The sequence below is a fragment of the Mauremys reevesii genome, linkage group 3 (genome assembly GCF_016161935.1).
Source record: "Mauremys reevesii isolate NIE-2019 linkage group 3, ASM1616193v1, whole genome shotgun sequence".
Classification (NCBI taxonomy): domain Eukaryota; kingdom Metazoa; phylum Chordata; order Testudines; family Geoemydidae; genus Mauremys; species Mauremys reevesii.
The window spans coordinates 37,335,284-37,473,627 of NC_052625.1; the positions used below are offsets into that span (position 1 = coordinate 37,335,284).

The 138,344-nt window shown below is 41.4% G+C and overlaps 1 long non-coding RNA gene across 1 annotated transcript; it reads left to right on the forward strand.

Annotated features, from left to right (window-relative positions):
* Positions 1-1,645: 1,645 nt before the first annotated feature.
* Positions 1,646-48,119, forward strand: LOC120400253. Its single transcript, XR_005595646.1, has 3 exons — positions 1,646-2,142; positions 17,985-18,148; positions 47,021-48,119. It is a non-coding gene; the product is annotated as an uncharacterized LOC120400253 (long non-coding RNA).
* The last annotated feature ends 90,225 nt before the right edge of the window (positions 48,120-138,344 follow it).

The following is a 138,344-nucleotide window of genomic DNA, read 5'->3' on the forward strand; positions in this document are numbered from 1 at the left end:
GGGATGTAGTATATTTGTATGTTATATAACGCTTATTTTCCAGGGCTTCTTTTGTAGAAAAATGTGTGGCTACAGAATATGTGTTCCCAGTGTTCATACATATGTTCTTGAAATATGAGGTTGAATCCTTAGCCTGTGGTTGAAATCCTGGAACTATTGAAATCAACAGAAGTTTGTCATTGATTTCAATAGGGCCAGGAATTAACGCCATGTGGGCAAAGCGGAATTTTTACAGTGCTAGTTTGTTTACAGAAACACCAGTTGCCTGAGCTACCACTCTGTTGCATCAGTTTTGCACTGTTGACTTCAATAGAAATAAGCTAATGTAAAGCTGCTGAAACTGAGTGAAGGATCAAGCTTGATGAGTAGCAGCTCTGACTCTTTCAAAGATAATGGGTGTTTATTTGTGCATGTGAATAAAAACTGCCAAGGAACCTGGACAGAAGGGAAAGGAATCCTAACTCCTAACCTGAATTAGGGCTCAGATTTCCCAGGCAGCCAAACACACTGGAAATGCACACACACAACCCCAGTAGGTTTATGCACATTGGGTGAGGTGGTGTACAGATGGGGCATATGCCCTTTTCAAAAACTAAGCCTGAGTATATATTAATCTTATATGTGCAGAGTATCACTCAGGACAGATGTGCAATATGTCAGTTATAACTGAATATGACTTTTTAACATGTTCCAGATATATTAAGCAACAACTGAGGAAGTATCCGGAGTATATTCTAGTTCTCATTCTAATAAGATGTACGTATTTTACTTATATGCGGAAACCACATGGTCACCACAGTAATACTAGTTTGTCAGCTTCTTTTCTCACTTTGATGGTTTATTTATGAAAACAATCTATTTGTTAAAATCTGTAGCAGGATTTTTAACTTGACTCGTTTTTTAAAATGTGCCTTATTTTACTGAGTGCCTAATTCTACTCGTTACTACTGTTACATGCTAAAATGTAGCATTTATGCAGTCTTGGAACTGACAATCTCAAAATCGTCATTTGACAATAGGGTAAAATGAGATACAGCAAAGTGAAAGGCTGAACGGTACCTTAAGGAAATAACTGCTTTACTGTTAAGTATAGAGGGGGAAAAGCATGGTCCCATCCACTCCCTAACCTCTCCAGAGAATCTAGCAGCAATGTGAGCCTAGAGTACTCCTTGGGGTCAGGGGAATATACCAGATGTGATTGCAGTAGGCCCATGCACAGGGATGTGATGTGGAGAGCGTGAAGCAAGTTTAAGCAGAAGACAGATGCTCAGCACTTTCTGAAAATCCTGCCACAGGGCTGAAATAAAGCATCGGCATTATAGGCCAGTGGAGACTGACTTTCATTTAAAAAGAAGGTAAGTGTCTTGCACATGTGGTTGTGAAAGTAAAGCTTGAAAATGTGAACTGAGCATAACTGCAGTGATGTCTACCTGAGTCTGCAGAAAGCCTGTGTGATGAGGTGGCCTATCCCTTTAAGAGATGGAGGCTGAAGCTGGCCAACCCCTTCCAATTTACCTTGCCTGACACACCTGGGATGGGGTGTGGGGTTTAATTAGTAGAACCAGTTGGGTACCAGCAGCCAATTCCTCTGTGTAGAAGAGAAGGAAGCTGTAAGGGTGGGGAAGAGGGATTGTGGTGGGGATTACTAAAGTGAGGAATGGTTGCTGGGAGTATTCCAGCAGGGAACCTCTAGGTATCAGGTGGGAACTGAGGAAGATTGTAGAGGAGTAAGTAGGCTCCAAAGGGAGCCTTGAGTTTTCAGGGAAAAGACTCCAGGCAAAGAAAGCCTGGGAGACCCCAGTGGGAAAGATGGGTTGTATGGAATTTGATAAATGTTTTGTTATCTTAATAACCCCACCCCTAAGGAGGGGTGTTTCTGAATTAGAAGAGTTTGAGTATTTTGACTGGGAAAGAGCCCTGAAAGTGGGGAAACTGAGGCAGCGTGCTGCAGTGTGACCATATGCCATGAGTGAGTACAAAAGCAGGTGACTAGCTTTTTCACAGCCTGAAACAATACCCCTGTGAACTGATCCGTTCATCTCAATGAAGGAGTCCTCCCATTACCACCTCTGCAGAAGTGTACAGTGGGAAAAGAATGCTTCAGGCCCAACCCACCCAAGCAGATATATTCTGGTTTCAGGGGTAAGTACTGACGGCCCCCTTGCAACTATCCCTACTGTTCCTGAGTAGGGATCATTTCTTTAGAAGGGAGGCTGCTCCAATGTCTGCCTGTGAAGGGATGGTACCCCCATGGTTACCATTCCAAGTCGGAGTTGTGGCAGGGGGAAGGGCCATTGTATTGGGGTTGGAGTCTGAGTGTTCCTTGAGATCCATTTTCTGGCCTTGTGCCTCATTTTTCATTGATATGGCCCTGACTGCTCACTTTGAAACCAAAAGGCAGTTATGATACAAAAAGCAGTGTTAGCTGGAATTGCTGTGACATATTTTCCCTTATGTATCTGTAAGATTCCTTGCTTAGATTGGCTGGGATGGAGTAAATGGAAATATGTATTTCCAGAAGAATAAATAAGCAAGATGGCTGGGCTTTTACATATTGAAGCTACGAAATGAGTGCAGGCTTAAAGTGCTGTCATTTTTAAAGCTCGCCATGTGTTCCTTGTGGCTGATGTCAACCTTAGATATGGGGAAGACAGAACAAGCTTTCAAAATCAGCAGCTGACTCAATGAGAGGGAGCAACTGTTTGTAGTTACTGTAAATTATCCCCTCCTCTGTCCCCAGCAATGCAAAGCTTTGAAAGAACCAGTGATGATTTAAAAAAAATAAAAAATCCCTGAACAGAAATCCCCTGTCAGATTAGAAACCAAACAGTTGCATTTTTTTCTCTGCTTTCTGCATCCTCAATGTTCTGTTCCGTTTGCAAGGCACAGGGTAAAACAAAGAACTAACTCTTGGGGGCACAAAAGGCTAAGCCCTGCAAAGAGCTTCACTCTGCTACCCCTGCATGGAAGCTATTGACTTGAGCAAGGCTTTGCAGTACCCGTCTGCATGATTTCTGCAAGGCTTTGCACAGGAGCAGGGTCCACTTACATGGAGTTCAGTGCAGGGCTTAGGCTAAACTCACCTGAAATTCTGTTGGCAACATGAAAAATGAATGGCACTGTTGTATATAGTCTCATTAAACACAGATGTAGCTATGATGGGCTTGTTATCTGGGACTAATACTCAGCATTATGTATATATATCCCAAAATGTAGAATGTTTAAAAATAACCTTTAGGAATGGAGAAGGATGCTTTTTATTAATCTAAGAAATTAAAGATCTTGAGCATAGCAATTTTAATATGAGCATTAGGAATTGGAACATCTGATATTTTACTGGATAAGTATGGAACTTCTTTTGTGTTGCTTTGCCTTTTAAACTATTTCATGTTGTTTGTGATCAGTGAGTGATGTGGCCGATACCCAGAGTTAATTTTGCCAGTGCCGTCTGACTTTGTTTGATCTTTGAAAGTGAAATGCGGCCCGTGAAAACACTGTTAGACTAGAGATAGCTGCACAGGCTCAAAATACCACATTCTGGTAGTTAGAGCCTGCTCCAAAGCCCATTAAAGTGTATGAAAAAGCATCCATTGACTTCCAGGGCCTTTGGATTGGGCTCTTCGTATGTAGGGCAGAAGAGAAAAAAGAATCTTAAAACCCTCTTTAGAGAAATGCTTTTGATGCTGGTTTTTAAGCTGATGTATCAGTGCAAAATATGATACTTAGCTCCAAATGCAGAATCAGTACCTGGTAGTGTGGATTCCTGTCCACATGTAGAGCCACACTTGACTTTGCACAGGTGTGCGGTGTATGCTAATGGACCTTGATGTAGGACCAAGGTCTTACAGAGAAGTGAGGAGAGAACTTCAAAAGGTTTGAAATTTGATTTTAGTTTGGATGCTAATCTAAAGTTTATCTGAATTTCTTGGCTGCAAAACAGAGCTGGAAATTTCACAAGAAAGGGGGTTTTGTCAAGATCTCTGGTATTTCCTGCTTCCAGAAATACAGCACAACCACTATTTCTTAGTGGGTGAAAAAAAATCATGCGTCCAATGTCTGACTGCTAATATGCATTTCTTTTGTATGATCATTTGATTGGGTAAAGCCAGGTGTACTGTAGAAGAGCTAGCCATACACAGCGTTGTGGAGTTCCACCCAGAACTAACCTGTCACTGAGACCCAGCTGGGCAAGGCTGCAAGACCAGTTTTGGCAGAGAGAATGGATGGTCCAGTGTTTAGAGTACTGGTTTAGGATTTAGAGGGACTATTTCTCTGCTCTGCCACAGATTTCTTGTGTGACCTTGGGCAAGTCACTTGACCTGTCTCTGCCTCCAAGCTCATGCAGAATGCAGAGGGTGAACTGCAGCTGAGTATGCAATGTGGCCAGCCACTGAACATAGTTTATTTGAGCATTAGAGTGACCACCCGTTCACAAGAAGGAAAAAGAATAGCTATATGAAAAATACAGTGTTATATCCTTGGGGCAGCCGGTGTAGGAAGCAATCACTTGAGGCCAGAGAGCAGACAGCTAACCAAAACCTCCATTTTATTTACAGAGACAGAGAGCTCACTCAGCCGGTTGAAACCGGCTGAGCTATCCCTTAATAGTCTAACTCAGTTGCCATAGTAACAAAACCCATGACAACCAAATACACAACATACAGGACCTAGCTAAATTGTAAGGAGCAGCAGCTCCAACTTTCACGGTAGAAAAGCACTATGAAGCTAAATCATGCAAGGTCATAGACAAACCCTTTAACATTTGTTTGCTATATCTTGTCTCAGTATTTTAAAATACTTTTCAGTTTAACCCTCAAATTGTCATTCATTCTCTAGTATAATGTTGGCTTCTCTCAATGCAAAATATGCATTATAACAAACAGTGCCCCACTTTTAGCCCACTGAAATTAATGGGAGCTTTGCCATCGACTTCAATGAGAGCAGAACCCAGTTCCTGATCTTGCAGCTGTAGAAATGCATCATCAAAACCTTTAATGAATTGTGGGTGCTGACGTAAGCCACTGAGCAGTGTGTGTTGTGCCCAATCCACAGAGGATGTGAGTCTGTTACCACTCACCACTTTAGAGCTTGGCTCTTTAACTCAAGCTGTAAGAAACTGATGTTTTTAGCTTTGGAGGCCCCAGTTCAATTTCTGCTGTTAGCCAAAATGGCAGCTGTCATATGAGTGGGGGCCCAACCAGGGTTCAAACTGCTACAGATCTCAGATGCTCAGACTAAGCTTTTTTTCTCCAGGGAAGAAGCCCACTGGTTTGTTGGTGTTAGTGAATGTGAGTCTGCTATAGCCCACAGATACATAGCTTGACTCGTAGCTTAAGCCCTCCAGACTCTCATTTTCAGCTCTGGAGTTCCCCCACTTCATTCCCCAGTGTGTCAGCCAGAATAGCAGCGATCACAACAACTACTTGAGCATCTAGCCCAACTAAATAAAGAACAAGCACTCTGTGAATGGAAAGTCTTCCCTTATCATCCTTGCCAAAAAAGAGAACCAGAAAATATAAAATTAGAAAGAAAAAAAACCTTTGCCTGCTTGGGTGTTTTGTTTTTACTTTCTTACAATAGAAATATGGAGAAAAGATCTTCCCTGCTTTATTTGAAGAAATTGCTGGAAGCCTAAAGAACTGGAGGAAGAAATTTCAGGCCCAAACCTGAGCTCCAGCTTTCATGCTATTGCAATATCTTTTTGTTTTCATTTTGTTCTTCCAAGGAGTACTCTAGAAAATATGTCTGATGTTCCTTGTTGTTAAAACAAGAACCAATTAAATAACTTTCTTGGAAATGGACAGGATTTGAACCCTGCCTGTGGATGCATTAAACTGGGAAATTGTGGTGGTGATAGTCCTAACAACAAAAAGCCCCTTATCAGAAACGTCTTCCCTGGTGAATTCCTGCTGCCCCATTGCAGAGTTACCCTGTTGTAGAAACATTTTCCCAGGATGCCTTTTTGTGGCTAGCTCTTTAAATATGGCAGAACCATGAAGCTGTTAGCTTTAAAGTGGTAATTTTGCAATCAATAACAACTCGCTATACCTTGCACTGACCAAGGTAGGGGAAAGAAAGGTTATGTTTTCATCCAGTTTTCCTTTTCATATTTCTAAGGAGATGGTTGCTGTGAGAAAGTACTCTCTCTGTTGTCCTTTGCAGACTATAGTTCATGTTTAAAGCACTTGTGATTTGCAATAGGCAAGCCCTTCATCTGGTTCATGGTACAAAAACAAAACAGATATGTGTATCTACAACAAAAACATGCATTTGTGTGATTATATTCTCTTTGAGATGAATATTGCTTAAAAATATATACTCTTTATCTTGTTGGCTGCTGCTTATTAGCATTGCATTATTCTTACTGAATAATAGAAATCTATTGAAGCTGGCCTTTACCTGGGGCCCACCTAGTCAAATATTAATGAAATAAGCTAGTCAACAAGAAATGTTTTATTATTCACCCAGTTCTATTTCACAATGTCAATTGGGGTTTCTAATGTCTTTCCAGAAGAGGCTAAATGGCTGAGCACTCTTGTCATCAAGCTTTCTATATTATACGAAAATGTGCATTAGGATGTTTTGTGAACTGGGTATCTCAATATTTGGGTGTTCAATTTGAGACACCATAATGGTGCCTGATCTTCAGGTGGTAGGTGCCTAGCACTTCTGAAAAATGAACACCTGAAATGGACTGTCCAAAATCACTAATTGTTTTGGAAAACTCAGGCCTGTGTTTGACGCTAGATAGAAGCATATTTTGGCTCTTTTTTTACTGAGGGAAATCTGGATAATTTCTGACGTGTTATATTGGTATCAGCAGCAGAGTAAGAAGACAATTGAAAACTTTTAACCTTGCGAGTTTAGTTAATTCTCATGTTTTCAATAGAAATATTTTTATACACTGCTTATTTGATTTGAATATACAAGAAGCATCGTTTAACAGACTATGGAACTGTGTATAACTATAAATATATAGGTGAAGTATACGACAGAGAATGCAAATTCTTCACTGTATCTAAGGCTGGTTCTCTTGGATATCCCCCCAGAAGATGGCTTCACTTTCTGTCTTAGATGGGTGTATGTATTATTTTTAAATAAACTACTCCAGCTTTCCTCAACAGGGTGCAAAACACCCTGGTGGAGAGGATGTAAGCCTGGCCCTTCCCTTCCCTCTCCCACACACAGGTCAGCAGAGCAAGGAAGCATGCTACACCATTTAAAAAGCTGATGCAGTCGGGGTGTTATCACTCCATGGCCATGAGTTCTGGGAGGGCACGATGCATCCCCGAGCTACCCCTAAGGGAGAATTGTATTTACATACCAAGGCAGTATGGAAAGCCCACTCTTGTCCTTGTATACAGCTCAAGTGATATTGTTTATGGGTCCAATTAGTCTAGAAAGTAGAGAAGACACAACATTATTATAAAAATAATCATTTAATAGGAACACTGACTTCATTTACCTTCCAGCAGGGTCAGCAAAGGACAATGGAGCTTTGAGTGACCTAAGATGGCTTATCCATTAAGTATCTGACTTTTATATTCATGGGGGAACTTGTTTTCCTCTATGCACTACAAATAACCACTCTCCTATGGCATTAAATAATGAAATTCAAATGTACAGAGTTAATCACTGGAAAAGTGCTTCATCTGAAAACTCCATGGAGTATTGTGTTTGAGAACACAAGTGTCCTTGTACAGTATGCATTTCCTCTTTGGCTAGTGGGTTTGCTCATGCAGAGATTTAGGGCAGTATTAAATTACTGCCTGAAGCCATGCCTGACTATCTCTCTCGTTAATTACCTTCCATGGCTTTGGGACAGATTAACTGATAAATATATGAATCCCTAGTGTGGTAACCCTGACTATGTAGCTAGAATAAACTGATAGGCCTGTAAACTCATCAGAGTTTGTGAAAGAAACTCTTTTCTTCTCCTGCTCCTCTTGGTTGGTAGATTAAATAGGAATGTGTTTGCTATCTGAGTAGCCTGCATATCCAATCACCTTGCATGAACTATAATGTCATTATTCTGGCAACTAAGAATTGTACAGTAGTGTTACAATTTTCAGGCCAAAAGCAAAAGATTTCTATAGATGGTCAGAAAGAACAACAGAAAAAATATCCAACTCTTCTTTCTTATGTTGATATTAAAGATCGGCTAGAATCAAAAATGCCTCTTCTCTGTGTAAACTGATGTACGCTTGGTGGCATGCTCTGAGACATCCAATAGCCATTTTACTATTTCTTCCTCAGAAATGCATCTTGGCAATTGGTAGTGCTGGAACTGTCATTCCAGAATTATCTAAATACCTCTTTCTAGATACAGGAGTCACTCTGCTTGCTTCCCCCAGCTGACCCACTCTGGATCAAAACCCTAGTCTCTGCTGAGACAGCCAACAAGTGTGTCAATCGGCCCCCTTGTACACGGCTGAACTCCTTGTTGTGAATTATTTGACAAATTGAGTCTGCTTTTGTTTAGACCGTTTCGTTTATCCCAAGTCTTTCACTTTTACCAACTAGTTTCTTATTTTACGCTATTCAATGAGCAGTTCATGGGAAACGCTTTCAGCTTCTGGGTTATTCACTTCAGTTGTGTCACAACTGTTTATCAGTTATTCTTGGCATGTGATTACCTAGTTATATGATGATGTTTCCTTGTAGGGATGATAGAAACTTCTCTGCATGTTCATAGATCAGAGTTTTCAAGATGACAGCTCATGGTTTCTCCCCGCCCCCCATGGTAGTTTAATATTCACTCACATTCACCCATAATGAAGTCACATTGATTCACAAGAATATTGCGGGGGGGAGGGGGTTGGTTTTTTTTTTTTTTACAAACATTGCACCAAGAAAAAGAGGTCACTTGCATAAAAAGTTAATACAACTGAACCAAACCTAGGTTTTTGGACAAATATTTTTGATTATTCCCTTCTCTTGCCAATTATGATACCTTTTTTGGGGCCATATGATAATCTGTTAATTGAGAAGCAATCTGAGACCAGCAAATATTTCACAAATGCCATCAAACCAGATCAGGTGGTAACTACTTTCAGTCGCTACTTCCAGTCACTGAGCTGGGTTAGACATGAACTGGTTACCTAGATTTAAAAAACTTGGTATCCTGTTACCAATCCCTTGAGTCATCCATTTGCAGATAACCAGATTTCTATAGTTCTAGTATCTTTGCTATCAGACTTGCTTTCAAAGGCGGATTATCTTCTTTACAATTTCTATAGGCATATGTGACTATGAGCAGGGATGAGAGAACTGACTTGGAATGTCATGACAGTGTGAAATATGGTTCTGAAGGCTTCCAAGCCATTGCTGCATCCCTTTTAAAAACGTCCATTAGTTCAGAGATCTTCAGTTATGAAAATGAAATCAAACTCTGTGAGAGGCCTGCTTATCATGGTTTCAACTTTTGGAGGTTTTGACACGTATGGAATTTCCTTCAGTTGAAAACACACATTTTTTGAGAATTACATGAGCGTGTAAGAAAGAATGTGTATGTCCAGAAAATATAAGAACACTGCTAGTCTACAGCTCTTCATGGTGGTTGGAGTTTGGCTTTGGAATGCGATTACACTGACCTGGTTGTATCCTGGACATGCATAGCACCATCTATTCTCCTGAGTCTGCTTACTCCAATTCCTAAGCACCTGTGTGATTTATGTCTATGTAAGTATTCTGCTCTCCATGACAGTAATTTTTCTTCAGTCTGTTCAGCTTTAACAGGAACATGTTTGTTAAATGGTGTTTGGAGAGATGGTGGTGATGAAATATTTTTCCCCTCTGATGTTAGGATCATTACTGGTCTTTCTAGGTATAAAGCTGATATTGTTAGATTGTATAGTTTAAACAGTACAAATATGAGGAAAAAAGTTACTGTGCTTGTCTTTATAATCTTGAGTACTTTTTCCCATCACTATTCTAAGAATTATGAGATACAAATAAAGACTCACTTAGAATAATGAAGGGTAGGTTTACTTCACCTGGCAGTTCTTTAAAATTAGATTAATTCCAGTCCTTGTAGTCAGATACTCTTTCAGAATCAAGAAGCCATGGCCATGTAAACACTAAAGTAATTATGCCTCCTCTTCTTTTTTCCTTCTAATGTTCGTTCTTACAGAAAAGAGTCAACTTGAGTTTCAGAGTGTCTGCCAAAGGCTTTTGGCATTCCCCGGGGAATTGAATTTTACATTCTTTGGCAAATAATGTCTGTCTCCAGAAAAGCAAGAGGGAAAAACACCATTCCTCTTTTTCATCTAATACCAATGTTTGAACTTAATGCAGCTCTGCTTTTATTTTCAAGCTTGAAGAACATCTTGCATTGACGCTGATGCACACCCTTTTAAGCTTCATTTGTTATAGTTGAGAAGTTGTCAAAGTGTAAACAGCATTTAAAAAAATAAAGGGGGGGGGCTATTAGTCTTCCAAAAACATTGTGACGGTTTTCACAGGTTTATGTTAATGACAGTAAGCAGCAGATAGTTTTATTTCAGTGCCTTTTTAATTTTCTCAAATACCTGTATTTAATTTATGTTAAAAATACAGAAAGAGAGCTAAACTAAATAAATCAATAGCATCATAATGAATTCTTTCAAGGATAATAAAGAAAATATATGTTGTTGTGGCTTTTTATATATTAGGGGTCTGGATATGTGGCCCAGATCTCCAAAGATAACTAGTCACAGTAGGTGCCTCAGTTTTGGAGTGCCCAGCTTGTAACATCTTCTAGGGGCCTGATTTTTCAGAAAGTGCTGAGTGAGTGCTGCTGCAACCTGGCATAGTATAGAGAAGCCTCAGGGCTATACCTGTGGCCGTATCTGCCAGTCAGATGGCTGAAATGTAGCATACTGTGACCAGAACTTCACCTCTCTAGGATCACTCTAGTCATGGCCTCTACTATATTATATATAGGTTCTTACACTGTGCTCATTATTGTATCTGAGTGCCTTGTGGTAGTGCAATAAACAACATGACTAAAATCTATCATGGTTGTTCTCTCATCTTCTCCTCATGGGGAGAAGTGTGTGCAGCAGAGTGTCTTGTTGCTACATGTTCATATTGGAGAAGTAAAGGTAAAAGAAATGAGCCTTGCACTTGGAGCAGACGGTGGTAATGGCCTTTAGTTCCTGTCGGAGTACATTTCACAGTCATAGCTTTTTTGAGATCCAGCCTATCTCTTGGGGACCATGGAGAAGGTGGTGTAAGTAGTGCTGATACCCATGCAAACCCAGTTAGGAACTCCCAGCACTACAGTAATATTAACCAGGAGAGCTCAAGTGGAGGGGCTTATTGTTGGTGCAGGAACAAAGAAACAAAGTGTATTTAGCACAGAATCTGCCCTTACTCTATTTAGCTAATGTTTGTTATGCACAATCCCTCTGAGAAGACTTCTGGCCTCAGACCTTCTAGTGGGCCCAAGAAACCATACTTGCACTTCATTTTTCACACTATAGATTTTGTCTGCTAGTTCATACAAAGCATGATGAGCAAGATAATACACCCAAGCCTTGCACTGAATTAGAATCTATTTTAAATGTCTGAAATACAGAGGGTGAAGGTTACTTAAATGTGCTGCTGCATCAGAGGCACACTGAAATGTGGGATTTTTGTGTGTGTTTTGGGGGTGGGAAGGTTGCTTTTTACATTCTAAACAACAGCGTTATATCTTAGCTCAGAGGTTCTCAAACTGTGGTCCATGGACCACCAGTGGTCCACGAGCTCCATTCAGGTGGTCCCTCTAAGTTCCCTCTAAGGTGCGTGCTTGGGTGGCTGCACACAAGAGAATGAAGGGCCACCCACCTAATTAGTGGAGCCACGTAAGCATGGCTCCACTAATTAGCTGCCTGGACCCTAGAGAAGACGCACGTGAGGTGGTGGAATAGGGGGTAGATGGGAGGGGGCAGTTGGATGAGAAGATTGGGGTGGAGGGAATTTGGGATGTGCAGGGCTGAGGCGTCCAGAGAAAGAGGTGATTTTCCCCAGTTTCAGGGCTGCGGCTGCCAGGGAGATACTCCCCCTCCCCCCAGCCCCAGCTTGAGGGCTGCGGCAGCGGGGGAGAGAGGGCACATCCATCGCATTAGAAAGGTAAGACTACTGATATTAAAATATTAGTTGTGCTTTTATTTGTAGGACAAAAAATGTTTGTTTAAGGGTTTTTTTTAATATATAGTGCTTTTATCCAAAGCACTTTACAATAGTTAGCTAACAGTACAAACAACATTTGGAAAGATCATTAAATGGTCTGCCCTCAGCAATTTTCAAGTGGTCCATGGGGAAAAAAAGTTTGAGAACCACTGTCTTAGCTGATAGTCTGATCCTGTTTTGCAATTCAAGGGTGTCATAAATAATACAGTACTATGGTTTTTGTGTGTGCTACAAACCAATATGGGGATGGATTAGAAAATGCAACTTTTATGAGTCATCCTTTAATATTATCTTGATTTAGGACAGACTGATGGTCAGGGGCCAGGAATCACTAATAGTTTGTTCCATGGGAAATCTATGGAAGTATAACAGATGTCAAAACCTCAGAAACTGTGAAAATTGAAGGGGTCATAAAACAGTTAACACTTCTGACTTCTACACTTGATCAAAATTGAGTAACTAACTCAATTAACTTCTCCCTCCCCAAAATATATTAGATGCTCCAGAATCTACTTTGAAAATATGGAGAGTCAATATAGCAGGTGTGGGATTACTCTGAATATGAAGAGAAATAAAGAGATGTAACTTTCTAGCTTGTACCTTGGGCTGTGATCTGTTCGGGTTCTACAAGCCCAGTGTCGTTGGACATGTGTTTTCTTCTATTCAAGAACTGACCTATACAGTGATGCAGGAAGCAAGCAATCATAGTGATTCAGTACATTTCATTCTTTCTCTGACTCTGCACTGACTTCATTCCACAGTACGGGGTACTATGTAGTTGGAGTTTCTTCTTTCAGATCAGAGCTAAAACGAAGGTCCTGACTGTCACAATTCAGGGCAACTGCCCCTGTATTTCCCCCTCTTTGATCTGTCAAGGACACCCACTCTAGGCTCCCAGCTCTTCAGCTGTCACCTCTCTTGGGCAGCGACATGAGTCCGTCTCCCTCCGCCTGACTGGGGTTTTTCTGGGCTGTACACTTCTCTGCCTACCCTGTGATGTCTCCAGCAAGCCAGTCTAAACAGGCCAGCATCTGTGCTCTGCTTTCTCTTCAAAGGCTATGAACTGTTATAGTTACCACCAGTTATAACTTATCCCACTGTACCTCTTTATAAGCAAGCATATTTATTCTTAGGGTGAAAGCATTACAGAGAACACCCATGTTAATAAACTTTCCAGAGATCACCCCCAAGTCCAGTAAGGTCTCTGGACAAAGTCCATCCTTCAAACCCCACAAAGGGTTTCTTTGTGGTTATGAGTTCCCCCCAAAAAACTGCGTGGCATGTTGGTCCCAAAAGTCCATTCTTGCCTGGCACATCATTCACTATAGTCCCAGAACATTTTTCAGGGTTAGCCCTAGGGGTCCCCCCCCCCACACGTTTCTAATTAGGATAATTTGTGTTCAGTTCCTCCCTCAGTCTTAATTAGATAGAACAAGTAGAAGAAAATCATATCTTAATATGTAATAGTTTAACTGCTATGTTCTATCACAGACATGGCTCTATTCTAGGGGTCAGTGAGTTGACTGCTATTGTTAGCCCTAGCCAGGCCTAAAGTCCTAGGGAGTAGAGAGCTAAATGTCGACATCTGTTGGTGAATGGCCCAGAACTGTTTGAGATGGTGAACAAGAGGAAATGATTGAATTGCTTCTGTTATGTGACAGTTGGCATAGTTTGGTCAAAATTCAGTTAAGTTTCAAAGCTGAGAGTATCTCTTATCCCTTTTGGTAAATGAAAGGACAAGAGAACTGCACCAAATTGACAGTGGTGAGGAAGCACCCTGACTGAGGCCCTATTCAGGTACTGTTGGGTAAGGGAGCCTGGACATGGACAGAGGGAGGGAAAGGGCTTCTACCTTTTCTTGGGAGTGCCTCTCTGAGAGTAAGAACTCTCTCTACCACTGATTTTTCTCCCACAACGATGCAGCTTCAGCCTTGAAGCCATCCACTGTCCTGCAGACAGAGCTGAGCTGAGGCAGTGGACAGCACTGACGTGGTTTGAGCTGAAGCCTCGGAGCAGAAGAATGCCAGTGTGGGCCTCCCTACCCAACAATTAAAGCTCAAATCAGTGGGCCAGGTGGTGGAGCAGCCCCAATTTCAGTTTTCTGAGGAGCTAGAGCTAGACCTATGAGAAATCTTGGACTCCCCCAGCCCTGGGCAGCAAAATGCGAGAGATGAGCAGGGGAGGAAGTGGCTAGACTGCACCAGCCACTCGCAATGGCCGGAGGAGACCTGAGGTTGGGACTATTGTTAAGAGTAGCAGAGGGGTCGAAGTCTAACCTAATATATACTGTTAGGGTACGTCTATACTTACCGTCCGGGTCGGCGGCTAGCGTTCGACTTCTCGGAGTTTGATAAATCGCGTCTAATCTAGACGCGATATATCGAACTCCGAACGCGCTCCCGTCGACTCCGGAACTCCACCACTGCGAATGGCGGTGGCAGAGTCGATGGGGGAGCCGCGGACTTCGATCCCACGGCGTCTGGACGGGTGAGTACTTTGAACTAAGGTAGTTCGAGTTCAGCTATGCTATTCGCGTAGCTGAACTTGCGTACCTTAGTTCGACCCCTCCCCCCCTTAGTGTAGACCAGGCCTTAGATAATTAACAGCTGGCTTTCCAAAGTTTATTTTGTTGTCCTGCCTAATAAAGTTCTCTGTTTTTTAAACCCCTGGACTCAGTGCTTGCAAGTGGGGAGAAGGGTTTCAGGAGGATACACATACAGTCTCCCAGGTTTCTGGGGAGGTGGGGACTTGACCTGGTGTTTAAGTTTTCAGAAGGAACCACTAAAAAACTAAACCCCGTCCCTCTTTGCTCCTGACTAACACCTAGCAAAACAGTTACACTGTGTAAGTAACACATTCCTTTGTAATCTCTCTGAATAAAAGGCACTACATGAATGTAAGAGGATGTTATCCCTAATGTTGTGACCAGTTTTGCATGTAGCTGGAACAAAGCAAATCATCACTGTTAAGGAGAAGTCTATTTACTGTTTTGACCACAGCATTCTTGTGATCAGAAAAGCGGGGCCATTACAGTTATTGACATGCTGCCAATGTGCTTAGGCTGGTACTTTTGGTGCAAGGAAAATAGGTGCCCAACTCTCTTAGGCTCCTTTGAAAAGCCTGGCCTTTGTGCTTTATTCTGAGCATCCTAGCTGTATCCTTGTTTTACTTTGAGACCCATTTCAACAGCTTCACCCCTTCCCTACCCCAGTGCACATATATATAAAACAAACAGTGGTTACTGAATGGAAATAACCTATCCTGCTCAATACATGCTGGAATAATCTTCCATTTCTTACTACTACCCACTTCTTAACTGCTGTAGCTACTAGGATAATGATCACTGCTTTTTTTGGTTGTTTAATCAGTAATGTCTGGCCTTCAGTAATTCAGGGAACAGGTTGTTTTTATCAGTTTCCATCACGGGTAAAATTTACCTTGCTGTGCGAATCAGCCCAAGGTCCATTCACTCCTTAAATCCTACTGGGAGGGTTTGAAAGTGAGATTTAAGTGGTGCAGGGGGTTGGTACTAGACCTCTGTACAGGAGTCCGTTTCAGTCTATAGCTGTGCAGTTAAACTAGAGTTCTGGGGAAATCACCACTTTATCCTTCTATTATCCAAAGGCTGGGGGGAAACTAAGAAAAGTTATTTTGGAGCCAAATGAGATTGGCATAAACATTATAATCAATCCTGTGCTGTCTTAGAGTCCACATGATTCCCGTGACTTTATTGAGATTGAATTAGGGCAGGATATAGCCCTCTTTTGTGAACTAGTCTCCAGTTGCAAGAGGCCTACAAAATGGTTTGAGCTGAGCCAGGACTTGGGTTCCTTCAATGATTCTCTCCTCACACTGCTGAAGTTATCGTGGACCCATCACCCTGGATGGAGATACCTCCTGAACGGAAAGTCCTACTGGCAACTGAATGTCCTTACGGTCAAAAAGTAGGAATTTCAAACAGATGCTGCACACTCTTTAATCTGGTACAAAAGAAATGCAGGGAGCCGTCTGTAATGGCAATACTGGGCGGAAAAGAGGCAGAGTGGTATGAGAGAGTAAAAGCCATGGGTGGTATGGGAGGTAGGGAAGGAAAATAAAATAGGAAACTAACTCTGCATAACATGTAATTATGTAACCAAAAGCAGAGTTTGCATTTCAAAAGATTGGCCAGGGCTCTAAACATATGTGCATACACCATTTACAATGGACATGATTCTGATCTCTCACCAGTCACAAGCAGGAGTAACTCCACTGAATTCAACGAAGTTCTGCTGTTGGAAGTCTTGGGTAAGATCAGAGCCCGGCTCACAGAGGGTGTAAACTTTGTGATTTCCCCAGTTTAAGTTTAAATTCTCACATTTGCAAATGTAAATGGAAAAGCAAAGCAAATAGCTTACTACAGATGCTTTCTAGCTTCCAGTGTATTTACAAATGTGTTTAGATTACTTTTACAAGGCATGCAGTGTGCTCATGTTTACCCCATTGCCCAGATGCATATTTTTCATGTAAAACAAAAGGTTACTGCAAGCACTAAACCACATTAAAGGCATGTGTTGGTCTATTGTTTTAATACATTAACTCTCTTCAACCTCCCACTTGCTGAAAGGGGTGTAATTTGATGTGTGGGCTGGGTAATTGGAAAAATCACGTTTATCAAGTTGTAATAGCTGCATTTCTGAAAATAGGATCAAGTCCTGTGTTTACAGTTACCAGGGGAACTTAATATTATTTTTTAAACTGAAGTTTATGGGTAAAGCTTTTAGAAGCACCTAAATCACTTAAACACTTCTAAAAATGTCACCTTATGTGCTTCCTCCCACTAAATTAGTAACAGGTTTGTACATACACAGCCCTAGGCATTCAGTCATACTACTTCTGTGGTTAACACAATGCTAAGGATTCCACGATTAAACAGTCCAGGGTTTTCTAAAGTGACTCAGTGCTCAACTAGAGTACACTCCTGAGATCTCATCTTCCTCCCCCGCAACCCCCCATTATTCTGAATGCTCATCCTCCACAACTCAGGCTGCCTTAAAAGTGCCTCAAGTTGGGCACCCAACACTAGTAGTAATTCTTGAACATCTTGGCCAGGAACAAGATCTGCCTTTAGTGTTTGAAAGGCTCCCACATAACAATCTATTGCACCTGCTGCAATATCCATCCTTGTATTCATTCCTCCTTAATAGATGGAACATACAAGAAGTTGGGGTTTTTTTGTTTTTTAAAATGTAACTTTATGACTGTTAATAATGCAGCTCTTGCTTAGGCCACTGCATTAGAATCCAGGAGTCAGAAACATAGAAATGTTGAGAACAGAGATGCAGAGGATTTTAGCACTTTTTGTTATAACCTTTTATACTCAAGGAAAATTTACTCAGTTCACTGAACCTCATGCTTTCAAAGCCACTTTCTGTAAGTAACCTTCATTATGATAAGTGGAGATGAAACAAAGTTTCAAAATCTGGATCGAACATCATGTATTTGACTTGACCCAAGCACCAAAACGTGACCCTGTCTATTTTTCTGCTTCCAGGGGTTAGTTATAGTAAAATGTAAGCCCTTTTGGAAGCCACTGCATACTTCTTAGCATAAAATGGTTGGTCTAGTGGATCAGGTGCTGGACAGTGTCACTCTAAAAAAAAATGATTTGCCCTTAATCTACCCCAGGCCTCAGTTCCCCATTTGAAAGATGAGGACAATACTTTTCTACTTCCTGGGGGTGTTCTGAGGCTAAAAACTATTAAAATGGGGAAGTGCTTGGGTACCATAGCCATAAGAGATTTGTGTATACTCAGCTAGATTTCACCCTTGCTCTTACACTTCTGTAGACTCTACGCAAAACTTCTTGAAAATATTCTGCAATTAATTTAAGGAGAAAATGAACAAGTGGCTGAGACTTAGTATGAGATGATGACTGATGATGAAATTTGCTCACCGTAACTAAAAGCAGTGTGCCGCATAGCAGCTATTCAACTGCATCAGGAAACTTAAGGTAACAATTTTCTCCTATGTCACTGTGACTCCTTGCTCAGGCACAAGGGTCTCTACTAGAGTGAGGCTAGTTTTGGCATCCCCTCTTTCCCAATCTTCTCCCCGCCTCTCCACCCCTGAATCTGGGCACACCATGCCTCTGGCCTAGAGTGTGGAAAAGCAATATATCTAACGTAGCATGCAGGACAATTTCATTTCAGGAAGGTGGAAAGTTATGTTAGGGTATTGAAAGCCCGACCATTGTTTCTGGATAGTAGGCTGATCAGGTTAGCCAGGGATATATGGTTAATATTTTTGTCTTGGCCAAGCTGTACTTAAGTAAAACTTGTTTATTAAAACCTCCACTAAAAAGCAGGTGTTGTAGACATCCCATTAGTAACCTTTGACTTACCTTCCCCTTCTGAAACTTTTCATCCCAAAGGACTAACATTTCAAAGCTCTTTATTTCCCCCTCCACGTTTGCATATTGTAAACATTTTTCATCTCTGCCCTGGTGGAACAGAGCCAAAAATCTGCACAATGGGGGAACTAGATGTTAATGAGCAGAGATTGTGGGAAAATGTGTACCAGGCTGCCCTGCCTGACCTGCATGATAATGCTACATTTAACACATTCTTTTCCATTGGAGTAGTGGCCTTGAAATGATAGCAAACACCACATAGTGTGAAGTTTATGTTTTAGAGAAAACTGCTTTCCTAGAAAAGTAGAAACAATAAATTTATTGTCTACAGTTGGCAGACAAACAGCTGCCCCTGGAAATATTTATAGGCAAATGGTGCTGTGAATTTATACATTCAATTTTCACTGAAATTACATTATGTGCAAATTTTATATAAAACACACACATCTTACATATAGACACATTAAAATAAATACAATCACTGTTTAAGATAGTTGGGGGGGCTGACACAAAAAAAAACTTGTCAAGGCTGGTAAAACAGTAAGGGGGGAAATATTGGAATATTTTGGCAGTTTCTAAACAGGACTTTGCTTTGAATGTGCTCATACCCCCTTCTAACATTCATTTGTCAGGGAATTTTTGTTAGTATGAATGTTCCTGGAAAATGAATTTTGATCCTATGAGCCAAGATTTACTTAATTACAAAACAATTTATTTCATTACCATATGGAAATCATTAGGGGCAGAAGCACTGAGGGAACATAAACAATACCATGTGACTTAGACAACCAATTGAACAGCTTGAATCTATCAAATAGTGAACATATTAAATACTAAAAGGAATGTTTACAATCAGCAGTTTGTACACAATGAATAAGGTGAAATTTGTTCGCATAAACAATGAGTTATACCAAAGAAATCCATAACAAATCCTGATTGTAGACAACTTGTGAGCAGAAAAAAGGGCTAAATTCACTGGACAAGCTTTTTTTTTTTTCACCAAATTTACTAACCAGCTATTCTAGACATTAAAAAGAATCTGTATATGTCCAACTATATTCTTTATTTTAAGGATGCCCTTTAGCATGTGGAAAACTGTACATAAACTTGAACTACTTGCAAATGACATTCTAAATCCCACATTGGAAAACATCTCCTCCTTCATTGGGGATAGCTAAACAACTTATGCATGGGAAAATAGCTTTATATCTCTTTTCTTAATATAAAGAAATCAACCCTGTTTCAACCACTGAGTGGAAATGGGCCCTGAGCCATATTCTGCAAAGGATCCAGTGTGTTCTTCAATAGAACATCTGTTAGATATGGATGGCATTCCTTAGAATAGGCTTTCTGATTAAAGAAATGCTGAAGCCTTGATTCAAAAAGTACTTGTGCCCGAAGACAACTGCTCACTCTGTGCCAATGCTGTTATGTACTGTATCTTTCTAGGGATGGCTTCAATCCTAACTGATACCCAAAATACAGAGAATGTTATCAGCATGCTTTGGAGGTGAACATGCCAATCTGTATGTAGTAACAAACAAATAACAAAATACTAAGGAATAAACTCTCCTTTCAGATGTCTGAAAAATGTTGCTTGGCAGCAGTCTCCCTGCCAAACATTTGACCGGTTTCCTCCACCCTTCAAAAGCTACTTCATAGGTATTCCACAAGTGATCTCAATATGCCATCAGTTGTCTGTGGGCCCAGCCCTCAAATCGCCAATGAACAGCTAAAAAGGGTGGAAGTTGCACTGTGCATCATGGATAAATATGAAGCCTACATGAAATAAAGGCGCTGTTACGGGCATATGCTTGTGCTTGCACTGTACTAAAGCCAGCAATGCACTGCAGTAACACACACCACTACTCTACCATGCAAAAAGTGGACACGGTGTGGAAGAAAAGAGTCATGGCTAAAGGGTTGTATGTTGTCCTTACAAGAATGTGTTGCTTGCCTGGGCTAGGGTAGTACACATTTTAGAGCAGAACCTGAATAGAGTGGGGTGGTTGGGGTGGGGGTGTCTGTGCTGTAACTGGTTGGGTGAGTACATGGGGAGAGGAGTTTTATACTGTAAGTTGTAAGAGACTTGGGGGGCTTATGGTGTGTTCTGTAGACTTTTGCCGGTTAGCATGGGTACTTGGAATTCCTGTTGCTCTGTTTCCCATTCCTACGTCCCTGCTGTCCAGTGCAACGTGTGCTGTGCTACAAATCTCTCCCTTCATTGACTGATGCACTTCTTCTGGGTATCAATTTGAGCCTAGTCTGTGGGACCTTTTATGACAAGTACTAGCTCACTGCTTTGATAAGGACAAGCTGCACATCCAATTCTTGCTGAGCACTGGTTTGTCTGTCCACCTCTGGGCTCATCAGGCATGGCTGTGTGCTGCCTTCTCAGGGTCTTTTTGTGCATTTCTTTTTTCATCACATGACTTGAACTCAGATGACCCAGGCCTAAGTTTACTTGAGTGCTGTGTAAGAGAAGGGGACAGCTCCACTGTGCTTTGTTCCTTTCTTTTTTTTTCTTTAGGGACTGGAGAGGATGGAGCACAGGGTCAGTAGCAGCAGGAGGAAGAGGCAAGGAACACGTTGCATCCTTTCCTGGTTCCTACTGGGTCCTAGCAACCAGGGGGTTCTGAGCTATTACTTTTTAGCAAGCACAGTACCATCACTAGATCTGAAGATCATACCCTATGGGTTGAGAGATACTTACCTAACCCATCTTCCTGCCAGTGCTGGATTCTTCCGTACAGTGTACATTCTAATGCTTTGTCCAGTCTTGTTTGAGCTGTCCCAAACAAGTCCTCCACCCTGTACCTAACCAGACTATTATACAGTCTAATAGATAAGGAATATCTCCCTGTATTCAGCCCAAAAGTTTTATCTTTCTTAATTTAATCTCAGCATTTCTTGTAGCACCAGCCCACCCTCCCTGTATCATTGGTGTCTTCATCCTTCATATACTATGTATGTAGTTAGTTATCACTTTCCCTCCCTTAGGTATCCATTTAGCTTTGCATTTTTAGGTCTGTTAATCTTTCTTTCTTCTTAAGTCAGTTGCTTCAGTCTCACTGGCTGAATTCTGACACAGTTTAGGCAAATATAATGCAAAATTCCACCACATGACTCTGCTCATGGACCTTAGTTCTCACCCGCATCACTGTCTGCTATTCAGAGCCTAGCTTTCTCCTGAGCAAAGACTGTCAATCAAGTCAAATTGTGTAGGGACTCTCAGTTGATTCTGCAGCATGCCTTGATATTCTGCGATGTGGACAGGATTCATCCCATTAGGCTTTTACTATAAGTGGAGCAGGATGGATTTGAGTATGTTCCTATCATCTGCATTCCAGCCTCCCTACTCCTAGCCAAGAGTCAGGATGGAAACTTAAGCTCATAATGTTATATTAAGAGTAGAATGTATTTCAAACTTTCCTTTCCTATGCTCCTCTCTAAGTCAGACCCTCATTCAATGTACATGCCCAGAGGCAGAAACCTAGGTACCCTAGGGAACTCTTACTGCAGAATCTTAAGCACCTAGACTCACCTGGTGCCTACACTATTCAGTGGGAGTTTTGTGCATCACGGTGGTCCCGAAACTGGGACTTAGATGCCCAACTCCTTTTGTTCATCCAGGCCAAACGGACTAAACAACTTGTCCAGTGTCACACAGAACAAGAAATTGAACTTCAGTAGCCAGTGACTCCAGAGATCCTTTTAATGACTGGACCATCTTTTCTTTCCCAGGATGCCTGCTTCCTTGAGAAAAGGAAGAAGTTGATCTCTTCTGAGAGCAGTGCTTTGTAGCTTCACTGTGGTTCTACACTCCTGTTGCACAGCTTTGTGCTAAGGAAACCCAATTGTAGCAAAGGGCTTCTTCCCTTAATTGAACAAGTCTTGATGTGGATGAGACTGTGCTTTAAATTCTGTCCAGCTGTGTTTTGTAACTGTTTTTTAATTAATGAGTTCAGTCCTTTTTATTAACACACATTCATGTTGAAATTGAATGTTAGCAGATTCTGTGGACTAGTCCAATCTGCTAAACTATGCTTAATTATACAGTATTTCTATATATAGTAGTTTACCGGGTATATTAACTTTTCTGGCATGTTTTTTGTTCAGCTAGGAGAATTTGGTAAGGTATTGTTAGTTACTTTTAGTGGCCATAAAAAACATTGCTAGAAAATAAGGTCTTGCCTTCTTTAATCTAACAAAACAGCTCTGTTCCTGATCTTGTCTGGCTGTCTAACAGATGGGCTAGTGTCCCATGAGAAGACAGTCACTTCCTTGGCATAATAAACAAAGACAGAAAAATTCTGTCTGCAAACGATTAGTGTATTATAAAGTTAGATGCAACATTCCAATATTATTGGACTGGGTTCCACAGCCACATTTCTTTAAATTTCTGTCATAAGTCTGAGACAAGACAGCAGTAAATCAGGAGTCAAACTTTACTAGACTACAAACCACTAGTGTTTCTAGCAGAGCAAAGATAGTAAAATTATACTTACTTACTGTTTGAGGACCAATCATTTGACTATAATAAACTGACTAACATGTATGTGTATCACTGGCTTTTATTGGATGTAATCAGAGCTGCTCAACTGTATGTCACAGTCTCTGCACTTCCAACAGCTAATGGAGATTTTCTTTTTAGTCCAAATGGTTGGGACTCATACAAAAAGCTCTGAGTTCTATTCCAGCTTTTTTCCATTAAGTACAGAATGCTATGATGTGTCCCATAATAAGAACTGTGAAATTGCTAGTTGGCCATTTAGATGTAGTTTTCACTTTTACGTGACATTCTTGGAAAATTCTCTTAGGGCCCATTTGACTTCAATGGAAATTTCTCCATTAATTTCAATAGACTTTGCATCATGCCTTTAACTCACAAAACTTACCAATCTGCATGTTATAACAACACATGAAGGTCATGCAGTATATTTTGTTGATCCAGAAGTTCTTTGATTTCCAAGGACACTGCATTTTTCTGGGTCTGGGCACTTCCTCAGATAGATCAAATTCTCATGGGCATTGGACTTAATGACAAAGTTTGCATTTCACAGCTTAAAAAAAATGGGCAGCGGAGGGGTATAAAATGACAGTTCTTCATTTGTAACATTAAAATAAAATAGTGATAAATAATGGAGCAAACTATTAAGTCACAAACCATACTTTCCGGCTCGTTCTCCAGCCAGAAGTTGGGGGTGGGGAGGTTGTTTTTGTTTTTTCCCACCTCTGATACTTCGTTTTTCACCAATTACTTGTGGGACGTTTGCCACACACATTTAGAAACAGGGCGGGGAAGAAAATAAAAGTTCAGAACGAAATTCCACATGCGTAATTATATGAAGGCTGCAGGGCTTGGCTTTGTCGAGAAATATTACCATACCTGGTTACTTTCACTGCTTTGAGAGTCCTAACCCTAAATTCCAGATTCAAGTCTTGAGACAGAAATAGCTCTGGTGACCTGAGGCAGAAGAGACTTAAAATGGATTGTCTGTAGTGCAGGCCCTCAGCCTTAAAACTAATGAAGATTTTTTAAAAGAGACTTGTTTTTGTAAACACCTTTAGATACCCAAATAGCTCGTTTTAGATAAGCAAAGCCATAAATATACACTGGAGATACAAAATACAAGGAAATTCACAAACAACCCTGCAGGTTATTTGTGATGGGAGATTTTTTTTTTTTTTAAACCTTATTGTTTGTGCATTTCTACTTCTAGAATCAGTTGTCAGTGAAGCGAGCTTCATGGGAAGAAAGAACAAACTACTGTAGTTAGAATAATGTGACCTCCACTGCATGTTTCCTTTTCTCCTTTGAGTTGGATTGGCTGAAATGGGTTGAATGTGTCTAAAGCTAAAAGAAATCAGAAGAGGGATTTTCATAGAGCTCAGTCATGCCTGAGTGTCTGCATAGATCAATATGCAGTACATTTTGTACTAGGACATTACATGTCTCTGATGTGCTTTGATTTTGGATTGGTATTTGTCTCTCCCTATAGTACACTTTTTCTTTTCATCTAGCTACTTCCCAAGTCTACTGAGAAAATCCACTTATGCCATTTTTCTGGATGACAAATGCTACAAAATATGTAAAAGCATAGCTCCTGTTAATAAATATAGCTCTTTATACTCTGTTAGCATGTAACTAAATTAGCATTTGCTCTCCCCCCAAAAATTGCCTTCCCATTACGTTTTGAAGATCTAAGCAACAACTAAATAAAACATTCAAATTGCTTAACTGTCTCACAAGGTGATCTCAACTAAAGGAGAATGGTGAAGGATATTAAAAGCAGTAAATGTTTATCTGTGTCCAGAAGTGTCCTGACTCCTCAGATTTTAGATTACTACCACTTTCTTTATTTGCCCTAAAATATTTTAAAGTCCCCTCAAAAGTAATACAATTGCACATTTCCAATAGATTTCTTTCCAGTGATTTTAGTTAGTTTCTTATGAAGCAAAACAAAAAACAACCTCTCCCAGTTTGAATGACATTGTCAATGAAATCACCCAATGTCTAAAAATGAACATGATTGAAAACTGTCTTATTCCACTGTTCATTCTGTATGATGCAAAATCCAAGCATTGATAAAGGACCTTAGGGCAGTCCTATGGAACATAAAGCAGAGTTTAGCCTTTTGGGGAGGGCTTTGAAGCAGCCTTCCAGTGCATTTAAAACAGAAGAAGTAGGAATGTCTTTTCTAATCCCTTCTTTGAATGGAACATTCACATTTCAAAGACTGCAACAGTTTTGATAACACAATTAAGCTAAGCCCCTTTAATTTTGCATCCTATTTCATGTGATCGTATGACTGGGAACAAGGATTTTGGTTTCCAGTTCTGGCAGAGCTACTGATTCATAGTTTGAAGTTAGACAAATCCCTTGACCTTCCTTTATCTCATTCATTCCTTCTTGGAAACTTTGTAAAAAGCAGGATTTTACAATGAGCCTCAGAGATGGGCTTTTCGGGGCGCAAGAGAAAGTGAAAACAAAAAATTAGATTTGTCTACTTATAAGGAAGGTCACTGCATTGCATATCGTAGCTAATATTTTCTTAGTAATAGTCCTGAAAAACCTGTTTGCGTACAATGAAAAAATATGGCTGGAATGCACAGATTTTTCTTAAATTAAAACCTAAAAAATAGCCCATTAAGATGAATATTTCAAAATTTTATTTTTTGTAGTTTTGGAATACATACTGCACATAAACATAGCTTTGACTAATACATCCTAACATTACAGGCCATCATATCAATACATCATTTCATATATTCACGATGGTGTTTTCTTCATATACAGGTGTTCTCAAATTACTCCACTTCAGCGTTGGCTTTATATTTCAGTTCCAATAAAATTTCTAGTTTAGTAAACTTTCCTCTGTAGTCTTGTTTATTTCCAGGAATCCCCTAATCTTGCTATTTTCATATGTCAGATGAAAATACTCACCTCAGCTATGAAATCAACCAGAACAGTGCTGCAACAGGTGATTGAACTGAAATATGAAAGACAGAAAGAAGGGAACCTTTTAATTCACCTACTTTTACAAAAAATGGAATATACAGGATCACTGATGGATCCCTTTCATGTAAAAAGTTATACCAGAGATGTATCTGGGCAAAAGCCCGTTAAGGTTTATTGTTGTTGTCAGAGGTTCTGGGTAGTGACAGTGTGATCTTCCATACTGCAGCTGATCAGTCAAGCGCAGTCCATCCAGATACCACGGTAATGGGTGTGGGCGTGAGAGTCTGATTAGAACAGAATTTGAGAATGAATTACTCTAACGCTATCATGAGCCACGTAATTAACTTCTCAAACACCACACTGAAATGGTCTCCTTGTGGCTTGCAAGATTTTGTTTATGTGACACAAAAGGGGAGACATTCAAAGACACAAGTAGGATTGATGCTTCCAATGGAAGACAAATTGCCCTTTGTGCCTTTGAAAATTTCCCCCAAAAGGTGTGCATTACTTCTTTAATATTGTTTCTGCGAGGGTGCAGAGTAATCTAAGGAGCTTCTCCCTGTGATTTTTTTTTTTTTTTGCACCTGCCACCTCCCTAGAGCCTCTAGCCTTCTTCCTCAGGGCATTAGCAATTAGAGCTGTGTGAAGTTTCACACATAAAGCGAAACTGGAGAATTTTAGTTGTTTAAACAGGTCAAAGGCTAAATTCCTCCTCTGTGCAACATGTTGCCCTCGGCTGAATCTTAGCCACATAAAATGGAATGTTTAGACCCACAACTAGACAATTAACTTATTAATTTAGGGCTTATGTCACAGATAAGGGGGAAAAAACCTACATTGCAAAATTTGCAAATATAAGTCAGTGTGTACCCCTGCCTTAAACAGCCAGGTAATTCCACCTTTAGATTTGGTAACTGGACAATCTTCTACCATGTGTTGCATTATCTGTTTGATACTGTAATTTCAGTAGGCCCTGTGAATGGAACACAAATCACTCACGATCTATGACTCACCGGGAGAGAGACACTAGTATAAATCAGCATATTTACTGATTTACACTAGCTGAAGAACTGGCCCAACAAGTAATACCAATAGTGCTGATAGGAAAATATACATTTTCAAAGTGCTGTACAATCCCTAAAAATTAATCCCTGGCTAACACTGGAGCATTGGGGTGCTCAATATTGGTGGTGTAAATTAGCTCCCATGGCCATGACATTTTACCTCTATAAAGTTAAGACGCAAGCCCTGGCCATACAAAGGGGATCTTAAGAGACGATCAAGGTACAAAAGATGGTGAGTTCACTTGATTTGCTGGGTGTGCTTGGGGGAGTTGTGCCAAGCGCCTGAAGAGCTAGTAACCAGTTTGTTTGCTTTGTGATCAGTAATGTTACGTGTGGGTTTCATGTTTAAGATGCTCACTGACTCAAATATAAAATTCAGTCACATAGAGGATGCTTTGGCTCAAATTCAAATGAGAATCTAAGATAAGGGCACTTGCATCTTCTGTCAGCCTCCTCAGCACCTTATACCAACTTAGACTCAATCTTTCAGATTCCCTCAAACCCTCCTTGTATTTTTTTCCCCTTAGGATTTATGTTAAGCCCCAAAGACCATAGGCTGCCTTTTTTTTCCACTGGTAGCCGTATCTCAGACCTTGACATGCATTCTGCACCCGGAAAGAGAATCTTTCTCCTGACAACCCTGTAAGCAGTTCACAGCAGTGGAGGATGCAATGCCTGGTTTCAGTGTTGCAGGCTCAGAAATCAGTGAAGTTAACCACATGTAAGTGATGGCAGAATCTAGCTCCTTGGGGATCAGATTGTGCCTATTAGCATTGCCATGCTGAGGTGGAGTTGGTGCAGAGCAGCATTGCTTCAGGAAGAGCTGGCTATAATTCCACAGACAGACACACGTCTACTGGATCAATAAGCAAGATGCACTGTTGCGTCAGATGTTGTAGCCTGCACTTGCCAGCATGCCAGGTCAGCTTTGTGACCTTATCTGCAAAGAGGAAGGGCCCAGGACCCTGCTTCCTCCTCTACTCTTTTCTAGCCTTTCTAAGGTGACTTGTGTCTAGGGATACAAAGGGGAAGCAGTCTTTTCACTTCCCCAAGCACAGGGACTACAATTGTTCCTTGTCATTGTGAAGGGTATACAATGAGTGGCCTGTCTCCTTGCATTCCTCCACTCCAGATGCATGCTTAGGCAAAGGCCATGAAGTATCTGGGCCTATGTTTGCAAAATGCACGTATCTTACCTCATCCTGCAAAGACTCTTACTGGAATCCTTGAGATTAGCAACTAAATAGATCGGTTATGATAAACTTCCTTCTGGCTGAGCCAATAGGATTTCAGTTAAACTTTTATCAGCTGCAAGTCATTTTTGCACTCAGCATGTCACTCTATGTCCTTGGTGTAATAAATTAGATCAAGAGGGTGGTACCCAGTTCAGCTTCTCTCCAGCTCTTGTCTTTCTAAGTTATTTGTTTTTGCCATAGGGGACACTGCTACTTACCTCCTTGTACACTGCTGAACTAACAAGAGAATATGTCCCTCTGAGCCAAACACCTGCTCTCCCTTAGACAGAATAGGGGGAAAAAAGCCTTTTTAATCTTATCTACATTTTTTTTTAATTTATAAAAAGACCCTGATTATAAAGTCTCTGGAGACTTTCGCATAATGTAATCACAGGCCAAACCCAAAAAGAAGAAGCTAGGCATCTAAAATAAACTAAGTACCAACCCCCTCAAAAGTCCCTAGCAATGTGCCCTGATCACTTGCTCCTGGAAATTGCTTCCCCATTTGATCTCCAATAAGAAAATGGGTTTGTGAGCTCCAGCCCCTAGCGCTTCAACTGACCTCTGCCCACAGATCCCAGCAATCAGGCTGACTGGCTTTCCCTTTGCAGCTGGCTCCCAAGCCACTGTCTCCAGTCAACTGCTCCTGTTTTCATGCAGCCTCTGGCTCCATGATGAACTTGGTCCTCCAAGCTCAGGATATTGCATCCTTTTCCTGTACTCTGGGGATTATGGAGCCCTGTTCTGGCTGGATCTTGAAATGAGTAACCTACTGCCTGCCCTAGTCTGGATCTTTTCCCCTCTAGCTCTGTGGTTCTCAGCCAGGGGTACATCAACTCATCTACATCAGGGTTTCTCAGCCTGAGGGTCGCAACCCTCAAGGGGGTTGCAGGACAGGTTTTGGTGGGGGTCACAAGTGCAGTGTTAGGGAATGGCAAGTAGGGCAATTGCCCCCAGTCCCGCACCAGAGGGGTCCCCATGAAGCTAAATTACATGCTTCAGCCCCAGGCATTAGGGCTCAGGCTTCAGATGCCTGAAAAGGGTATGGTAGTCAGAAGAGGTTTAGCTGAGCCTAGGCTGGGGAAGGAACCTAGCAATGAGTCAGCAGGTAGATTATAATAGAGACAAGAGGAAATGTAATGGAACAGTCATACACGTGCATTTTAGAAAGGACAAAATGTTCTAGACTAACTTCATCGTACTTTATTTATTTATTTTTTTGCTCACCAGAAATGTAGGGGCAGGGAGGACTCAGTCTCAAGCCACAGGATAGATCTGTGCTATATGGAGAACTTTTGAAAGATGATTTTTTTTTAAACTGCCCACTGAGACACTATCTCATTAGCAATTGTGTATGTAAATAATTGGAAATATTTTAATAGCAAACTTGGCATCTAGATAATTTAAAAGGAGAAATAGTTGTACATGCAATTATATGCCTAAATGGAAAAAGCAATTGCATATGCACTATATCAGACAAAGTAAAATATATATAATTTTGCAAGGACAATTGCTTTCTGATCACAGCTCCTTTCCCATAAACAAACATGGCTTGTCTTACTTGCACCCTCATTTGTGTTATTTAAACTACAACTTGCAGTTTAAAAGAAGAAAACTAACAAAACAGGCTTTAAAACAAAACAGAAAATCAATAGCGGGTGGAAACCTAATTTAACTGAAACCATAAAGGAAATGATAAACGTAGAGGACCAGATTTTGATGCACTTAACAGTTCCTGGCTCCACAAGTAGTTCCAGGGTCTGCAGTGGCACTACTTGTGAAGTGGTAATCAGTGAATGTTGATCAGAATCTAGCACAGACATATTGAAATATGAAAGAATTATTTAGCTTTTCTCTCCAGTTTTATTTTTTAACTCTTAACAGGTGTAAAGTGTAGTTTTCCTTTTCTGACTATATTTCTGAAATAAGGCTCGGGGTAAATCCTTTGCCAGTATTTTCAATTAAGGGAGGGGACAACAATGCACTAAATCTGAGGTAGTTCCTCAGTTTTTGGTCAGCTTTTACTCTTGGGAGCTTGCCTCAGTAAGAGGGTCCAGTAGGGTTTCAGTACCTGTAGGGTTTAATTTGTAGCTATTACCTCACCTCAATAATAGGTGCTCTAAAGAATAAACAGATATTTCCCATAAGGAAGGAATAATTGTGCAAACAATTTACCTATTTTTGCACAGGCAAATGTATAGCTTGCAAATTCACCAAATAGTTTTGCATCCATGCAGATAAAAAACAGAAGAATTTTGTCCCCAGTTTTTATAAAAGCATACTCCATATTGTACATAGAACCTCAAATACATCTAATTCCAAGTGACTAAAAATAATTGCATAGCCATAGGCCGTCTTCTCTTTGATTAGAGGGAAAAAGAGACCAGAGCACAACAGACAGAATGTTTCACTAATTACATATGCAGATTAATCATTTGGATGTGCAGTTAAATAACCTCAGAAATAATTCAGAAATACTGAAAATTTCAGTTAGCTAGATGACCATGTCTTTCATCTGCCAAATTGTTTATGGTTCTCATTCAAATCTGCAATAGCTCCTTTGCTCTACAAAACAGCTGGCCAAAAAATAATTGTGGAAAATGATAACGCTATTTTTGTTCCATAGGTATGAAAAGAAATATTTTTAATTGTCAATTTTTTTTTGTGAATATTTATAGAAGAACTTGCATTTGAAATTTTTCACTTTAGGCACCTGTGTCTTTTTTGCCTTTTTGTTTTTCCCATTTTCTCTCTCTCTTTCCTTTGTTCCCTTCTTTCATTTTCCTCTGTACCCATTTTTTCCTTTTTTTTAATTTTGCCTCTGAAGAAAAGGGGGAGAGAGGAAAACAATAAGCCAAAAACAAAACAGGAAAACCAGCAAAGGACTTTTTTAGTTTTGTTTTATTGTTCTGATTTTGTTAAAGCAGATGTTTTGGGAAGGGAGGGGTGGGGAGAAGATTTTTTTTATTATTATTTTTGTTTAATTCATTTAAACAAATGCTGTACAACGTCACCTGTTGAATAATGGAGTAAGTGGTGCAAATGATACACATGCGTCTATTTACACACCTAAGGCCTTTTTTAATTTCACTAGCACTGGGTTGTACATTGGGTGTAACACGATTGCCTCCAATGGACTCATTCCTAATTGGCATGAGAAGTAAGCCCACAAATGCTATTTTTACACTCTTAACAAAATTATGTTGTATTTTTCACATTCATTCCACAATGGTGTTGTATACAGCCCCAGTGGCATTATTAAGTGGAGCTTCTCAAACAGATGAAGTGTGTTACTTACTGTTGCTAAATTGTAATGAAAGAAGAGATGGCTGTTTGCCAGTGAATGGTGTGTAGCTTGTAGAAGCATGTAATTACATAAATCACAAACATATGCAGAAGATGTTTTCTCTTTACATTTAGCTGGTGTTGCCTGGAGCTATAGCTGTTTGCAGCTCTATTTAATCACCATAATTATTTTAAATGTGTATATCTGGGCAATCTTTGAGCTTTATGAGAATGTTATTCATACCTTATCGGTAAAAATCTAAAGAGTCCCATTCTTTCCCAAAGGGACTGCAGTAACCAGGTTTCTCCAGACTTGAGGCAATGGATTGTTGTAATGTTTATATCTTTTTTAGAATTACATGTTTTTAAAAACCCAGCCCTCTGAAACTAATCAGTCTTTGAAATCTCAGTAGACGCTATAATATCCTAGTAGGAAATTAAGTATTGTATATTTTTGGTGGTAAGAAAGTACCTGGAGAGGTCCTGATTAGCTGCTTCTTTAACATCTTAATTTGCTGACTCTGTAAATTTTGTTTGGCCATACAGATTGACAAGAATATAGGAAAGGTATTGACTCTGTTAAAATGGATACTTCCTATGGGAAATGTCAAAAAAAAAAAAAGACAAAAAGAAAAGGCTGTCAGGCTAGCAGTGCATTTCCAGATAATTTTGTCAAGCAGGCAAACTACAGTAAAGCAAATTTCGCTCTCCTTTACACCAGTGTAAACCTGATTCAATGACTGATGTCATTGGAGTTACTCCAGATTTATGTTGGAGTAACAGAGATAAAAATTGGGCTTTGGGGGTCTGGTTCTCCTTTCACTTACTCCAATTTTACATAAGTTTAAATCCATGGATATCCATGAAATCCATCCTGATTTACACACATTTTGAATGAGAAGAGAACTGGGTCCCGTCTTAGGATCAATGGTCAACCCAGATATACATTTGTTTGTTCTAAGTAATGTATAGAATTTCTCAATCTATTACATTTAAAATGGTATAACCCTGGGGAATTCAGAGATCCTATAATTAAATAGCCACAAAAACCTGAGGAGTAGGATTCATGCTCATCTGTCAGTTGTAACCAAGAAAAGTAGGTATTTGTACATTTTAAAAAACATACAAAGCAACAACCTAACAATATGTGTGCAGGGGTGGGGAGGAGGAAGAGAAAATTGACAGTAGTTTTCATTTACCAACCATGGAAATTGAAGGATTTTTCCAAAGGGCCATTACCTCACCTGATGTGAAATATTGGTGTTGAGTGACCTCAGTTACAGAACAATAATGAACTATTTATACCAATTTTTAAGAAAATAGTGTTTAAAGTAAAAAATAAAACTGGGCAAACAATCAAAGGAGAATCAGATTGAAATGAAATGCCTCTTTCAGTGCAAATTTTCTGCAATGCAGTGTCATTAAACTATAATAGCATTTTGCACCTCAGTCTTTATTGACATTTTAGAATTAACTCTGAAGGTGGAACATCTCCAAAGAGCTGACAATCTTTTTTTTTTTAATTGAGAACATTTTGTTATTTGTGGCACACCAGCTATCTACAAGATGCACAGTTTTGTGACAGCTTTCAGTCTCTTCTGCCACCACTCAAGAGAAAAAATATATAAAGCTTGGTTGTCAGATATCAGTTACTCCTTACCCTCGGGGAGGGGTGAGGGGAGAAATCGCTGGCAGATGGAATCCAGAAAAACAATGTACTTTCCACATCAGAGGCTGGTTTGTTTAAGAACCACTTATTATTTCAGGTAATTTGGCACAGATTTAATCAAACCCGCAAAAGCATTTTTAACAAAGTAAGAACCCCTCTCCCTCATGACGTGTTAAAGCCCCAGTTTGCATTCATTAAATTGTGATTAACCTCAGTTATACCCAGTCTTTCAAAAACCTCACCAAGTACTATGCTGTAAGCATACCAGAAAGAACTTCAATGCAATATTTTTGAAAAGGAAGCTAATGAAAAAAGATACTGGTTCCATGTATTGTAATGAGCTGGAAATCTCTGAGATGAAGGTACATACTAAAACTATAATTAAATGGGTATTATGCATGGATCACAACTGAAATCCAGTCAAAACAGTTACTGGTAACCACCTTTCATTAAAACTGAAACTACAAGCCCAAGCCCACCAGAGCGTAAACCTAACAGAGCTACATCTGATGGGTAATACTGTTGTGACCAAATTAAAGTTAATCTGAGTTGAAATAGATTTAGATTGTTGGAGGGTTTGGGGAGGAGTTGTTTACTATTTCCAAATGATTATATGATCATGATTGAATTATTCTGATGGTAGTATTAAGCTTTTTTCTGTGGAATCAGCCACTAGAGAGAATGTGACAGACACTCTGCCTGTGGCTTATACAACTACTTGTTAGATCAGTGGTTCTCAAACTTTTTTTTTTTCCTGCAGACCACTTGAAAATTGCTGAGGGTCTCAGCAGACCACTTGATGATCTTTCCAAATGTTGTTTGTACCGTTAGCTAACTATTGTAAAGCGTTTTGGATAAAAGCACTATATAAAAACACCTTTAATCAACTTTTTTTTGTTCTGCAAACAAAAGGACACAACTCCTATTTTAATATCAGTAGTCTTACCTTTCTAATGTGATGGATGTGCCCTCTCCCTCCCACCCCCAGCAGTCCTCGAGCTGGGGCTGGGAAGGAGGAGGGTGTCTCTCGCCCTCTCTCCCACACCACAGCAGCCCCCAAGCTGGGGCTGGGAAGGAGGGAAGTATTTCCCCCGCCACAGAGCTGAGGCTGGGAAGGAGGGCCGTCTCTCCCCCTGCAGCCCTGGAGCTGGGGAAAGTCGCCTCTTTCTCTGGCTGCTACAGCCCTGCAGGTCCCAAATTTCCCCCACCCCCTCTTCTCACCCCACTGCCCTCTCCCACCTACCCCCTATTTCCCCCAAGGCCTCCACCTCACCTTACATGTGTGTCTTCTCCAGGGTCCAGGCACCTAATTAGTGGAGCCAGGCCTGCGTGGCTCCACTAATTAGGTGGGTGGCCCTTCATTCTCTCATGTGCATCCGCCCAGGCGTGCACCTTAGAGGGAACTATCAGCAGACCACCTGAATGGAGCTCACAGACTGGAATATTGGGAACAGGGAATCCTATTCTGGATATGCAAGGGAATATAATCTAACAATTAGATAGTACATAGAGCTCTAACTCTGCTAGGGTTGTCAACTCTCCAGGATTGTCCTGGCATCTCCAGGAATTAAAGATTAATCTTTAATAAAAGATTGCCATGTGATGAAACCTCCAGAAATACATCCAGCCAAAACTGGCAACCCTAAACTCTCTGCTGAATATGTATTTGGCTTTTGGGTGTAGCATGTACGCTCAATACATTTGGTATTTAGGGAGCTTTGTGGGACCGGGAACATGCTCAATGCAGATTGAATTTTCAGAGATTTTAACAGCTAGCCTCTAGCAAAGACTATTGAGCATGTGCAAATGTCAATTTATCGGAGACTGCTTGGAGAAATCAGGCTGAATTTTCACAGGGACAGCATGCTGTCCTACCTCTAACTCCAGGAGTCTTCCTCTGCCAAATTGTAATATGTCTGCCACAAAGCACTAGCGTACTTCAAAGAAATGGGGTCGGGAATGTAACACTGGAAAAACAATTTTTCATAACATCGCTGTCAGCAACTGCTGAACCACTTTCGCTGAAATTTTTCCAAAAAGTTCAGCCTGAGACAGAGCAAGCATAGAAATTTCAGCCAACATGGTTAAAGTTTGGCAAAGTCAAACGCAGCTGTATTCAAGGGCTCCTAATGGAAAGCATTAGGCAACCTTAGCTATAATCATTGCTAATAGCTCACCTATAAGATAAAACATAGGCTTCATGTCAAGCTCCATTAAAAGATTGAGCAGGGCTTGTTTTGGACTGTCAGTACATTCCCTTCAAAGGGTTATCAGAGTGCATGTTCTGCACGCCTAATATTAGACCCCCATGATCTAGGGATGTAATAGAATCTTGAATTAGAACGATTATAGCTGGTAGGATTTTTGTTAAAGCTGTGGTGGTGAACTTTTTGCCAGGTATTTAAGCCCTGGAAGTATCACAAAAAGGTCAATTTGCAGGCAAGTCTAAGAGTTTTTGTTGTGTGTGTGTTAGTTTTTGGTAATTTCATTTAAATAACTAAAGCATTAGCTAAGCTCCAAATGAATTAAGATAAACCAAATTAACTCCACTTTCACTCTGAATAACAACATCCACACAGGGATTTAACATGTTTTAATTAATCCACTTCAAATTTACACCTTTAACTTTCCTGGATGTTTCCAAATCTCCATAGATCTAGTGGTCCCACGGAGTCTGTGCATTCCCTCCCCAATTTGCGGAACTAGAGGGGACCAGAGCAAGCAGCAGGCAAGTACCAAATGTTGAGAGGCCAGAGATCATAAGAACATAAGAAAGGCTGTACCGGGTCAGACCAAAGGTCCATCTAGCCCAGTATCTGTCTACCGACAGTGGCCAATGCCAAGAGCCCCTGAGGGAGTGAACCTAACAGGCAATGATCAAGTGATCTCTCTCCTGCCATCCATCTCCATCCTCTGACGAACAGAGGCTAGGGACACCATTCTTACCCATCCTGGCTAATAGCCATTTATGGACTTAGCCACCATGAATTTATCCAGTCCCCTTTTAAACATTGTTATAGTCCTAGTCTTCACAACCTCCTCAGGTAAGGAGTTCCACAAGTTGACTGTGCGCTGCGTGAAGAAGAACTTCCTTTTATTTGTTTTAAACCTGCTGCCTATTAATTTCATTTGGTGACCCCTAGTTCTTGTATTATGGGAATAAGTAAATAACTTTTCCTTATCCACTTTCTCAACATCACTCATGATTTTATATACCTCTATCATGTCCCCCCTTAGTCTCCTCTTTTCAAAACTGAAGAGTCCTAGCCTCTTTAATCTTTCCTCATATGGGACCCTCTCTAAACCCCTAATCATTTTAGTTGCTCTTTTCTGAACCTTTTCTAGTGCTAGAATATCTTTTTTGAGGTGAGGAGACCACATCTGTACACAGCATTCGAGATGTGGGCGTACCATGGATTTATATAAGGGCAATACTATATTCTCAGTCTTATTCTCGATCCCCTTTTTAATGATTCCTAACATCCTGTTTGCTTTTTTGACCGCCTCTGCACACTGCGTGGACATCTTCAGAGAACTATCCACGATAACTCCAAGATCTTTTTCCTGACTTGTTGTAGCTAAATTAGCCCCCATCATGTTGTATGTATAGTTGGGGTTATTTTTTCCAATGTGCATTACTTTACATTTATCCACATTAAATTTCATTTGCCATTTTGTTGCCCAATCACTTAGTTTTGTGAGATCTTTTTGAAGTTCTTCACAATCTGCTTTGGTCTTAACTATCTTGAGTAGTTTAGTATCATCTGCAAACTTTGCCACCTCACTGTTTACCCCTTTCTCCAGATCATTTATGAATAAATTGAATAGGATTGGTCCCAGGACTGACCCTTGGGGAACACCACTAGTTACCCCTCTCCATTCTGAGAATTTACCATTAATTCCTACCCTTTGTTCCCTGTCCTTTAACCAGTTCTCAATCCATGAAAGGACCTTCCCTTTTATCCCATGACAGCTTAATTTACGTAAGAGCCTTTGGTGAGGGACCTTGTCAAAGGCTTTCTGGAAATCTAAGTACACTATGTCCACCGGATCCCCCTTGTCCACATGTTTGTTGACCCCATCAGAGAACTCTAATAGATTAGTGAGACACGATTTCCCTTTACAGAAACCATGTTGACTATTGCTCAACAGTTTATGTTTTTCTATGTGTCTGACAATTTTATTCTTTACTATTGTTTCAACTAATTTGCCCGGTACCAACGTTAGACTTACCGGTCTGTAATTGCTGGGATCACCCCTAGAGCCCTTTTTAAATATTGGCGTTACATTAGCTAACTTCCAATCATTGGGTACCGAAGCTGATTTAAAGGACAGGTTACAAACCTTAGTTAATAGTTCCGCAACTTCACATTTGAGTTCTTTCAGAACTCTTGGGTGAATGCCATCTGGTCCTGGTGACTTGTTAATGTTGAGTTTATCAATTAATTCCAAAACCTCCTCTAGTGATACTTCAATCTGTGACAGTTCCTCAGATTTGTCACCTACAAAAGCCAGCTCAGGTTTGGGAATCTCCCTAACATCCTCAGCCGTGAAGACTGAAGCAAAGAATCCATTTAGTTTCTCCGCAATGACTTTATCGTCTTTAAGCGCTCCTTTTGTATTTTCATCGTCAAGGGGCCCCACTGGTTGTTTAGCAGGCTTCCTGCTTCTGATGTACTTAAAAACATTTTGTTATTACCTTTGGAGTTTTTGGCTAGCCGTTCTTCAGACTGCTCTTTGGCTTTTCTTATTACACTCTTGCACTTAAGTTGGCAGTGTTTGTGCTCCTTTCTATTTGCCTCACTAGGATTTGACTTCCACTTTTTAAAGGAAGTCTTTTTATCTCTCACTGCTTCTTCTACATGGTTGTTAAGCCACGGTGGCTCTTTTTTAGTTCTTTTACTGTTTTTCTTAATTTGGGGTATACATTGAAGTTGGGCCTCTATTATGGTGTCTTTAAAAAGGGCCCACGCAACTTGCAGGGATTTCACTTTAGTCACTGTACCTTTTAACTTTTGTCTAACTAACCCCCTCATTTTTGTATAGTTCCCCCTTTTGAAATTAAAGGCCACAGTGTTGGGCAGTTGAGATGTTCTTCCCACCACAGGGATGTTGAATGCCATTGTATTATGGTCACTATTTCCAAGCGGTCCTGCTATAGTTACCTTTTGGACCAGCTCCTGCGCTCCACTCAGGATTAAATCTAGAGTCGCCTCTCCCCTTGTGGGTTCCCGTACCAGCTGCTCCATGAAGCAGTCATTTAAAGTATCGAGAAATTTTATCTCTGCATTTCGTCCTGAAGTGAAATGTTCCCAGTCAATATGGGGATAATTGAAATCCCCCACTATTATTGGGTTCATAATTTTGATAGCCTCTCTAATTTCCCTTAGCATTTCATCATCACTATTACTGTCCTGGTCAGGTGGTCGATAATAGATCCCTACTGTTATATTTTTACTAGAGCATGAAATTTCTATCCATAGAGACTCTATAGAACCTGTGGATTTGCTTAAGATTTTTACTTCATTTGAATCTACACTTTCTTTAACATATAGTGCCACTCCTCCCCCTGCACGGCCTGTTCTGTCCTTCCGATATATTTTGTACCCCGGAATGATTGTGTCCCATTGATTGCTCTCAGTCCACCAGGTTTCTGTGATGCCTATTATATCTATATCCTCCTTTATCACAAGGCACTCTAGTTCACCCATCTTATTATTTAGACTTCTGGCATTTGTGTACAAGCACTTTAAAAACTTGTCCCAGTTTATTAGCCTGCCTTTTTCTGATGTGCCAGATTCTTTTTTATGTGACTGTTTATCATCTGATCCGGCCCTTACATTATACTTCTCATTCCTCTGCTCCTGACTATAACCTGGAGATTCTCTATCATCAGACTCTCCCCTAAGAGAAGTCTGTGTCCGATCCACACGCTCCTCTGCAGCAGTCGGCTTTCCCCCATCTCCTAGTTTAAAAACTGCTCTACAACCTTTTTAATGTTTAGTGCCAGCAGTCTGGTTCCACTTTGGTTTAGGTGGAGCCCATCTCTCCTGTATAGGCTCCTCCCATCCCAGAAGTTTCCCCAGTTCCTAATGAACGTGAACCCCTCCTCTCTACACCATCGTCTCATCCACGCATTGAGACTCTGAAGCTCTGCCTGCCTACCCGGCCCTGCGCGTGGAACTGGGAGCATTTCTGAAAATGCCACCATAGAGGTCCTGGATTTCAGTCTCTTCCCTAGCAGCCTAAATTTGGCTTCCAGGACATCTCTCCTACCCTCCCCTATGTGGATCTAGGCTTTTCAACCCTATAGCTCTTATCCAGCAGCAAGGAGAAATCCTTTTCAAGGCTTCCCTGCAAATACCCGCAGCTGTGGCAGACCAGGACCAGGACTTGTTCTACCATTGGCTACAGACCGGCTGCTGTTCATAGCACAGCAACCTCACAGTGTGGGATGGAGCATGCTACTTAGTGCAGTTTCTCCTCCATCTTTGTCCCCATACGCTTCTTCCTGGAAAACTAGAGGCCACCAGGGCTTTTTTTCTGCTGACTTTTTTTCCCTGCACTGTGCAGAGGAGAGTCTGCAGATGTACATGATTGCACAGCCTCAGAAAAGTTGTTTTATCGAGTTCATTCAGTCATTATTTCTCCTTCACATCAGTCTGGTGTCTTTGCATCTGCTGTAGATCCAAAATGTCCTCACGCTGCCATAAAACAGCACTGTCTTGAGTCAAAAGTAACCATTGTGCTATACAGTAAGTCCATTCCTCTGAACACATTGTTCATCTCTCCAGGTTTGTTGCAAACTACTATGTTTTTGTTCTGATCATTCCCTGATTGTAAATTTTCATTTGCATACCCCTCATCTGTGTGTGTGTTACCTGCTTATGTCTGTTTCTGGAGAAATCCTAATCTTTACCCTTTTCATAGTCTTTCAATCAGTCTTATCAGTGCTTAACTATCTTATTTATACAATTATCATTGAGGGATTTGAAAGTCTCTCTGGTTATGAATTCACACTATGGAACACTAAGAACCTCATTTTACCCTCAACTTTAATCGGCCTTTATTGGTTTCTTTGTCTTATGATTGCAACTGCTGGAGGAGTGTGGGGGGCAGGGGTTCTGCAAGTTAATAGTAAATGGATGACAACTGTGAGAGCAAAAGCTACAGCAAGCAGCTGGTTATTTAACTTTATGAGACTTTGAAGTTCACCACACTATTATAAAGTTTGCAAAACATTTGATCTAGAGTCCGTCTTCTGTTTAGAACGCATGGTAAGTGGCACAACTTAAGCGTTCGTCTATTCAATGAAAGGCTGTGGTACTTGAAACATGAAGTGAAAAGGACTGGATGTGATTACAAATTAAACTGTAATGTAATATGGGCTTTTCCAGTCAAGTTTTCCAGCAAAAGTTGTGATTGGCTAACTATTTCTTTCCTGTGTGCTGCCCTGAGAATCTGTTCTGTTTCTCCAGGGCACCTTGGCAAGAGACTTACAGATATTTAAAACCTGTAATTAATGCCAGGTGTCCAGCTTCACTTTTATTTTTAAATTATGAAAAAATAATTACTAAGCCAAAGAAAAAACAAATGCTCTCCATTTGCCATTCATTACGACTGTCAGACAGCCATAAATATAGAAATGGCCAGCTGCAGGTGTACCCTTGCTCTGTTGTGTAATGCACACTCTGTTCCTATAACATAGCTAAAATTGGGCCGTCTAGCTAATAAATAGCACTACTATAACACAGTAAGATGTGAAAATTAATGTGAATGCTGTTGGTGAATTAGCTATAGTATAACAAGCCAATCCTGCAGTATTAGCGGTTATAATTGGGAACAGTATAAACTAAGTCTGATGTGTGCCTCTGAAAAATCTTTCAGCGTTAGGAATTAAAAGTCAGTGCTATCCCAAACTCTGTTTCTTTGAATTTGGGAGTAAAAGATAGTAAGGAGTTAGCAATAAAGACACTGCTATCTCCATAGCAGAGAAATAATCCGGTCCAGTCCTACACTGTCATCAAACACCCAGATCCTCTGCTGATGTAAACAAGCATAGTTCTACTGACATCAGCTGAGAGTCTGGCCCATTATTGATTATATTGCACTAGCACCTGAAATGGGCTAGGAAGAGAGTGCACTGGAGAGATTGTGCCTCACAGAAGTCTCTGCCAGGGTTGCCCTTTGGGCATGGGGGACTGAGCAGATTGCTCCCCTTGTGTGCTCATCCCACTCCCTGGGCCACTGTGGACAGGGAAGAGGTCATGGCCCCACTTCCTCCCCTCTTCCTTTGGGCATCCTGCTTCCCACAACATAGGGAACTGCTGTTGTATGCAGGCTTTGCACAGATTCTCATTTTCTCTCTGCCCCTGCTGCACAGGTGTGGGAAGACCACATGCAGCCTGGCCCAAGGGGATCAGGAGGAGGTTAGGAACCTGGCTGCCCAGTAACCATATTCATAGTCCTTGTTTGTTTCTACATTTAAATCAAATGCACCATCTTCTTTCAACTCTTCAATTCCATTTTTTTTTTGAATGTAGAAAATCACTTAAAGGAAAATGTACCCCTGAAAGGCTAAGTGTTATGTTTGCCCAAGGTATACTGTGTAGTGTGTAGTGTGTCTCAAAGCCATACTTGATTCTAATGTATTTTTAGAAGATGAATAGATTAAAAGAGAATTAATAGGGGAGATTTTTATTACATTTATTGGCTTGGCATATAAATCCGAGGCTGTGAAAATTAAAAGATAAACATCTCTCCACTGAAGAGTTGCCAGCTTCCAAATGTAGCTCTCCACTGTTCGTTGTGTGAGTCCCACCATGATAAGGCACACCTCACCTCCTCTCCACAGCCACCCATGAAGCAAATGAATATTCATTTTATCCCTCCAGTGCTGCTCTCATCGCCACTGTTCATCACAATCAGACAAGATCTATAGACACGTCCATGTATGTATAATTTTGCACAATAACTGCTTATCTAGTTGTATTCCATAAGCAGTGCAGACAGATTAAAAATCAAGATCTGTCCATTTGTGGGGTGGGAGTGGGGGGATTAGGAAGGTTGGCATGGGATTCAAGAGCCAGATCCTGCTCTCTATGATCTCCAGGGCAAAACTCCCATGTTCAGTTGGAGGTAGATTAGGCCCTATCAGTCTCATTCTTAGGGTTGCATCTGAGACCACTTGTATTTCTCCTAACCAAGAGTGAACAAATAGTTTCAAACAATATATGAACCTGCCTACACATTCATCCCAAATCCTGAGCAAACCTTTCTCAAGCTTTGAAACAGCTTAGATAGCATTTTAAAGCCACTTTAATTTTCATGGGCATTTCCAGCTCACGGTTCCAATCAAGCCAAGAAGTGACGAGATACTGCAAGGAAGACTGATTCTTGTGTTTATTTTTACCCCTGTGAGAAGTGGGATGTACCAGTAATCTTTCAACAAAGCAGGATCTAGAAAGATTTCCAGCCCAGTTGTGCAAGTGGTTGGTGCTAATTCAATTTAAACCTCTTTTTGATGTTTTTAAATCTTTTTGAGGTTTAAACATTGCTGCTGAAAATGCAAATATACAAGAATGTTTATTGCAGAAAGAGAACAGGATAGAGTAAATGATTTGGCAAGGCCAAAGTGGATATGTGAAAAGATATCAAATTACAGCTAGATTTTTTTTATAATTTATTCCTTGTCTTATATTCTTGATTTTCTTTAACAGTTTGAATAAATACAGTTTGTATAAATATGTTCTGCCCACCGAAATTTCCAAACTAAACCTCCAGTTTTGCCTCTAAGCTGGCTGTAAAGATGCACCTCAGAGGAGTCTGCAAAATTATTCCTATGTAAATTATAAAGTGATTTAGGATGCTTTATGATGAAAGGTGCTGTAACTAGTAAATGTAAGAAATTATTGCTGATGAGCGCTACAATACAGCAAGTATAAAAAGGTAACTCAAGATGAACTGTGATCATATTAGATAAATGGCTTTTCAGAAGACACATTCTGAGACTATAATGATATGTTCAAAAATAACAGTACTTTTCACTATTATGTCATCTTAGTACTCTTTACCTTTCTGCTAATTCTTGGACAGCCTTTCTGTTGTCCCATCATTTCTAATGTAACTGCCACTTGTGACATTTTCTCTCTGATGACGTGGAAAACCTGGGTACCTGATGCCCCAATTGTGTGTGACTGCAATCAATGGAACTTTTATCACTAATTTCAATGGAAGCAAAGTTGGGGCCTTGATGGGAGTGGGGGTGGGGGGGAAATCTTTTGATCAATAGAGAAAAAATCTGCAGGAGACCCAAACCTCTTCATTTCTGGGCAAGAGGAAGTCTCCATCCATCACCATCTGGAATATTTATAATGTATAAGCCAAACATAATAAAGGTATGAATGCTAAAAATGGGAAACACCTACCACAACTCCACCTTCCAAAGCAAACACAAAAGAGCTCACCACTTACTGCTTCCAAGAGTATGTTCCTTAAGCCTTTCCATAATTCACTGACATTCTCACAGATGCTGGCCCACTCATATACTATGCCACAAACTGACTTTAAACACATCCTAAAATAGAACAACAGAAGTCTTATTGATCAGAAGGAGCTGCCTGACTGAGATTCTGGCCATGTTTGGGTTTTAATTTTCCATCCTTTTGTTTGGATGACCTTGCCAAACGGCCAAACAAGAGGCTCAGTTCATCTATTTTGTTGCATTATATTTTATAGCACATTTTCTGTGCACTGAAGGAGGCCATAAAAATGAAATTAATTTTCTGTCTCTTGCTTCTGGTTTTAATGTTTAAAAGAAAAACAACTGAATGAATTACTAATACAGGCGATGATTTGATTTTTCCAGCAGCATTATGCTTGTTCCATGCATTGTGGATAGTACTGTCTTTCTGCTTCACTGGATATTAAAGATTTACTGCAGTTATTATTCACTGCACAATCTAGACAACAAGTGGATTAATAAATATTTCTATCAATAAACTTATGGCCAGAGCCTCAGCTGCTGTAGATCAGCACAGTTCAGTTGAAGTCAACAGTGTCGTTAATTTTCACATGGAGAGGATGTGGCCCATCAACTTTATTAGTCACTCAAATGAAAAACTTAATTGAGACCTATTTTGCAATCATTTAAGGAACAAGCAGAATCCATCTATGTGGGGTGACCAGACAGCAAGTGTGAAAAATCGGGGCGGGCAATAGGAGCCTATATAAGAAAAAGACCCAAAAATTGGGACTGTCCCTATAAAATCGGGACATCTGGTCACCCTACAATCATCTACATGGTAGTCCGTGTGCTAATTTGGAAGAAACTACTTTTCTCAAGAGAGGCTTTCTTTGCAACTTCAAACCTTTTCTTTTGTTTTCAGGATTAACATTGAGTTTCTACAGCTCAGCTTGCCATTCCTGAACCACATATTTTCAGTGTCTTTAGCCACAAAAAAGTTCATGTAATTCATGTTGAACAAAGCTTTCAAAAGCTGTAAGTTATTTTTGGGTGCCTCCATTTCTGGGTTACCAACTTGACACCTTAAAGGCACATTATTTTCAGAAATAATGCTGAGCACTTGCCCTCTGAAAATCACGCCTCTTTGAGGTATATCAGCATGGGCGCCTAAATATATATGTTTGATGTGTACAAAGCCTGTAGGGGGAAAACGTCATGTTTAAAGTATGCCAGATTTGTTCAACTAAACAAAGTTGCATGTGGAGAGGGGGAGGGGAAAGGAAACATTCACAAACTTGAACTCCATATGGAACCCTGAAATCCAGCCTCATTTTAAAATAACCTTTTCTGACAAGACACAAACCTCTCATCTTCTACATACCATGATCTCAGTCCTGCAAGGTTGTGCTCTCTGGTGCTGATCCAGCAAAGCACTAAAGCTAATATTTAATCTTAAGTCTTATTGCAGTCTAGCCATTGAAGGCTACTCCATGTACTTAAAGTTATGGGTCAGGGTCAGAAATGCTCAGCATATTGCAGGGCTGAGCCTATACCTAACAGCCACTCAAAGCCTGAAATGACACAGAATTGTCTTGAATATCCAAGCAAGGTTTGCAACATTTTAGGACTGGTGAAGGGCCACGATTGTAGTGGGACCAAAGTGCAAAAGTTCAGAAGTTTTCCTGTAAAATCAAACCAGCACAATCTGGTTTTACAGCTGGCCATAGAAACACAAAAACACCATTTTTTTTGGCGGGGGGGGTGTCCCTAACAACTGTGTTTTCCCGTTTCTCCCTCAAAGATAAACTCACCCTTCTGTAGACAAAGATATTGTGCAGGGAACTCAGTGGGTTGGTGGGGGATAGAATTCACACACACGTGGTCTATGAAAACACATGGGGCTACAGCAGTATTACCCCTCTGCAGCTGCTGCTTAGGTTTATTTCTAATGTTGAGAGACAGCGATGGAAACTGAAACCCATCTGTGCCCCCTATGTGGGAATTCTTGTCCAATAGTCTATGTAAGTGTGGATTCAGTAGACCGTATTCCAATCTACCCTCAGATGTCACACTGGCCTAACTGTAGCCAGCACAGATTCCAACAGACAGTGCTGTAGCTGGGGGGGTTCCCTTGCATAGCTGATCCTCCCAGACCCCCTGCTGCCCTCTTTCTCCCCTTCCTTCACAGGCACAGCACAACTGGGGTTTAAATGGCTTTGTGTGGGCTTCTCTGCATGGAGTGAATTTCACTTTTAGAGAACACAGTTTCATGCTGGATAGTGAAGGGGAAATGGAAGATCAAAGAGGAAAAATCCACTTGCTACAACACATGTTCTGGATCTGAATCTTTCCCACATGAGCAGCAACACTCACACTCACCACAGCAAGGCCTTGGCAAGGATAGGAGGTCATGAATGAGCATATCAGAGGAAAAATCAAAGAGAAATATTGAAACAGAGTTAAGGCACAGAGGTGATATTGGCATTGCTTAAATCAGACTTCATTCCTGTTCTGCCTTCTGCTTAGGAGGAAAAGCTTATGTGAACAGAGAGGATAAAAAAATCTAGTCCTGTTTAAAACTTAGGGTAAAGGGGAAAAGAGAAACTGAGAAGTGGGGAAGATTACCACTTATACCCCAAAATGAATGCCCTAGGTAAGGGTTTATTCCTGTGAAGATGGGAGTAAGCCTTATCTTTATTTAAACAAAATGCATACAAATAAGCATTTAGAAAAGGTTGTAAGCCTGTGGCCTACATATATATACAGGCACTAACAAATAAAGCATATCACATCAATACATATTACTGCACATTCAGGGATAATCGTCCAGAGGCCCTCTGTAAGTATGCTTACAAAATTTGCAGGCGTATCAGTGGATATATATATTAAAAAACCTGCCTTCTCTTGTACCTAACTGGGGAACAATGAAAATTTGGCGCCCAAGCCCCTCTCTATCTGGGAGGCAAAATCACATTTAAAATATGCAAACCCCCATGGGTCAAAACCAAAGTCATCATTGGTCCAAACTCACATGAGAGGAGTATGACGCTTTTGTCCCCTAATTTGCTTTGTTGATGGTATGGTGGCTCAGGCTTGTTTATTGTTATGAAAAGGACCAAAGCAATTTTGCTTTCATACTATGAAAAAATTGAGTTTCTGCCAAAAAATTGGACAAACTTCTCAAATTTGGTGAAACAAAATGTTTTAACTTTTACACAAGATTTTCACAATGCAAAATCCGTGGGCTTAAATTAAAATGAAATTCACACTTGCCGATTCTCCTTTGATTTCAGAGTATTTATGTGAGCAGGCATGGACTCGTCCCACGAAGTTGCTCAGTTTGACTTTAGTTTCCTCACTATGTCTCAACCTTTCAGTCCTCCAAATGGTGTTCTATGGACCTGGTCCAGCCACGAAGAAGGGTTCTTTGTAACATACGCAGGACATGAAAAGAGCTTTGGCATATTTGCCAGCGTGATGTGAGAACTCCTGGGAACATTTGCTGCTTCCATGAGCCCCCTCAAAAGCCCTGGGATTGTGTGGTGAGGGTGAGGGGGCTATAGGATATTTAAACAGCTGTGTAGTGCTTGATGTAAATATTCTTCTCTTTGACTCTTGCTTCAGCATGATGGATTTCCTGACACTGCCATCTCTGGTATATAGCGTAAGTGTAATTTTCTTAGATGACTCAAAATACTGAGGATTTTATTAAGGATACTGTGACCCTAAGAAGACGCCAATGCCACCTGGCACACTGTTGTCATGATATTTATCCAAAGGCTGGCACGTAATGTATTACCGGAAAACTCATAACTCACTGAGCATTAATATTATTGTGTGGTATAAATATGGGTAACATGCAAAATTGCAAATGTGCTGAAATTCTGTTCTTAAAATGTGTGTCACCCTAGACAGAGAAATGTGATTCTGCTTGAGTGTGTCTCCAAGGTAAATCAAGAGATATTGGAAATGTATTTACATAAAAGCTAAATAAAGTCATCAAGCTAACAAGGGGAGAAGAACAACCAACTATCACCAGCAGGGGGAAGAACCAGCATGAAGTCCTCACCGTACCACGCCATCTCTTCCCAGCAGGAGAAAAGGAACCCTGACTGAGAATACGTTTCAAAGGTTTACTAGCCTATAAAGAGAGGGGGAGTGAACCTCCAGGTTATTCTATACATTGAGAGAAAGGAACCGAGCACTTAGAGATCTGTGAAGGTTTCTGGCCAGGGAGTCTGGTCAGCCCTGCTGGAAGAAACTTGGTGAGAAACACTTTTTTGAACAAGAGGGAGTCTAATTTGTTAAATCAGGTGTTAGTCTTAGAAGCATATTTTTATTTTTGTTTGCATGTAACCCTTTCTATTTTTATTCCTTATACTTGGCATCACTTAATCCTATGTTCTTTTTGTTAAATAAACTTGTTTTACTTTTACTATAAACCACTTTAGTGCACCGATTGAAAGGAAGGGTATGTTAACTCCAGTTAAGCTAGCAGGCTTCAGTCTATTGTTTCTTTAAAGGCTCAATGAATTTAATAACGTCTTTGAATATTCAGTGAGTGGGCTGGACACTGCAAGCAGACATCTCTGGGGAACTTGAGAGTTGGGGGTTCACTGTTACCTGCAAGGCCAGGCTTGGACTGAGAGACTCCTGAAGAGTTTGCTGGCCAGACAAATAAGCTGGTGTGTCAGTGGGTTGTCACACATCTTAGCAGTAGCAAAACTCTCACTTGCTCAGGCTCAGTGAGGTAACACACAATTCTAGGAACCCCAGCAGGCTGTCACAGACATGGAAGCTCATGATTACATTCCGGTTCTCCTTTTACTACTCAAGCATGACAGCAAATTGAAAGGTTAACTTTTTAAAGTACCTTTGCCAGTTAATAAATTAGCTTCCATGATATCTGTGTTCAGGAGGTTACCCTACTTCTTTGTCCTTTTAAGTTGGTATATCCAGCCATTTACCTATGCTATCCCTTCTTTTTGCCACAGCCTCCAAGGTTCAAGTTGTATTCTCTTGGTCTAGACTAGAGGATACAAATGAGACAGGATACTGTCAACAGGGGCAGCTCTAGGCACCAGCAAAGCAAAGCAAGCACATCCTTGGGGCAGCCCATTTGCAGGAGCGGCAGGGATCCAGCCTGGGAGCTGAGAACCAACCGGGGGCCCTGGGAGCTGTAGTTCCTTGGTTAGCTCCCTGCCTATAGAGCCAGCCCTGGAGCAGGGAAAGAACTACATTTCCCAGCATTCCCTTGGCCACTACCAACAGGAAAGGAAGAGGGAGTGATGTAGCTGAGACCTCATGCTGTAGCTTGCTGTGAATGGAGAGCTGCACTGTGAAGGGTGGGGACCATATTTTAACATTCAAAAAACAGGACACTTCACGGGGAGGGAGGGTAGCCCACCCTCCCACCATCCACTCCCTCAAACTGCCCCCCACAGAAACCCCAAGCCATCCAACCCCCCTGCTCCCTGTCCCCTGATCAACCCCTCCCAGGACCCCTGCCCCTAACTGCCCCCCAGGACCCCACCCCCTATCTAAGCCTCCCTTCTTGTCCTCAATGGCCCCCTCCTGAGACCCCCCCCAACTTCCCCCCTAGGATTCCCATGCCTATCCAACCGCTGCCTGTCCCCTGACTACCCCCCCGAACCCCTGACCCATCAAAACCCCCTTCTCCCTTCCCCCTGAACCTCCACCTCATCCAACTCCCCCTGCTCCCTGTCCCTTGACTGCCCCCCCAGAATCCCTTATCCCTTCTCCAACCCCCCGCTCCCTGACCATGCCCCGCAGACCAGCATGTCTGGCTCCACGCAGTGCCAGACACGCTGCTGCATACATGCTGCTGTGCTCCCCCACAGAGCCACAGCCCCCGCCTCCCCCCCAGCACCTGCCTTCCAGATTTGAACACCTCAAAATTCAGGAGTGCTCAAGCTCAGTTTGGGCAGCTGTTACTTCATTTCTCCCAAATCAAATATACTGATCCACTGTAACTTGTTATAGAAAAAGTAGGATAAAATTGAGCAAGAAATGCTTCCCAGTGGTTTTTAGGACTGGAATTGCTATTTTCAACAGCCATTGCCTTTTTTTTTTGTTTGGTTGTTTAAAAGGAAGACAGTGATATTGCACTGGCAAATTCCCCATAGAAAGAAAGAGTGGAACAAAAGAATAATAAAGGCACCTCAACTTTTCCTCATTTATGGAGGACAGTCTTATAATATGCATCCAGATATCCTCCAATCACACAAGCTGAACATTGTTCCACTTTACTGCAGTTCTGTAACCATATGGGAACCAATCCTGTCTGTGTTCTGTGCACATCTAAATTTCCTGCTGAATGACCTGCCCTGGGAGCGAGTTACCAGTGACCCAGGGCTGCGGCAGAAAGAGGGTGCAGGTGAGGGGGAAGAGCCCAGGGCTGGGGTGGTCGGAGGTGTGTGTGTGGGGGGCAATGGTGGGGGTGAAGGGGGTGGGGGTAGGGGGGAGAGCCCAGGGCTGGAGCAGCGGGGGTTGCAGCAAGGAGTCCAGGGCTGGGACGGTGGGCAGCCAAATTTTTTTTTGCTTGGGGTGGCAAAAAACCTAGAGTCGGCCCTGACTGTCAAACTTCATTCACTAACATTTGTGCAAATAGAAGACATGAATTCACTTTGACAATACCCACCACTCTTTTTATTTGTTTTTCATAGCCATTAATATAAGTGAAACGAATACTTGTGGAAAGGACAAGTGATGCAAAAACTTGTGCAAACATGCATCTGCCCATAACAGTTCACATGAATGTGTATTTCCTCAAGTAGTCACCTCAGAAGTGATTGAAAACCTCTCAGAGATTCATATTTGAGTTTGATTCACTTAAGCATCCCTTTGAACCATATCAGAACTACTGGGGTCTATAGAATGGGTGTGAAAACTTGCAAGAACAAGCTTTCTTGCAACACTTTCAGAATTATTTTGGTAATAGTTAGAAATTCCAGACGAACCAACTTCCTCTTAGCATTCTGACTCTTCTATATTTAGTCCTGGCTAGGAACTGAATGTGAAAGAAATGAATCTGAACAGTTCAGATTTTAAAAATTCAGGGTTTTGTCAAAGCAACCCCCAGGCTATGCAGCTTGAGAGAAGGCCTGTCATTGTAGAAAATAAATAAATACATTCAAGACTGTGAAGTGCTCAGATAGCAGGATGATGGGGGCCAGAGAAATAACGAAGGTAGATTAAAGTGTAAGGATAGAAAATGCCTGAATTTATAATGCACATGTATTATTTGCTCACTATACCTTCCAGTGAGGCCTTGGTTTCCACATGGAAAAATACTCTGGGGAATCATAGAGTTTACCTTGGCCTGCTACCTTGTGAAAACTATAAACTGCTTTGTCTTCACTAAGATTTTACCTCAAGTCAGGTAACTAGAGTTTGAAAACATACCTTCTTGTAGCAAGGATACAGTCCAAATGAGTGCATTCCTTCTATACATACTCAGGGGCAGTGATTTTCAAATGAGGCTTCTAACTCCCATTGACTTTCACTTGCACCTAACTCCTTTAGACCCCTTAAAATTCCCAACCTTCATTAAATCCGCACTTCATTGATGAGCAAATGGCTTCTAAATTCTGCGTTTGTGGCACATATTTGTATCTGGCTTAAGACAACTGGATTGTAGTTTGCTGTTTGTTAAATTTATTACCAGTCCTCACATGTATTTTAACATACTGAGGGTATGTCCAGACTACCCGCCGTATCGGCGGGTAGCGATCAATTTTTCGGGGATCGATATATCGCATCTCATCTAGACATGATATATCGATCCCCGAACGCACTCCTGTCGACTTCGGAACTCCACCGGAGCGAGTGGCGGTAGCGGAGTCGACACGGGGAGCCGCGGCCGTCGATCCCGCGCCATGAGGACCCGAGGTAAATCGATCTAAGATATTTTGACTTCAGCTACGCTATTCACGTAGACCAGCCCTGAGTTATTAATCTAAACCCCCTGGGATCGGGTTCACCATCAGATATCTTGTTTTTAAGAACACTGCTACCGAAAAGTGCCCCTGTTCTAAATCTAGCTACCTTAGGTGTTTATGGAATATGCATTGCTGTAGTAGACAGGCCTGAAATACAATTTTAAAAGCGTAAGAATCACCACATTAGATTATCTTCTTGCCTTACTAAATTTAATCTTAAACTTTTTTGATCCCTTCTCCTCCTTTCTTCTTATCCTTCTCTTGTATGAAACTGCCCCTTAAAAACATAGAACTTGGGTTTGAGAACTGAAAAACCTAGGAAACACTAGGTTTATACGTTTAATATGGACTCAATTTGCAGCTGTCAGCTAACACTCTGTGCTTAGCATGTTTACTCACCAAAGTATTTGGGGGAATAATGCTGTGAATTTTCCACAGTACCACTGATGTGCCAGTTTGTTTGCTGGTGATTTATTAATGCTTCTTGTGATTTATTACTGTCACTTTACTAGATTGTATGCAAATCAGTGACAAAGCCCTGTGTGGATCATGCCTTTTTAGTCATAAAAGCATTCAAGCAGCCATGAAAATCAGTTAAGCTTGAACCTATTGAACAAAAGAGCATAGTGTTACCTATTGATCAATAGCCTTTAGATATGTAATGAATAGTACTTTGGTCCCTGTCAGATAGTGTTTTCCTTTGGATCTGATAAATTATACTCTTTTGTATTAGCAGTTTGAGATTTGAAGCAAAACTGTGTTGTATTGGTATTTGTTTCGGTTCTAACAAGTTGGTGAGGTTGGAGGCTAAGGCTAACAAACATTACAAGAAAATAAGCTACATTCTCCGCACTCCATTTTTTAAACCATTGTTACCCCTAATTTGCACTGAGTTTGAGAGTAAAGTCAAGCCCTACAAAACATAAGTATTTTGCAGGATATGTAAAGATATATTTTGTGTCTGTGTGCATTAGACCTTGTGACCAATCTCTCTCTCTCTCTAATTAATAATTATTAATACAAATAAGGAGAAGGAAAGTATTTTGGATTAGGGCTGTCTAATTTCTATAGTAATACTCAAAGTACAACAGAAGAAATTATCCTTAACTTATCATTAAAAATGGTAAACACTATGTAAATATAAGGTCTGATTCGCCATCCTCTTGCATTTTGCTAAGATTATGTTTGCATGATCAGGATTGATGGGCCTGATTCTCTACTGCCTTGCCCTTTGTATAGTCATTTACACCTCTGGAAAGTGAACCTAGAGTATACGTAAAGGGCTACCATGCTGATTTGATAGAGATTTACACCCACTTTATATAGGTGTAAATGTCTACTTAAAGCAGTGGTGACTAAGGACCATAAAGCCTGACCATGCAATACGACAACATTGAATGTATTTCTAATTCACCACCAATAACAACATTAAGAGTCCAGTCCTCCTCCTGAGCAACCAGTCTATGCACATGGAAGATCCACTGGAGTCCAGGAGGGAAGGAAGCTGTGAAGCACCAGCTGAACTTCTCTGTACTGCCGCCTCAGGGTGCAGTAGCCACAGTGAGTCTTGCACAACACCTGCCATAGGATGAATGACCACTTGATCCACAATTGCATGGAACTACTGGCTTGCCCCTGCATCTCATCCCCAGGCCCTGCACTGCTCCAGACTATCCAGCATGCTAGTGTGCAGGTCGCTGCTACAGATCACAGATCTTCACTGTGCTAGAGGTAGGTGTGTTTTGCTCTTGGTTCCACTGCAGTCAGGGACTTCATAAATTGTGGTGGTGTGAAGCTGGGTTTGGGCCCTGAATAATCAACGTTTAGAGCCAGATTCCCAGCTGATGTACTTCACATTGCCCCACTTACGCCAGTGTAGCTATCCTAACTTATACCGTCTAAAGATTTGGGAGGTGGGTGTCTTATTTCAAAGGTGTAAATTGCAGTTAGACAACCAGCTCCCGTTTGTGTCTTTGATAAAGTCACCTTTTGCCTTTAGAATTTAGCAGCAGGAGCAGATACAACAAACTTCCACCACAGAAATCATCACATAGGACTATTTCTGATTTGTTAAAAAACCAAAAACATTTTCGTCCAAGGTTTTGCTGGATTTTTGGATCTAAGGGCTTGTCTTCACTGAGGTGTTAACTTCTTTCCAGTTAGCTCAGCTTGAGTAGTCATGCTGCAAAACTCCTGAGGACACAGATTGATTGGATGACCAATGCACCATTCAAGCTAGAGATTTTCCTGTGTGGACAAGAATGGAGTATGGGGCAACTCTCGAGTTGTACCTCAACTAACACAGTAGTGAAGACAAGTTATTAATAAACTGCAGATCTTTGATACAAAGAGATCAGCTGCTAAAACATTTAAGTATATAGACTCATCTGCATAAAGGCCTTCACTAATTGTAAATACAGAACTGTTATGATGTCTGGAAATTGAATAAAGATATTGCTGTGGTAACTTTCCACTCCAGAGTAAGTGGCCAAAAACAGACATCTTTCTCAGCCTGGAATGACTTGGGGGCAGGGGAAATGAAGTATTTATGAGCATTAAGGTCTTTATTTGGAGCTACTGTTGTTGGGTTTGTGTTGTTTTTGCTGGATCTCAAAACAGATGTTCCAGAGACTAATTTCAGACACCGCACTTGTATCAGCTCTTGTCCACCAGCAAAAAAAGTCTCAGTAGGTTCAGACAGTAGTCACAATTCAGCCCACAAAATACGAGTCTTATTTGCTAAGCTGAATGAATTGCTGCTTGTCTCTTATGTTACTGCTTTAAGGCCAAAAGTTCTGCAATTAATATCCTCATTCCTTCAGTCCTTTCAATTACATCTGTATGAATTAATAAAATTAATTCCTATCTAAAGCTGGTGGCATGTTTGAAAACCACTAAATGCAGAGAACCAAATGCAGTGACCACCTAAATAGTAAATGAAAGCTTAACCCAAAAAACCAAACCAAAACAAAAAGTCTGGCTCCTGGTCTTGTACAAAGTCAAAACTTAGCAACATCTGCAGTGTATTAGAAAAGGTTCTGGAACTGTTGCACATGACCTCTCTGTGTCCAGCGGCCCTTGGAATGTGTTTCATTACAGCTGAGTATAATCTCGGTTAACACGAGTTTGAGCCCAGTTAGGTTACTGGATGGCACCTGGAGGGGTGTCAGGCATAACTGGTGATCCATAACTGGGGAGAAGCTGGATTTTGATAAAGAAAGGAACATGGGCCAGTGACAGAGCTGCCTGAGGAAGGTCAAGGAGGAAACCCAGCTGAAAAGTAGCTGGCTGTTTCTTTGCTTGGGCTAAAGGCTGAGACAAGTCTGGGAGGCCTAAAGCTTTGAACTAAAACGGGACAGTTCTGAGCCCAGGAGGAAGCTTGGCAAGCTAGTGGCCGTGAAGCCTGGGGCCAGAGGTAGGTTGCCTTGAGCCAGGAGGAAGCTGGAGGCAGTGACTATAACACTTAAGGAGAAGTTGGACTGGAGTTTGAAGGCTTCTTGGAGAGAGAGAGAAGCAGGGCCGCCCAGAGGATTCCTGGGGCCTGGGGTCTTCAGCGGCAGGGGCCCCCGCTTCGGTGGTCATTCGGAGGCGGAGGGTCCTTCCGCTCCGGGACCTGCCGCCGAAGTGCCCCGAAGACCCGCGGCGGGGGCCCCTCGCCGCTGAATTACCGCCAAAGCGGAACCCGCCGCTGTAGTGCAGCCGGGTCTTCAGTGGTAATTTGGCAGTGGGGGGCGCCTGCCGCGGGTCTTCGGGGCCCTTTGGCGGCGGGTCCTGGAACAGAAGGGCCTCCTGCCGCCGAATTACCGCCGAAGACCCGGCTGCACTTTGGCGGCGGGTCCTGTTTCGGCGGTAATTCGGCGGCGGGGGGTCCTTTTGCCCTGGAGTGGAAGGACCCCCTGCCGGTGAAGACCTGGAGCAGAAGAAGCTCCGGGGGCCCGGGCCCCACGAGAGTTTTCTGGGGCCCCTGGAGCGAGTGAAGGACCCCGCTCCAGGGGCCACGAAAAACTCTCGTGGGGGCCCCTGTGGGGCCTGGGTCAAATTGCCCCACTTGCCCGCCCCCCCGGGTGGCCCTGTAGAGAAGATCTCTGTAGTAGTCAGTCTCTGCTCACTAGAAAGTGGAGTTACCTGGAAGACACAGGATTGGAACAAGCTCCTGTGGCTGACCTTGATATAAGACCAGGAGCCAGACCTCTGGGAAGAGGCCCTTAGAAGTGTTGCTCACTACAAAGAGCCCGGGAAGAGGCATGGGAAAGGCCCGAGGAAAGGTTAAAGGTAGGAAGAAGTCCAGGAAGGCAGCGGCAAGAGCAAACCTTGGCTGTCTGTCCTAGGGTCCCTGGATTGGAATCCAGCATAGTGTATTGTCCTGGATTCCCCTACCAGCCTTTGGGAAGGTGATGTGAAGCCCCCCTGATGTAAGGTGAAAAGGACAACTCAGAACCCGGAGAAAGGGGTGTAAGGATGACTGGCACCAGAGATCTGACCTAAGGTCTTGGAATGACTTGTTGGATTGTGTTACCCTAGAATGGGTGGAAATAAAGTGTGACCTGACTAGAGGTGTCAGAGAAGTCATGAGAAGAGGTGGACCACCACAGAACTGGAGTGACTGATGTGGCACTAGAGAAGAAAAAGCTGCTATACTATGTCCAGTCAAGAGGGGGTATACCAGCAGTGAGATTTCAGGAGATGAAGAATTCACCACATGCCTACTTAAATTGTTGCAATAGTTAATTACATTCACTGTTTAAAAATATGTGCCTCATTTCTAATCTGAATTTGTCCAGCTTTAGTTTCCAGCCATTAGCTCTCATTATGCCTTTTTTTTTTTTTTGGCTAGACTGAAGAGCTGTCTACTCTCAGAAATCTCGTCCCCATGTAGGTACTGTAGGCCTTGATCAAGTCACCTTCTCTTGGATAAATTAAAGAGACTGAGCTCCATTAGTTTCTTGTTGTAAGACATGGTCTCCAAACCTCATATAATTTCTATAATTTTTCAACATCCTTTTTGCAGTGTGGACACCAGAGTTGGACACATTATCCAGTAATGGTATATACAAAGGAACTACCACCTCTTTACTTCTACCTGACATTCCTCTGTTTGTGCATCCAAGGATCAAGTTCACTGTTTGAGCTACAGCATCACACTGAGGAACCAAGTACCCATCGACAGTTTCCTCATTAAAAGAAAACACCATCTTTTAAACTGCATCAGCTTCTTGACCTAGTTTTGACATCCCTACCCAAATCCAATCCATTTTACATCTCTTATCTTTTGTCACATACCTTCCTATCAGTCCTGAAGCCCTATTTACTATCTTCTCTCAATCTTCATGCCTATTTTCACACCTTGACCTCTTCATGGAAAAAATCTCTCCATCCATCCACTAAGCATTGAAGTCCCTCCTAAAGACTCTCTTCATCCATGATTGTCCACAAAAAGTGAGCCATCAATAATAATTATAGGCCCTATTCCACCATGCTGATTCAGGACCTTACTCTGCAAGTACTTACCGGAAATAATCTAGGTGATGGGGACAAAATCTAATTTTTTTTCTCAGGATTTCACCTGGGATCCTGTCTTTTCATATCTGACTCTTAGATTCTGAGGCCCAGATTTTTAAAGATATTTAGGTGTTGCTCCACTCAGCATTTTGAGACCTGAGTGACTTAGGAGCCTAAGTCACTTTTGAAAATTACTTAAGTCACTTAGGCCTTGAAACTCTGAGGAGAGCAACACCTAAATACCTTTAAAAATCTGCTCCTAATGTGCGACAGGAACCGTCATTGTTTTGTGTCTCCTACAGGGCCAAGTATACTGCCAGCATTTAAAAGATCAATAACAGTAATGAAAGAAAGGATAATGATTTGAATCAGAAGGCATTGCCCTCTGTACTGCTTTGTCAGTAAAAGCCTCTAATGCAATGGTTATCATACTCTTGTCTAAAGATCTCCAATGGTCCAGGGAGGCAACTTGAGGGACTGGAAACTTGAGAAGAGAAATTGTCTATGATCTCTCTTTCAGAGTGGTCTGCGGTATGAAATGGATCCTATAGCAATGCACTGTTTTCATGTAGGATATTTTCAGCACAGTTTGGGAATGCCAGGCTTGTTTAGATGAAAAAGGAGATAACTGTGGATGGGCAAACTGATTTGTATTAAATAAAAACTCGCAATGGAAACTGAACCTCTTCTGAGGACCTTAAAAATGTGGTTAATATAATATTGAACAAAATTACATATATTTCTGCACTTCAGTTTTCTTTGGGACCAGAAAAGGAAGTGCCAAAATGTCTCCCAAAAGGCTGTTGTCATAGCATTCGGGCATGGCTAAGCCATGGAAGAAAAGGTGGGCCAGCAATCTACAAGTCTTGCCAGGAAAGACTTGTAAGATTTCCAGTCCCCAGGTTAAGCAAACACTTGGAGGCTTATCTAAACCAAAACCTCTGAACTTTGAAGTTCACCCATCGCTTGTGATATTTACCAGTGTTCCGGGCCTAGAGTTCGATTCTGGTACGTAATGAATGCTCTCTCAAAATCCATTGATTTCAATGGACATTGAAAGTGTTCAGCGCTTCCTAGGAGATATTGAGCACCTCACAGAGGCTCCAATTTGGGAAAACACTTAAGAATGTGCTTAACTTTAAGTGTTTTCTTGAATAGGGATGCCTTCCGGAATCAATAATGAACTATTCTAATGGTACCTGAAGATAACTAGAATTGGTTCCCTTTCAAATGCTGAGAAATACTTTGGTATCACATTTATCACCAGTGTGGTCACTCTTGGCAAAGAGTGCTTGTTTTAGAATGACAAAACTGTATTGCAGGTCACTATCAATTTTATCATTGAGAAGTGGGATTTTTCCCTGCATAAGTGAGAGAGAGAACAGCTCTCGTTTTTAAAAAAGTTGGTAAAATGCAATAATGTGATTAAATGTATATGCACAGATTGTCATATACTGAACATGATTTTGAAACTTTGTGTTTTGCCAATGACTTTTAAACACAGAAGAAACAGAACGATGACCTGAAATAAATGTATGTCAGTTTCAAAAAGACATTTGTACTGTTGACAATGGAAAGACAGCAGCAATCTTTAGGGATCCATGCCAATACTTTTGGAGGACATATTTTTAGTGAAAAATAATGAAAAGTCTCAGCTTTTTTCTTTTTAAAAAAAATTCCAAAAATGATTGCAAGTAAACTATTATACAAGTTGACTGCAGGTGATGTTTTGTTGTGGCTTTTTTTGTTTGTTTTGTTTAAGCATTAAGCAGATGTAAAAGCCACTCCGGATGGAACAAAGCTCAGGGCTCAGAAGTTCAAGGTATGTAGAGTCCAAAAATTCTCTGTTGAAAGGGACTTACATTGGCGCAGCCTCGAGTGGATCTTGGGGAAAGAGAACAGGGTTAAGAGAGCAGTTACGCTATGTTTTACAGGCCAAATGGACTGCATTTCCTATTTCCAAATGTCTGCACTATCTTTCCCTTAAGGGTGCTTTGCCCAAGCCTACTGAGAAGAGGAATATTATTCCATTTGTCCAGACTATAATCAGTCACTTCAAGGAAAAAAGTCTTTCATGATTTTCCAGTGGCAACATGAGTTGTTAAATACATTGGTTAGTCTATATAGTATTCTAAATTCTCTCACTAAAGAACAAATAAAGATTTATTAAGGAAACAAATAAGACTCATAAACTTGGCTGGTTAATTCATAACTCTTCCAAGTCATCACTGGTATATGTGCCCCTCTGCATGCCTTTTCTTTATCTGGCCTAAGATATCAACAGTCATGTCAACATCTATAAAGTAGTGAAAATAGAAAAGATGGAACGGATCCAAGAGAAATGGATTTTTTTTACCAGGCAAATTACCTTAAGAAAATAAAAAACAAACATGAATTTTAAATCCTAAACACTTAGACTAAACAAGATTTGAATCAAACAACATTTCTCACCCTAATAGATGTTATTGGCAGGTTACAGTTCTTTATACATAGGCTGAATTTCCTTCTCAGCTAGGGTGACCAGATATCTCAATTTTATAGGGACAGTCCCAATTTTGGGGTCTTTTTCTTATATAGGCTCCTATTACCCTCCACCCCCATCCCGATTTTTCTCTTTTTCTTGCTGTCTGATCACCCTATTCTCAGCCTGGGACCAATCTCCTTCGTTTGAAGTCTTTGTCTTCCCAGCATTCTTGTTGCCTTCAGCATAGGTGAGGGAGAAGAGAGGTGGCCTTATGATGCCACTGTCCCTTATTTTATATGCTCAGTTTATGTCTTAGGGAAGGTACTGGGCCAGACATGTCCAGGTGGGCCTTGCTGAATCACAGAGTTGAGCAGTCTCCATTGTGTGGTGCTTGCGCAACTGCCTCTTACAGAAATGTAAATCTCTTGTTTACCGATCCCCTGATGGTCAATGGCTCCTTATGACTGCTTAACTCCCATTTGGGTGTGGGTAACTGTTGTTGACACTGGAGAGCTAGCTGTGGGCGTCTCTCAAACGCACAACATATTTCAATAACAACCAAACAGCAAAATCTCATAACACATTGATATATATTTTTGACAGAACAGCAGATCATGTCCTTTCATATGGTATCTTATATGGCATGCTTTGTATGAAATATCACAACCATATACAAATGATGAATATGGAGGTTACAGGGTGCTACTTTGAGATCCAGTGTGTCACACCAATACATTACCTTTGCTAAGAATCAGTCCATTACAGTAATATGAGTCAGTCTGAAAATGGAAAGCTCTAACATATCGAGCTAGATGTTTTGTAGTTAAAGATCTGTTTTATAGCTTTAATCTGCTTTATACTTTCACCTAAAAACCCCAATTCCTCCATCCAAATCCAATTCCCACCTCTTTGTGCAGCTTCATTTTTATGTTTCTTTTAACAAAAAATGTCATTTAAAGTTGATAAATGGCTGCAAAGTTTTTGCTTTTACTTGGTTGCTTTTCTGTTGATTTAACAAAAATAAATAAATAAATAAATAAAAAGCTCTTTAGTCCTGTATTTGGTAAACTCTTTAGACTGTATTTGGTAAACTTCTCGTGCTACCATTAACTCCTAGCTGTTTCAATGATCACTTTTGATTAATGGATCAGATATTACTAACACCATTAGAATCAAGGATACTAAGGGACGTGTTGTATCATATATAGCCCAAATACTCACCGTGTATTTCCCAAAACAGGAAGAGCCCAAGTAAAGTGATTTGTTTGTAAAGTGATTGCATAAAGAAAATGTCGACTGGTTTAAATAATTAACCTGATTTAATATCTTTCAGACTCAAAGGAGTTGGAAGAAAAATTCCTCAGATTTCATATTTAGTGTTATCTCTTTATATCTATGCAGTCCAAGAATACAAAGGACCAAATGCTGATATCCTCAAACATGCTGAGTTCCTTGAGATGGAAAGGACTACTCACAGGGTAAGGTACTAATCAGTGTGAGTAAGCATGGCAGAATCAAGTTCTGAATATTCTGTAAGGAATACAGATACTTTCCTTTACTTCCTCAATCAAAGATTCAGTTATCCTTGTAACCAAAGGTGTGTGCGGGAAGAAGCCATACTGTGGAATATCAAAGGGAAAACAAAGTAACTCTCTATGTGACATGTCAAGGAGGTAGGCCTCAATTCTGCAAGGTGCTGAGCATTCCGGCCCAGATCTAGCAATACCCTTATGCATGTGTTTAACTTTAAGTATTTGAGTAGTAACCTTATCTGAGCTTTCTTTTAACCACCTATCAGCTAAAAGCTGTACATGTTCAGGCTTGTCAATATTTGGCAGCGCTCACTAGTTTTCTTGTTAAGCATAGGCTAATATTTCAGTTTATATTGTCTGGTGCCTTTGTCTGCCCTTTGCCGTACTTAGAGCAGAGTGCTAGCATGGAACGGAGTTCAATGTTAGTGCACAAAAGTGGGGTAATAACTTCAAATGTTTGTTTTGTTTTTACTGTTTAAGTGTACCTAAAGGTTAACAATTGTTAACCTGTGGGCTGCCAATCTTTTTATATTCCCTAGACAAATGTAATGAATAGGATATGGAGATGCATTTAAATGCTTAGCGCTACACATCTCTAGATTTAGAGCAGTGCTAATCACATAATGGTCTTTAGGACTATGTTCATATTTACATGAGAAATCTGTTTTTAAGGAGTTGGTTATCAGATGTAAAAAAAATTACTGCAGCCTGAGACTTCATATACTCTCATGATGAAAAGGAGTTTCATGAAGTGTGTGTGTGAGAGAGAGAGACACACAGCGAACACATGCATGTGAATAAACATACATATAAATGTATGTATATCTGCAGGAAACAACTAAAAAATCTTTAGGGTCTAGTTCTGATCTCACTGACTCTGGAATAAATCAGGAGCTCCATTTAAGTAATTAAAGTGATTCTGGTGTAAGGTCAGAATCTGGTCCTGTATATTTATACTTCCAGGGTAATGCAACACTTTTAAAATAGTACTTCTTTCTTCTACAGATGATAGTATTTTTAAAAAAGCCAAAACTTTAAAAAACTTGTTTTGTGATACCAAACATCACAAAGACATTCACAGCTATGTGTGACAGAACTGGCCAGATTGTGCCTGCATTTACACCTTTGCAGCCTCATAAAGTCAATAGGTGCATGGCTGTAAGCAAAGGCAGAAATTGGCCTGGTGTCTGTAATTCTTGTTGTTGTGCCTAGCCAGCGGCGGCTCCAGGCACCAGCGCTCCAAGCACGTGCCTGGGGCGGAAAGCCACAGGGGGCGCCCTGCCGGTCCCTGTAAGGGCAGCAGTCAGGCAGCCTTCGGCAGCTTGCCTCCAGGAGGCCTGCCGGTCCCACAGATTCATCAGCAATTTGGCGGCGGGTACGCTGAAGCTGCCGGACCGGCGGACCGCCCACAGGCAAGCCGCCGAATCCACGGGACCGGGGACCTCCCGCAGGCAAGCCACCGAAGGCTGCCTGACTGCTGTGCTTAGAGTGGCAAAAAAGCTAGAGCTGCTTTTTGCCTAGCTGTTGTTTTAGCAAGACCATCTAGGATGTCAGATACTAGGTATGGGCATGAAGGAGCATCACCCTGAACAGATGATTTGTGTAACAGCAGAGCTTGCTTTAATATTGTTCTGTGAGACTTTAATATCTGTAGGGTTCATTTAAGTCCCATATCCTTCCTTATTATATATCCTACTACAAAATTAGATGTCCTACTACAGTGCAGACCCTCAGGTTAGCAGGACCCTTTCTACCTATACAGTTTGTTTATACCTCACACCGGACCCATATTCAATAGCTCTTTGCTCTCTGTTTTCACAGTTACTCAGCCCCAAATCACACACATTCAAAATGCTAAAAGCCATCAACTAACTTTCTACCCCCATCCTGCTAAAGGGTACAGTACTTGGTGGATAATTAATTACAGTATTTCAGTTTACAAGACAAATTGCAGTATGTTAGTGAGGAATCCTGATGAGATATTTGCAAATATCACATTTATTTATTTTATTTATTTTTTAACATGCAGCCTACCTTCGTTTGGTGCATGTCTCTGAGTGAGCGTTTACAAAGAAGAGGAAGTGGGATCTTTCATATGGATTTGACAATTCAGACTTATCAGGCAAGGTCAGAACTTAAGTGAAACTTGCTAGAAAAAGTCTTTAAAGCCTGTTGAAATCTATTTTGCCATAGAAATGCCAGAAAACAAACCAACCACCCTATCAGCAGTTTGTTGTTTTCGTTTTAAGCAAACACAAGGAGGCCTGAGTATCCACTCACTTAAATCAATTTTACACTAGTCTATTACTCCACTATAGTTATTCCTAGACCCACCTCCTTTATTTGTTTTTTATTCAGTACATATTTAGCCAAAACACTGAATTCAGTATGAGTTTTGCTTGAGTAAGAATGGAGGACTGGACGAGTCTGTCCCACATCATTCTTCCCCCATCCCTCTTTCTCCTTTCACACTGCAGGCCACAGTTCTGTCTTCAAACCCTACATAATCCATACCGCCCCTGCTCCCCTGCCTTAAATAGGATTATTCCTGAGTAGTACTCAATTAGGCCCTTTATTTTTTTTTTTGCAGTGCTTTTTAAGATATCCTAACTCAGTAAGGGGGAAATTTGCCACACCGTGGAGGTCCATATGCTCTGTGTTGTCCTCTAGTAGCAAGTAGATTCTGCAACATATGGCTCTGATTCAACACAATTTGAAATCAATAGAAAGACTTCAGGAGACATTAGATGAAGGCCTAGGTGTGCTCAGAACTGGGCTCTCTGCCACCTCCAAATAGGTCAGTATGGGGGGGGAGAGTGATGAGCTGCAAGAAGCACTGGATATGTGATTCCACTGATGGCTGATTACACCAGTTTGTATGCAGTGGTGTTGTAGTCATGCCAGTCCCAGGATATTAGAGAGACAAGGTGGGTGAGGTAATACCTTGTATTGGAGCAACGGAACTTAGTCCAATAAAAGAAATTACACAAGTGGCATTATCCATACCATCCTCTCCCCAGCCACTCTTCCAGCCCATGGATTGGCAGGGGTTGGAATGTGTTCATCTAAGTCTTCACACAAAGTCTGGAAAATATGGCTTTGCCTAGGGTGGAGGTGAATTTTACCCAAAACATTAAAACTTTTAAGTGTACATAATTCAGATCTCGATATTCATTGTGTATTTACACAACACTTTCCATCCAGAAAAACCCTAAAGCCGTTTCTACATTTTATTAACTGTCTGCATATAATCTGTGGTGCCTGCTTCTGCCCTTGGATGCATGAAGTAAAATGATGTTTGATTTCTGCATATATATTTGGTATCCTAATTACCAAAATGCATGGCAGTTCTCCTTTCATTCCATTCACTGAACGACACTGCTGCTAATGAGCAAATATACATTATTAGAATAAATGCCCTGCTCAGCCTCAACTGTATTGTTGCTTCTGGCTTTGCTATAATTTAATATTAATCAAAAACAAAGTAGAAAAACTAGGATCATTCCCTGATGGGACTTCCTGGGTTTTTAATCTGTTTGTTGGTGCTGCTAGAATACTGTAACTCTTAGGAACCCAACAATCCCTGGGCTCTGACTTCAATTCAGTTACCCCAGTGGAATACAGAGAAGAATCAGGGCCTGTATTTAGTATTCCATTCACAGACAGCTGCAGTGGCACAGGAGCTAGCAAACAGAACTGTAAACAGTTTGAGTGGGACTTCTGTTGGAGCAGAAGGTATTTGTAGTTGTATTTGTGTGCAGAGGCTGGTAGGGGCAGTGTGCTGGGAGAGAAGCTGAGCCCTGATTAGGGGGCAGGACTTCTCTGACTAGGAGTCCTATAAAGGTAGTCAGGCAGTGGCACAGACAGCTGCAGCGGCACAGGAGCCAGCAAACAGAGCTGTAAACAGGGGAGTTTGAGTGGGAGTTCGAGGGGAAGACTAAGGGGAGCTTGAGGGGAAGACTAAGAAGCAGGCAGAGGAACAGATAGGCTAGTGTGTGGTGTTCTAGAAGTATTTTGGTGCTCATTGGGGATCCGTTTTGTTGTGGGTGGTAGTGTTGTGGTTTGGTTTGTGTTTCTCGGATTTACAGGATTTAGGTGGGAAGCCTATGACAGATACAGAGGCAGCAGTTGTAGTGACCCAAGCAATGGAAGACACAATGAAGATGACGGGATGTGAAAGCTGCGACAGGTATATGATCCTGGAGGGGGTACCTGAAAACAGTTTCCTCTGCATGAAGTGCCGCCTGGTAGAGCTGTTGGAAGAAAAGATCCGAGGATTGGAGATGCAGGTGGAAACTCTGGTTGAGTTTAGAAGTGGGTTCAAGCAGATGATGGAGCAAAGACATGAGGAGTCTATAGGGAAAAGCTCAGACTTGCAGTTGGAAGCAGGACCAAAGAATTCTGAGGGGAGACTGCTGGGTGAGGAAAGTGGACATTGGAAGCATGTGACTAAGAGAACCAGGCAGAGGAAAAGACAGGCCAGTGAAGGAGAAATAGAGCTCAGGAACAGGTTTGCAGAGTTGGAAAATGAAGAAGGGGCACAGCAGTTGGTCGCTGAAGGTGAGAGGGCAAGGAAGAAGAGAAGAGCAGCTAGTCCTATAGGAAGAGGGGAAGAGTCAATTGAGATAACAACACCAAATATGAGCCCCAGGAGGATACGGGATGGGTTGCGGAGGATTGCAAAGGAGAATAGGAATCGAGAGGACTTGCAGCCAGAGGGAACAGGGGATAGACTGGAGAATTGCACCATCACCAGGAAAAGGCAGCTCTACGTGTTTGGGGACTCCTTGCTGAGAAGAATAGACAGGCCTGTAACCAGAACTGATCCAGAGAGCAGAAGGATGGGCTGTCTGCCAGGTGCTAAGATATGGGATGTGGACCTGAGGCTGAAGAGAATTCTAACGGGAGCGGAAACGAATCCACTGATTGTTCTTCATGTGGAAACAAATGATACGGCTAGATTCTCACTGGAACCTACCAAGGGAGACTATGCCAGGCTGGGGAAGACGCTTAAGGAAATTGAGGCTCAGGTGATCTTCAGTGGGATTCTGCCTGTTTCTAGAGAAGAGCAACAAAGGTGTGACAAGATTATGACAATCGAGAGATGGCTCAGGCAGTGGTGCTATAAGGAGGGCTTTGGGATGTATGGCCACTGGGAGGCATTCATGGACAGAGGACTGTTCTCTTGGGATGGACTTCACCTGAGTAAGGAGGGAAATAGACTTCTAGGATGGAGGCTGGCACAACTGATTAAGAGAGCTTCAAACTAGGAATTGGGGAGAGATGGTTGGGAGATGTCCAGGTAATCGCCACGCCGGATTTTAACATTGAGAGGGAAGAAAACGAAGTAAGAAAGGATACAGCCATGGGTAGGAGAATGGACATAAGGAGGAAGGGTAGTGTAGATACCAGTCTAATAGGTGATACTGGTAGTAGAATGTCTGGGCCTAATTGGGTAAAGAATGTGAGCAAAGCCAAACAGCAAAAATTAAGATGTTTGTACACCAATGCGAGGAGCCTAGATAACAAAATGGAGGAACTAGAGTTACTGGTGCAGGAAGTGAAACCAGATATTATGGGGATAACAGAAACATGGTGGAATAGTAGTCATGACAGGAGTACAGGTATTGAAGGGTATGTGCTGTTTAGGAAAGACAGAAATAAAGGCAAAGGTGGTGGAGTAGCATTGTATATCAATGATGAAGTAGACTGTAAAGAAATAAGAAGGGATGGAATGGATAAGACAGAGTCTGTCTGGGCAAAAATCTAGTAGCTTTCTTCCCCAATGTGAGCCTCCCCTGGGATGGTGCTTGGGGTGTGCTATAGACCACTGGGATCTGATTTGGATATGGATAGAGACCTCTTTAATGTTTTTAATGAAGTAAATACTAATAGGAATTGTGTGATTATGGGAGACTTTAACTTTCCAGATATAGACTGGAGGACAAGTGCTAGTAATAATAAATAGGGCTCAGATTTTCCTGGATGCGATAGCTGATGGATTCCTTCACCAAGTAGTTGCTGAACCAACAAGAAGGGATACCATTTTAGATTTGTTTTTGGTGAGTAGTGAGGACCTCAGAGAAGAAATGGTTGTAGGGGACAACCTTGGTTCAAGTGATCATGAGCTAATTCAGTTTAAACTAAATAGAAGGATAAACAAAAATAGATCTGGGATTAGGATTTTTTATTTCAAAAGGGCTAACTTTAAAAAATTAAGGAAATTAGTTAAGGAAGTGGATTGGACTGAAGAACTTGTGGATCTAAAGAAGGAGGAGGCCTGGAATTACTTCAAGTCAAAGTTGCAGAAACTATCAGAAGCCTGCATCCCAAGAAAGGGGGGAAAAATTCATAGGCAGGAGTTGTAGACCAAGCTGGATGAGCAAGCATCTCAGAGAGGTGATTAAGAAAAAGCAGAAAGCCTACAAGGAGTGGAAGATGGGAGGGATCAGCAAGGAAAGCTCCTTTATTGAGGTCAGAACATGTAGGGATAAAGTGAGAAAGCCATGTAGAGTTTTCCCTTGCAAAGGGAATTAAAACCAATAGTAAAAGGTTCTATAGCCATATAAATAAGAAGAAAACAAAGAAAGAAGAAGTGGGACCACTAAACACTGAGGCTGGAGTGGAGGTTAAGGATAATCTAGGCATGACCCAATATCTAAACAAATACTTTGCCTCAGTCTTTAATGAGGCTAATGGGCTGCTTAGGGATAATAGTAGGATGACAAATGGGAATGAGGCTATGGAGGTAGATATTACCACATCCGAGGTAGAAGCCGAACTCGAACAGCTTAATGGGATTAAATCAGGGGGCCCAGATAATCTTCATAGAAGAATATTAAAGGAACTGGCACATGAAATTGCAAGCCCACTAGCAAGAAATTTTAATGAATCTGTAAACTCAGGAGTTGTATCGTACGACTGGAGGATTGCTAACATAGTTCCTGTTTTTAAGAAAGGGAAAAAGGTGATCTGGATAACTACAGGCCTGTTAGTTTGACATCTGTAGTATTCAAGGTCTTGGAAAATTTTTTGAAGGAGAACATAGGTAAGGACATTGAGGTCAATGGTAATTGGGATAAAATACAGCATGATTTTACAAAAGGTAGATTGTGCCAAACAAACCTGATCTTCTTTGAGAAGGTAACAGAATTTTTAGACAAAGGAAACACAGTGGATCTAATTTACCTCAATTTCAGTAAGGCATTTGATATGGTTCCACATGGGGAATTATTAGCTAAATTGGAAAAGATGGGGATCAATATGAAAATTGAAAGGTGGATAAGGAACTGGTTAAAGGGGAGACTACAATGGGTCATACTGAAAGGTGAACTGTCCGGCTGGAGAGAGGTTACTAGTGGAGTTCCTCAGGGATCGGTTTTGGGACCAATCTTATTTAACCTTTTTATTACTGACCTTGGCACAAAAGGTGGGAATGTGCTAATAAAGTTTGCAGATGACACAAAGCTGAGAGGTATTGCCAATACAGAGAAGACTGGGATATCATACAGGAAGATCTGGATGACCTTATGAACTGGAGTAATAGTAATAGGATGAAATTTAATAGTGAAAAGTGCAAGGTCATGCATTTAGGGATTAATAACAAGAATTTTTGTTATAAGCTGGGGCTGCATCAGTTGGAAGTAACAGAGGAGGAGAAGGACCTTGGAATATTGATTGATCACAGGATGACTATGAGCCACCAATGTGATATGGCCTGAAAAAAGCTAATGCATCAGGCGAGGTATTTCCAGTAGAGATAAGGAGGTGTTAGTACCATTATACAAGGTGCTGGTCAGACCTCATCTGGAATACTTTGTGCAGTTCAGGTCTCCCATGTTTCAGAAGGATGAATTCAAACTGGAACAGGTAAAGAGAAGGGCTACTAGGATGATCCGAGGAATGGAAAACCTGTCTTATGAAAGGACACTAAAAGAGCTTGGCTTGTTTAGCCTAACCAAAAGAAGGCTGAGGGGAGATATGATTGCTCTCTATAAATATATCAGAGGAATAAATATCAGGGAGGGAGAGGAATTATTTAAGCTTAGTACCAATGTGAACACAAGAACAAATGGATATAAACTGGCCATCAGGAAGTTTAGACTTGAAATTAGATGAAGGTTTCTAACCATCAGAGGAGTGAAGTTCTGGAGCAACCTTCCAAGGGGAGCAGTGGGGGCAAAAGACATATCTGGCTTCAAGAGTAAGCTTGATAAGTTTATGGTGGGGATGGTATGATGGGATAGCCGAATTTTGGCAATTAATTGATCTTTGACTATTGGCGGTAAATATGCCCAACGGTCTGTGATGGGATGTTAGATGGGGTGGAATCTGAGTTACTACAGAGAATTCTTTCCTGGGTGTCTGGCTGGTGAGTCTTGCCCACATGCTCAGGGTTTAGCTGATCGCCATATTTGGGATTGGGAAGGAATTTTCCCCCAGGGCAGATTGGCAGAGGCCCTGGGGATTTTTTGCTTTCCTCTCAAGCGTGGGCCACAGGTCAATTGCTGGAAGATTCTCTGCACGTTGAAGTCTTTAAATCACGATTTGAGGACTTCAATAGCTCAGACATAGGTTAGGGGTTTGATACAGGAGTGGGTGAGTGAGATTCTATGGCCTGCGTTGTGCAGAAGGTCAGACTAGACATAATAATGGTCCCTTCTGACCTTAAAGTCTATGATTCTATGGGGCTGCAAGCCAGCAGGACAGCTGAATCTCAGGATAAAAACATGAAAGTGTAAAAACATCTAGAAAGTAGTATCCAAGAGCCCAACTCTCACAGATTATTTCACTAAAGTCAATGAGACTTCTCAAGGATCAAAGATTCCTCCCATGAGTAAAGGTTCACAGAATAGGATACCCACATGATTTCTAACTGAACATGTCCTAGACCTTCTGGAGACGCAGAATTTTGGGGTATAGGAAATGTAAACGTAGATCAGATTCTCAGTTGGGTGTTAACATAGGGAAACGAGGCACCATTTTAGGATCTGGCTCATTAACGGTGAAGCTGATGCATTCAGTCTATAAAGGGACATCTGCGAGGCCAGAGTAGAAAGATAAGAAAAGCATGCTTGCTCTTCTCTGCTGTTCAGTGTATAAATGCCATTGATAGAAGTCATGGAGTGAGGATTATGCTTCTTCCACTGGAAAGGGTCAATGACTAATAGTCAAAGTTTACGTTAAAGCTCAGGAGCTGAGAGGGGAAAAGTAATTCAAGAAGAATCAGTTAAAAATGTGAGGTTTATTTTGGTGGTAGCAGTATAAGGAAAATGCAGATTAAGTGCCATCTAATATTAGGGCTTGATATTTAATTTTTCTTTCAAAGTAATGTTTATTTTTTTATACGTAGGGAAACAAGCACACAGAAATAACTGCCATGACATGGAGATATGTTGTCCCTAAGTAAATAACCACAGGGACATTTCAAAGTGGCATATTCCACAAGAAACACTCACATAGTCTAGCCCAAAGCCTGAGGTCTCTCTGGAGCAAGTGACAAATACCAGACTGTGAGCATAATTGGTAACAATCATCTAGCAAACGAGCTTATTTTCACTTTTATTTGTGTTTGGCAGGCCCACCCAAGCCAAGTGCAAGCTCAGCCAAAGTTGGTATGAGAATTTAAAATGACTCTTAGGTAATGACAAATCATACAGGGCTTGAATTTCCCCTGGAGTAAACCTACCAAAGTCAATGGAGTTGAAGCACACATTAATTTGTCCTTATATTTCTTACTTGTGGATTTTCTGTTTAGTGATATATGATAAAATTTCTCTCTAATTTTGCGTTAAAATTCCCACACTAACTCACCTCAGCCAAGGTATTGACAGGGCCATGCAGAGTGTTCATCAGAGCAAATGAACACACCTTATATTCTACATGCTGCTCTTGGTGGAGGTCTTCTCGAAGCAGTAGAGCCAGAGGGGAAATTGTGATGTTCCTCAGAAGAATTCTAGTAACAGATAAAATAAGGTGCCAAGATAACAGCAAAAAACTAGAGCTGGAGGACATTTTTTGCTCAAGTTTTCTTTATGGCTTTATGAACAATATGAAAATTGTTGTTGCAATTTTTGTTTCATTTGAAATTTTGGGGATTTTTGATTAAACATTTTTTTTTAAAAATCTCCTTTTGACTCTCATCAAATGGAATTGAAATGAAAACCTTTGAGCTTTGATTTGTTTTTAAACAAAGGGAAAATGAAAATTTCAATTTCATTTGATGCAAATATTAATAATTTTATTTATAAAGCACACCCTCAGACACACGCAGGGTGCTGACTCTTAGGGTACAGACAAGGTGGTGTGGCAGAGTGGTTACCCTGCTCCTGCCCTGAAGGGCTTAAAACAGCCCTGGGGGAAGGTTGTGGCTGGGAGGTGCTAAGCTGGGCTATGCCCCAATCAGGCCACAGCTGGCCTGTATAAAGAGGCTGGAAGCCAGGAGCTCAGCAGTCTCCCTCTGCTTGTAGAGGGAAAAGGGCCTGGCTGTAGGAAGCTAGAGACAGGGTATCTGAGTGAAGCAGGGCTGGGGAAAGGCAGAGGAGCTGGGGAGTTCTGGCCTGGAAAACCCCAGGCTGAAGCCTAGCATAAGGCCAACAGGTACTGGGGGATGCAGAGGGCAGCCCAGGGGTAGGCCAAGGCAGCAGGTCCAAACCCAACCTTGCCGGTGATGAGTAGGCTGATACTGCAGTCTGCCCCAGGGCAGGGGCTAGACAATGACTGGCAGTAGCCATATACTGAGGTGAGGTGGGACTAGTGGGAGAGGGTTCCCCAGGGAGGGGAGATCCCAAGACTGAGGGGATAACTGCTGGGGAGCAGCACCTCAGGTACAAGGGCACCGGGTCTGGGAGGGACACGAGGGCCAGAGGACAGGTGGATCGCCGGCCTGCAGAGGGCGCTCCGGAGCTGGAATGAGCTAATTCCCAGAAGTCACCAGCAGGAGGCGCTGCATGGGGTGAGTGTGCTCTTTACAGGTGGGTAAACAGAAGCAATAAAAATAGAACAGAAGCAGTAATTTTTAAAAAACCTCTTGGGAAAAAATATGTTTTTAGGCTTTTTTTTTTTAAAAAGTAGGGGGGAAAAGATGAACAGAACCAGATTTCAGGAGGGAGGGAGTTCCATTTTGGCAGGGCCTCTCCATCAACAACTCAATTGCCTACTGCCTATAGGTGTTACGGAGGAACTTCTAAACACATAGTGGTGGGTAAGCGCAAAATCCCATCAAGATGAGGCTCCAGGAAGAGGTCTCACATGTCACCAGGGCCAGCCTCATTCAGGGCTTTATACATCCAGAAGGCTGAATTTGCTGCATAATAGGCAACCAATATACAGAATGCAAAATAACAATCAAACCCATGAGCAATCATGCTGCTGCATTGTGAACAAGCTGCAATCAGAGGATCAGCCTCCCTAGCAAAGAGGGAATGTGTTCCTAAGAGACTGGTCCTATCAAACATGAAAGAAAGATCTGTCTGAAAACTACTGGAGAAGTGTCAGAATGTGACAGATGGTGGACATATTTAGCAACACTCCACTGAGCTGTAGCAGCAGTGTTGTCCTTGAAAGGCACAGTTGCGTTCATTCTCATTATTTACTTTTATCAGTCTTTCCCCACCCAAAAAAAAACCCTTCTTCAATTTAGCTTAATTAGCATGTAATCACATGTCAGCGCAGCACACCTAAAATGCTTAATAGAATTAATCCTGCAAAGTGGTTGGTTGTTTGGAGTATTTTTTTTCCCAAGTGACTGAAGCCTACCTGCACAGCTCACTGCAGTCTAGTTCTCTGGAATCAATACTTAATAATAATTATCATTATAAGATTCTCAGTTCATGTCAGAAAATTAGTGAGGCCAGAAGGGAGTTTGTGTCATGGAAAAACAAACACCGGATGGTGTTTTGAAATCTAACATCCTCAGTACAAAACTGAGACATGGGGATTCTCTGCTGTTCAAATTTTCTAACAGCTTCTTAGGAGAACCACCATGAACTATTCGGCACAGTTTGGTGCAGTCAAATCTTGTGAGTTCATTGCCCATCCCTCTGGGTCACTTTATATCTAAGGGTGTGTGTTAGATGCACAACAAACAGTAAGCATATTTCTAGAATCAAACCCAATGAGAACTATTTCTGAAGATGGTCAAAGGCACAGCCCTGCAAGGGGCTCCCAATTTTATGGGAGCACTCAGCAGCTTAGTCCCCTAACCATGGAATTCATAGATTCTAGGGCTGGAAGGGAGCTCGAGCGGTCATCAAGTTCAGTCCCCTGCCCTCATGGCAGGACCAAATACTGTCTAGACCATCCCAGAGATGGAGATTCCACAACCTCCCTAGGCAATTTATTCCAGTGTTTAACCACCCTGACAGTTAGGAACTTTTTTCTAATATCCAACCTAAATCTCCCTTCCTGCAGTTTAAGCCCATTGCTTCTTGTTCTATCCTTAGAGGCTAAGATGAACACGTTTTCTCCCTCCTCCTTATGACACCCTTTTTAGATACCTGAAAACTATCATGTCCCCTCTCAATCTTCTCTTTTCCAAACTAAACAAACCCAATTCTTTCAGCTTTCCTTCATACGTCGTGTTCTCTAGACCTTTAATCATTCTTGTTGCTCTTCTCTGGCCCCTCTCCAATTTTTCCACATCTTTCTTGAAATGCAGTGCCCAGAACTGGACACAATACTCCAGTTGAGGCCTAACCAGCGCAGAGTAGAGCGGAAAAATGACTTCTCGTGTCTTGCTCACAACACACCTGTTAATGCATCCCAGAATCACGTTTGCTTTTTTTTGCAACAGCATCACACTGTTGACTCATATTTAGCTTGTGATCCACTATAACCCCTAGGTCCCTTTCTGCCATACTCCTTCCTAGACAATCTCTTTCCATTCTGTATGCGTGAAATGGATTGTTCCTTCCTAAGTGAAGCACTTTGCATTTGTCTTTATTAAACTTCATCCTGTTTACCTCAGATCATTTCTCCAATTTGTCCAGATCATTTTGAATTATGACCCTGTCCTCCAAAGCAGTTGCAATCCCTTCCAGTTTGGTATCATCTGCAAACTTAATAAGCGTACTTTCCTTGCCAATATCTAAGTTGTTGATGAAGATATTGAACAGAGCCAGTCCCAAAACAGACCCCCGCGGAACCCCACTTGTTATACCTTTCCAGCAGGATTGGGAACCATTAATAACGACTCTCTGAGTATGGTTATCCAGCCACTTATGCACCCACCTTATAGTAGCCCCATCTAAGTTGTATTTGCCTTGTTTATTGATAAGAATATTATGTGAGACTGTATCAAATGCCTTACTAAAGTCTAGGTATACCACATCCACCGCTTTTCCCTTATCCACAAGACTCGTTATCCTATCAAAGAAAGCTATCAGATTGGTTTGACATGATTTGTTCTTTACAAATCCATGCTGGCTATTCCCTATCACCTTACCACCTTCCAAGTGTTTGCAGATGATTTCCTTAATTACTTGCTCCATTATCTTCCCTGACACACAAGTTAAACTAACTGGTCTGTAGTTTCCTGGGTTGTTTTTATTTCCTTTTTTATAGACGGGCACTATATTTGCCCTCTTCCAGTCTTCTGGAATCTCTCCTGTCTCCCATGATTTTCCAATGACAATTTCCTGTTACTGTTTCTCCCTCCTCACTGAGCAGTGGCCCTACCCTGTCCTTGGTCTTCCTCTTGTTTCTAATATATTGATTAAAAAGTCTTCTTGTTTCCCTTTATTCCTGTAGCTAGTTTGAGCTCATTTTGTGCCTTTGCCTTTCTACTCTTGCCCCTGCATTCCTGTGTTGTTTGCCTATATTCATCCTTTGTAATTTGTCCTAGTTTCCATTTTTTATATGACTCCTTTTTATTTTTAAGATCATGCAAGATCTCATGGTTAAGTCAAGCTGGTCTTTTGCCACATTTTCTATCTTTCCTACCCAGCAGAATAGCTTGCTTTTGGGCCCTTAATAGCAGGGGCGGCTGTAGGAATTTTGCTGCCCCAAGCAGGCTGCCTCCAGCAGCGTGCCTGCGGAGGGTCCGCTGGTCCCGCGGCTTCGGTGGACCTCCCACAGGCATGCCTGCGGAAGGTCCACCGAAGCCGCGGGACCAGCGGACCCTCCACAGGCACGCCTGCAAGAGGTCCACTGAAGCCGTGGGACCAGCGGACCCTCCGCAGGCAAACCACCGAGGGCAGCCTGCCTGCTGCTGCCCTCGCGGCGCTGGCAGAGCGCCCCCCTGTGGCTTGCCGCCCCAAGCACGGGCTTGGCGTGCTGGGGCCTGGAGCCGCCCCTGCTTAATAGTGTCCCTTTGAAAAACTGCCAACTCTCCTCAGTTGTTTTTCCCCTCAGTCTTGATTCCCATGGGACCTTACCTATCAGCTCTCTGAGCTTATCAAAATCTGCCTTCTTGAAATCCACTGTCTCTATTTTGCTGTACTTCCTTAGAATTGTGAACTCTATGATTTCATGCTCACTTTCACCCAAGCTGCCTTCCACTTTCAAATTCTCAATGAGTTCCTCCCTATTTGTTTAAAATCAAATCTAGAACAGCTTCCCCCCGGTAGCTTTTTCAGCCTTCTGAAATAAAAAGTTGTCTGCAATGCAGTCCAAGAACTTATTGGATAGTCTGTGTCCCGCTGTGTTATTTTCCCAACATATATCTGGATAGTTGAAGTTCCCCATCACCACCAAATCTTGGGCTTTGGATGATTTTGTTAGTTTAAAAAAAGCCTCATCCTCCTGTTCCACCTGGTTAGGTGACCTGTAGTAGACTCCTAGCATGACATCACCTTTGTTTTTTACCCCTTTAGCCTAATCCGGAAACTCTCAACACTTCTGTCTCCTATGTCCATCTTCACCTCAGTCCAAGGGTGTACATTATTAATATATAAGGCAATGCCTCCTCCCTTTTCCCCCTGTCTATCCTTCCTGAGCAAGCTGTGCCTATCTATACCAACATTCCAATCGTGTATTATCCCACCAAGTTTCGGTGATGCCAACAATGTTGTCATTGTATTTATTTATTAGCAATTCCAGTTCTTCCTGTTTATTACCCATACTTCTTGCATTTGTATATAGGCATCTAAGATACTGATTTTGATCTTGCCTCCTAGTTTCGCCCTGACCCTCCTTTCTCTCTGCCATTATAGCCCACGCTCCCTCCTATTTCCAACCCATCTCCCAGGTCTACATGTTCTCGACTTACCTGTGGGCTTTGCTCACCTGTCCCCAGCTCCAAACTTCCCCAAAGTTCAGGGTAGTTCAGCTCCAGAAGTTTAGTTTGGCCTTTTTTAGAGGTAGAGGTAGCTGTGAAGTTCAGATCCTGTACAGAACTTCCCTGAAGTTTGGGGGGTGTTTGACCAAAAGCAAGAAGTACCAAAAATCTCACAAGAAAACCCATTCCCAAGACCTTTCCAGCAGAAATGTTAACACAGTCAAATTGTGTTGGTTGACTCTGGGGTTGATGGAATAGTTGACTATGGAAGAACACTGGAAGGAAGAATGCAAGGAACAGAGAACAATGTCTGAATCACAATATCAGCACTTTCATAATGATGATGCAGGTCATATTTCATGCTGCTAAGAGATAATGGTAAAAACCTGGTCCCACTGAAGTCAACAGAAAAACACCTATTGATTTCAATGGAGCCTAGAGATTGCACAAGACCAAAATATTTTATTTACCATTTCCAGGTGCTATTATTTCTCAAGGTGTCAGGACAGTTTGGGACAATGTGACATGCTATGTAGAAAATGACTGATATATTTTGACTCTACTATAAGTGTTTTACTTAATTCAAACAGTGCTGGAGACAAAGAGAAAGTCAGGGGAAAGACAAATATCCAAGTCCAATGCAGAATTTCCAGATGATTCACAAATGACTACTATTTCCACCAGTACCCTCCAAAGCTTCCAAGAGACAGTAAGAGAGTGTACATGCTAGAGAGGGAAGGGAGAAGTAGTGAAGAAAAGTCTCAAACCAGCATTTAAAGCCCTTGGAGCTTGTCTCCAGAGTACAGTAATGTGCACCAGTAGGATTGGCAACGTTCTATTGGCACAAAACCAAACACCAACCCTAGCCCCACCCCTTCCCTGAGGCCCCTTCTCCTGCCCCACCCCTGCCCCCCACTCATGACATTCCCCTCCCTTGGTGGCTCACTGTACCCCACCCTCACTCACTTTCACTGGGCTGGGGCATGGTATTGGGGTGCAGGAGAGGGTGAGGCCTCTAAATGGGGTTGCAGGCTCCAGGGTAGGGCTGGAAATGAATTCAGGATATGGGAGGGGGCTCAGGGCTGGGGCAGGGGGTTAGGGTGTGGGAGGGGGTCAGGGCTCCGGCTGGGGGTGCGGGCTCTGGGTTGGGGCTGGGGATGAGGGGTTTAGGATGCAGGAGGGGGTTCCAGGCTGAGGGGTGGGGCCGAGGGATCCCAAGTGAGGGAGAAGGCTGCAGGTTGAGGCAGGGGATTGGGGTGCAGGGGGGGTGAGAGCTCTGGGGTGGGGCCGGGGCTGAGGGGTTCAGGGTGTGGGAAGGGGCTCTGGTCTGGGGCAGGGGATTGAGTTGCAGGGGAGTGAGGGATCTGGGCTGCGGTTGCGGGCTGTGGGGTGCAGGATGGGGCTCTGGGTTTGGGGGGGCTTAAGGCTGGGGGTTGGGGTTCAGGAGAGGGTGCAGGCTCTGGGGTGGGGCCAGGGATGAGTGGTTTGGGGTGCAGAAGGGGATCCAGGTTTGGGGTGGGGGGCTCAAGGTTGGGGCAGGGGATGGGGGCTCGGGTTTGGGTTGCAGGCTTACCTCGGGAGGCTCCTCATCAGCGGCGCAGCAGGGTGGGCTAAGGCAGTCTGCCTGCCTGTCCTGGGGCACTGCGCTGTGCCCCAGAAGTGGCCAGCAGGTCCGGGTTGTAGGCAGGGAGGAGCGGCAGGAGGCTCTGCAGCGCGCATTGCTTTCACTCGCAGGCACTGCCCCCCCCAGCTCCCATTGGCCAGTTCTCAGGGCAAGAGCAGCGTGCGAAGCCCCGTGGCCCCACTGCCTAGGAGCCGCTTCCAGGGCACAGTGTGGTGCCCCAGGGCATATAGGGACTAGTCTGCCATGGCTCCACAGCACCGCCAACCGGACTTTTAATGGCCCGAGTGGTGGTGCTGACCAGAGCCACCAGGGTCCCTTTTCAACTGGGCGTTCCAATTGAAAACTGGATACCCGGTCACCCTATGCACCAGTGGGGTGTGAATTCTAAAGCACAACATGTGCAGTAACCAGCCTATATAGACTGCTGGTGCACCCTACATGAATCTGCACAAGGGAATATACCTTCAGTCTCTGTGCAAAACTCCCATTTTTGTTGTGCATTCATATTAAGGGCAGTATGTGGCCCTTAATGTGATTATCAAGATTAGCTTAGCGTAGATTGGTTATTTCATGGAATAATAGCAACAATGGTTAAGGTGGTGGTGGTTTTTTGTTTGGTTTTTTAAATTAATTTGCATTTTTCAAAGGCTTTAAAATCTTTCCAATTAAGCAATTTACAAGGAAGACCTGATCTTACTTACACCAGTGTAAATCAGGAGTAACTCATTCAGACTATCTTGGAGCAGGCGATCGCAGGGCCTCCAGAGTCTATGACCCTGGGGCATCACCCCAGGCGGACTGCCCCAAAGCCACTGGGGCTGTATTCCCTTTTGTGGAGGATTTCAACATTTTTGTTTTCATTCCAAATTGGAATGAAGCCAAATTTTGATATAGAATGAAAGTGCATTTTTCTGCCCAACTCTACATACCAATCCCTATAGGTCTGATATGCTGTATTATGCTTCATTACATTATTGCATTACATTTTGGAAAACAAAAAGTTAAATAGCAAAGCAGTAAACAAAGTGTTTGGCATTCAAGATGCAGAATTCTTTAGAGTGGATAGTGTCCAGCACGGCTTTTCAACATGACACTGTTGTTTTTCTGTTCTAATTAACTTTTTTATGTGTGAGATGAATGCAGAGCCTGCAAACAATTATTAAGAAAAACATCAGATTTATCTGAGCAATATTCAGGCCAACAGGAATTTATATGTGGAAATCATACATGGGCATAAGGAAACACCACATAAAAGAATGACTATATGGACAACAGCTGTAATTTGTATGCATTCCTTTTTAATACAAAAATTGTGTTCAACCAATCTCCTTTTTACTGCAGGTCAATAAGGTTGCCTCAGTTGTAGTCAGTTAATCCTTCTTTGATTTAAAAAAAAGAAAAGAAAAAAAGAAATCAAGCCATAAACAAACCTGCCAGCATATGAAAGGTGTAAACGGGGACAACGTCTTTTAACTTCACGGAAATGTATTGAATTAAGAAATGATAAATGTTTCACTAACAAAAGAAGTGCGTGGTGAAGAGGGAATCATCCCTTTAAATAGGGAAAGAACACATGACATAAAGATGCTAGTAGATGCAGAAGAACTGGGCCTTGTGTTGAAGGCTGAACATGAACAATTGTGGACACCTAATCTGCACACACAACTATTTGTAAAGTGTGTGCATGCACATGGTCAGTTAGATGCACAATTAGCCCTATGCACACAATTTACTAGGAGCCAAAGTTTGCACTGAAGAATGTTTCTACTACTTATTTAGTGGCACAGGCTCCATATATTTTAATAATGTATATCACAAAGTACTACTCCTGGGGGCAAATTCGGAGGTCCTTACTCAGGCCCATATGCCTCCACATTTGCAAGTGGAAAGTAGCCTATCCATGGGATCTCTGAGAGGATAGGGAGAGGGAATGCAGTAGGGAACCTTCAAGTTTCTGTGGATTCTCTGTTGAGTAATACTTATGGGATAGTTGGCATAAATTACCTCAGACAGATTCTGTAGCAAGTAATTTACACTGTATTACCCTCCATGGATGTTTTGGAGCAGCATGGTTTGCTCTTGGTGGAAACTGCTGTAACCAATGTAGCGTGTAGGCAAGCAGCTTCCACTCTGTAACAGTACCCACTGGAGTCAGCAGATGTTGATGCTTGTAATGTGACAGGATTATTATTAGCCTTTGGTCACTTCGACCCATGTCAGTGACTGGGGCCAAGAAATAATATTCCTTCTCTGTAACAAGCACTCTCTTGTGCTGTACTTTTTGTGACACTACACCCCATATTCTTCACATAGATATTGTTATGCTATGAATATGGCATAACTAAGATATGAGGTATCATTGGAAAGGTTATGATTTACTGAATGTGATTATCCTATTTGTATGCCTGTATCATTTCTTTATCTGAAGTAAGGCATATTGACTATGTATAAATTGCAAAAGTGTTTGCACCCGGGGAACACCCACCAGACAAAATGCAATCAGTCTGGCTGGTTAATCAATAAACCGTTACAGAGAACAATAGGCCTTTGAAGATGCCAATCTCTCACCTTCCTGAGAAGCTTCCTGGGATGCTGCTTTGACACTGCAGGGGCATGTGAGCATGTGACCTGGTACTGGACACCAAAAGGGGTAGAGACCAAACTGGGAAACAAAGGATTCCTGCCATATGTAAATCCTATTTAAGGCTGGGGAGTGAGTTACTCTAGGTCAGTTCCTCACTGAATCCCCGCCAAGACATCTGCTAAAATCACCTAAAACTGAACTGGGGAAGAGCTGTACCCAGGCTAGAAGGCATCTGGCCTGTGAAGGGAATATCTGGATTTCTAAGCTGCAAGCAAAATAAGTTTGTCTTCCAGAATCTCTGCAACCTGCTTAAAACAACATTTAGGGTGAGAAATTACTACTTGTAGCCAGTTTCTTTAGTGTATTAAAGCCAACATGCAAACTAAGCTTATTTGCTCAGTAATCTACCTTGATCTGTTTGCTATCCCTTATAATCACTTAAAATCTATTCTTTGTAGTTAATAAACGTGTTTTGTTTTCTAAAACCCAGTTTGTGCAATTCATAACTGGGAGGGGGTAAAAAGCTGTGCATATCTTTCTCCACAGTGAGGCAGGGGGCAATTTTCATGAACTTACACTGTACAGATTTCTGTGCAGCGCAAGACAATACAACTTGGGGTTTACACGCCAGAGGAGGTGTGCACTTGAATACCGGGCAATCCCCAAGCTGAGTCTTCTCACACTCAGCTGATCTCAGTGTCTGTGGTTTTTTTGTTTGTTTGTTTGTTTGTTTTTTGCAGTTGTGTGTGTGCTAGAGGAGGCTTCAGGGCCTGGCACAACAGGACAGGGTCAGGGACTCCAGGCTGGTGGAATGGGTGGGCTCAGTGGTACCCCAGTACATCAGGTGGCACCCTGGGGTGGGGGTAACTTGTCACACCATCATTACATATATGGATGCCCCTTTCTTCCAGTGGATTTCCCAAGAACCATAAAGATATTGGAGGATCCATTGTTTTATTGTACAACATCTCTGGCCTCTTTCACAGGAGTAAAACCACTCTCCCAGTGAAAGAATGAGATGAGAACTCTGAATTTTGTTCACCTAGATGGGAATATCCTGGGCAAAGGAAACCCTGGCACTCAGTTTTCACTCACCTAACTTACTTTTGAAGTCACAAGGAGTTTGCCTAGAAAAGTACTGAGTAAAACTGAGTAAACACTTCTAAGACTAGTAGGATTTGGTCCATATCATTTAGATACATTTTAAGCATTCTCTGTGCCACAGTAGTTCAAATAATATGATCATGCTTTGAGATTATCTGATGAAAAAGGCAGAGAAAGACATAGCAATTTACAGCCAGTAGCTAACTGATCTCTTAGAAACTCTTGTTTTCCCTATTTTAAAGTTGGAGAAATAGAAGCACGAGAAGGTCACATTGCAAGGCAGCAATAGAGCAATCGAGAACCCAGAAGTCCTGGTTCTCAGTTCCATACCAGACATTTTGCTCTTTGTACAGACTGTACTTTTGTAAAAGCATTTAAAATTTACAGATGAAGTACTTCCTTTCGTGCTTGTTTTCTTTTTTTACCTGCTTCATCTCTTTCTGCCATCTCCATCACTCTTTTGTGGCTTCTCAGCCTAAGTGCCCACAGCGAAACACTGTTAGAGATCCAGAAGTAATCCTTCACCACAGTCCTAAAGCTGACCCCAATGACAGCTGCTGAAATTAAATGATCATATGTTCCCAGCATCCTATCATGCTGGCAGTGGTAGGAAACTCCAGTTTATGTTAATAAGGTTTGGAGAGTGGCCAACATATTTTGTGTGTTTTCCAGCTCTAAAGAGTAGTGAAGCTACCTCTGTCTTAGTAAACTGGAATCAACCCAAACAAACCTATTCTGGAAAAGAAAACTGGAACCCACACAAACTCCTCAGGTTTTAGAACGTCCATTGGTAGCTGGAGTTTTGCCTATTTCCAGCTTCTCCTAGCCCCTTTCCAACAACAACAACAAATGGCAAGCAGGGAAGAAGGAGCACTTTCTACAGATAGGCTTCACTCAGCTGGCCCTTGCTTGAAAGTAGATGCTCTAATGCATTTTTTACACTTAAAATAATATATTATTTAAGACATAAAGTAAAACCATCAACTTTCCTCTATCAATGACAAAATTCACCTATTTATTAGCCCAGGGTAGAAAGCCATGGTGAACATTATCAGCCCCTCTTGGCTTGCTTTGGAAAGCTCAATATTAATTGTCATTCCTCCCTAATCCCCATTAGTCTGGGGATGAAAAACAAGCCAGAAATCTGTTGAGAAATGGGCTGAGCCACTGTTGACCTTTGCAACTCTGATTGCTTCAAAGCAGAAGCTAATGGGTGTGTTCCCATGTGTCTCTTGCTGAAACATCTGACACAAGGCTGGAAATGAAAGCATCATGGTGCACTTTCATTGTGAACCCAGATTTCATGTTTTGTCTCAGAGGGTGAAGGAGGCAGGGTGTGGTACAAACAATAACTGACAGTGATCACACACAAGTTTTACAAACCACACAAGTCTTTGAATATTTCATACTCTGGAGCCTTTTGTTCATGTTTGTCAGCCCACTAACAAACACTTTCAAGTGAGTTGGGGGGGGGGGAGGAAATAGGCCTATGATCAGACAGTTCAGACTGAGAACTTGGGCTGAATCTCCCAAATTGACAAACAGCTTATTGAGAGTGTGGTTAAGTGCATAGGTTTAAGTGGTGCTTGTGTAAAGCAATGTAGAAGTATATAGAGCAGTGTGGACATAAGACACGAGAGAGAGATATAAACTAGCTTTTTATTATGAGCAGATGGGCAGAATGTGTGAGCCCAGATAGTAAGTAAAGGCTTGACTCTGACCTTACTTGTGGCAGGTTTTACACCAGCATTACTCCTGATTTCAGCTGTGAGAAGCCAGAATAAGGTCCTGGGTGATTTTACATATTCTGATATTCAACTATTTTGAGCTCAGTGAGAACGAATTTCACCCCCATTTATAGTCCATATAAGTTCTGAAATTATAGTTTTAACTTTAGAAAATACACATGCAGTATAATAATGTACACATAACAGTAATGCATGATGTAGCTAGTATTATATGATTGTTATTTGTAGTATATCTCCCCTCAGAGGCCTCCAGGACCAGGGGCCCCTACTGTTAGGTGCTTTACAAACCCACTGAGACCGGTCAAACACAGCATGGTACCTTGTATCACACAGGATGGCTCACACAGTGGTATAGGCCAGATCCTAAATTTTGCCTTTGTTCTATACTCTGTGTGTATGAGGGGAAGTGGCTTCTAGTGCACCCCTGAAGGAAGTAAAAAGGGTATGTTTGGCATCAGAACCCAAAGAGGCCTATGTGTACCCCAGAAATCCCTGGAAAAGTCTGTTTCCTGATCTAATGCACCCCTAAATGAGTGCTTTATCTCATCAGTGTAGCTGGTGATCACTAGTGCTGTCTTGGGTGTTGGGGCACTAAAGGTTAACTGATAATCAGAATCATAGGAAAAAATCATGTCCTGTGTGGGCTGGGGTATTCCTGCATGAGCATGATTGGCCAGGTAAACTGCTAGTGCTGTGTGGGCACAATAGTCTGAAGGCCTGATTCTGATTTAAAAGATACCTGTGTTGGATAGACTACTACTGCTGCTAACACATGGGCCACATATGGTGCTCTTTTGCATAAGCCCCCACCCCCATGCTGAGTGACTCCATCCTCTTCTACATATTGCGCTGCACCATACGTAGGCTACACAAGGCTGGATGGAAACCTTCATGAGTCCTTCTGACTGTACAGGCATCAGATCAGCATCCTTACTTTTTGTCATCATGGGCCTTATGTTTCTGTGCAACGTAACTTGCTGCCATAGGGTGGGTGACAATTTAGCTACAGAATAAAAGTCATTCAACAAGGTCCTTTTGAGCTTAACATCTAAGCATCTGTCAAGAAGTTTAGATCTTACAATGCAGAGCTGTTAGGGCCAGATTATTCACTGCATTCCATTGTGTTTACACCAGTGTAACTCTACTAAAGCTGATTAAGTGGAGTGAGGAATCAGGCCTTCAGACTATTGGGCTTTTTATTCTGTGGACTTTCTAATAGCACATCTCTCTTCTCTTTATCAAATTATCCTTAAGTGATATGAATCATTATTTTCAGGGCCAAATGTCAGGTTGACTGAAACTAGTGTTATTTTCTGGCCTTGCTAGCTGTGAGTCTCTACTATAAAATGTATTAGTGGTAGCAATAATAGATCTGCACATCGCTGGGACTTCAGCATTTGATTTTCTGCTTCCTGACAAGCCAGGTTTTTAAGAGCTTCTCCATCAGCAGGGGTTGCCATGAGAGATTTCTTTGTGTCTGCCCAGACTAAGTAATAGTATTTCTTAATCACTCAATATTATTTCTTCTCTTTCTCCCTCTACACAATCAGATTTTTAATTATGTGAACAACTGAGATCTCTGGAGAAGAGATTGCTTAGGTTGGAATGAGATGGAAGCAGTATTACCTTAGGTAAAGGTATTGCCTCTATCATGGTTCTTGTACGTAGTCTTCTAATTGAGGACTTCAGTAACTCAGCCACAGATTGTGGGTCTATCAGAGGAGTGGGTGGGTGAGGTTCGGTGGACTGCAATGTGCAGGAGGTCACACTGGGTTATCATGATGGTCCCTTCTAGCTTTAAAAATCTATGAGTCTATGCTTATTAAAAAGAGGATGGAACAGCAGGCTCTTAGTATTACTCATTAGTATTGTGATTAGTTTGCCAGGCCTAAATTTTCAAGTAACGTGCTTTTTGGGTGTCTCATTTTTGTGTGCCATGAGTTTTCTGAAAGGGGCCTAATTTTCAGAGGATGCTTGCTCAGCATAACATCCAATTCCTTTTAAGGTATGTCAGGCACTGCAGAACTGAAACATCCAACACATGAATAGTGATACTTGAAAATGTAGACCCCCTGAATTGAAACAGATAACATGTTCCAGTGAGTTCCCTAAGAAGGACATTCAGGAGAACATACTACACTGACGCAGATTCACAGCTGGTTTATATTGTTATCCGCCTCTGTCTTTTAGATTGCATCCTGCTTGGGGGAGAAACTGTTGTGCATATGTGTTTGTTTTGTACAATGCCAAAACCATTGTCAGGCACTTACTAAATCATGTAAATAAATAATAATGAAGTTTCTGAGTATAGCTATTCCAATGATAGAAGGACAAACTCATACAGATAAAATAAGGACTGACCTGAACCTTTGTCCAGACTAAACAAAGCCAAACTGTTTTTTCAACTGACATTTGAAATAGTTTGTTTAGCATTTATGTGGGTTGTTTTCTCACAGTCTACTTTTGGATATATTGGAAGTAATAAAAACACTGAGGAAAAGGCAGCACATGTAGTATATTCTGCCTGACTAAAACCAACAAGAAGCACTGGAGATGTCACAAGAATAGTTGATTTTGTAAGAGATTCAACCTGATTTCCAAATCAAAGAGACTCAGCCAACATCAAATGTAGACATTTTTTTTCAGATTAATGAGCCTAATCCTGCAAAGTGTTGAACACCTTTAAAAATGCGTTGAAATTACAGAAGTGAAATCCTGGCCCTACTGAAGTCAATGAGAGGCCCTTTGCAGGAAGTGCTCAGCATCACAGGATGAGGCCCTCACTCAACAGTTTCCTAAGGGGAATTGGGCATTTCAGTTTCTACCACAGCAGAATAGGTAGCCTGTTCTTCTACGGCGGCTTTGACTGATGCTACAGAATCCCAGGGGGAGCAGGACCTGCTGGAGGAGCCATGTCAAGAATTCTCTTTTGGGATTCATTTTTTCCATTATGCTTGAGGCTTCAATCACTGAGCTTTCAGACTTCTGAGCATTTTTTTCTCATTCGTTCACTCCCTGACTTGTGTCCAATATATGAAAACCAAGTAAGTCTCCAAGGAAAAGAAGCCTTGTAAAGGAACTGCTGAGCTTTTGTGCTAAGCTCCACATTTTCTCTCCACAAGTGGTGGAAAAATTGAAATTTCCTGTCAGCTCAAGGATGAAATTGTCAGTGACGTTTGTAAGCTTAGTCCTTAGTGGAAGTTTACTATATCGAGCATTCACACTAGCAATGAAGAGCAAGCCTACTAGGCAGAAGTACAGTGGGCCAGCAAGTTCACAAGCCAGCAGGACAGTTCACTGCAGAAGAAAGCAATGTCTTTTAGAAAGTATGTGCAGCTCATTCACTCTAGCCATTTGGAATTGCCCCACTTGTAGTGGTGCTGTGCCATACAACTGACTAATGCAGAACTTTCAACACAAAAAGGCAAGCTGAAGAGGTGTCAGCTTGCAAAACTGAAGGAGTTGGCAGGATTTAAGTCCCAGAAACAAACCTGCTATGATAAGTGTTTTCCCTATTGTTTATTTTGTCTTATTATAGTCCAGAGCCAAGAATATTTCAGTAGCTCCAAAAACTGGAGGCTAACCAGGTGTTTCAAAATGGACTTATTCTTTTGTTCAGCTCGCTTAGGGGTGGAAAGAAATATTTTTTCTTCTTTAGATTAACCATGCTGATGGGTTTTTTTTATTTTTACACTGCTGTCAATTTACAAAGAAACTGATGAAAAATGATCTGGGACAAACATGCAAATTGATGAAGGGTCTTTTATTTTATTTTTTTTCCTGAAGAGAGCAAAATTGCTATGCACGATTTGTACAAGTTAAAAAAGAAAGCAACCAGACTGAAAAAATAAAGGTACTGTTCAATAAGGATAAAATCCCAAACAAGGCCAATGTACTATTTGCATTCCACTTATGCCCCTTGAGGTGGAACATCATGGTGCTTGGACTTTTCTTGACCTTCTATGCAGGGTGAATGTCATCCGGAGGGCACGTCTATACTGAAAAATTACATTGTGTTAGAACACAAACTTGGGGTCTTGTGGTAACTAACATAATATTAAACACAATAGAGCAGTTGTGCATAGGTAGAGGCTGGGGTTAACCACAACCAGCTGGTGCTATGTTAACATGACAGTCTCTGTCTCACTGAGGAGGACTCAGTTCTAAGTCCTGGCTCTGGTGTTTTGTGCTGCTCAGAGCAACTGGAAAGCTGCCCTAAAGAGGCATCTGAGGACTCCTCCTGTCACAGAGGAATCCTTGGGTGGCCCAAATCCAGCCAAGTTGCTCTATTCTCTAACTCACTCCCCCACCCTTGGTGTAGGGGTCAGGGAGGAGCATGCCAGATGCTCGGTGGAGTACATGCCAGAACCTTGGACGCTGCAACTGCTGGATGTACATGGAGTAACTTAGAGCAGCCTAGAAGCTGTTCTAAGTTACACTGAGAGCTGTTTTAGCCTCCCAGCTAGCCCAGAATCAGGAGGAGCAAAAAGACGGGTTAAAGTCACCTTCTGCTCCTTTCCCCATACTACACCATGTAAACTTTGCACAGCTGAGTGGTCTGGTCTGAAGTGTTTAACATCATGTTAATTGAACATGACTCCTCAAGTCATATTCTAATATTCTTTGTCGCTTTTTACAGATCCCGACTAACACGGCTACCCCTCTGATACTATTCTAAGACTGTGTAATTTTCCTAAGTAGGAAAGCCCTAAGTGAGTTCCTTCCTTGATATCTAATGGATCTGGGCCAAATTATTCACTCGTGCAACTCCACTGAAGCCAATAAGGTCATACCAGGGATGAATTTATTCTTGTATGTTAAAGAAATAATACACTGTTTAAACTAGCTACAGACATCTACTTGTACTCCTCCTTTACATGTTTACCAATTCCTTTTTCTAGGAGCGCTTACAAAAATATATACAATGAGGGTGCAAGCTCTGTACATCAGCAAAAAATTAACAATTGCAATTAAAGCAAATGTCCAGTCATTTATTTGTCTGGTGACTAATATGGGTGATAGGATCTGCTGCTATGGCTCCCTCCACAAAACCATCAGTCAAGTCCTATCATTCTGATGTGAAAGCATTTTACACTCACTTTGGGCAGGTCTAAATGGCCACGCATGCTGCACAGCAACAGAGAATCAGGCCCAATACTTCACTAACCATTCCAGTCTTTCATGTGAGTTCTGTGGGTTAGGGTATGGGCATTTCTGGCATTTATATGTGTGATGTATTAGCCCACTAGAAATATTTCTGTCACTTCAATCCATGACCTTGTTTCAGAGCTATTTGTACTGGAGCCACGGAGCAAACTTTTCAGTACATCATTGATCGTCATTCTAGTCATGCTGGATGAACAGGGCAGCTTGCAAGGCAGAATGGATATCAGCACTGAACCACCGTCAGACGAAGAAATAGAAAGAGCAGTGAAGCAGTTAAAAATAAAAAAGCTGCAGGAATAGACAGTATAACAGCTAATCTGCTAAAAGCCGTCAGGATACGCCTTATGAAGTATTGAAAAAATATACAAGAAGGTATGGAAAAGAGAAGAGGTACCAGATGATTGGCTAAAGGCAATAGTTGTACCAATCTTGAGGAAAGGAGATATAAGCTTATAGACAGTACCAGAAAAAATCATGATGAAAGTAATTGTCAACGGATTAAGGCCCATTTCAGAGGAAGAAGGGAAGAACAGTGTGGCTTCAGACCAGGCTGAAGTTGCATTGATCAGACATTTGCATTCCAACAGTTGATGGAAAAGAAATGACAATGGTGATTAAAGATGTTTGCTCTTTTCATTGGCTTCATGAAGACATTTGATTTGGTATGGAGGGAAGCATTATGGAAAGTAGCAAAATCCTGTGGAATGCCAGATAGGATAATTGCAAATATACAAGCTGTGTATGAAGCCTCTGAAGGGTTGTAAGAACTGGTGGAAAATTAAGCAACTGGTTCAAGTCAATGTTTGATGTAGGACAAGGGGGCATGGAATCACCATTGCTTTTTATCATGTTCTTAAACTGTTCTTAAACATGTTCTTAAACTGGACATTAAGAATGTTAGACAAGTTGGAGGGGTGGTGTAGAGTTAAACTCCTTAGTTTATGCAAATTATCACAGTTTCAGAGTAACTGCACCTATAGTCCCCCCTCTGTGGTCCACATCAGGAATTCCCAATCGGGTCTCAAGGCTCTGGGCAGAGACCTTTGTCCCTCTCCCTTCTGACTGGAGGATTTTAAGGCTGCACAGCTCTTTGCCTTACACAGTGATGTCCCCAGTAAGCCAGTCTGCCCAAAGGCCAGTGCCTGAGCTATGAACAGGGTATTGCCTGCAATTATAACTTACCACACAGCTCCTTCTAAGAAAGCACATTTAGTTTCAAGATTAAAAATATATAAAAACAATAAAAACTCCTACCCGTGTGCTACAAGCTTACCAGAGTTCATCCATCAGTCTTAGGGCCCTAGTAGACCAAAGTCTTTCCAACTCTTCTGCAAGGGTTGGGGTGCCCCTCGGACAGAAGGTCCTGTCCATTTGCTGGAACAGAAAGCAGTCCCTTGAGTAAATTTAGACCCAGCCTTTTTTATATCAAAAGCCCTTTCTTTGTGTATTGGTCTCTGGAAAACCCAGTTTGATCCAGTATGCAAGCCTCCCCGGGAGATGGTACCTCTTTGGAAGGGTTTACAACATAGGTGAGTCACCTTAATCACACACTCCCCACACATGCTGTTTTTGGTTCTTGGAGGAGCTGTGACTACCCTGCCCCTGGAATCTCTGGTTCACCATAATACCTAAACTTAATACTATATGGTCTCCAAAGATACTAGAGGTTGCCATATCCATCACCCAGATGATACCAGCTGTCAGACACTTTTGAATTAATAATGATATTCTTCTCTGCCTTGGAAAATTGGTGTAGTCAGCTTGGATTTACAATAAATCCCAAGAAGATGAAGTGGTTGCATCTTGGAAAAGGAACAGTTGATAGAGTATTGAAAAGTAGTCATCCAATAAGAAGTCCGCAAACAGGAAGAATCTTATGTGTTCTTAGGAAGCTTGATCAGTGCCATAAGTTTAATCAAGGCTGAGGTTAAAGGGAGATGTGCTTTAGCTGAAAGCACTGCACAAAAACTGATGGAATTATGAACTGATAAAAACATTGCTTGATATCAAAGCGAAAATTTATCAAACTAGTATACTAACAATATTACTCTATGGCCTGGAAACAGCTAAATTAAATTAAACAGATGTTAAAAGCCTGGATGCAGTAGAGATGAGACTTCTTCAGAAAGATGGCAGGTGTAAAGTGGAAGGATTTAAAGACAAATTAAGTAGTTAGAAGGAGAGTAGGGTGTGAAATCATGGTACAGGATTATCTGCTATCAAAAAAGAGTCTCACGGTGGGAGCCACTGAAAAAGACAATCAGGGATAGAATCCTAAAGAAAATAAGGCAAGCACAACCAAGGCCACACTGACCTAGAAGTCAACCACCTACTAGATGGCGGGGCATCATATGCAGGGACAGACCAATGCTGAGCTTATAGGAGCAACAAGCTGTGGACAGGAATGAAAGGTAGTGTGGTACTGCTCCCTGTGTGTGTGCACACAGATGTTTTGGGATGAAAGAGAGGAGATTGCTGGGCATTGTAATAATTCTTTTTATTGTTCTTATTTAACACTGGCAATGTGTTTGGAGCTGTTCAGCACACAGAAATAAAGATAGTTCCTGCCTCAAAGAGTTTACAGTCTAAACCAGTGGTTCTCAACTAGGGGTATGTGTACCCCTGGTGGTACGCAGAGGTCTTCTGCGGGTACATCAACTCATCTAGATATTTGCCTAATTTTACAACTGGTTACATAAAAGCACTAGCCTAATCAGTACAAACTAAAATTTCATACAGACAAAATGAGAAAGTAAGCCATTTTTCAGTAATAATGTGCTGTGACACATTTGTATTTTTATGTCTGATTTTGTAAGCAAATAATTGTTAAGTGAAGTGAAACTTGCAGGTACGCAAGACAAATCAGCCTGCTGAAAGGGGTACAATAGTCTGGAAAGGTTGAGAACCACTGAATCCATAGCAGACATACTTATACATCCAGATGACAGAGGCGAGGGTATCTTTTAAAAAAATTATTACTGAACTTATGACTAAGAAATTTTCTCCAAAAAGCATTACAGCAAATCTTTTTCATGGGAGCACTAAAATGTGGTACTGGTGGTTTGAAGCAGGATAGAAGCTGTCGGGATTGACGTATACACCCAACAGCAGATTAAACCAGCATGGCTCTGGCACTACACTGTGAATAAATAATAGTGTTTTTCTTCTAAAATAATTGCATCCTCACAAATTCCATGAAACCACAGTTTTGAAGTGGGAGACTTAAGTACAACACATAACCCGCAAAGCATGAATGGATCTAATCTTGCTATCATTTACAGGAAAAATAATTAAGATTACTGGGGACTTTCTGCACATAGGATGTAGGAGTGTATGCCATGGATTAACTTAAACTGTCAACTCTGCTCTGGCCTGTTTCTCATTTTGCATGCTCAGCACTTTGACGCATGACATAATGTAGGTACTCGTGACCCTGGGAACATGCTGCCCAAAACTAAAGATGAAATCACTTAATCATATGTACTTGATAACTTTTGACATAGCCATTTTTCACATAATTCTGATTGTGTTCCATTGTTTGCAACCTGGTTGTGTCTTTCAAGTGTCACATATGGAGATAAACGGAGGGGGGGAGGGACCCTGTCTGTGTGAGAGAGATTAGTTAGCAATAAAATGAAAGTTGTGTAACACTTATAGTTCATAATTCAAACAAATGAGGATCCAGTTATCCTTTGTGTTCTTTTCTCTTTCCAACAAGGACTTTTCTCCATAATCTTTCTGTGAACATCTAGCTCTGACTCCTGCATGTAGTGCCAGTAAATAATTTACTTTCTCATATATATTGATGGATGAAAATTGCTCTCCATTACACCACTATACATGTACAGACTTACCAGTGGTTTCAATGGTCATTTAGAATTATACTGGAGTATCTCAGGTCAGACTCCTGCCCCTTTACATTTGTATATGTAGCTAATGGTCTACTCGGGATCTTCAGCTGGTATAAATTGCCATACCTTCCTTGATTTCATTGCCATTAAGTCCATTTACACTAGCTGAGGAGCTGGTCCAGTGTTGGGTTAGCTTTAGCATTTATTAATACAATTTTTAATATTTCAGATGATCTTATATAATACGCAGCCATAAGATATTTGACTTTTCATGTGTAGCATCAGATTACCTAAAAATAGACTGAAACTATCAATATTTCTCACTAGTTTCAGTTCTGTTATGTCACTAAGTGTTCTTTGGAAGAACTCAGTTTTACAAAATATGAGCTTGTAACATTTTTATCACATTGGCTTTTTGCCATATCACACAAATTCAATGGAATTAATGTGGTTATATAGAAACATCCAAAATTCATGCTCCAGTGGCATTCAGAACAGTAGTCAGAAAGCAAAGCTTCTGTTGGCTTCCTAGAAATAAAGACTAGTTACCGTATATCTCTGAGTGAATGGGGACTTTTTAAGGGATGAGGGTTGGGTTGGGGTTGGGGTTGGGGGCTTTGGTTATGAATATCAACAGTCAAAGGAAAAGTATACATTTAAGAAATTTTCTTGGAGTGAATTTAGTGCTTTTGAAAGGTTTACTGGAGATCATAGTTATAGAATCACAGAACTAGAAGGAACCTCAAGAGGTCATCTAGTCCAGTCCTCGGCACTCAAGGCAGGACTAAGTATTATCTAGACCATCCCTGACAGGTCCTCTACTTGTTTAAAAATAAAGCACCTGCAAGACTCTGCAGTGGCTCGATAGGTCCCCTATATCACAGTAAGAATACGCTTCAACCCTTGATCTGTATGGGGTACCACTAGCAATGAGAAGATGGTCCATTCAGTCCTTGGCCTATTTTCTGAGACTGCCAACCAAGACGCTAATTAAGGAAAGGCAAACCTCCTGGGGTCCAAGTTGTCTGAGTTTGCAAAAACTTTTTTCTCTGTGATTTTAAGCCACATGTTTTTAAGGGGTGATTTAGCTCTATATAAAAATAATATTTCTAGGTAAGGGAGCCTGTGGTATGTGATAAGGAAAGCAGAGCTAGGCTGGCTCAAGTGCATGAGCCTTAATGGGGCCTGGTTTTCAGAAAATACTATGAAACCCACCCTCTCAAAATCAGTCCTCTTGAAGAGATATCAGTTGGTCACTCAGGAACTGAGACACCCAGAATTCTCAACTGGCGTAAATCAGTATACAGCAAATGAGGATCTGGCTGAATGTATTTATTGTTTTCCCCTGCCCTCTTCTCTGCTCCATTTTTCTTAAACGATTTCCTTCGTCTCACATTACTTTTTTCATCTAATGTTTTTGGTCTCCTTCCCTCCCTTTGATGCTATCGCTCCATTTTTTTTATCTAAGTTAAAAGAATGTAAAGCCAATAACACATGTGCCATGACCTTTCATGACATTTGAATAGGCTGGAAATTAGCAAATATTCTTACCACTAATTCCAACTGGTACCAGATATAATGATGATGGATATTCCTTTGTTGGTTGCTTTTTGTTTTGGGATGATTTGCTGGTAAGACATGAACTGAGACTAAAGACTAGATTGTGTGACAAGGCTCAAGGTTGAACATTTAGTGTGGCTGTTCAGTGATGTTATTGCTCATTGTGAATAAAAGATAGCAGTATCTGGCCCCGTGAGATGGACTATTCTTGCAGTATGTTAGAATCAGGAAATCTAGAAATTTTGCAAGCAAACATGTGCTCATGTGATTTGGTCAACTGCTAGAGAAGCTTGGACATGCTTCCGATTCACATCCCTAAATTTTTGCATCCTTATCTGAATTGAACTTCCTAACCCTCACTGATTCAGGAATAAATATCTCCAGTGATAAATTCATCACAGACTTAGGACCATTAATCTTTCTCAGCCTGGCTACCACCTCTTTAGCAAAATCTGCTGCACAGATTTGCAAAACTTCTTAAAATTTAAAATATGTATCAATGGCTGGTTTTGAGACTTTTTTTTTTTTTTGATAATTTACACCAGTAAAAAGAACACATTTAGGTTACCAAGGTATATGAAGAACTTTATATTCATTCAACCCTAGAATTGTTTCAATTAACCAGATTTTAGTTAATAATCTCCAGCTACCTGTAACCCACTTGAAGAGAGCGATTTTAACAAGAAAATTTGTTCAACTACTCTTTGTTCCCATAATGATAGTTATTCTGTGATACTCTCTGTTGTCCTCACTTAAAACTATAATTCATATTTAGTACTGGGAAAATTATATTTTCATGCACTAGCCCGCAGACTGACCACTCCTTGAAATCATTTCTTCTTTTAGAGTTTATACGCACTCTTGTTTTTAATTGGACCAAGAAAAGTGGCTAAGGAACAATGATTCTCACAATCCCAAAGCTATAAAATCTCTGAAATATTAATGATCTCTCTCACCTTTGTGTAAACATCACCAAAGAACTCAGTGTTAGCACTATATGAACTGAATTGCTGACTTCCTGAAAGGTCTCTCTGAGTGCCCCCCAAGAGGCATCTGGTTGTCTCGGAAAAGCTATGTATGTTAGTTTTGGTTTTGACATTGTCTGTCTGAATATGGTTTCAGCACCAGCCGCAAATGTCCATTTAGGGACCTTGTGCTCTTGGGGAGCCTGTGTATTCATGCCAATTCCCAGACTGGTAGTGGGACTGAGGGGAGAAGCTGGGGTGACTCACAGCCTAATTTCCCCCTCTAGCAGTGAGAATGGAAGAGAAGGCAGCTTGAACCCACATGTGATCCCTTCCTTCCTTTGAAGAAAATCAGCTCCGCCATATTCCAAAGTGACCAGTCCTTTCAGCTTTACATGGATAAAATACTCCAAGCAATAGCAAACCACTAATTTTTTACATTGATGTGCACGTGGAAAACAGAGGAGTAGCAGTGTTGCGTGAAACTTAAGGAGCTGAAACAAGCGTTCCAGAAAGCAAAAGAATCAAATGGACGCTCACGGAGGGAGAGGCGACTGATGTTTGTAGCTATCCCACAGTTCCTGCACTCTCCGAAAACCATTTGAATTCTTGGCTGAGCTCCCAAAGCCTGAAGGGTCAAAAACATTGTCGTGGGTGGTTCAGGGTATATGTCGTCAGCCCCCCTTCCACCCCCCCCCCCCCCGTGAAAGCAAAGGGAAAAAAATAATTTCTCGCCTTTATTCAATGTCACCGTATGTCTAGTGGATGCTGCTGGCAGATGCGGTGCTGCAGTGCTACACAGCAGCATCCCCTTCTCTTCCCTTCCAGATGTCAGACAGTACAGTAGGACTGGTATCCTTCATCATTGTCCTGTGAGTGCTCCTGGCTGGCCTCAGTGAGGTCGGCCGGGGGCACCTGGGCAAAAATGGGAATGACTCCAGGTCATTCTCTTCTTTAAGTTTTGTCTAATGGAGATTCAGTCCTGCCTGGAATATCATGCCAGCTGGAGGCTTCTGCCTCAGGCTGCTCTCCCAGTCAGCAGCACCGTGTGGTCGAGCCTACCCCAGCCTACCCCTTGCTACCAGGGCTCATAATCAGATACTTAGACCTCTACATTTTGCTGCAAATAAAAAAATTAAGCTGCCGTTTAGAACTGTCCCCCAACATACATATCCTGGGACAGTTTGTATTTTACCAGTGTCAACCAAAGGCCCACACACAAATGGAGGTTCAGTCCTGCCTGTGCTTCTATCCTAGTGCTTGTCACAGATTCCCATTTTCAGCTATTGGCTGAGTAAGGGCAGAATGGTAGTTCACTCTACTTTGCTGTAAGCCAACCGCCCTCCTCTCCCCCCTTTGATCTCTGCTTGCGGAGGCAATAAAGTCAGTGTTGTTTCTTATTCATGCATTCTTCATTACTTCATCACACAAATGGGGGGATAACTGCTACGGTAGCCCAGGAGGGGTGGGTGAGGAGGGAAGCAATGGGTGGGGTTGTTGCAGAATGGCATGCAGCTAGAATGGCATGCAGCTCATCATTTCTGAGGGATATCTGGGGCTCTGACCCAGAGTGGCCGTTTGCCTCTCTGGTTCTTTAGTAGGCTTGCCTGATATTCTAGGCAGGACTGACTCTCCATTAGACAAAACTTAAAGAAGAGAATGACCTGGGGATTTATTCCCATTTTTGTCCATGCGCCCCCGACCAACCTCACTGAGGCCGACCTGGAGTACCCATGACAGCAGCAGACGGTACAGTATGACTGGTAACAGTAATTGTCAACTTGCAAAGGCAAGGGGATGCTGCTGTGTAGCACTGTAGTACCGTGTCTGTCAGCAGCATCCAGTAGACATACGGTGACAATGAAAAAAGTCTGAACGGGCTCCATGGTTGCTGTGCTATGGCATCTGCCTGGGCAATCCAGGAAAAAGGGTGCAAAATGATTGTCTGCCATTGCTTTCACAGAGGGAGGATTGACTGACGACATTTACCCATAACCACCCATGACAAATTTTTGGCCCCATAAGGCATTGGGATCTCAACCCAGAATTCCAATGGGCGGGGGAGACTGCGGGAACTATGGGATAGCTACCCACAGTGCAACACTCCAGAAGTCAATGCTAGCCTCGGTACATGGACGCACACCGCCGAATTAATGTGCTTAGTGTGGCCGCGTGCCACAGGAATCTGTTTCCAAAAATCGGTTTCTGTAAAATCGGAATAATCCCATAGTGTAGACATACCCTAAGAAGAATATGGTAGTGTCACACAGACAATGTCAGGTGATGTTTAATTAGTCATTACATTAGAGTGGAACTCTATAAGTTGGGGCCAATCCTTGGTCCCAACTCTGTCCCATGGCAGACAATGAACATGTAACTGACCTAACACAGCAGGTCAGGATTCCCCTTGCACAAGGGAAGCCATGGATGATGTAAAGCCAGTATAGCCACAGCTGTGCCACTCCAAACTGGCCCCTTCTAGTGTACAGGTGTGCCAGAGCTGGAGGAGATGTGGTCAACACGGCACTCCAGCTATTCAGGGCCAACAGAATAGCTCATAGTTAGCCATTGCAGTTGGCACGAGTTTACTCTATGCCCCCAGAATAGCAGGAGGGTGGCAAAAAACCACTGATGCTTCCTCTACTCCCTTCCTCAGATATACAGAATGGAGTTCAGTAGAGCTAAACACTACTAGGTACAGACATTTGTATCTTGCAACCAATATTTGTGGAGAGTTTCCAGTAGCATGTACAATCATTTTACTTAACACATGCTAAAACACAACTAAAAATTCAAGTGTAGACATGCCCTTAGAGGCCAATGGTGGCTGTCTGGTACTGTGTTACAGTGTTTTAGATTTTACTGGTTTAGTAGTATCCACTCATGTGTGTGGTGGACTCTTCTCAGCAGTTATGGCGTTTCTTTTGAAGTTTCTCATTAGCTCCATTTCTTGTGTCTCCCTGTATGTTGCCTTTGGACAGTTATCACTGGCTGAATTTCCATTGAAAGGCCAGTGTAAATCAGCTTCACTCCATTGATTACAATGAAGCTATATTGATTTACACCACCACTGGATCTGGCCCTCAAAATAATACCCAACTCTGTATGTGTCAATGAAGTGAAACAGCTACTAGAGTATCAATAATATCTAATGCATGGTGGAAGTCTGAGTGCAGATGTATGAATTAGTTAATGATTAACCAGGATGCCAGCTGAGCTTTGATTCACTTGAGAAACGTTGCCAGGCTGAGTTCCAAGCTCACACCAAGTGACGCCAATATATTTGCTCATGTCTCCATCATTCCTTGTCTAGAGTATAACAATTGCCAGTAATTTTGCTTAATAAAGAGCTTTTCTGCATATTTCAGGGCTCTCCTTTCAATGTGAGTCTCAGTGATTGTGAATTCCAATTTGGAATAGAACACGTCTCTTATATTTTAGTCCTTTCTATTTTAGTTCCTTTCTTAAGATGATGTAAAATATTCTAAAAAAGATATTACCACTATTTCATGCTCACTTTCAGCTCAGCAAAGTCTTTACAGTGTATGAATTTTTATATAACGGGCAAAACAATTATTAATTGATTAAGTTGAACAAAATAATTTTGCTTTTCAAATTCTCAGGCAACTGCTTTTGAAAAACAATGCTTTTGCGAGAAAGGTATGTTTTCAAGGTGTTTTTATAATGCCTAGGTATGCACTTCTTGACAAATGGATTTTTCTGCTGTGGGAATGAGTAGTAAAAGATGAATGAAAGTATTAGCTTTGGATCTGCACTTATTCATATATTTTCAAAGCATTGCCGATAGCTCCAGTGGCCTTGTGCCTATTAAAATCAGTGGGAATCTTACAGCTAAAAACTAGCAGGTCTCTTAAAATTTTTTCCAATTATTCTTGATTTGAAAGTAAATCTGTTAAGCTTTGTTAATCATTTGAAATGTTTAATTTAGATACACTTTACTATAGCCACATCCTTCTGCTGCAAATTAACTCCTGATCAGATACTCTTATTTTAAAATACCCAAATATTTTTTCCGTGCTGCATTTTATGATCAAAACATTTCCATTCATCCATCAGGCCAATGCGGAATGTGGCACTGATCTTGTGGCTGACTGCACACAGATGCACCTCTGTGACTTCAGTGGCGTTCCTTACAGTTGCAGAGATGTGCCCATGAGCAGTCAATTGCAAGCTTTGTGCCTATAAATTCACTATCTTTTGTTTTGTATAATGTGGTATAAAGTATATTATCTGTACATTCACTGAGGTTCCCTTAGATCTACTCATACCCATTTATTAATATATGAGTGTCAAGACATCTAAACCAAAATAACTTATTACATACTGGGATGATGGCTAAAGTGAGGCCCAAGGCTCAATTCTGTACACACACACACTTTCATCCCCCCCATAGTTGTTTTCCTTTTTATATTTCTTCTTTTGGCCATTGGTGTGGAATTCACCAACATAGACTCCTTCCACTCAAGTAAACTCTGGAGTCCAAATTATGAAGTGAAGTACACCTCTACCCCGATATAACGCTGTCCTCGGGAGCCAAAAAATCTTACCGCGTTAGAGGTGAAACCGCATTTTACCAAACTTGCTTTGATCCGCCGGAGCACACATCCCCTCCCTCCCCCAGAGTGGTGCTTTACCACTTTATATCCAAATTTGTATTATATCGGGGTAGAGGTGTATGTGTGTGAGGGGGAAGTTACATTTTTGGGAGAGAGTCTAAGAAAATAGTCGATGTTCAGTAGTGACTTGAAGGGAGTCTAGAGAGTCTAAATTGGTGTAACATGAGTGGGGTAGAAGAAGAATAAGATGTAAGCTACTCCACTTACTTCCCCTCTGAATTTGGCCCAGTATGTACAACTCTTTATTTTAAAAGGTTTCAGAGTAGCAGCCATGTTCGTCTGTATCCGCAAAAAGAACAGAAGTACTTGTGGCACCTTAGAGAACATCAAGAGTGCCCAGAGCCTTAGGAAGGGAGCTCTTTTTAGCAGTTTAGTATAGAAAGAAAGAAAGAAAGAAAGAAAGAGGCTGGCCTTTCTGAGACCTTGAGTTATTATTCTCATTCATTATTATTATTGTGCTGCGGAGTGCTAAGTATTTTACCCAAATGTATGAAGACAGGGTCCCTGCTCATAAGAGTTTTCAGTCATGAGGCTACATTTGTGCACAGCTCAAAATAAGGGACAATGTGGTTCCACCCTGCACTAAGTGGAGCACTGGGATGCCTTCTATCTCAAGGACATCTCTCCCTGAAGTCCCCAGTGTACTTGGGAAGCATATCTGCTACCAAGCCTCTGTGCTGGGTGCAGTGTTCTCTATGCTGGTCCCGATTTGTGGACTGGTGCAGAGCATGGAGAGGGCAGGGTCAGTGTGCAGCTTCTTTTCCTCTTCTTTTGAACTGGTGGGAGGGATGAGGGCCCAAGGGAGAAGGGACAGAATAGTCTCTCTCTGTCTCAAAAATGCAAGGACAGTAATTCTCCATGTGAGTCATGCAAATGCTAGGGAAGACCCTATGTCCTCCTCCCATGTTGTGCCCCTGTGTACAGACCAGGCAGACTCTGGCCCTCAGCAAGCCTTATGCATATTAAGGCTAGGAGATGGGAAGCAATGAAAATCCAAGCGACTGAACAATGTGATCAAGAACACTCCTGGTTAGCTCCAGGATTTTTGTGATTTGTGATGATTTAAGTCTTCACTGCATGCAGCACTAGGGTAGGTCTTTTGGATTAGATGGATTTAAAGAGGGGATTTGAAGGTGGACTGGAGGGACATGGTTGACTGGGTCAGAAAAAGAACTCTAACTACAGTATATAGGGCGAAGTGGAAGAAGGGTAGGAGATTTCCGATGCCTTTGTCCATGCACATTGTTCTAAAGCACCTCTTACCTTAGTAGCAAAGGATCATACAAAGTTAAACAGAAGAGTCCATAACAAAAAGTTCGCTATTTTTTCCTATTTCCCATGATCGAGGGGAATAAATTTGAGTATTCAAGAATGTAAGGGGGTGAAAGTCCAAGAAGTGCCTGAAGGGGAGGTAGCTTGAAAGGGTCAGTACAGATGAGTGGGCAAAGTAGGGAGCAAAAGGTAGAAGTTTATATCATACATATGAACAACGTGGTGTTGCAGTGGTGATACAGGATAACTGTGAATCCAGGCTGTCCCTAGAGAGTGGCATGTTTTATAGGGCATATCCTTCTCTCAAATGCGCTTCACCTCACTTCTGTCATTGATGATCAACTCAAAAAAACAGTGGCTCTGGTCCTGGACAGCATCACGCTGCACATAGTGCAACTCAGAAGTCAGGTACAGATGGTTTTATGCCACTTGTATTCCTCTCCAATCGTGGGACCAGACAGACACCAACCGGGTCCTCAGCGTCAGATAGTGCAGCCTCTTGCTAACCCTGGCTTCCTATAGCCTCAAGAGTCCATTAAAGCAGCTATGGATCACCCAGGTATAAAGATGCACCAGAATTTGGGCTCATTTTCCTTCTAGAGATGCCCTACATGCTGTACACTCTTAGGAGAATCCATCCTGAACTGATCCCTTAGGCCAATATTATGCCTCGTAGAATGGCTCAAAGCAGTCAGGATGGCACTGAGAAACTAGCCCGTTATCTGTATCATAACTAAACATTCTTAATGTATACAACAAGCAGGATGCTGACTGGAAATTGCTTGGCCCTTGGAGAAAAAATGGTTTGGCAGAAGTGTCATGTTCTACATATGGTTCACTTAAACAGAACTACTCACACAGCCTTAATGTATTTGTAAGCCATGTATATTTAGAAGTTAAAATAGCTACCAGCCAACATTTCAGCAATATTTCCCTTCTGTGTCCGCTCACAGACAGTGATTTGAAAAAAAGTTAATTAAAAGAAAAGGATACAAGGAGCGATTTGTGAAAGTTAATGTCTAAATACACCTCTGTCACTTTCCTCCTTTCAAGAAGTATCTCATTGCCCCTCCATAGTTTTATCTGAAAATTTCTGGCTGCCTGTATTAGGCCCCAGTCCTGCACTGTGTTCCTTGTAGGCAGAGAGCTATGCCTGTGTGGAGCCAAAAGGTTTCTCTGTCTTAGCTCTGTTTTGTCAGTGGGTCCCTGTATGTGCTGTATGTGATTGCTGAGTACACCAAGAATAACACTGGTGGTGTGGAGGCCAGAATTTGGACCAGGGTATGCAGCCCCCTTCCAGGGGTTGGGAGGCAGAGAGTTAATACACTTTTGCTTAGCAAAGGTAAATCCACAGCTGCATGCCCTCAGTACAGGAATTATGAGGGAACCAAACTGTGAGGAAAGAGAGACTGGGCCCAGCTGTGGTGAATAATGTAATTTCCCCCAAGATCCTATAAGGGGGATGTGCTCTAAGGCCTCATGAGTAGTTTGCACTAGGAATCAGGATGTTTATTTTAGGAATTTGGCCTATGGAAAAAATAGCTGTGTGTACATAAGAGCAAAATTGTTTTGCCTATTTTAGACCCACTTGCATGTTAATGGGTTTGTCCTTTCCTTAGGATGGGTTGCAGGGGAGAAAAGGAAAAAGAGACCCTTGTTTTAAAATTACAGTTGAAAAGGGGAAGAAAGTGGACAAAATGAAAAACAACTTCAGGGTGAGTTGAAAGTGAAGGAAAGGAAAGACTTGGTGTGGGGGGAAAACTCACATAAAGATAACACTGGGCAGCAATTTGAGCCTGCCTGACTACTGGAAGGGTTTTTGCAATACAAAACCCAACGTTCTCTTTAGCTTGAAAAATATTACTAAAAATTGATTTTCCCTTGGTAAAGATGAGTGTAAGTTATAAGAGAAGATTTGTATGCTTAGAATAACATTATAAACATTGTGAGGGAGTTTGCCTCTCCCTAACATATATACACACTCTGTGTGTGTGTTGTAATTGTACATGAACATGGTACTTATACAGGCACTCAAGGAGAGCATATGCAGAGAAAATTGTCATCAGTTAATATGCATCTAGGAAAAAAACATTGCTGGGTGACAGGAAAAAGCAACATCTTTCTGGGCTGGCTAGGGAGCAGGATTCTGACTCTGATCTTTGAAGCTGGGAACCCGTGGGGCTGATCTCAACAGTATCCCTAACAAATTACCCTGACTTTCCAGATTTGACTAAATGCTCTGCAAAGTGAAAGGCAGCAGATTTACAGGACTATTCCACCTTAGTGACCCTAAGAAGCTATTTAAACCAAGAAAGTCACCTATGGCAAAAGTGTTTAAAAAAACAATATTTCTCCATGTTTCCTAATCTATCAGAAATGTGCCAATAGGTTTACACTGTTATTCTATACAGGGGGGAATTATACACAGCTGAAGAATTTTTAAGGACTCTGGACCAGAGCTTTGAATCTTTTGTAAATGGCTTTCTCCACTTCTAACATCATGCCAAAATAACAGTAAGATCATAACAACCTAGGATCAAACAGTAAGATTCAAGGACAGAATACAACTTATTTGTTAAATATGTAGTATGTGGCCAGGAACATAATATCAGTGTAACAAAAGACGGTTTTTGGCTCAAAGAAATATGTGTTACCTATTGTATAAATAACAGGCTTGGGCAATATTCCAAAATCTGCTCCAAGTGAGTATGTGGAAATGTCCATCATTGCTATGATAAAACAAACTAATGACATGTGTAATGTCTGTTCCTTTATTACTGAAAATCTTTGAAGCCATATTGGTCTGCCAAGGAAACAGAAGATGAGGTAGATAAGAAACAACTTAATTAGGCCAACAAAAAATGGCAATATGCAAGCTTTTGTGTCAGAGGGCTCCTTTCCTTTAAGTACTGGCAAATTTCTGAGCATCACAGTAAAATATAGATGATCACAGAAGTTAGAGATAGAAAAGATCTTTTTGATTCAAAAGATCTTTTTGATTCACCCTAGATACATAGGTTTTAAGGTAACAAGGAACTATAATAATCATCTAGTCTGACCCCATGTATCACACAACCATAGAATTTCACCCAGTAATTCCTGCACCAAATCCATAATTTCGGTTTGAGAGATAGCATATCTGTAGGAATATTACTGTGTCAATACAAATTACATCTTTACTCCTACTAATAGTCCTAAGACTGCTTCACACTTTACTCATACTTAAAGACCCAATAACTTTAATGGGGCCACTCGTGTTTATGTGAATAATGGTTTGTAGAATCCGGCCCTGGGATAGTTCCAGTAATAAAAATGAAGCTTTTTAGACACAAAATACAACTGTAGAATGCAAATGCAAATATGAGGCCTCAAATCTTGCATACCTGTGTATTATTTGTTAATCTACTAAAGGTATAATTTTATCTTCCTTTGTTGCTCATAAACCTTCTGAAATGTAGTGCTCTCCACCAGAATATTAGGCATGAAGCTGGTTTCAAAACAAAAATAAATCTCATATTTCCTTTCCATTTTTTCTACTTGTATTCCAAATTTTGTTTTAATGGAGATTTTCCTACCAGTTGTAGCCATGGGCCATTCCCTAGAATAAAGTAAGTGAATATTATTATTTTGTTTACTATCACAAGTGTCTGTTTGGTGCCCATCATAAGTCTTAAATAGAGACATTCAAAGTCTTAAAAAGAGAGGTCAAACACCATGGTATCATAGAATATCAGAGTTGGAAGGGACCTCAGGAGGTCATCTTGTCCAACCCCCTGCTCAGAGAAGGACTAATCCCCAGACAGATTTTTACCCCAGTTCCCTAAATGGCCCCCTCAAGTATTGAGCTCACAACCCTGGGTTTAGCAAGCCAATGCTCAAACCACTGAGCTGTGGCTCCACAGCTTGGCTGAGGGGCACATCTTGCAGCTCTTTCTAAAAAGAGCCAGGTGTGTGCTTAATTGGATTTCCACAGGAATCAAATTCTAGAATCAGCTACTAAGATAGCTCTGCCACCAGCACCCACTACTTTGTAAATACAATACAATGAAGCATATACAAAGAACATGTAACCCACACACCTTCTGGGCCCTGGTCTACACTACGCGTTTCAACCGGTTTTAGGAGCCTAAAACCGATTTAACGCCACAACCGTCCACACTAAGAGGCCCTTTATATCGGTGTATAAAGGGCTCTTTAAACCGGTTTCTGTACTCCTCCCTAACGAGAGGAGTAGGGCTAATATCGGTATTAACATATTGGATTGGGGTTAGTGTGGCCACAGATCGATGGTATTGGCCTCCGGGCGGTATCCCACAGTGCACCACTGACCGCTCTGGACAGCAATCTGAACTCGGATGCAGTGGCCAGGTAGACAGGAAAAGCCCCGCGAACTTTTGAATATTTCCTGTTTGCCCAGCGTGGAGCTCCGATCAGCATGGGTGGTGATGCAGTTAAAAATCAAAATAAAGAAAGAGCTCCAGCATGGACGATGCGGACGTGATCGCTGTAAGGGCAGGCAAATCTGTTCTATCAGCGAAAATCATTTTTTAAATATCTCCAGACAGATGCCATAGCAGGGACTCAGCGCACTGCTGCGTGGCAAGCGTAACGGAAAGCCAAAGAATCAAATGGACGCTCATGGACTGGAGGACTCAAGCTATCCCACAGTTCCTGCAGTCTCTGAAAAGCATTTGCATTCTTGGCTGAGCTCCAAATGCTTCTAGGGTCAAAAACAGTGTCCATGTGGGTCAGGGCATAGCTAGGCAATTTACGCACCCCCCCACCCACCCCCAGAAGTGAAAGGGAAAACAATCCTGTCTTGACTCTTTTACATGTCACCCTATCTTTACTGAATGCTGCAGATAGACGCGATGGTGCAGCACTCAACACCAACATTCTTGCTCCCCCCCCGCCATGGGTGGCTGATGGTGCAATATGACTGATACCCATCGTCATCATCAGCCTATTGGCACATGGGGCAATGCAAAAGGCCTGGTAACCATGCGTACTAGCATCGGTCAGGTCGATCAAGGGCGCCTGGCCCTAATTTTTCCTGGTAGATGGTACAATATGGCTGATAACCATCATCATCGTAGCAACAGGGGGCTGAGCTTCATCAGCCCCCACCCTTCATGTGTAAAGAAAAGATTCAATGGCCCCTGGACTAGCAGCAGGATGCTGGGCTCCTCTCCTCCACACTCCTTAATGTCCTATGTGGACTATCATAGCAACTGGAGGCTGCCTTCCACTCATTTCTCACTAACAAGTATTCCTGCATTCTTTATTACTTCATCACACAAGTGGGGGGACAATGCTATGGTAGCCCAGGAAGGCTGGGGAAGAATGGAATGAACAGGTGGGGTTGTTGCAGGAGCACCCCCTGTGAATAGCATACAGCTCATAATCTATGCAGGATCTGACACAGAGCAGCTGTGCTCTCTGGTTCTCTGATACAGTGGTTCTCTAGTACACTTGCCCATATTCTAGGCAAGACTGATTCTATTTTTAGATACCAAAAAGGAGGGATTGACTCAGGGAGTCATTCCCAATTTTGGCTTTTGCGCCCCTGGCTAAGAGCAGCGAGGGGCACTTATGACAGCAGCAAATGGAACAGTGCAAAAGGACTGGTAGCCATGCCCATCTTATTACCAATTTATGGTATGGTAGATGGTACAATATCGCTGATAACCATCTCTGCTATCATGCAAAAGCAAAAGCATGCAGCTGTGTAGCACTGCTGAATCGCCTCTGTGAGCGGCATCTAGTACACATACGGTGACAGTCACAAAAGGCGAAACAGGCTCCATGATTGCCATGCTATGGCATCTTCCAGGGCAATCCAGGGAAAAAAAGGCATGAAATGTTTGTCTGCCGTTGCTTTCCCAGCGGAAGGAGTGACTGACGACATTTACCCAGAACCACCCACGACAATGATTTTTGCCGCATCAGGCACTGGGATCTCAACCCGGAAATGCCAAGGGGCGGGGGAGGCTGCGGGAACTATGGGATAGCTACGGAATAGCTACCCACAGTGCAACGCTCCAGAAATCGACGCTAGCCTCAGACCATGGACGCACACCACCGATTTAATGTGTTTAGTGTGGCCGTGCGCACTCGATTTTATAAAATCTGTTTTACAAAACCGGTTTATGCAAATTCGGAATAGTCCCGTAGTGTAGACGTACCCTGGGTGTGGTGTTGTGTCCCAGCTAATGGCACTGAGACCCCTTAGAGAGATAAAATGAGTCTGCTCTACAGCCTTAACTAACAGGCAGTTGGCTTTTAGCTCATGTGGTAGAGGCTCATGCACTAAGCTCCAGAGGGCACCGTTTGATCCCACCTGCCAATGACGGGGGTCTGTCGGTGTTACAAACCCATCAATGCTTTCAGCTCCTAAAAGTCAACTAAATGTGAGACAATACATGATAACTATTGCAAAACTGGGTTGCAGATACCTCACCAGTTCATCTTTGTTGAAAGTGAATCATTTCCTTTATAGATCTGACTTTGCCCCACAGTGAGCAAAACCTGACCTGGGAGAAAGAAGGGAAAATCTTTACAGGGAAAGCTTTCTTTTCTTTTTCCGTCAGAGCCACAACTGAGTGGTCGTGATAGGATGGAGAAGTGGCTTAGGTGTGCCTTTTAGAAGGGAAAATGATGGGGCCAGGACACAGCCATTCCTATTGTGCTTTTATTCACAAACATGATCTTTAATAGAAAAAGCAACATAGGTCAGCCCTGTACCCTTACATGAAAGTTACATCAGGTGCTTCTCTTAAATGGTCAGTACTTCCTTGAACAAATTCATTGTTTGATTTTCACCCTGCAGAGAATCCTTGCATCATGTACCCTATTTTTTGTCTAGCCAGTTCAGCACCAGCTTTGCAAGCCAGTAGTTTGTCTATCAGGCTGGAGAAAGGAGGGAGTTGGCAGGGATTTAAGGCAATGCATTTTTATTCTTTGGCTTCCAGAAAAATTAGGTTAAAGTATTTTATTGTTTACAAAAATGTCCCCAATCAAAAATAGTGTATCATTGACACTCACCAGTTAAATACAGCTCACTGTGGAAATATCTGACTGGACTCCCACACAACCTCTACCACACACAAAGGTAAGAAATTAGCAGCATCAGGAGCAATTGAACTCTCTCTTTATATATATTTAAATTCATCTTGAAAGCAGAGAGCGTAGGCTTTTCGTAAGGAAGTTCACTGCTGAAGGGGATAGGGAGGGATATATATATATTAAGAGATGTAGAATTCAAAGACATCTTAAATGGAGAGAAATAACTTCAATTTTATTTAAATATGTACAAAAATCCTTTTATAAACAGGAGTATTTTGTCCTGTTCTACTCATTTGTCTTGTGGGATTCTTTCATAAACTGCTCACGACTTCTTGCCATAGTAGAAATGTCAGATGCAGGAACATGTCTCTTATTATATTGACAAGGCACAAGTCTTGTATATAAATGCAGGAAATATTTATTTGTGTTTAGTATATATTTAAATAGTTGACTACAAATCATTTAAAGATTCCTGTAGCATGAATCATGCCACAGTTTCACATACAAGTAGAAACATTATGTATCTTATTGAGTTTTTAAAGCACTAACGAATGTGAACTATACAACAGAGTTCAGCTGGACCTTTTCACCCCTTCTAATATATGCTGTGGCTATTTAATATTCCTCACTAGGGAGTAATGCTGGTGTACAAGTCAGTAATATATTAGGGACTGGAGCCATGAACCTAGTGAGAACATAAACTAAACTGATTTACAATTTTGGTACATTACAAAAAGGACCATTATTGTGGGGTTAGAGATGTCAAAGTTGGTGACCTGGTAGAATGAAGTATTCCCTGCCACATAGTCCACCATGGAAAAGTAATTGACAGAGATATAATCTTTTAGAGAGATGTTTTTCTCCCACATTAAATATTGTTTTACAAACTTTTAAAAAAAAATCAGAGTTTTTGTGAAACAAATTGTAAAACAGGAATTATTTCCACGTAAAGTTTGCAGTAGGTAGGAGGGTGGGCAAGTGTGTTTACCAAAGTCAGATCTTAATCATTGGCTTACTTAAATGAATTGATGAGTTTCGTATGATAATTTTTGGAAAAGTGAGTTGCTACTTGCCAGTTGGATGCAGCACTAAAATGATACAGCACAATGTGACCGGTTTGAGGGCTTGGAACATTTAAAAGGCATAAATAATTCACAGAGTATCTTTTTTGAAGAACACTCCTGAAGGATGCTTACTGCCGCTACTAAGCTTTAAACAGGGACAGCTTTCCTGCATGTAAAGTACTAAGGTACAGGATACCGGAACAGATTGTGCTCTCAGTTATACTATCATAAATTAGGAGGAACCTCGCTGAAGTGGTTAGAGTTCTCCAGATTGATACCAGTGTAAAATTCAACCTTGAGAATCCAAAATTAGACCTATGAATCCTTTTCTGCACTCGCTCACACTGGTTTCACACCCATGTTAGTTCAAAAATGTCAGTGGAGTTACTCCTGGTTTACTCTGGTATAAGGGAGATGGGAATTAGGCACACCATCTATTTTGAGTAAACGGGCTGCTGATGACATGCTGATGACAATCCTGTATGAGGAGGAACAACTCCTTCATGGCTCACTTGCTTTCATGTGATTCATGATAATTTTTCTGTTTTTAATAATTAATGATGCTACTATTACACTATAAGGGGAAAAAATGATTTATCATTAATTCATTTCTTCAGATGTATAAAAAAAATGTCTGTATGTGCCCATCCTGCGCTGTGAGCACCTGTCTCATAAATTAAATACACAGAGAATGGCAACCCATCAATATAGCCATCCACAGACATTAGCCCCCCCCTTCTCAATAGCTGGAGTAAAGGAGGTGAGGAAAAGGGGGGCCTTGCAGTAGGCCCAGAAAGTTAGCAAATCCAGGCTCTGGCAGAGGAAGCAGGGAGCCAGCTGAAGACCCTTCACAGAGAACTCCCTGCCACATCAACCTCTTCTTGAGTATATGCGGAGAGCTTGGGTTCAAGCACTACTGCTGATCTCAGTTGTGACAGTACATCATGGGAGAGACATGATCTCTCAGGCAGGCAGGTCCCAAATCATTTAGGGTGAAATTCTCACCCCAGCTCCAGCCCCTATATTCTGGAGTGGAATAATGGGGCTTTAAAAGCCCCAGATCTGGCTAGGGAAGAATCTCCCCAGGGCATATTACTGAGGAAGAAAGCTGCAGGATGCCTGGCAAAGAGGGCATGCCCGGGGTGGGGCTGGGGGCAGGAAGGGCATGTCAGGGCAGGGCTGCAGCACTTCGTGCTATGGAGATTCTGGCCGGTGCTGCTACAAGGTGTCTGGGGATAGTCTGCTAGTATGTAGACAGTCCTGTAGGCCTGTCAGAGATGCAGTGGGGGCATAGAGTCCCCAAAAGCTCAAGCTGAAGATTGGGAGGGTACAAAGGTGGCTTAAAGCTATTTTAGCCCCTTCTCCCTCTTGGTTGTGAGTTCTCTGCTGAGATCTGCCCAGAATCTCACCTTTAGGGCTTTTTAGGTTAAAACAAATGGAATTCCACTGTAAGCATATTGGAAGCTAGTGCAGATCCCAGAGCACTGTTTAAGTGTGCTTCCAATGTGAAATGTGCTTAATAAGAAAGTCACTGTGTCCTACAATGGCCTTAGCTTCTGGATGGGACACAACTCACATACAGTGCTATGTAACTGTTTTCTGTCTGTGGGACCTTTATGTGAAGGTGTCTCCTGGTCTGTCACAGGGTGTGCGGTAAGGCAAAACTATTAGTAACGTCAGTGCAGGTACTGACTGAATACAGATAGTAGGATTTGGTCATTATGGCAGTAATTGTATATCAACAACTGAGCCATAAATCAAAGTACCTATCTTTTAAGAGGGGAATAAAGAGGAGCTGGGGAATTATAGACCAGTCAACCTAATTTTGATACCTGGAAAGGGATTGGAATAAATGATTAAGCAATCACTTGGTAAGCTCCTAGTGCATAATACATAATAAGGAATAGCCAACATGTGTTTGTCAAGAATAAATCATGTCAAGCCAACCTAATTTCCTTCTTTGACAGGGTTACTGGCCTTGTGGAAGGGGCGAAGCTGTAGACATGCTATATCTTGATTTTAGTTAGGCTTTTGACACAGTTACACATGACATTCTCATAAGCAAATTAGGGAAACGTGGTCTAGATGAAATTACTATAAGGTGCGTGTATAACTGGTTGAAAGACCATACTCAAAGAGTAGTTATCAATGGTTTGCTGTCAAATGGGAAGATGTATCTAGTGGGGGACATGTAGGGGTCTGTCTGGGTGTGGTACTATTCAATGTCTTCACTAATGACTTGAATAATAGAGTGGAAAGTATGCTTATAAAATTTGTGGATGACTCTAAGATGGGAGGGGTTGCAAGCACTTTGAAGGATAGGATTAGAATTCAAAACAACCTTAACAAATTGGAAAATTGGTCTGAAATTAACAAGATGAAATTCAATAAAGACAAGTGCAAAGTACTACACTTAGGAAGGCAAAATGAAATGCACAAATACAAAATGTGGCATAACTGGTGAGGCAGTAACACTGCTGAAAAGTATCTAGGGGTTAAATAGAATATGAGCCAATAATATAAACAGTGCAAAAAAAATTCTGGATTGTATTAACAGGAATGCTGTATGTAAGACACAGAAGGTCATTGTCTCGATCTGCTTGGTACTGGTGTGGCCTTAGCTGAGGTACAATGTCCGTTTCTGGGTACCACATTTTGGGAAAGATGTGAACAAACTGTAAAGATTTCAGAAGAGTTTAGGAAACCTGGCCTATGAAGAAAGGTTACAAAAAAAACCTGATCATGTTTAGTCTTGAGAAAAGAAGACTGACCTGATAAGAAACAAGGTGGGTGAGGGAATATCTTTTATTGGACCAATTTCTATGGGTGAGAGAGACAAGCTTTCAAGCTCACACAGAGCTCTTCTTCTGGTCTGGGTAGTGTCACAGCTAAAATACAAGGTGGAAGAGATTGTTTAGCATAAGTCATTAACACATATTTCAAGAGACCAGTCAAAGTGAAGTGGCCCATTAACACCCCTCCAGACAGAGGGAGGAAAAGGGTGGGGGGATGTAAGTAGGTTATGGATTGTTGTAATAAGCCATAAATCCAGTGTGTCTGTGCTGTCCATGATTTTTCATGTCTAGCAGAATTATGAATTTAAGTTCCCAGGCTGGTCTTTTGAAAGTGTTGTGCAGGTTTCCTTTGAGGATAAGGACTGATAGATTAGACACAGAATGATCAATTTGTGAAAACTGTTCACCCACAGGTGATGTGGTGTTTTTGTCTTTTATCATCTTCCTGTGTGAGTTCATTCATTCATTCGAGAGCGTAGTGATTGTCTGGTTTCAGCCATGTAGTTGCTATTGGGGCATTTAGTGCACTGGATGAGGTACACCACATGTTGTGTATGACCCGTGGATCTTGAAAGATGTGTTGGGTGGGGTGGGGGAGGGTTGATCGCTGTAGCAGTGGAAGCAGCAAAGAATCCTGTGGCACCTTATAGACTAACACGTTTTGCAGCATGAGCTTTGGTGGGTGAATACCCACTTCTTCGGATGCAAGTAGTGGAAATTTCCAGGGGCAGGTGTGTATATATAAGCAAGCAAGAAGCAAGCTAGAGATAACAAGGTTAGATCAATCAAGGAGGATGAGGCCCTGTTCTAGCAGTTGAGGTGTGAAAAACAAAGGAGGAGAAACTGGTTCTGTAGTTGGCAAGCCATTCACAGTCTTTGTTTAGTCCTGAGCTGATGGTGTCAAATTTGCAGATGAACTGGAGCTCAGCAGTTTCTCTTTGAAGTCTGGTTCTAAACTTTTTTTGCTGCAGGATGGCCACCTTAAGATCTGCTGTTGTGTGGCCAGGGAGGTTGAAGTGTTCTCCTACAGGTTTTTGTATATTGCCATTCCTAATATCTGATTTGTGTCCATTTATCCTTTTCCTTAGAGACTGTCCAGTTTGGCCGATGTACATAGCAGAGGGGCATTGCTGGCATATGATGGCATATATTACATTGGTGGATGTGCAGGTGAATGAACCAGTGATGGTGTGGCTGATCTGGTTAGGTCCTGTGATGGTGTTGCTGGTGTAGATATGTGGGCAGAGTTGGCATCAAGGTTTGTTGCATGGATTGGTTCCTGAGCTAGAGTTACTATGGTGCGGTGTGCAGTTGTCGGTGAGAATATGCTTCAGGTTGGCAGGTTGTCTGTGGGCGAGGACTGGCCTGCCACCCAAGGCCTGTGAAAGTGTGGGATCATTGTCCAGGATGGGTTGTAGATCCCTGATGATGCGTTGGAGGGGTTTTAGCTGGGGACTGTATGTGATGGCCAGTGGAGTCCTGTTGGTTTCTTTCTTGGGTTTGTCTTGCAGTAGGAGGCTTCTGGGTACACGTCTGGCTCTACTGATCTGTTTCCTTATTTCCTTGTGTGGGTACTGTAGTCTTGAGAATGCTTGGTGGAGATTTTCTAGGTGTTGGTCTCTGTCTGCGGGGTTAGAGCAGATACGGTTGTACCTCAGTGCTTGGCTGTAGACAATGGATCTTGTGGTGTGTCCGGGATGGAAGCTGGAGGCATGAAGGTAGGCATAGCGGTCGGTAGGTTTTCGATATAGGGTGGTGTTAATGTGACCATCACTTATGTAGCAGTGGAGACATGTCTGCAAGTTTGCATCTGTTGTTCTGGCAAGGTCTGGTGCCACTTTGAGTTGGTGTGTCCTAGTTTGTGAGGAGCTTGCTTCTGATGACAAACTAGGAGAGGTTGGGGAGCTGTATGAAGGCCAGAAGAGGTGGTTCAGGAAAGATTTCTTTCAGGATGGGATCCTCACTGAGTATGGGTTGTAGTTGATTGATGATACCCTGTATGGGCTCCAGTGTGGGGTGGTAGTTGACAACTAGGGGTGTGCAGTCATAGAGGATTTATTTCAGTATTAAAACAGCCTCTCTTGGGGTATTCCATGATATGATCTACTTCTCTGGTCTTCAAATGTATTCAGGGCTCTTATAAAGAAAATGGTGATCAATTGTTCTCCATGTCCACTGAAGGTAGGACAAGAAAAATGGACTTAATCTGCTGCAAGATAGATTTAGGTTAGATATTCAGAAAAGGTTTCTAGCTATAAGGATAGGTAAGCTCTGGACTAGGCTTCCAAGGGAGGTTGTGGAATCCCCATTATTGGAGGTTTCTAAGAACAAGTTAGACAAACACCTGACAGAGATGGACTAAGCATACGTGGTCCTCCCTCAACACAGGGATCTGGATTAGATGATCTCTCAAGATCTCTTCCAGCCCAACATTTCTATGATTCTGTGTTTATTTCAAAATTTAATACCTTGCATTTAGAGGAAGATATTTTCTGAGAAACCTGCAAGATATTTCAGAATGTATTGCCAGATTATATCTATTTCAGACAGTAGCTAAGAACTGAAAGGACCATAAAGGTGGCAGCTATTTTGAGAGAAAAGCTGGGTGAGGTAATTAGACCAACATGTGTGGGTGAGAGAGACAAGCTTTTATTTATACCCATAAAGATTCCACTGAATGGGTCTCTGCTCTCTACTCCAAGCTGTTATGTCAATAGATAACTGTCATGAAGTCCCTGGGCAATGCTCTGGAACTGCTCCCCACAAAGCCAGTCAGGACTTTGGGGAGCCTCCTCTCCCTTGGAGCAGACTTTTTCAGGGCAAGAAGCTGACACGTCTTCACCTCGTGGGTGAAGCATCCTCTGCCCCTCCTTGGAGCATTCAGCATCCTCTGCCCCTCCGTGCGCTTCCCACAGCGAGCCCGCCCCAGCAGGGTCCTGGGGAAGCCACAGGGTCCTGCACCCCCACTTTGCAGTCAGACGTGACTCTCAGCCAGCCAGTAACACAGAGGTTTATTCGATGACAGGAACATGCTCTAAAACAGAGCTTGTAGGTACTGTGAGCCAGACCCCCATGTCTGCACTTCACTCCTCGTCCCCAGCCAGCTCTAGACTGAAAACCCCTCCAGCCCCTCCTCCTCTGCTCAGTTCCTTTCCCGGGCCAGAAGGTCACCTGATCTCTTTGTTCTCCCACACCTTTAGCATCCCCTTGCCGGGGGGAAGGGCCTGGCCATTAGTTGCTAGGTGACAGAGGGTTGGCCAGGAACTGAGCCCTCCCCCACCCCAGTATTCAGAGAAAACATTAAGAACATTCCCAGTTCGTCACACCTCCAAGCTGTTATGTCAATAGATAACAGTGTAACCCTTCTGCCAGTCAGAGTTGGCAGCAACAAGGGCCGGGTTCAGTATCTAGGGGTTTCTTTTCAACAATACAACATGAAACCGACTTGAGCTCCCACCCAGTGACCTGGGACAATTACACACCACCCCCTGGCCACCTCTAAGAGGCAATACGTCCTCTCTCGCAAGCACAGAGTATGAGTGTAGCAAAGAAACTTTTAATAAAAGGAGGGAAGTAACTTGGCATTAATTTGGGAAAAAACCGCTTACAGGGTTCATAAACATAAACCATGAGCAAAAGACCCACCCCACAAGTAAGTTGGGCAGTGTCCTTTTCCCTCTGGTTCTTAAGTCCAGCAACCAAAAGTCCCTTTAATGTGCCCATCCCTTCTCTGCACCCCACTCACAGTTGTTGCCCTTGGTCAGGGCAGACCCAGAGTCCAGAAGTGTATCTGCAGAGTTCACCTCCCACCCTGGGCCTGGAGGGAAAGGAAGAGCAAGAAGGTTCCTTACTCACTCTGTTGCCCCGGCAGTGGCTCGCCATTCCTCTTCATCGACTGCTCTGCCGGTTGATCAGCACTCTACTCCTCTTCATCAGCCACCCTGCCGGCTGATTGCTGCACTTCTCCGACAGGCTTCATTCTGATCCTCTCTGCCAGCCATCCTGCAAGCTGATTACCCCACCTCTCTACCAGCTGATGACTGATCCACTGGGATGTCTTCAGGTCTCACAGCTCTCAGCAATTTTAGCTATTAGTGTTTGGGGGGCGGTCACTTCTGGTGCACATAGGGCAGTCTCTTGCATCCAAAGCAGGTCTAATACTTAGACATAGGTATCAGGGATTTCAGCTCTGCAGTGTATAACAAGACTCTCAATTGAGTCTAAAGTTAGCTCTTATTATACAGGAGAGAAAAGCATAGTCAACTGCTACCTAGGGCCCTTGAACTAGGCCTACACCACTATGTACACATGCTTCACCTCACCCCCTCTCAACTCACTGGGCTTTGGAACCCATGGCCCCTGCCTAGTGAGTGCCCTTTAGTTGAGGGTGAGTCCCTCAATCAGAGTATGCCACATATAGTTCTGCTGCCCTTGATTCAGACAAGGATAACAACCCTTTTTTACTCCTGTCCCCATAACAAGGGGACTGGGGATCCAACACCAAGCATCAAGTGATCATTTGGGCAAGCAATCCCATCATGCTGAGCACCTAGGCAGGGTGTGTGTGCCTGTGCCTATGCAAATGAGATTAGCTCCTGAAGTCTTTTTCCACAGCTCATTACTAGATGTCAGTGAAGAGTTCATTCAGACCCTGTTTACAACAGCATTGGTTTTGGTCTTATGCTTTTTCCCCCGGTTGGCTGAATTTTGTTTGACAAGTCTAGTATATGTGTTTTATAGGCAGCGCAGGTAGTGACACTTGAGAGCAATAAACTGTCATGCTCCCTCTGCTGGCACCAGACACGGTAGAGGAGAAAGAGGAAGCCACCTGACTTCTACCTCATTCAGTGCACAGACTGGACTAAACCCCAGGGCTGAATCATGGTTGTATAGTGAAAAAGGCTGTTGTCTGTAGAACCCCGGCTTCATTTGTTTCAGAAGTTGGAAGGTGTGTACTGAATGAGGAGGGGATATCAGAAAAATACAGCAGGGTCTCACAGGTAAGGCAACTGATGCTGCCCTGGCAAATTGGATTCTGTCCCGGCCTGTTATACAAAGTTCCTATGTAATGCTGAGAAAGTGACTTAAACCAAACTGCTCACAGTAACTAATAGTGTGTTCCCCATTTCATGGCTTCCTATTCTGAGACCCTAGATTCTGATCTGCAGAAGTGCTGAGCACTCACAACTGCAGCAGAAGTCAATGCAGGAGTACACTTTTAGCTATAAAAATGCTAGTTTATCTGACAAAACAGGCCATAGTACCTCAGTTCCCTATCGGTAAAATGGGCATAATAATACTACCTTACCTTAGAGGGGTGTTTGTGAAGCATTCAGATTGTGTAGTGATGACTGCCTTACAAAAGCTTATGAAGAAATTAATAATTCTGTCTTCAGAGCAGGGTTTGGCCTGGGGCCAGACATTGTACCCCAAGGAGAAAACAAAATATTAAATAGCTGTTCATCAAGTGAGCACCATCCATCCTGTGCACTGAATGGGGTGGAAATGGTATGGGACTTGTGGAAATTAATTAAAGATTGTTTCATAATACATACAAGGGGCTGAATTAAGGTTGCACAGACAATTCTTGAGTGCTTGACTTTGCAACCTTAACATTCTTCTAAGATATATTTTTGTACGTAATATATACCTACCCTGTATATTAGTGTGATAAATGATTTTATAAGAATATTAAGGTTGCAAAGTCAGGCATTCAAAATGTAGGATACCATGCAGACTCTCCATTTAACATGTTCAGTTGACTAGAAATCAAAGAAGATATGTTTATCCAGTCATGAATTGATCATCATTTCTGTTTTGATTATATAGGTTAAGCCAGGCAGTTTGAAATAAATTGATATCTAAACCACACTTAAGAACATTCTGCACCTGCAAGCTGTGACCATTCTGTTACATTTTCTGAGTACTCTGGGATGGTAGGGATGAGAGACATTTCATTGTGAAATATTTGAAGCAGAAACAGAGAGTCCAGACTCTTTGGTTCTAGCCTGCCTGCTAAGTTTCTCATATACCACAATGTTTTCTCTAGCAGCTAAAGAAAATAAACTGTCAGCATCTAGTGAACCCGGACAAGAATGTGCATAAGTATGACAATTTTTTCAATTTCTTCCTTGTTCCAATTTCTTTGCCTGGAGTGTTTTCATTCTTATTACAGACCTGCTTTTCTGCTACCAGATCTGTCTTTTTTCAAAGCACTGCTCTTGTATAAGTTTACAAGTCATAGTACTTTTCTGACAGGCCAACTAAAGTCAAATGCAGTCTCCTGCTCCTTGTGTGAAGCTGCATGGTGCGGTCACTCAGTGACTGAGAGGGAATGAGACTCAGACAAAGCACAGTGTAGGCCTTAGAAGTATTTGAAATGAGCCCGACTCATGATGAAGGGAGATCTGGGAGAACAGTTACATTTCAATTCATTGTTTGACCTGAAAAGGGGGAAAACAGGCCTCGTAACAAGTAATGACCAGTTTTCTCATAGGTGGAAAAACATTAAGGAACTCATAGAAGAGCACAACGCTTTTGTTTTCTTTTTTTTTTTTAACAGATAAAATTGAATTAAAATACCAGAATAGAAATTCAGAGCATGAGTAATTTTGGGGAACTCTGTTGACAGAATTAGAACTATTACCTGTATTTAATAAGAAGAAGAATTTGCAGTAAATTGTGTACTCTGCAATGGAGTTTAACAGTATATTGGCCTCTGTGACATGGTGATTGATATGGATCTGTACCTGCAGGTCTTTGAGATAAACTAAATGCATTGCATCAGCATGTTTGCAAAATCAAGACCTGTCTTTTAATGAATGTTTATGACTTACCCCATTTCAGTGTGCTTTCAATTAGCTTTCAAATGATGTGTTCATCCATGTAGTGAAAGATGTGAGGTAAAGTAAGCATAGTGCAGTGCTGTACATCAGTACAATGGAGCATAAGATTTTAAGAAAATTACTAAATACAGATATACAAATAATTTTAAAAGCCTAGCAAACTGGAGCCAAATTAGTAATTGGTTATCAAATTATAATTAGTGGTAGTTAACCATTATTATTTGTATTGCAGTAGCAACTGAAATATGATAAGCACTTTCCAAACACAGAGTTAGACTTAGACTCCACCCCAAAGGGGTCACAGTCTAAAAGTGGCAAGGTGACTACGACAACCTAAAAAGAGCAAAGAAAAAATGAAATGAGGAGGAAAGGCATTCAGTATGTCCAAAAATTTCAAAAGTGGTCTCAATTTTGGGTGCCCAGCTTGATTGAGACACCTTGGGATTCATAAGTGCTGAACACCCACAACTCCGACTCTAGTCTATGGGAACCGCAGATGTGAGCAGCACCTTTGAAAAGCAGACCCACAGTGTCTCAATTAGGGCACCTGAAATCAAACCATTTTGGGGAGATTTTTTTTCTTTCAGCGCCTGCTCTTCTTCCCCCTTCACCCAATTTTTTTTCACCATTTTTTCCACATTCCTTTTTCCTCAGAACTGCATGTTTCTTGTTTTCATAGAATTGTATAAATTACAGCTTTATTAGCAAATTAGTATTATGGGACCATGAATTTAGAGATGGAAAAATCTTATTAGCTCATCCCCCCGCCAATACAAAATTCACATTCCAGTACATTTTCTAGTACTTTTTCCTCACAAATTTAAGGCCTGTCTCAAACAATGAGAATTGCACTATTTCCCTGGGGAGACTATTCCACAGTCTGGTATGTCTCACTGTATTTTTGTTCCTGATTTTTAGTCTAAATTTCTTATTTTCTTATTTAATTAATTATTTTATTTAATTTACTTATGCAAATACAATCAGGAAAAACTTTCCTGTTTCTTTCCCATCTCTTTTCAAATCACCTCTTAAAAGAAATATTTGCTCTTATTTATGCTTCCATGTCTGGAGGTCTTGTGGTTCAGGCATTGAACTGGAACTCAATAGATCTGGGTTCAATTGCTGGCTTTACTATGTGCTTGCTTAGATGCCTTGGGCAAGTTACTTAATCCCTCTGTGCCTGAGTACTTCCTATGTCTGGCTTGTCTCTTTAGATCATAAAACCTCTAGGGAAAGGTTGTCCTTTAATATGTGTTTGTACACTGCCTAGCACAATGGGGCTTTCATCTCAGTTGGTGACTTCTAAGCACTGCTGCACACATAACAAATCTAGTTTCTTGTTCCCGCTGTTATTGATCTGAATACTTTCATGAAATCACTATACCATTTCTTTACACCAGTTTACTATAATTCATGTCCTATGCTACTATCCACTGACTTTCACTGTTCAAATTTAGTAAGTATTTTGGGGTATAGTTTGCAAGAAAAGTGTTATACCCAATACAGCTGGGTTTTTATAAGCTAAAATACATTCTTTGTTGCTTTCAGTTTCAGGACATCCTAGACAATCTCTTCTCTCAGAAACAATGAAGGGGGTGAAGAGAATAACAAGATCTGAATGGGTGGGGAATGAAAGAACAAGCAGACTTTGCCTAAAACAGAGAACATGTATTGTTTAAGGGAGGATTCTGGAGTGTATTAGAAGAGAAGTTTGACAGAGAAACAAAACCTGGGACACAAAATGTAAAAGGTAAAAAGAAAAGACAGAGGTGAAAATAGGCTGCGGGGGAAATGTCTGAGGAAGTGACAGAATAGGAGACAAAGTCAGCAAAAAGGTGAGGTGGATGAACAGGTTCCTGAAGATATGGTAGAATGATTGACAAGGTTAGATGGATATTTTCTTCATTAAAGAACAGTTTGCCAAAGAAAGCTTTCCATGACCTCAGCTCCATAATGTCTGTACGCTTGAGCTATGGTGAAGATTTTTGGTTTTGGGTAAAAATTACCTGCAGTATGTAGGGCTTGTTGTGGTTGTAGTTGTTGCCCCAACTCCTTCCACTCTCAGACTTGACAAGGCAAAACTAGAAAAAAGCAATAGATTTAAAACCAGTGTCAAAGTGTCAAACTGGACAGTTTCTGTCAAATATAAGTGAAGTTACAACCAGTGGTTTGAGGGGCAGTGAAATCTCATATTTGTGAAATCCAGGTTAGGAATCAAACTTTTCTGAAGGTCCCTAGGACAATTCTTATATAGTGGAAGTGTTCTGGTTGCATGCTGCCCATGATACTTTGTGGAACAATTTTGTAAATCTATGAGAGCCACTAAATAATCCAGAAGATTTATTGTAATGATACAGAGGGATATGATGTAGAGTAGGATATCGGTGTAACACAAATATGGAATCAAGTGGAATTAATTCCTTTGCCTGCCTTTGGTGTTGGTTTTTATTTATATATTTATTTTGGAAGAGATAATAATGCCACACTATTTACACAAATGCAGGAAAAATCCCATGCGACACTTATAACATGATTTTTCCATGCTAACTTTTAATTTACTTATATGAGTGAGTTAGATATCCTTAAAAAGTTGTATCTCATGGAGGTCACATAAAGAATGTATCACTATCAAATGTGTTTATTTCTGCATATGATAGTGGGGGACACTGGGGGGAAAGGATGGCTACATCATCATATTATAAAGAATTAATTCACCTACCTATCTACATACAAAATCATTAGGTTGAGTACAAAACAAAGGACAAATATAACTGAAGGGGGGAGACCCGTATTATAAAGTAAGTCTTCCAGTACCAAGGCACCTCGGATCTCCCTTTGCAAGTGATCCAATCATTAACTAAGTCTTTGAGAAAGCTGTAGTGTTTACAGACTTACTGTGCCATAAGAATGTGAAACAGCCTGATGCATTAGAGTTAGAGCTATTTTGATATAATATATGCACAAGACATGATAGGAGAACCTCAGAAGATTCCATTCCATTAAAAAAAGAATTCAGAATTCTCTGTCCTTATCCAAATGATCAGTTTCCTGGGATTGCAAAATTGGGCTGAGGATCATATCAGAACAGACTTTCTTGAGAGATTTTGAAGAATTTGTTGGTTATCACTATTTGAATTACAGAAATACTTGGAGACCCTAGGCTGAGATCAGGGTCCCATTATATTAGGCCCTGGACTGACACATAGTAAGAGGCAGTTCCTGCTCCAAAGAGTTTACAGTCTAAATAAATGTGACGGACAAAGAGAGGGGGAAAAATAGAAGTATTATAATCCATGTTTTATAGATGGAGGATTGAGGCACAAAGAGATTAAGTGACCTCTAGAATCCAAGTACAATGCCATAACCACATCTCTTAAGAAGTATGCAAAAAAGAAAACCAATTTAAAGACCTGATCAGACTTTTTTGTCTTTTTTGTTGTTGTTTTAGCTCAGTTTTGGTTTGGTATAGGGTGAAGGTTTAAGTCACAGCTCATGTTATCTGAATGCATCCAACTTTCTCAAATCACAGGCATCTAAGTTGCTTGACTTTAATTTTTCATAAATTTTGTTGTCAGGTCTTTTTAATCCTAGGTAATGACTACTGGATCTTTAGCTGATGTGTTCTAGCTGTAAATTTCAACATATGCACACTGTGATTGTACCAGATGCTTCAAAGTACATTACTAAACTTGTGACAAGCTAAATGTCTTTTTTCTGTGATCACTGGAATTGAAATGAATGTTAATTTTTTGCACATGAATCTTGATTACCCTTCATTGCATACACTGAAAAAGGAGCCTAGATTAGGAAGCAAAAACTCTTCTCTTTGCTGAAGGCTAGACGTTGCTATCCTTACTCATATTCATACTGATCAGTCCTTACAGGAGTAGTTGCCTGAGCATAATGGGACTACTTGTATTGGGATGGTTAGTTAATGGAGCAGTTTGTCCTACTGGATAGAGCACTAAACTGGGACTCAGGAAACCTGCATTCTATTCCTGGCTCTGCCAGCGTGGCCTTGGGCAAATCATTTCAAAGCTCTGTACCTCAGTGTCCGCATCTGTAAAATGAGAATGATACTGACCTGCTTGTAAAGCACTTTGAGATCTACCACTGAAACATGATATATAATTATATTATTATTCAGTGTGAGTAAGGATTGCAGAATCCTGTCCTGTACTTTTATTAGTTATTATTTTTGTCTCATTTCTTCTTTTTATGTAAGCAAACTTTTAAAACACTCTGAGTTCTACCTAATTTTCTTATTAGCATAGAATTTAAGTGAAAACAGTTCATATTTAACTTCTGGTGGTCCTAATAAAAGTATTTTTTAAAAACTAGTTTAAATATAACTGATCACAGAACATAAGATCTTATTTCGCTGCTAATTTTTGTCATCTCTTTTTTTGTATGAGAGAGTAAACGTATGTCAGAAACCCATTACATTTTCCCTTTGTTACCACATTTTACAACATATTTCTTTGTCTTTAATGGACTGAAACTCTTCTGACCTAATTTTAGGTGGAAAGGACATTTTTGTAGGGATTTGTCATTCATTCAGGTTTAAATTTACTTTAGAGTTTCTCCTTCCATTAGGACAAGCAACTATTTTGCACAATCTGGCTTTTTTGGGGTTGGGGAGTACATAATGAAAGTGATGACATAATAACCTTAACTATAATACTGCAAATGCAACAATATAATACATTTGCCTAAGTCTGGGAGAGGGAAACCAAATCAATTTATTATAGCCAGTTGCCTTATACTCACATGCTGTGCCAGTTTCGTGTGAATGTCCCATTTACTTTTTCACATGAACTGCCACAGCATGGTTTAAACAGAGATTTCTCTAGCAGTGGTGTTAAGATTCCTCATTAACATCATTTTGGGAGTCATTGGGCCAAATGCATCCCGAGTGTAATTCCACAGAGCTCAGTGGGGTTGCATTAGGGAATATTTGATCCATTATCTCTATTCAGCCTGCTTGTTCCTCTTTGTTCTCTTTTACAATTTTGTTACTTTTGAGCATTTCTCACTTAGTTGGGAATTGATCTTACCAAAAAACTCATGAAACTCTGAAATCATTTTTAACATTTATCAGGTATCCCCCCCTCTCACACACACACATCCATTCTACCATTCATCTAAAATAGATTTTTATACATAACTGATATTGCTATTTATTATGCACAGCATTCAATTAAGCTATTTAAATATGATGAGGCCCAGGAACAAAAAGAAATACACTACAGCTTTTTCAAGATGATTTTTGAGATTTTAGTCTTAAATCGTATTTAGTGTAGATCACCCTGTTCTGTTGTTTTAGTTTCTGCAAATATGGGAAGATCTCGAAGTACTGATCAGTCGAACCCCCATGACTAATAAATTCCCATAGAGAAAATTCTTATCTATCTAGTGTTCTGTATTTGTCCTGAATGTTTATTTTCAACCTTTCTTTATTTCCATTAGAAAAAGCAAAAGCATAGATGCAGTTGTTAAATCAGCCAACACACAAAATTGTTCACAGGTTAGATTTGTAGTTAGATTCCATTTTGTGCCTAATATATCAAGTATTTATATGATTGGTGTTTAAAATGAGAATGAATGGTATCATTGGATCAGGCAATGGAACAAAATGAAAGTATTCCCGTGACAAAAATGGTAATGAGTTGGATAAATGGAACATACCTCTCCTTTTTCAGAGCAATGATATCTCTTACCCCTTATCTCATATGGTGTATACTATTGTGGTTTTTCACAAAGTGAGGCCTAGTTCTGTTAATCTTTCTTGGAAATTATTAACTCAGCTTATGATCCTTTTCATTTGAGTTTATGTTTAGAAGTATTCATCTCTGTGAGATCTTCTAATGAGACCTGTTTTTCACCAGATCCACACATACTGATGTGATCAACAGAGGAGACTGACTTGAGGGGGCAATCCTAGGTTCCCTCAGTGTGTTTTTATTTTCCTATCAAAGATCTTTTTGTTCTTCGAACTCTTAAAATAATTAAGTCCTAATGTGAGAAGCTCTTGAGTTTGCATTCCTCAAGGAACAGCCTGCAGGCTTCAGTGGAATTAAAGCACTGGTTGTTAGCTGCTGCTTGAAGAAGTAGCAGTTGGAAGGCTGGTGGTAACAACTGGAGATGTGCTAGTATCAAAAGCTGTGCTGCTAGAATAAATTTAGCTTTATCTTCACATACAGACTTACACATTCAGTAATGCACTGGGAGAGAAGTGTGATTGATCGTGCACTCATGTGTTCTGTTTCTCATTCAGATACACAGACAGCATGACTATATTTTTGTGTGTGTGTGCCTTCTGCTTCATTTTAATATGTGTGAGACTTCAAACTTTTTTTAATTATTATAAGGGGCAGTAACAATACTGCATCTAAATAAGATGCATGCAAAAAGTTCTCATTGGAAGTTACCCAATGGCAAAGCTACTGTGCGAACTGTACAAACAGCATAGGACTGGTTTATGTTGTTTGCAGAGATATATATGTAATGAGAATGATAAGGAAAAATGGAATTTAGTTTAGATAATTGTGTCTCTCAAAATCCCAAAGAACTCTTTAAGAGTTAGGAGTTAAGTGCTGGTAAATGTAGTCACTGTGTGAGCAAACATTCACAGCCAAGCTTTAGTCAGTAACAGGCTTGAATATTATATAACAAAGTGAACGGTGGCTAGAAACCAGGAAACTATCCCCATACTCTTTTCAAAGAGTCACTGGAACTTTTTTCTATGGCAGACTAGAGCCCACATAAAGGTCGCATCTGAACACTGTCAACATTTATAACAATGCAACTTTAGATGTGGCCTTCAGCAATGCTCCCAGCCATGCTCCCTGCCTCCCAGTCAGTTTGGAACAACTAGACCTGCTCTTTACTAGCCAGGGATTCCGTCTCCACAGGCCAAATCCTCAACTGAGCCAGCTTACAGTTGCAAAAAGAGAGCATTCTCTGTGCTGCCTAGGGCACAGGTTCTGAGATTGTCCTTAGTATGTGTGTGAAGTATTTGTGAGTGCAAAGATCCTTGCACACCCATTCAAGGGCCAATCATAATCTAGTCTGCAACTAAGTGGAAAGACCTCAGCAGCTGTTACTTTGTAACTTGATTTCGAAAGAACACCATATGCAGAACCATGGTCAATACAGTACCTCTGCCTCCATAGTCAGGTGAGGGGCATGGTTCTCAGATCCAGTCCTGGAAAGTATTTTAGTATTTTCAGTAAGAATCACTAAGAGTGGTGAGTAACTTCCTGGATATCAGGTGTATCAGGAAATGTGTATTGTTCCTGAACCTAATAACTTCTTTGTGGGGAGCTTCCCTACCATGGTGTTGCTGCTCTCGGCTGTGGTTTTTGTCTGTACAAAACAAGCAAACCTGCATAATGTAGAGAATCAAGAGCTGAGCAATCAACAGAGAATAGTATTTTTTTTTAATGAGAGGAGTAGTCAAATAAATGGCATGTTACCAAAACATGCAGTTGCTTTGAAGGTGCTGTCAGCAATAAACCATAAAGTTACTCCTAAGTCTTACTTGCTACAGGGTTTTTTTGGGGAAGGGGACGCTTCTTTGTTTATTTGGTTTTTGGTTTTAATCCACAGAGAGTTATAGAAACCAATCCTCTCAACTAGCCCTAAAGATACAGAGCCTTTCAAATCCCAGAAGGATTCATGCTTCTGGCAGTTGCCTTTTAAGCTTTCTGAAAGCTTGTTCTCAGCGTCTTAAGTGAGAATGCATCAAGTGCCATGCATCTAGGTAGGAAAATCACATTGCTTGACAAGTGTGCCTAACTCAGTATCAGAGATGCAGAGAACCAGGAGAACTGAACAGGTTATTCAAATATTATCAAGAGTGAGAGGAAGAAGGCCATTTGCTCCCAAGCCTCCAATTGACTAGCTTCCCTGCAATCCAGATTTGACATTTGTTTTCTTATGGTATGAAACAAAGCAATGTGACTTCACTATGGAATCTTGTAGCACATTTAAGTGCTCTTACTGTAACAATGCCTTGATCTGAAATTCATAACTTCAGGAGTGGCACATGACAACCATTGGATCATGTCTGCTGCAGAGTTCAAGGCATAGAGAGCCTGTCAGACTAATATGTACAGGTGAAATTAAAAAAACCACAAAAGCCTAGGGCATAAAGCAACAATGAACATTTTTTTGGCTTTCCCTGGTGTGAACTTTTTCAAGCCAGGGAAGGCAGGATAGCTTTTTCATGAAATATGACAGATGTTTGAACTTGATTGGCTTTAGTCCTTTAGTAGCCATGGTAATGCTTTTTTCTGTAGCTTGCACAAAATCTCATCAGTGGAGCAGCAAATCATACCAAGAGGATCCAGAACCACTCACAGCAATTGTAACATGAGTCAGAGTCACACTCTGTTATTGGAGATTCAGACAGTACAGGCAGTCCTCAGACTTACGACACAATTGGTTCCTGAAAATTGCATCGTAAGTCAAAACGTCGTAACTCGCAACCGCAATACACTCCATTGCAAGACTGAGTGTCGTAAAGTTGAAACCAATTATTGTAAGTCAAATCAGGGTGCCAATTCACCGCAAGTGCCATTCGTCGTAAGTCAAAAGTTGTAAAGTTGAGAACTGCCTGTATCTTAAAATTCCAGTTACTTATAAAACTTAGAAGATGGGGTGGAAGAGAAGACAAGATCAAGGGCCTATTTTGCAGAGGTATTGTTTATCCATCACTCCAAATGAAGTCAGTTGAAGTCTAGATATTGGTACCTATTGAGCACCTCTGCTAATCAGGCCCTGACAGTGTGTGTGTTAACAAACAGAGTCCCTGACCAGGCAAAGTATTGAGCCAGTGGGAGTAGTCAAGGGAATTGGAGGCACTCAGCATCCCACAAAATCAGCCCATTGGAAAATGCTTTCAAGAAGAAAAGCATTTGAATCTTTGGATTTAGTACCACCTATGTCAACATATCAGACTTATTGGATATTTGGACCTGTATTTGTTTGTTTATTTTGAGGAGAGAGATTTGATTTTCACAGTGTTACCTGTAATAAAACATTCTTTAACCTGTTCCCAAACTAACTTTAAAACACATTCTGCAGACAAGGTGACCCACAGACTACATAGCAGATGCTGGGGTGAGTCATCACTTTTGTTCTAAGCCAAAGTTCTCTATTTCTGTGGTCAAATTAGATTAGCATGATTAGATGCATGTTCCATGGGGACACAATGCTGATTTGATTGTTGTTGTTCTTTCCCACCTGTTGTTTCCTAACAAATGTGTTGCTTTTCTTTGGTGGGGAACTGAAAGTCTTGGCCACTGAATACTTCCCCAATTACCAAAGTTGAGGGCAACACAGACAGTATACAGATTGCTCAAGCAAAATGCCTCTGAAAGCTATTTATCTGCATGGGGCAGACACTTAAGAGGATATTAGAACACGTGATGTTTTGTTTAGTATCAGTTTGTAAAGAAATGTAACACAGTGTAACATTGAAGCAACATTACAAAATAGGTAGAGCTGGTTTAATTTATAAAGCAACAGATTGGTATTTTCAGCCTGCCTCACTGCTGTCTGCCTTGTATCTGATCCACAAGAGGAGCCAAATGAAGCAACATGCTAGTTTGAACTGATACCTTCTAGTATTGTCCAGGGAGTTCAGAATATTTCCACACCATTTCAGATTCAGACGGGCCCATCTGCGATGCTATAAAACAGCGGTGTCCTCTTGTGTTGCTTGTATTTGTCCATAAAGTCAACTGGTACATGAAGAAAATGATTTAAACCTCATGCAGCCAACACTTTTCAAACCTTAATCAGGCCATCTGGGATCGAATGATTGTTTATATGATGGTGTCTATCCCCAGGAAAGAGGACAGTACTAATGATAACAATGGAGTGCAACAATTGCAGTGAAATCTAAACAAAATAAATGAAAGATGGATAAGTGAGAGGTAGTAAATCTATATAAATGTTACAGGGTAGAGGAGCATAAAATAATAATTTATTGCCTATAAGCATGTGATCACTTTGGTTCAATTATTCCACATTCCTCTGTAAAACAAAAATATGGTATAATGTAGAAAAGGCCCATTCAAATCTTGAGTCTTAAGAACAATTACTGCAGAATGCTGTGACATATAGTGTTATCCAGTAACCACGAAACCCAATGGAAGAATGTACAAAGAACTCTCATGCATTTTCTACAATTTGAATTTGAATGGCTGTCTATGAGTTCTACATCTGGTTTTCCTTTTGCAGTAATCCATTAAAGCCTCAACTGATGTTATCCTGTGGGGCTCCCATGCAGCTGCGGATGCCCACACATGGAATTTCAATTGAAGGATGCTGTCAAAATACCACATGACTGACATGCATTGACGTGATTAACAATTACCTGTAGCTGAACCTCATCTCAGCCTACTGTACTTTTGTTTCTAACTTTAGACAGGACAGATATTCCTGCAGAAAATACCACATAACTTTCATCGGATATGAAAGCCTTGCTAATGGTAAAATACTTTATATTGCCTGTAACAACTGGGGTGAGAAACTTCTTAATCAGTGTTAGTTGAATAGGAAGTTGGTAAGAAATTTAAAAAAAAAAAACTTGATAGGTTCATTTCATTGACAGACAGTGAAAAAGTGATATATTTGTTCATTCCATATTGAATAGGGGGTTTCAGAGATATGGATCATACTCCATTGTTTCACTACATCTCCAATGTCACAAACAGAGCTTGGCAAAACATACATCCAAGCCTATACCAAGTCATATGAAACTTGCCTGTTTTGGGTTTTCATTACAAACTTAAATCTCAGCCTAGGTTCATCTTCTCAAAGATCCCCATTCAAGAAAGCACTGAAGAATATTTTAAAATCTATTCCTATTCAGGAAAGCGCTTAAGCATGTGCTTAACTGTACGATGTCTACTGGACATAGCATGTAGGAAGAGAATACTCTCTATTTTTATGAAGTTCTTAGTGAACACAAAAAACAATTGTAAAATATTAAATTGAGAACCTCCCCAAGAGTAAATTTTTCATGAAGCAAATGGTAGATTGAAATATTTTGGAGTTCCTGAGTCTCTGATGCCCCTCTTAATATTTGCCTAGGATATAAGGCTTTCTTTGGTTTTTAGGAGAATTTGTAGCTTCTATTTTATAATGTTTTTCAGCTAACATGCTTAATTCTTGCTGGGCTTTTAACTGCTAATTTCATACCTTAGTGCTGATGATAAATATGCTGATTCATGGATAGTGTTCTATCCAATCCTGCTTTTGCTTCTTTCCATGACTAGTTGTATCAAGCAGTATTTGCAATCTTGTGGATTTCAGCTCCCTCATATAAAGTACCTGGAAATAAATTTCTGAGAAAGCTTTTAGTGCTGATCAGTCAACAGATGTTGGATAGCAATGGATGGAGAGAGAAGCGCTGCTTAGAACCTCTGGGAAAACCTACATGCAGGAATTCATGGAAGGGAAACATTAGCAAAAGCCATGTCATCATCTGTCGTTACCCTTGAGACTCAGTGTGCTGTGTTCCCAGTTCATTTGTAATGGAAAAGGCAGTGAGGTGCTGAAAGGTTGAGCCTCGTCTTCTAGCAGCAGGTAAAAAAACAAGAAAATATTTTAATATGTGCACTGCTTTTATCTACATGGAAAGAACTTAGTGGACGTTCACTGATGACTGTCCCTAATGACAAGGAATAACAGATACTGAGCAGAGAGGAATCATGCCCACATTTCCTTCGTGCTGCCCTGGACAATTCCATGTTCTGTATTATCAATTATCATTTCTATAAGGCCAATGCAGGGATAAGTGCTGTACTGATGCATGTAAAAGCAGGGACTAGAGAGTTCACTGCCCATCTTGGAGCAGCCTGATTTTCAGAATGCGGGTGATCAGCACTGTCTGAAAAACAGAGCTTTCTGAGCCATCTCAAATTCAGCACCTAAATTCTCTAGTCACTTTGGAAAGTTTAGTCCAGGATCCCTCAGAGTTTACTATTAAAGCTATTAAAATAGACAGCATAGAGTAGAGGTGAAAAATAGTCCTGTAGGGAGCAACAAGCTAGTGACTCAAGAGTACCTTGTCAGTGTAGTTCCACAATGCTGTGTGACAGACCCAGACCAGTGGGGTACAGGAGTCTGGTCCTGTGGGTATCCAGGGAGTGGATACCAACCCACTGCTAAAGGACCTCCCCCAGCCTAAGGAGAGGATCCACAGGTCTGGGATACTAACTAATTACGTGGGACAACCAATGAAAAAAACAGGACCGGGAGTGAGGTCACAGGGCTAAACGAAGGGAACCTGACGGTACAGGAGTCTGGTAGAGGGCAAATATATTGGTCACTGGATGAATAGTTTTCTGTTCCCTGAGTGACCAGAGCAGGGGCTGCACTAGAGTAATCAGGAACCTGCTAGAACCAATTAAGACAAGCAGGATAATTAAGACACCTGGAGCCAATTAAGAAACTGCTAGAATCAGTTAGGACAGGCTGGCTAATCAGGGCACCTGAGTTTAAAAAGGACCTCACTTCAGTTTGTGGTGTGCATGCGAGGAGCTGGGAGCAAGAGGAGCTGAGAGTGAGAAGACATATTGCTGGAAGACTGAGAAGTACAAGCGTTATCAGACACCAGGAGGAAGGTCCTGTGGTGAGGATAAAGAAGTGTTTGGAGGAGGCCATGGGGAAGTAGCCCAGGGAGTTGTAGCTGTCGCACAGCTGTACCAGGAGGCACTCTAGACAGCTGCAATCCACAGGGCCCTGGGCTGGAACCCGGAGTAGAGGCGGGCCCGGGTTCCCCCCAAACCTCCCAACTCCTGATCGGACACAGGAGGAATTGACCTGGATTGTGGCTTCTACCAGAGGGGAAGGTCTTTGGGCTGTTTCCCAACCCACATGTTGAATCTGTGAGGTGAGCAAATCTGCCAATAAGCGCAGAACCCACCAAGGTAGTGGAGGAACTTTGTCACAGTTGGTATAAGGGTTTTGTGCTGGGTGGTTGTTTTTAACAGTTTCCTTTTCTCCTGTTGTCTCTGATAATGCCTCTTTTATGGTTTTAGTGATTACAGGCCTCACAGAAGAAGTGTGTTTTGAGGAGGATATGGTGGAGGCATGATAGACTGGGTCAGGTAGAAAAGGCCAGGCAAAAGGAGCTGCATAGGTGAAAATGTGCAGGCCCAAGTGGGGATAGTTGTTATTTGACAGTGGGGAACCAAAGGGTGCAAGACTGAAAGTGAAAAGAGACAATGTCAGCACAGTAGGCAAGAGCAAGGCTGAGCTGGGCCATAAATGCAAGCACCCAGCACTTGTATTTGATGAGAGGGAGCACCAGTAGGGGGATTTGGGGAGGGGCTGGGCATGGCATGAATGATGAGCAAGGTAAATAATCATTTCATATCAATTTAGGTGACAACCAAATCTCATCCAACATGTCCAGTGAAAGCACTGTGACCTGTCACACCAGAGGTATGACAATACTGGACATAAGCTAGTCTTCTCCTAGACAGTTTGTCATTCAGCTCTCATGAAGTAGTGGGCAACTTGCCTAATGTAGCATTTGTTTCTCTCTGTTGAGCCACGTTGTTCTAGCTGGTGAAGCAAGCTACTGTAAATAACAGTACTGAGCCAAGATTTCAATAGCTGCACTCTTTTTGTTACATTGTTTTGTGGCGTCTTCTTGAAAATGTAAAGTGATCTAGCCTATGTCCAGCTGGAAAGCCACTTTTCTCAGCTAAAATGAAGCAGTTTGGTTATTGCACGGAGGCAGGGATGAGTGTTTGTGAATTTCATGGGCTGGTGACCAGGCTTCTTGCCAGGACCTGAATAGCTGGTGAAATGAAGAGAATTATCTGTAGAAAAAAATGGCCATTGCGTTGCATTGCTCACTGGCATTTTATTTTACTTTTGAAGGAGAGTGACCCCCATCACTGTACTTGGGGGACTACTCCAGCATTTAGATTGATGTATATGGTCTGTGCGGAAACACTGAAATATAGTTTAAGCTAAAATTGGGGTTTAGTTTTGACTTACTCTAATGGCAGATTCCAGAAGGAGAGTCAGCTGCAGTGCATTTCTAATAGCTCGAATGCTTACTTTCAAGGTCTGGATCAGAGCCAAAACATTTTAAACAAAGCAGTGTTTAAAAAAAATCCAAGATGCTTGATTTTAAATACAGGCTCGCTAAGAGCTCCATCCGGCAAGGTGCAGAGGCCTCTGGGTCAGATCCAACATAGCACTTAAGCACATATTTAATTTCAAGCATGTGAGCAGGCCCATTGACATCAATAGGACTACTCACATGCTTAAAGTTAAGCATGTGCTTAAGCATGATCAAGCCATAAACCATTTATGGTATAGTATACAAGCCAACGCTACCTGGTGACTATATATTACTAGTATATCAACTGTTATTTTTCCTATTCGCACTTTTCATACTAGATATACAAAAACATTTTCCCCCAGTGCAGATGCACGTTCACAAAACATCAACAAACAAGCCTCAGTCATTTGAAATGGAACACATTTATATGCAACTAGTTAAAAAAACAAAACAAACAGAAAAGCACTGGTTAATTTTTTTAAAAAAATGTACTGTTAATCCAGCAGATTAGAACTGTAAACATTTAAAAGCAATTTTCCATGGGTGAGCTGAGATAAAGAATTCCCAATGGGTTCCGTCAGGATGACTTGTTTCCCTTGCAGCTGTTTTTAATTTAAAAACTCCTTGTTCCCTCTAAATTCTTTTTTAAAATAATTCATTTCTTGAAATGTATTTTTCATAGGCTCAATAGCCTGTGGTTAAATAAATAGAGAGCACTAGCTTCCACTCTTAATCCATCACACCTTTTATGCTAACTAACTTTGTTTCTTGGGTGTAGAAAATACAAATATATATTACACTGCAGGTTTTTGTTTTGTTTTTGTTTTTTGATCAACATAAGCCTGACTTTTCCTGGCACGGAATGCATTGATGGCAACTGAAATACCAATAAAAAATAAATCAGTAGTTTGTGGGGAATTGTTGGTTCAATCCAAAGACAAGCTAGGAAACTCATTACTTTACATTAACCTGTATTAGTAATAATTGAAAATCAGGGTTTGCTTTCAGCAGAAAAAGGAGGAAAAAAGTAATGTATGTGTAGAAGTTCTCTTTCTTTTGTGACTGTTTGTTTAGTTCCATCAGCTTCTGCACTCCCGTGGTGTAACATTATATTCCAGGAAAGTGGCTGATTTCACTTTTTCCATTTGTTCCAATATTCACATACTTCTGTTATTTATTTTTCATTGAGTGGGGGAAGGAGGGAAGATGTAGCAGCAAACAATTACTCGCAGCTAAAATTATACAGGCAGGCATCTGAAAACCAAACAAGAAGTATTCAGGCCTGACTGTCCAGCAGAGCAGATCCTGGTTTGCAGACTGGAACCTGGCTGAGGTACTGTGTGCAAGAGGAAAAGAAAAGCCCCTTGCATCCCTCTCTGAATACAGAGAGGTAATAAGAAGGGAACTCAACATTACTGATTGGATTTTTATTGGATCCATTTTTTATTTTGGATCTCTCATAAAACACTATAGTTAGTTTTGAATACAGAGAGGAAAGCATTTAGTTTGGCACATGCCCTGCAAATTCCTCAGATCCAGCAAATATTAACACTGACCCTGTCACTCAAGCTGTTTTTCCTCTCAAAATGGCAGGGCCTCGACCTGCTCATAAAGACAGACTGCCACGGGGAGAAACAAAGAGGGAGTGACCTTAGCTTCTATTGGGGGGAGGGATAGCTCAGTGGTTTGAGCCTTGGCATACTAAACCCAGGGTTGTGAGTTCAATCCTTGAAGAAGCTACTTAGGGGTCTGGGGCAAAAATGGGTCCTGCTAATGAAGGCACAGGAGGCTGGACTTGATGGCCTTTCAAGGTCCCTTCCAGTTCTAGGAGATTAGTATGTCTCCAATTATTACCTTCAGATTTCAGAGCACCAACCTTATATTGGTTTCTGGAAGGAGATGGTAAATATTAGCTGCTGTTCTCCGGCATACCTCTGATTTCACTTAATGCTGGGAGATTGAAAAGTCCCTGGATGTTGCAAGCAGTATTGCCAATCCCAAAGATACAAAAAACATGAGTTAAATCCCCGAGATCCAAATGAGACTGGCTAAAAAACATGAGATTCCGCCCCGCAATAAATGTGGGTTCTTTTAATTTGGCTGTCCCTTTTTTATTTTTGTTGAGTCTTTATAGTGCACTCAGGTCACATTTTCACACGTCTCTCTGAAACCATGAGGGCTAGAAAAGTACTTTTTACATTTTTTAAAATTAAAGTTGAGATTGTGACATGGTCATTTGTCTCCAGGAGATTGGCTGGGGCTTTACATAAAGCATCAAAGTGCTGTGATGAAAATTGTGAGAGTTGGGATCCATGTGCATGGTAGATGGACCTGTTCCCAGATGACTGGAAATATTGTATGTATTGATTTTAAAACCCTGCAACTCAGCTAGAATGGGGCAAGGAAGTAAGCTCTGAGTTGGGTACATGGGAAACTTACACGCTATCTAGAGTACTTTGATCTATCACTTCCTAAAGTCCAACAGTGAACTACATTTCTAATGATATGGACATTTTTAAAAATTAGTATCTAGCAAACCTATCTATGTATATGAGTAATGTATTTTTTTTTAATCAGGGGTGCTGTAGGACCTTATCCAATGGCCACACAATTCAGTAGAAAGATCCCCCCTGACTTCAGTGGAACATGGGCTCTGTCTACACACAAAAATTGTATCACTAAAAGCTGTACATTCCTGCATAGGAATAAGCCATTCTAGTGAAAGCTATCTTTATAATGACTCCATACTAAGGGTTGTCCCAGTATAACTATTTCATTATAAAATCATCTGCATAATTGAAGTAATTAAACTGGTAAAGCTGTCAGCAGACCAGACCTTTGTCAGTAATAAGAAGGGAACTCAACATTACTAATAAGGATTTTTGATTGGATTTTTATTGGATCCATTTTTTATTTTGGATCTCTCATAAAACACTATAGTTAGTTTTGAAAATATTCTGACAAAGCCCTTCCCTATAACATGTTATAAACATGAAGTCAGTGGACGCATCTTGCATTCATCATATCTGGAAATCAGGTCATTTTTATTTAATATTAAGGGCCTAAATATGAATCTAGCTGCCTGACTTCAGGCAACCAGGTTTGACAGATTTGTCCATGATGAACACTAAATAACAGTGTTCTTGAAGGCAGTGTTAATATATAGAAGTGCTGAGTTCTAACATACCAGTATCACTGAGGAAGAACTATACCAATATAATCTCTAACTCAGGTTTCTTACCAATTCAGAGTACTGAGTAAAATTGCTGGGAGTTCCTCGGGAGAGTAAGATAAATGCAAATGTGAAACATGAAAAGTGACTAAAAACAGTAAAAACAATTACTGACCCAAGACAATGAGTAACACATGCTCCACAGAGGCCCCAACACACTCTTCTGGTATCACCAACAGAGGACAAGCCAAATAGAATAGATCTGGTGTGGGTGGGGTTGGAGTGGAAGGATTAGCATTTTCTCAACATGACCCCGCGCACCCCCAATATAATAGGAGCCCTTACGCCCCCAGTCTGCTGGATTTGGCCTCTACTGTAGAGAGGGTGGGAAAGGTGATGCCAGGTTTTTGGCCACTTTCTGAGGCACCCTCTTCCTTCTAACTTGTATGGATATATGACCGTAAGATAAAACCAAGCTTCCCTGACTGCGCTACGAGGGACCAAACCTCATATGTTTAGGAGGAAGATGGAGGCCAAAAGGATGACTGGGAAGAAACTCATAGTTTTGCCAGGGCTCTTGATGGTTTTTTTTTCCATTTAGGGCACAATCTGGGCCTCAGAGTCGAATGTGCTTAACATTTGTATTTTTCCTTCCCATGCAACATGTGTGGGAGCACTAGTGGGCTAGCTAGAAGCCTCCCCAGATCACAGCAGTAGGGATAAATAACCACAGAATGCATCCTTTGTATAGCCTTGAGTCTGAGTTATTTTTTGAGCTGAAGTACTTTCTAAAAACAGTGAGTCCCATGGAAAATCTTACTCTTCTGCTCTTTATCAAATAGTTCCACCAATAGTTCCTAGTAATTATACATTAATCTTATCTAGATTTTAAACTGGGCAGCCTTATAGGCAGACTTGAGTTGTTTGGCTTCTGTGGTGCTATAAAGCTTTCATGATGAATCCACATTATCTGATGTGGAGGCTAGGACTAGGCAAGCACAGACTCAGGGACCCATAATTGACCCACACATTCCCACTCTCTTCTGAGTGGAGCTCAGACTCAGAGAAGAACTAAACCCTCCATTTTTCAATCATAGAAAATTATATGCTTGCCCAGCTCTAATAAAGACCCCAAACTTTTTTTATAAATACACTTTTCCATTGGACGTCTGCTTTGTCTTTCTGTACCTAGATTTTCTTTCCTGATGTTGACAAGCAGTTTAAAGACATTGCCTGCCTGTCTCTCCAGAACCTGATTTATACATCACATGTTGGGAGAAAGGCTGTGCTTTCAAATCTTCATAGGCATCCACCCCTGCTGTGTCCTTTGATAGATCATAAAAAGATTTAAAAGCACATATGCTATCACTCTGCATGTCACTCTGCACTCCAAGTACCAAATGATGTTGCAATTGCCATGGCAACTATTCACTGTTAGTGAAAAAAATAAACAGTTGACTCATCATATTTTACATGGTAAACCAGACTGCTTTGGCATAATGTATTTATATTTCTCTATTATATGAAGGCTATGCAATATACATTAGAGCCAGCAACCATGATGTATACCTTAAATTAGGCTATGTATCATTTTGGAAAGTGTATATTTAAAGTAAGTCATTTAGCTGCTATTCAACGGTTGTTCAATATTATGCACAATTAAGCTGAATTAATTTAATTAGACTCCCAACTGACTAGGCTTTCCAGTTGGTTGAGATTTTTGCAGGAACCATTTTCTATGTGCCAGTAAACATTAACCTTTTCATGTAACAATTGACCCTTAAAAAAAAAAAGTCCCACTAAGAAACCATATCAAATACAGAACAGACTAACCACATGCACACTGAAAGGTCAGAAATTTCCAACCTCTTTTAAAATGAGTTATACTAGAGAGAGGTTTTTTGGCTTTTTTTATTTTTTTGTTACTCATGCAAAACTTTGTTCTGTTTCTTTTCCTTCATTTTTACTTTCTGAGCCTTGAATTATTAATTGCACATACAATACAGCCTGAGTACATCACAAAGAACATTGTGCATTTTAGACCCACATTTAACTCTATACCACACTAAATGGGATTCTCTCAAAAGGTAAGGTAAGGTTCTCATATTAGGACCAAATTCAGTGGTCTTTTCCTCTATTAAGGACAGCAGAGTTTGACCTTGTACAGTTATTGCTCTAAGATTTTTAGAGCAAAGAGGTTAAAACTGAAAAATATTATTAGAGAAGAGGAAATTGCTTGATGTTTTGCCTGCATACAGACTGTGGGCCAAATTCTTCCCTCTGATACATGTGCAGCGCTGCCACTGATTTAGCCCTACTTAGGTTAAACAGCACCTTACTCCATGGCTGGTGCCGTTGAAGTCAGTGGCACCACTTGTGGAATGGAATATTTCT